The sequence below is a fragment of the Juglans microcarpa x Juglans regia genome, chromosome 2D (genome assembly GCF_004785595.1).
Source record: "Juglans microcarpa x Juglans regia isolate MS1-56 chromosome 2D, Jm3101_v1.0, whole genome shotgun sequence".
NCBI classification, from domain to species: Eukaryota; Viridiplantae; Streptophyta; class Magnoliopsida; order Fagales; family Juglandaceae; genus Juglans; species Juglans microcarpa x Juglans regia.
Window position 1 is genome coordinate 9,376,209 of NC_054596.1, and position 143,735 is coordinate 9,519,943.

Sequence of the window (143,735 nt, forward strand, 5' to 3'; positions counted from 1 at the left end):
CTTTAAAACAATATAGTGAATGAATGATGTATCACACACTGCATTGAAGTGCCAGTTTTCTGGTTGAATTCTAAAGATGTCACAAGATTCTTACAGAGAGAGGGAGTCTGAGTCTGAAAAGCAGAATATTTTGGGTCAGTTACTTTAGTCACGCAAAGTCATTTCGCTATCCTTCTCAATCTTCCATTCTTTGTCTTCCCTTTTCCCACTGCTTCAAGAATCCCATCATTGATTCGGTACAACTCCAAAGACCCATAGTGTTTGTCCCTCCATTTGGTTATATTTCATGTAAGAACTCGTTTCAAATAATTTTTTTTGCATCCAATTAATATTGAGAAATATTACAAATAAAGCGGGGGGCCCTTCCCAACCATGGCTGGGCCATGGAGTGATTTGCCAAATCAAGGCCTCAACAGTAAGTAGGTAGGGGATAGGTATGGAAATGGATGCTGTGAGGTCTACCATGTTACCATGGCGTGGTTGGGTTGGATCGGATCGTGCGCATAAGATGTTTGATTTAATGTTTACTGGTACAATATTTTTATCTGCATAATACCATCTCAAAATCTTTCGGCCCCCTCCCCCAAAAAAGCTCTTTCCACCCAACCAAAAATAAATACCGGCCCCCTCAACATCCCCTCAACCAATAAATTATTTTTTTGTTTTATTTATTTATTTATTTTTAAATTTTTCGTCGTTTTTACTTGGTCTTTTAATGCATATCAAGCTAATAATGTACTGCGTAATTGAACAATATCTGTCACTGAGTATTTGGGGACCACCTAGCAGCCCTTCTTGGTTCATTCATTTATCATTAATAACTACAGGTCAGCAATAGGTAAATATATATGGTATATTTTTCTTTTTCTTTACTTGTACACTACAGCAGACTGTAGATATTTATTCCATATTGAATCTTAAAATAAATTTTAATATTAAATATAATGTCATTGCGTGTGGAAAATGTTCAGATAAAAAATAGCTATCACTGGCATACGTCCGAGGTCCCGTAGCCGTAGGGTTATTCTTCTTACGTCCCATCCATCCTCAATGACGAAACAACCCCGCATTACTCTATGTCAAGATTATATTTGTACGTTAAATTAAGTTAAAATGATAAAATATTATTATAATATTATTTTTTAATATTATTATTTTAAGATTTAAAAAAATTATAATGAAGAGTTGAAATGAGTTTGATTTCTAAACGAAAATGAGTTAAAATGATTTATGAATGGTAATAAAATTTGTAACATGAAATTTGTAAATAATAATGAATAGTAGTAAGATGAGTTAAGTTTTTTATGAATAGTAATGAATTGAGATAGTAGAGTAAATTTTGTGGGATTCACCTAAGATGAGTTTAAATGTATTTATGAGAAGTTGAAAAAAATTATGAGTCTCACGTGTAAAGAAATGTTGAATTGAAAAAAATTATAGGTCTCACGTATAAAGAGCTTTTGAATTGAAATGAGTTTAATAATTTATAAGTTACTATTATAAATTAAGTTGAGTTGAGATGATAAAATATTATTAGAATATTTTTTTAATATTATTATTATTTTAAAATTTGAAAAAATTAAATTATTTATTATATTTTATATTAAAATTTAAAAAAATTATAATGATAAATAGAGATTAATTTAGGTTGCAAACGAAGCCATCTTAAAACAATCCATGCGTAAATTCCCAAAAACTTCTCTCGTTTCGCTTGCTGCTACTTTTCTGTCGGTTCTCGGGACTCCTGGCCCCCTATGGCTCAAAATCTGAAATTTTTGGATTCTGACCGTACATCATAGGAACTTATTGGGACCGAATAATATTTGCACGATGGAACCTAATCAGCTGAATGAATGAGGGAGGGCCGGGTCTCCCCCATTCTTACGGGTAAGGTGGATAGACATTTTGGATTTTGTTTAAGGCAATCTAGACGTGCTCTTTCTTTCTCTTTTCTTTTCTTTTTTTTTTTTTTTTTGGGTGGGACCAAACTGACAACTCAATAATAATTTCTTCAAAATGACAGTTTTTTTTTAGTTGCAAATGAGAGTTAAACATGTAACTGTATACAATAATAATAAAAAAAAAATACTTTCGTTGTCTTAAATATCACTCATGTATCACAATTAAGATGATTTTATAAATTAATAATTAAAATAAAATATCAAAATCACTTAAAATGCGGGGTAAAGGATCTAAGAGGAAGTGTTTCATTGCTCCCCAATTTTGTTTCTAGTATCTACTACGTACCCATGCGCCTAATACATTTATTCCTATTTTTCTTAATTCATTTTATCTCATTATTATAATTTTTTTAAAATTATACGTAAAATAAAATAAATAATTTAATTTTTTTAAATTTTAAAATAAAAATAATATTAAAAATATATATTTTAATAATATTTTATTTAATTTTTAAATTTAATTTTAATTCATCTAATCTATAAAAATAAAAGAGGCGCACTTGTTTTCATAAATACCACTAAAGATTATCTAGTGGAAAAACAGGATTCTTGTCTCTTGATAAAGCATCCAATTTCAGAACTAAACTAAAGAACTCATTTTTGTGGCAATCAATGGTAGTAGCTCTTTTTCTTTATCTTTTTCCTTGCAAGATAATCTCATAATTTGTCTGATCTTAAAGATTTCATTATGCCAGAATCTCTACAGTCTGGACCGTACCTTTGTACATGCTCAGCATAGAGTCCTTTATCTTCCTTATAATTTTCTCAAGGACAGTCACGCAACTCACATTGAACATCTGAAACTGAAAGCCTGGTTTTGTTTCATTCTTTCAGTTTCAACCCTCCATCCCGTTGAATTGTTTTTGTGAGCCGAATGATTTCGGGCCACATGAGAATCCTAAAAACTTTTAATATCATATAGCAGATGAGGGGAAGGAATGCAATGTATAAAATATGCAGTATGCCCTTTAAACAAATGGGAAAGACCACCAACCCAACAGTGCATTGGGATTTTGACACAAAATCTAGGTTGGCACGAAACGAAAAAGATAGAAAATTTGGTGACTTCTCCACCGTAGAGATTTTTCGTACTTTGATGGGACAAGATTCTTCTTTAATGTATTAAATCGTCCTAAAGCATTAAGAATCAACTTATAATAGAACAGCATAACAAGCTGATGGGGGCAGTAATAGAGTGCCTAGATCCTATCAACCTTGCAACTATAACCATGCAAGGTGCAGGAATCACTCATATATAAAAAGCGACCAGAGTAATCTTGAACGCACGAACAAAAAGAAAAAGATGAAAGTGAAAGAGAGACAAAAGCCAAAGATATCCAACCAAAAAAAAAAAAAAAAAGATAAACATGGACAAAAGTCGGGTTTTCTGCTTTAAGCCAAGCCAAGCCAAGTTGGAGGATTCCTTATTAGGCGAGCGATGTGAATTGTCACGTTTCCAATGGGATTTTGTTGTTAAAAGGATAGATGGCAAAGCCTGAGGGGTTTTTCTTGCAAAACCAAGTCCAAAATTGCCGTTACAATTTCTCACAGTCACGTGAGCTACGTGCCCTCTTCTGACACATGTAACTTCTTTTGGCTTTTGGCGCAGTATCTTCGCCCCCTTGTGTTTGTGTATATGGAGAGGCTATTGGCTATGGCTTTCAAGCTTTCCCACCACCTCAATCTCTCCCACTCTTTGACAGACTTTTGCCTTTAAGCTTCTACATTTCTCTCTTTCTCTTGCTGGTAAGAGTAATGGCTTTCAAGCTTCAATTGTTCAGTGTCTTTGTACTCCATTTATTTCTTTTAGCCATTTCAGGCCGCAATGCGGAAAACCCAGAAAGAAAAGCTCTCCTGGCCTTCAAAAGCTCACTTGAAGACCCACATGTTCTATCTCAATGGAACTCATCAACCCCACTCTGCAACTGGGTCGGTGTCTCCTGCCACCTTGGCCGAGTCACCAAACTCAACCTCTCAACCCGGTCCCTCAAAGGCCCATTATCTCCCTCTCTATTCTCTCTTTCCGGCCTCATTTCTCTTGACCTCTCCACCAACTCCCTCTACGGCCAAATACCATCTGAAATATCCAATCTTCAAAGCCTGAAGGAGCTCTCTCTGAGCGGCAACCAGCTGTCCGGGGGATCCCGGTTCAACTCACTGCGCTAACTCAGCTGCAAATCCTGAAACTCGGAGCCAACTCTCTCGCTGGTAAAATCCCAGAACAGCTCGGAGAACTAACTCAGCTTCGAACTCTCGAACTTTCGGCCAACGCACTCACTGGCAACTTGCCAGCCCAGATCGGGAACTTGACCTGGCTACAGTTCTTGGACCTTGGAAACAACCTCCTCTCAGGTTCTCTCCCACCAACACTTTTCCCAAAGCTCAAGTCATTAAGTTCCTTGGACATATCAAACAATTCATTTTCTGGCACAATCCCACCTGAAATTGGTTACTTGAAGAACTTAACTGACCTTTATATTGGCATTAACAAGTTTTTTGGTCAGTTTCCTAAAGAAATTGGCGAGCTACGAAAGCTCGAGAACTTTTTTTCACCGTCCTGTTTCATAACGGGTCCATTGCCTGAGGAGTTTTCAAAGTTAGAGTCACTGAGCAAACTTGACCTTTCATACAATCCATTAAGGTGTTCAATCCCAAAGGCTTTTGGGAAGTTGCAGAATTTGAGTATTTTGAATCTTGTCTATGCTGAGCTCAATGGGTCGGTCCCGGCCGAGCTTGGAAACTGTAGGAACTTGAAAACTTTGATGCTTTCGTTTAACTCGTTGTCCGGGTCATTGCCAGAGGAACTCTCTGAGATCCTCATGTTGTCATTTTCTGCTGAAAAGAATGAGCTTTCGGGGCCGCTGCCTTCTTGGCTTGGAAAGTGGCAAATGGTGGACTCTCTTTTGCTTTCAAGCAATCGGTTTTCCGGGAAAATACCGTCCGAGATTGGGAATTGCTCCATGCTTAGCCACCTTAGTTTGAGCAATAACTTTTTGACGGGTTCCATACCAGAGGAGTTGTGCAATGCCGCGTCTCTTGCGGAGATTGATCTTGATAGTAATTTCCTGTCCGGGACGATTCAGAACACGTTTCTAAAGTGCAGGAATCTTACCCAGTTGGTTTTGGTGAATAATCAGATCGTTGGTACGATACCAGCGTACCTTTCTGAGCTTCCGCTGATGGTGCTCGACCTTGACTCAAATAACTTTACGGGTACAATACCTGCGAGTCTATGGAATTCGATGAGTTTGATGGAATTCTCTGCTGGGAATAATCTGCTAATGGGTTCTCTTCCTATGGAGATTGGCAATGCAGTTGCTTTGCAAAGGCTCGTTCTTAGTAATAATCAGTTGACAGGCAATATTCCAAACGCGATTGGAAATCTCACTGCCCTTTCTGTTCTAACTTTAAATTCGAATCTTCTGGAAGGGATTATTCCAACCGAGCTTGGAGACTGCAACGCACTCACCACATTGGACCTTGGAAACAACCTTCTCTATGGCTTTATTCCGGAGAAACTAGCCGGCCTGGCTCAGTTACAATGCCTTGTCCTTTCTCATAATAATCTATCTGGGTCCATTCCTTCAAAGCCATCATTGTATTTTCATCAGGCCACAATGCCTGATTTGAGTTTTGTTCAACACCATGGTGTGTTTGATCTGTCCTTCAATCAGTTGTCTGGTCCAATACCTGAAGAATTGGGGAACTGTGTGGTGGTGGTGAATCTTTTAATGAGTAATAACATGCTTTCTGGAGGAATTCCGAGCTCCCTCTCTCGCTTAACAAATCTTACAACCTTGGATTTGTCAGGGAATTTGCTAACTGGCTCTATTCCACCAGAGTTTGGCAATTCCCTCAAGCTTCAAGGATTGTATCTTGGAAATAACGAGCTCACAGGCACAATCCCTGGAAGCTTAGGTCGTGTGAGTAGTTTGGTGAAGCTAAATTTGACTGGTAATAAGTTATCTGGTTCACTTCCAATGAGTTTGGGGAACTTAAAAGAGCTCACCCACTTAGATTTGAGCTCTAACAAGCTCGATGGCGCGCTTCCTGCATCTTTATCAAGCATGCTGAACCTTGTGGGTCTTTATGTTCAAAAGAACAGGTTTTCTGGTCAGCTTGATGAGCTCTTCTCCATTTCCATGTCCTGGAAGATTGAAACTATGAATTTGAGTGATAATTTCTTTGGTGGGTTGTTGCCACGATCTTTGGGCAATTTGTCCTACTTGACACATTTGGATCTTCATGGAAATTTGTTTGCTGGAGATATTCCGCCAGACCTTGGGAACCTGATGCAGCTCGAGTATTTTGATCTTTCAAGGAATAGGCTTTCTGGACATATACCAGAGAAAATATGCGGCCTGATCAACCTGTTTTTCCTGAATTTAGATGATAATAGATTGGAGGGGCCTATACCCAGAAGTGGGATTTGCCTGAACCTATCAAGAATTTCACTTGCCGGGAACAAAAATCTGTGTGGGAAAATTATGGGTTTAGACTGCCAGATTAGAAGCTTCGAGAAATCAGCACTGTTAAATGCTTGGGGACTTGCTGGGATTGTGGTAGCGGTTTCACTTATCATTCTTATTGTAGCTTTTGCTCTACGGAGATGGACTACTGGGAACTGCAGGCGGAATGATCCCGAGGAGATAGAGGAAAGCAAACTAAACAGTTTTGAAGATCAAAATCTTTATTTCTTAAGCAGCAGCAGATCGAAGGAACCTTTGAGCATCAATGTAGCCATGTTTGAGCAGCCTCTTTTGAAACTAACCTTGGTTGATGTTCTTGAAGCCACTAACAATTTCTGCAAGACGAACATAATTGGAGATGGAGGTTTCGGAACTGTGTACAAAGCAACCTTGCCAAATGGAAAAACAGTTGCAGTTAAGAAGCTGAGCGAAGCTAAAACACAGGGTCATCGAGAATTTATGGCTGAAATGGAAACTTTGGGGAAGGTTAAGCACCAAAATCTCGTCCCATTGCTTGGGTACTGCTCCTTCGGTGAGGAGAAGCTCCTTGTGTATGAGTATATGGTCAATGGGAGCTTGGATCTCTGGCTGAGAAATCGAACAGGGGCCCTTGAAGTCCTTGACTGGGATAAACGCATCAAGATTGCAACTGGTGCTGCACGTGGGCTCGCTTTTCTTCATCATGGGTTTGTCCCCCACATAATTCACAGAGATATTAAAGCCAGCAACATCTTACTCAATGAAGACTTTGAACCAAAGGTTGCAGACTTTGGGCTGGCAAGATTAATCAGTGCTTGTGAGACTCATGTTTCCACTGATATTGCGGGAACATTTGGCTATATTCCTCCGGAGTACGGGCAGAGTGGAAGGTCCACCTCAAGGGGAGATGTTTACAGTTTCGGTGTGATTTTACTTGAACTGGCGACCGGGAAAGAGCCTACTGGACCTGATTTTAAAGAGATTGAAGGCGGGAATCTGGTTGGTTGGGTGTTTCAGAAGATCAATAGGAGGCAGACTGTTGATGTTCTCGATCCTACAGTTCTCAATGCCGACTCAAAGCAGAAGATGCTTCAGATGCTGCAGATTGCTTGCATATGCGTGTCTGACATTCCTGCTAATAGGCCTACCATGCTTCAAGTACTGAAGTTGCTGAAAGCGATCAAAGAGGAGTAGATGTTCTTTCTCACAATAATACTATCAACTAATCTGGGGAAGTTCTGATCTTGATTTGGGAGAGTTTCAGTTTAGTAACGTAATTGCAATTTATGTTTCAAACATGATTGCGAGTTAAATGATATCTCATGTAAAAAGGTTTACATATTTATTCAAAAAGGGCATGAAAGTCGCGTTATGCTTAAGGCCCATTGATGTGCATCCGCGGTTCTTTTTTTTTTTTTTTTTTTTTTTGTTATTTCGGCAAACGATTACGACCCATCTATGCATCTTTCCTTTTAACCCCAGGCCCACCCTGCACGCGTGCGTATTACTATACCATTAGAGCACCTTATGACAGGGACTCAAGCATGGACCATGGTCTTCAAAATGAGAAAATTCAGTTTCTTGCTGCCAGCCATGGTGATTGGTGCCGATGCCTGAAAATATCCATAACCTGAAGTTATTGAAGCAATTGTCAAGGAAGCACTTATTTAAAGCTTTTTCTTTCAAAGGTGACCCGTTGAGAGTCTTGGAGGATTATTCGTATTTACAATGGAGGTCCTTGAAGACCATGGACAAAGACAGTCCTCAACTAGTTATTTAATTTCTTTGGAGAAATCTTTTGTTTATTAGAGTGTCTTAACTATTGTTATCTTCTTCGTTGCATTTTCATTGATAGATTATGCAGATTTTACAATAATTAATAAGCTTTACTGCGATTAACGTCAAAGGCAGGGGAGGTTTGGAGAGTGGCTGGGCTAGTTTGGTTACACAAAACTAAACTATCTTATTTCATCTTATATAATTATTATAAATTTTTTAAACTCACATACAAAATATAATAAACAATTCAATTTTTTTAAATCTCATAACAAAAATAATATTAAAATTTTATATAATAATAATATTTTATTTAATTTTTAACAAAATATTTCGTCTCATCTCATCTGAACTGTATAACCAAACGAGACTGTTTTTACCCGATCACAATTCCCTCAACTTTTGCCTGTGCTCATGAACAATAACAAATAACGTAAGATCTACATTTTTGTCTTTTTGCGTTCAGAAATGTAGACACAAAAACACCTGTTTTATTCTTAGAATATGAAATTCTTTGCTAAGAATTTTCGTTTTCTTGCCAAGTTTTGGCGTATGAAGCAATTTTCCCTTTCCCTAAAAGACTCGTATTTGTGATATTTTATTCCTAACCACCATCTCCTCCGTGGATTGGGATCAGCTGGGCAATAACGTGATTCATTCAAGTCTCCATATTTGCTCTCTTTCACCGATCCATTTGCGTTTGGATGTTAAGTTAAATTTAGTTGAGTTGAGATAATTAAATATTATTAGAATATTATTTTTTAATATTATTATTATTTTTAAAATTTAAAAAAGTTAAATTATTTATTATATTTTGTATTGAAATTTGAAAAAAATTATAATAATGAGTTGAGATGAGTTTATATACCAAACGAAGCCACAAGTCTCTATTGGACCTAGATGGATTGGTTTAGACCTGCAGGAATAATGTTATATACAGTCGTGGAATGGCTAAATGTCACACAATCGTTTTGAAAAATAGTAAAATTTACTATTAAAAAATTAATTTTTTTTAATGTGTATTTTGTATTCATTCATTTTTTTCAAAGAAATTAATCGGCTCTTACATACTCTGTAACTATAAATAAAATTAACAGTATTTCAAACTCCAAACCTCTATCTTTAAAATTTAAAATTTATATCAATTCAAATGTTTCCCTTTTTTTCTGAAGAAAGGAAAGAAGGCAAGAAAATAAGGGTGTTGATCAGGGTCCTAGCCCTAGGCATAAGATATCATTTTAAGGAACTGACGTAATACATGCGGAAATGAATGAGGAAGATGTTAGCATGAATGCGAAGAAAAAGACAATGAACTTGCAACAGTACTATCTATGTCAGCGAGTAATCCGAAAGTTGCTTTCATGTTGCATGACGGGACCAAGCTTCCTTTTTCCTTTTCTCTTTGTTTTTCCTTGACAAAATCAAATAGTAAATCACAGTCGACTAATTAGACTTTTATTGTATGACTACCTTCGGAGTAACAGATGCTGTCTTCTTCTTCTTTTTTCCCCCAGCGGAATCAACGAAATCCACTCCCAATGAAACTAGACATTGGGAGTGAAGGATCAACAACCTAGCTATATATTCAAATTTCAAAGCTGTCGCCAACGTTATCGTATGAAAAAAGAGAAACAGTTGTTGACATAATTTTACATAATTTTATAATTTAACATACTATATAAAATATTTCGAGTTTTACTTTTTAAAGTTTTTTTATTTTTTTATTTTGTGATTAAAGTATTTTATATATATTATTTCTTATATTTAATTATTATTTCAACGACATCAAATGATTGATTGATAAATTTTTAAAAATTCATATTTCCTTAGTTGTTTACTATCGCATGAAATAACAAGGTTTATAAGGCCTTACATAATCATCATTTATTACAATACTTAGTTATAGAAGTCATTAAATATCAATCACAAATATACAATTGATCAAAAGATTTTACCATATTGACGTTCAATACAACAAAACGAAATAAACTTGCCTCCGTTATTTACTAGAGGAACATAAAAATATTTTTAAAAATTAAAATAATTTTATCTAATTCATTAGATTTATTTTATTATAAAAATAATATAATAATCTCAAGAGTAACATCAAATCACGTCAATTTATAAAATTATTTAATATAATATCTCTATAACGAGAATATTTTCCTATTTACTATATATAATCGCATTATTATCAAAAATAAATATTGTTAATGAAATTTTTTAACAATATATTAGTAACTCATAAAGATTTTATTATTCCTTTAAAATTGCATAACATATTACTCCGATTCTAATTATTTTTTCTACAACTTGATAAATACCTCCAACTAACCCAATTGCCACAATTTTAATTAACAATAAAACCATGCACTAAAAAAAGCATTAAATAGATAGCAATTATATTAACCGCATATAAAACTAATTTTACTTAACAAAGCAAGCCTAGGATTTCTATTCTTTCTTGGATAATACAATATATATTTTCTTCAAGATTTATCGTCCCTAAAATAACAAAAAAAATATAGTATATGTTTTACAATTAATTATGTCAAATATTTAATTAAAAACCGCTTATAATGAGTACAACAACGTGTATTTGCAGAACAACACTCTGAAAATAGATCATCAGTTGGACTTTCGGGGCAATAATAACTTAAAAAACAGGGGATAAATTAAAGCATTATTTCCATTTTGAATTAAAAAAAAAAGGGCAAAAAACAAAATCTTAAAAGAGTGGAGCAGAAAAGTTCTAAGAAACTTCTTGAACTGGGTCCCATTCGGTTGACAACGCACGTGATCCATTTCGTCACATGCCTGTTCCGTAGAGACTCGGATCCAGTGCTTCACCGCTAATCCAACCTAACAACTCCCAACCTCCACCAACCACTAATCAATTACACACGCTCTGATTGTTACGATTATCCCAGTGGCAGTGGTTTCGCCACGTTGACTTTCGATCATCAACATCGTTCTGACAATCAATCGGCTCTGATTTCGCCACCCCGGCTCCAGGCTGCTGAAGCCTCAACTCCGTCTCGTGCTCAGCCGCTGCAACGTCGCTTTCCCTCGCTCTCTTCCCACCGATCGCCACGCCGAAAAGCCTTGCGCTCGTCTCAGCCTCCGTAACCCCCTCGCCGGCGAAACGTTTAGCCGGCAACAGATCGAGCCCAGCACTCTCTGATGGGTTATTATTCGCGAAGTTCGACATCAGAGCGAAGATATTGTTGCAGAGCGATTTCACTTCCGCCAACTCTTTGCTCAGCTGCACGTTCTCTTTCCTCAGCCTCTCGTTCTCGTCTATGAGATCAGCCGGTGCCGTTGTCGACGAGGAGTTCGTGGACATCCCTTGATCTTCTCCGGAATTTGACGGCGATGTTAACGGCTTCGCGGTCGGAACTGCAGCTATCGTTAACGGCGCCGGAGCTGCGACAGCAGGTGATGTAATCTTTCGGCGCTGAATTTCTCGCAGAAGCTGCTTCTCACCACGGCGAAAGCATTCGTTTGAGAATTCCCACCGATCAGGAACTACTTTTCTAAATCCCTACGAAAAAAGGAAAATAAAACTGAAAAAAAAAAAAGATTTTTAATCAATAATAGAGAGAGAGAGAGAGAGAGAGAGTACATAGGTGTTGAGCTGGCGGACGAAACTGGAGAAATTGTTGTGCTTGAAATATTTAGGGAGCAAGTCTTTGGCGAAGACGGTCGGGTTCCAGACGATGAAGGTGGATCCGTCATTGTTCCATGAGATAACATCGTTTATGGTGTGATCGTCGACCAGCTGATACGTTTTGGTCAAGAACGGCGTGGGTAGAGATCTCTGAGAGTCGCCGCTGGTAGACTCACCGTTTTGCTCCACCGGCAGAGCCATATGAAAGCCACCTAATTAGACAAGCCAAAACTAAAAACCTAAAAAAAAAAAAAAAAAAAAAAGAAAGAAAGAAAGAAAGAAAGAAACTTTGAAGCGAAATAGAGAATGTTTTTAGCCGGAGACTATGGAGAGAGAGGGTCTGGTTCTAGAAAGTTCGAAGGGGTAGGTTTTAATGGTGAGAGGAGATGAGCATAGGAGATAAGCAACGATGAAACCGAAGGAAGAAGAATGAGAGAGAGACGGCGAGGGAGAGCGAAAAGAGAGGAAAGAACGAGAAGCTACTAGGCTACGTCTTATCTCGGGAAGCTTCCTTCCGTGGGAGGCCTTCTCTTTACCCGTATTCTGTGCGTGTGGGTGTGCGACTGCGGCACTTGGTGGGTCTGACTGAATGCGCTATATTTACCTTCTCCTTAATATTAAAAGGATAGAGGAAAAATCTAATTGTAAGTAATTTTGTATATTAATACGTGTATTTATTCAATATGATTGATTAGAAAGTAAATTTGATTAAAAATAATATTAATTTAAATTTAGAATATGAAGATAACAGTATTAGTACGTAGATTGGTACGCAAACTTATTTATATATAGCAAAACTCAAAGATAAAGGATTCTCAAAAAATAAAATAAAAATAAAAAATAAAAATAAAAATACTAAAAGGATAAAGATTATATACTAAAATGATAAATGTAAAATTTTATAAAAATAAATTTATAAATGATTTAATATAGTGCGTTAGATCGTAAATTTATTTAGATCTAATGTATTATATAAAGATATATTAATTTATAAATTTATTTTTATAAAAAAAATTTATAATTGTAATACTTCTCTTAAAATATTATCTGTAGTTTAAAACTAACATTTTCTTACTCTCATTCTTTATTTTTTTTATATTTCCAATTAGACTCATTATTAAAATTTATGCCAATAAAAACGAACAGATTAGGTTGCATTATCGTCGGTAAAACATGCGCCAAATATCATATTTAGTTAGGTATTAGGTGCCAAATAATATATATGCACAACGTTTATTTTTCTTTTCCACTTTTCTTTATTTTGAATTTCTACACAAAATTAATAAAATTACTAGAAGTGTAATAGTCACAGAAATTTTATAAGATGAAATTTATAAATTAACGTGATTTTATATAATATATTAAATTTATTTTATAATAAAAATAATTTTAGAATATGATACATTATAATATGTTGAAAAAAGAATGATTAAAATTATATTTAAATGTTGAATCGAGTTGAGTTGAGATGATAAAATATAGTTAAAATATTATTTTTTAATATTATTATTATTTTAAAATTTTAAAAAATTATAATAATGAATTGAAATGAATTGATTTTAAAAAAATGATAAAAATACAATTTGAGGTAAATAAAGGTTGGCCGACACATTGTGGCATGGTTATTCTGTTTATATAGTAATAGGAAGGACATGAATAATAATGGTGGGACAACTATTGGTACGTACGTCTGTCGTTTTTGTGTTTTTTTTCAACAGCTCATGCATGCGGCCACTGCCGATAAAATACAGTGATTCGTAAGTACTTTTTAACAAATCTAGATTTGTTTTGCTAAAGTTATTCTCAATATTAAAGTTCATTCTCGGGGGCCAGATTATATATATATATATATATACAGGAAAAGCGTTTCCGTATATTTCTTTTTCTTTTCCTTATAAATACTCTGCTCTTTTTGGTTTCTATCTCAAGTTTTTTCTAAGAAAATACTTAATACCCATTCGTAATTTGTGATATTGTCAATCTAAGTTGCGCTGCATATGCTTGCTTGTTTCTCCATTTCTCCCCAACTCCTAACCCAATATTACATAATATCTACGGAGAAGACGCTTTTATGTTCCTACTTTTTCTTTCTTTTAGGTCCAAATTTTGGGCTACTTTCCCGTAAACTTTTCCCTACCTCGAGGAAAATCCTCTAGAGTCATGCTTTTAGATTAATGGCCCGTGACAGCTACTCTTAGAGCTAATTTCAGTATTATTCTCAGAAAATTCTATTATTATTATATATTTTTTATTTTTTTTATTATTATTAATCATCATTTAATATTTTTTATTACTATCACAAAATATTTGAAATCACCACACTATCAGCAATCTTAAACTTGCCTCTTGGTCCAAGCATCTAGCTTGTAGGTTTGTCATTAGTTTTGCAGCCTATATTGACAACAAGGTTAGGTGATTAGAAAGAATGTTACATCTTGCCCCACTTTGAAATTTCCTAATTCCATTTTTTAGTGCAAGCAAGTCGAAGAACTTCCTCTATTCCTGTACTGCTCTTGTAGAGATGAAACCTTTCGTATGAAGTAGAATGTTGTATTTTTTTTTTGTGAATATTATTTGAATGAGTGTCTTCATCCTCGTGTATACTTTCTGAAGGTTTAATATATGTTATTTTTTTTTTTAATCGTAATGTTGTTATCTTCAATCATATTAATGAACTATCTATCTTTATTAGTTGCCTTTCATTAAAATAATTAATTTACGAACTACTTAAAATATGCCACATCAATCAGTATGATAATTGAGAATGATAAAATTTAAGGTGAATAATAACATTACTATTAATCTACTATCTATCTTTATTAGTCAATAAAATCAATAAGCAAAGCTGGTCTCATGAGGCATCATGTTTTCTTTCTTTTTTCTCTTATTATTATTATTATTATTTTAAATTTTGGCTTCTGGCTAGATGATTCCAGTAATTTGATTTGGATTCCCATCCATGCCAAAACGGCCAAACGTGTCTTTATATGGAACTGTGCGCTTTTGGTGGTCATTTTCTGCCTTTCAATTTTGTTAGAGAAAGGCCAAATTTGCAAATAAATTACTTTCCTGGTATCCAGATGTTTGGGGGCCGCATCATTCCTCGTCGGTCCCCTCATAACGGGTCCAAATTCGATCCATGTCTTCATTTTCGAATACGAAGTTTTGCCCTCACAGTGCTTGCATTATCCTCATATTATTGGAGGAAAAATAAAAAGAAGAAAATAATAATTGTTATCCTGCAAAGGAAACCTGCTCTTTTGTTATTTTGTTACAATTATTACCCAAAAGGGAAAATCTTGCATAAAAATTAAAATCGAAGAAAATATCATCTAACTTAAGACTGTTCAACCAGGCTGAGTTTTTTTCTAACCTGGTCCGGAACCTGGATAACCGGATATGAGTTCCGGCCCGGAACATATCCGGGCCGGTACCTGCATGACTAAACCAGTTCCATCTGGTTCAGGTACCGAATTTTAAACCTGATATTCGAATTTTTTTTCGTACAGCTAACATTATCGATTTATGATAGTGGGCTATTGTTATTACTATTGGAATAATCAAATGGTGGCGAAGTATTGCCCAATTGGTTTTAGAGTTGATGATCTTGAGCCATGGGACTCACAGGATGTAGTAGTCACAGTGAATATGCCTGATCTCATAACAAGTATTGTAATAGACAGATTCAAGTTCCAACCTCTCCTCCACAATCAAACAAAATAAAAATCGCAGGAGGCCCCATTCCCTCATTTCTTCAGAAAGCTGACCAGCACGAAAAGCTGCTCAATGAAAGTAGAAGGGCGGGAAAAGTACAACCAAAAACCCTAAACAACAGATTCTATTTTGGAAAATTCTAGAGATCCTGATAATGGGTCCCGATAGATTTTATTTTTAATTTTTTTTATTTAATGATTAATGAAATATTTTTTTAACAATGTTTTGAATTTTTTTAAAAATATATATATTTAAGAGGATATAAAAAATACTTAAAAAAAAAAAGAAGAGAGAGAATGCACTTATCGGGAGGATTCCTGGTGGCTGTAGTGCTACCCTTCTATTTTGGCACCAAGAGTTTTTTACTTTTAGAGGATCGGCCGACACGAGCTAACCCTATTGTATTATCACAGGAAAAAAGTCAGATTAAGCTTGACCCGATCAACCCAGATCCAACCTGAACATGAGTAGGTTACCTTCAGGTTGAACCAAAGGGTACAAATTCTCAACCAGAAGTACCTATAAACCTTTTCCACCATGTTGATACCCAGCCAAAAGAAAATAACCAATATGACTCATCTAAAAGCAAGAACCTTCTAATCATTATGTACCACAATGAGTGCCAATCCTACTGAGATTACGTCACAATTCACTTCAAAACAGCATATGGTGATCGGTGCTATGTATAGAGGCCGAACGCACATATATTTGAATGAGCATCTGAGATACAAGCAGCATGTTAAATCTATGAATCTCAAATAAAAATATCTATGTAATAGTTTTCACAACAGTGGTGATGCCCCAACAAAATAGGCAGTGATAATACCACTACTGTAAGAGAATGCACAGCATTTTATTGATATAATCAAAATGATTTTAACAGAGAATATCTCTAAAAATAGATAATAGCAACAAACAGACAAATCTACAGTTACATATCAGCTTCTTAAAAAGGGTTATGAAAAAGAATCTATATTAACACAAAACAAGTCCTCTCTGTGTTTAAACCCTGTGGTTGATCATAAGAAAAATAGAATACATTAAATATCAAGTAACTAAAAGAGGTTATCTGAATTCTCAGCTAAGATCGGAGTTAGCTAGGAAGAGAGAGAAAATTGGACAGGCCTAGAGAATCAAGTTGGTCTTTGTTTGCACATACACGCAGTTGTTATCTTTATTGTAGCAAAAAGTATACGATAGTCACAAAACCATGAGCAAGTTATCTTATGCATAAAACATTCCATTCCCATAAAACAAATTGACTGAAGGGGGAGGAACAAATCAAGAAGATGCAGAAAACGAGAATATGTATGCAAGTATCCCATTTGCATTTGACAAATGTAGAATGCTAATAAAGCCAAAATGTGATGATTAGAATATTGTGACGATGAATTTTCATGTGCCATATAAGAAAGGGATATGGAGGGACCAACATTTGCTTAACAGCGTGGATTCAAAATGTGATTAATCATATACCTAAGAGAAGCAGTCATGTTTTAGACTCTGCATAGTCTTGCATGAAAGTGTATCAAAAGGACAATGACAACATGAGATTTACATTTAATATAGCAGTGTACGATGTCAATATGAATATGATATTTAGACAAGACCTGAATCCAATGGGGAAATAGACCATCCGCTTGCTTAATCTGATGATAAGGCTTTGTTGCTGCCATTAGATGCCATACTTCTCCAGTTGAAGAACAGAAAATGAAAGTGAAAAGACTGGCTTTTGTGCTTGATTATGCCTATAGCTTGTCATGACTAAACCATTGATACTTTAGTAAGTGATGAAATCAAAGAAGTTAAATTAACTGCAGAAACGTTTCAAGTCACTTTAGTCACTATAAATATAAAATGCATACCTATCTGGACAGATAGGGTGAAAAATACAGTATCGAAATAATAATGTAGTTTGGGGAATTGTGAACATCACCGTTATGAAAAATGGCATTGCAAGCATGACACTCTTCACTCAAAAATCCAACAGGTGTAGGAGGCCAAAACCAAAAATCACTCATCAAGACATATACAAAATGCCACGACGATACAATACAAGGCTTCCTGAACTGAAAACAGCCCAAACAAAGACGACCCACCAAGCCAAAAACAACGCCACTTCCTTAACAAAAGAAGAACATGGCTGTAGACTACATATCAATTGGGAATTCAAAAAGGAGTTACCATCAATCTGAGATAAGCCAACAAAGAGAAGCACAAGAATCGGCGGTGCAAGAAACTGCAAAACTACAAGACATAAGTAGTGGTTGTGCAAAAAGACCTTCGCCCTGCTAAAGTCCAAATCCGGAATCTTGCTGGCGTGCAACCGTTGGTACCAAGACAACAATGCTTCATTCAGATACATTTGCAAGTTCGGTCTTAAAGCCACAACTTGCAATAAACCCAAAAGCAACAAGCACCAAACCCTGAGCTTGTTAAAATGGGAAAGGGACATGCCCACATTGCCAACCAACCTCTCAGCATCCCCAATTTCACTAACTAAACGCGCTCCTTTAGCATCATCAATGTTCTTATTAACGAGAATCTCAACGAATGGATTAATCCAAAGCAATGCCGTGAGCATACTCAACGTTGTATTCGCATAAAGAATCATTCTAGAAAACCATCCACAATGAATCATCGATAAATTGCTTTGAAGCTGATCAGTTCCAAGCCAAAAAGACCTTGCATATTTTAATGCCGGCATAAGCAGAAAGCCAGCGATGAAGCCCATTAAAACAGCAAGAAAAACCCTCAAAACCGCATTAATTGATTCAAAACGGAAATCCAAAACCCGAGGAACAATCTCAAAGCAAATCAATAGCCCCAGCGTAAACCCCAAAACCCCAAGAAGCACACTCAGTTGCTTCTCCGACTTCCTCGACGCAGATTTCTCGAACGAAACCTTAGCAAGCAATAAAACTAGATTGCAAAGAAGGATAAATCCAAACAGAAGGGGAACAAAAGTCCCATTTATAAAAGATCCAGAGCTCTCTGAAACCCCCAAGTAAAATTGAAGCAGTAAAGAAGAAAGAGCCACAAATGAGAGAGTAAAAACTCTGCGATACTCGTGGAAATAGAGCCGGGATTGAATGCGACTGTGGTCGAGCGTTATCCGGAAGATCTGGGCGTTATTCTCATCGAATTCGGACTTTTCCTTGGACTTGTTCCTCTTCCGGGGTTCAATGTTGGGTTTGGAAGATAAGTGCTGGTAACCCTGGAGAGTGGAGCTTGGATTGGAGCTCTCGGGTCGTCTGATGGCGGCGCGGCTAGCGTCTTGGTGGAGGTTTTCGGGTTGGATGTAGGTGTGGAGGCCATGGAGGAAAAGGGAGGGGATCTTGAAGAAGGAGAGGAGGAAAGCGAGGGAAAGGGAGAGAAAGGTGTGGAGGATTGGGTTCTTGTAGGTTAGAAGGAACTGGAGCATTGTTTTTTAAGGTTTTTGGTTCGGGGAGGGGGACAAACACTGTATAGGGTTACTCCAAGAGATGAGATGAGATCTCAAAAGGTTTTGAAATGGAATTTTGGGGAGTCGTCAACGACAATGGATGCGTTGTTTGTTGGTTTGATGGGGGATTCGTGCGTGGGTCAGACCCACCCATTTACACCGGACCCATCTGGTATTTGCATTGTCCCATTTGGAAAAAAAGTCTTAGCAATACGTTTTATGGAATTTTATATTTCTCCTCATTTCAATTATTATCATATTTTTATTATTGATGAAATGATATTAAATGATTGAAAATTATTTATTATATTTTATTTATAAATTTATTATCTAATATTATATCATGAGATGATAAAAAAATAATTAAAAAAATGATGAATAAATTTTCTTTTTATATTTACCGATTGCACAGAAAAAAAGAGAAGAAATTATTCTTTTCATTTTCACTAATATATGAGGATTTTCGCTCGAATGGGATCCGAATTGATTGTAAAAATCTCGTGTTAATAATATTATGATGATTTGTGAATAGTAATGAAATAGTTGAGTTAAGTACTTATTGGATTTGGAAAATAGTCCGAGCTGATTGCATCCATCTTGAGATTGAATAGTGCCTCTTTGTTCCAACCCCATGTGAAATTGATTGAGTATTCACGAATAAGAAATTCTATGTGAATTCACTTTTGTGTATTCTTGTACATTCTATTATTGTGATTGATTGCATTACTTTTTTTTAATATAAAATAACCGTTTTGACCAATTATATTAAAAAATACGTAAAAAATGACTGTAAATCTGTATATAGCGGAACTCTACAAAGATCTCATCGAGTCTAATGGGAAAATATATGCAAATGCATTTCCAAAGAGAGGAATCCATCTATCTCAAAGTATTTTGGCTGAAGCAAATCAGTAGCAAATTTTACTTATTTAAGTAGCTCAATTACTCGAGTCTCCCCTGAAGATCTTGAAAGATGGGTCGGTTTGGTTATATAAAATCAAACTATCTCATAGGAGTGAAAATCGAAGGTATCGGTGCTGTTTCGGTCTAGAATCGAAACCGCACCGATCCCTTAAAATGATGTAAATCTCGACTGAAACTGGCCGATGAAGGGGAGAAAGCTGTCGATATCAGTCTTGGTGTAACTACAGTCGATTCGTCGGCGTCTTCAGTTGCAACAGAGGTGACCCTGCTACTGCGTGCGAAGCCTCAGTGTGTGTGTATGTGTGTGTGTGTGAGAGAGAGAGAGAGAGAGAGAGGGGCGACGTGAAATGAAGAAGGAGAAATGAGGAAGAAGAAGGTGTTGGGATTTTAAACCCTAGAGAGAAACGGCGCCGTTTCGCTTAAAAGTGAAACGACACCGTTTGCTTTATATTTTTTTCCAAACATTGAGTCCTAAAATGACGTTGTTTTACTTTCTTAAGTGAAACGAAGTGGTTTTATATATGCATAATTAAAAAAAAAAAACATTTTATCAGTTTAATCGGTTCAGCGGTCTGGCCCAAGATCAAACCGGGACCGAACCACTGGACATTAGTTTTTGGCAAATTCAACCGCTAGCCGACCGGTTCTATGCCGGTTTCGGCCGGTTCCATGCCGGTTTCGGCCGGTTCCAAGCTCCGGCGGCCAGTCTAGGTCGGTTCCAGTCGGTTCTCCTGTTTCTTGTACATCCCTATTATCTCATATTATCTTATATAATCATTATAATTTTTTCAAATTCTCACACAAAATATCATAAATAATTCAATTTTTTTAAATTTCAAAATAAAAATTATATTAAAAAATTATATTATAATAATATTTTATTTAATTTTTAACAAAACATCTTATTTCATCTCATTTGAACTGCGTAATCAAACGAAACCAAGTCGAGAGAGGGAAAAAAAATCTGCCTCATTTTCCGAATAGATGAGCTTCAAATTAAAGTTGTGACAAGTCAAGTGGCATTGCATTATTCGCCATATGACAGCAGATCAAGACTGAAATTTGAAAACTCTCTGCCTGCACTCAGTGCTTGTCCTCGTCTCCATCTTCTTAACCCCTTTTCTGTACAAGTTTGGCCAATATTCTTCACGGCAAAGAAAAGCGGCTGCAACTACGAACATCTAACTTTCTCAAGCACCCGCAATCAAAATATCTCGCATTAGTTATCTGTACAAGTTACAACAAGCTTTTCAAAAAGAAACAAGTCCACAGGGACCTTTTTCGATGAATGGTTTAGGGACCTTTCTCAGAATAAATGAATGTTTTAGGGATGTTTTAGGGACCTTTCTCAGAATAAATGAATGTTTTAGGATCTTTCTCAGTATATTCAACTAATATTTATTATTTTATTATTATTTTTTATCTACTTTTTATTACTCTTTATTACTATTCATTACTATTTAATATTTTTTCATTATTTTTTTACTATTAATTACAGAATATCTGAGATCATCTCACTACTCAAACGTAATCTTAATTTATTTAAAACTTGTACATTCTCCGCATAAATTATAGAGGTCGCTATTAACTTTAGTTTGCTTAAACAATTTATAAAATTTTGTGTAACCATTGACCGCTTTTTTGAGTAAAATCTCCATTTTTTGGTGGGTTCGTATGTTAGGAGAAATTATTTTTGTTTGAAATAAAATGATATAATACATGCTTCCTTGAAGGGTAAGAACCCATTAACGGAACCCAAAGAAAATAAAGAAATACTTCAATTACAAAGATATTACACAATAATAAACTTACAAATTGACGTAACTTGATGTGATACGTCAAATTATAAAATTACTTTTATGGTAAAGTAAATCCAACGAATCTCATAAAATCACGTTAGTTTGTGAGTTTGTTTTTGCGTAATTTATTTATATATATAACAATTCTCAAGAAAATAACATTTCCACACTTCTTTTAATACTCTTCATTGGTCTATATTCTGGAAGAATATACAAAAATGGTGATAAAAGGGAAACCGAAAAGACGAAAATGAAAAAATTCTAGAATATCTTGTATTGCTAAAATGAAATATAAAGTAAATGTAACTAAGGTACACATGAGATAATTGTGCACGTGAGTACATGTAAAGTAAAAATAACATTATACAATAACTGGTAATAGTCCCCCTCAAGCTGGAATGTGTAAATTAAGTATACACAGTTTGCTGAGAAGAGTATGAAATCTATTAGAAGCTAAAAGTTTTGTGAATAAATCTGTCAACTGATGTTCAGAAGAAACATGAAAAGTTACAACAACACTATGTTGAACCATATCTCTAACTAAATGACAATTTATTTCAATATGCTTAGTCATTTTATGGAAAATTGGATTAACAGCAATATGAATGACTACCTAACTATCACAATATAAAATAGATGGAGAAGTAAATGAGATGCCAAAATAGCAAAGAGAGAGATAAGCCATTTGATTTCACAACAAGTAGAAGTCATAGATTGATACTCAGCTTCAACAGATGATCTGGAAATAGTAAATTGCTTCTTGGACTTCCATGAAATTAAAGAATCTCCAAGAAAAAGATAAAAACCAGTAACGAATCTTCTAGAATCAGGGCAGGTGGCCCAATCAGAATCACAAAATCAGAGCTGCTAAGGAAGAACAATCATTGGCCTGCAGTAGCTTTGATGTATCAAACCACTTTAATAGCTGCATCATAGTGTGACTGTCGAGGTTGATCCAAAAATTGACTCAAAGTAATAACATAAAAAAAAAAAAAAGTCAGGTCGAGTAAGTGTCAAATAAAGAAGATGACCAATTAAACTTCTGTAAAAGGCTGAATCGGTAAGTAAAGGACCTCCAGATTCTGTTTTGGAGAGTCTTAAGTTTTGATCAATTGGACAGCTAGCAGGTTTAGCAGCTAATAAACAAGTCTTAGAAACAATTTCAAGGGCATATTTTCTTTGAGAAAGATATATACCCTTACCAGATTTGTCAACTTTTAGCTCCAAAAAAATACCTCAAAACGCCAAGATCTTTCAGCTTAAAATGGAAATTTAAGAAAGTCTTAAGATCAGCAACAGTTTGCAAATGATTTGAGGCAATAACAATATCATCTACATATACCAACAGTGTCTCAAAAGAATCACCAGAACATTTAATAAACAAAGAATAGTTAGACTTTGACTAAGTAAATCCATAAGCAACCAGAGTTGAGAATTTAGAAAACTATTAACGAGAGGCTTATTTTAAGCTATATAAAGACTTGAGCAGCCTAAAAACTCGAGGATCTACAGGTTTGGAAAAACCAAAAAGAAGTTTCATGTATACCTCCCCATCCAAATTCTGATGAAGGAATGCATTGTTGACATCTAATTGATGCAACTCCCAATTGTGTATAGCAGTTAAGGCAAGAAAGCAACGAACAGTAATCAGTTTTGCAATAGGAGAAAAAGTCTCAAAGTAATCAATTCCCTCTCGTTGAGTATACCCTTTTGCAACCAACCAATCCCTATAGCTTCCTAGAGTGCCATCAGATTTCAACTTGTACTTGTAAACCCATTTACAGCCAAAATGCTACTTGCCAGGAGGTAAATCAGTCAGAATCCAAGTTTTATTAGCTTCAAGAGCATTGATTTCAGTTGTTATTGCATCCTTCCAATGAGGATATGTGATGGCTTGATGAAATAATTTGGGTTCATATTACGAATCAATAGAGGAACAAAAATGCTTATAGGAAGAAAAAAAATTTGGAATACGACAAATATAAAGAATTAGAGTAAAGAGTACCTGAAGCTGAAGCTGAAGAACCATCAACCAAAAGAAAAGTAGTGACTTTATTATTTGATATCAAAGAACAATGGTAATGCTGCAAGTAATCAGGTGGTCTTCTATTTCTTGTAGACTTGCGAATGAGAATTGGTGGTAATGAATTCTGAAATGTATCAGAATGAGTGGGTAGAGAGTTGTGTGAAAAGGAAGAAATTTTAGCATCTGAAAGAGGAACTGGTAGGACAAGATTTGGATAGAAAGAAGAAGGATTCTGTTTTTCAGAGAAAAGATGTCGATAAGTTGAGTCTGGTTTGAAAGGAAAAATATGTTCATGAAATATGATATTTCTAGAAATGATGATCTAATAAGTATAAAGATTATACGATTTGTATCCTTTGATACCAACAAGATATCCTAAGAATACACAAACTTAGGCTCGAGCAGAAAACCTAGTAGAGGAAGGATTACCAAGTAAGGATGCATAACAAAGACAACCAAACATTTTAAGATGATTGTACTGAGGTTTAGTTGAAAAAGTACTTCATATAGTGATTTATGTGCTAAAACAGGAGTGGAAATTCTATTTATAAGATAGCAGTGAGGATACAACCACTTCATAATTGTAAAGGAATATTTGAATGAAAATGAAGAGATCTAGCAACATTGAGTATATATTGTTGCTTTCTTTCAACAATAGCATTTTGTTGAGGAGTGTAAACACAACTGTGTTGGTGTATAACTCCTCTACTAGACAAAAAAAAAAAAAAAGATTTCATATCAAACTCTAAACCATTATCAGTACGAATGGTTTTGATTTTATAATTAACCTGAGTTTCAACAAAAACAAAAAAAGATTGTAGATATGAACGTGTTTCAGACTTGGATTTAAGTAAATATATCCAAGTACATATACTGTAATTATCTACTATAGTTAGAAAAAAATTAAAGCCATCATATGAAATGATTGAAAAAGACCCCCATATAAATGAATGAGCTCAAAAATAGAGCTAGAAGTTGAGGAACTTAAAGGAAAATGAAGTCTTTTCTGCTTAGCAAGTGGACAGACATCACAATGACTATTATTTGGAGTTGTAGAACAAGAAATATCATAAGACAAATCATGCAATCTAGAATAAAAAATATTTCCAAGACGGCAATGCCAAATGTGAGAACTGTTTTTGACAAAATTACAACGAGAAAATGTAATTGAATTACAAGAAATAAAGGTGCTTGGAACTTGCAGTAAATGATATAAACATTGAGAATGTTTAGCTACTCCAATTGCCCTTCAATTGAAGAGGTCCTGGATATATCAAAAACCATGTAAGAACAATAAGAAACAAGATAAATGTGAAGTTAACTTGCTAACTGAAATAAGATTAAAGGTAAATGTGAGAACATATAGAACATCAATCATAACTAGAGAATCAAAAAGTCTAACCACGCCCATATGTGTAACTTGAATTCAAGAACCATTAGATAATTTCACAGAGATATTGACAGGGGTTGGTACTGAAGAAAAAAAGGAAAGAGAACCAATCATATGATCAGTTGCTCCAGAATCAAGAATCCAAGACTGTTGATGAAATACAATTGTATCAATTAGAGGTGCTACCCGCCCCTACAGGGCGGCGTAGGGGTCAATTTGGTAATCCGCCCCCCGCCCCCAGAGTGCGGGGGCGGGAGCCCCGTCCCGGATGACGGGGTGCGGGGGGAGGGGGTCCTCCATCCGCCCCCCCCTACTGGGCCAAAGGCCCAAAAACTGTTGAAATGGGCCTAAAATGGCCTAGAAACAGCTTTTGGGCCCATAAAAATAGAAGTTTTCAAAAAAAAAAAAAAAAAGAGTTTAAAAAAAAAGTTACATGAATCATGAATGAAAATAATATATACATACACAATTTTATATAATTAAGACTAATGAAGTACTACTATAGACTACAAGTCTACTATCTAATAAACTAATAAATAATAATAATAACTAAGCTATTGCAAAAATAAAAAGGAAAGTCTAAACAATTACAAAGAAAAAAGTGTCCAAGGGACATTGTATCAACATTACAAAATTACAAATCAAATACATAATACAAACATCTGATTCAAAATTCAATATTTTAAGAAATTAATAATCTAAAAAAAAAGGCGAGCTATTTGGGTCTTTGACTGTGACATTTGGGGCGGCCGGATGGGTAGTATTTGACTCTTTTGAGGCTTGAGCACATATTCATATTGCAATGGAGGTAGACATCGTCTAAGTCGTCTCATGTGTTGCTACAACAATCAATGCTAAAATTAATACTGATGAAATTGAAATGAATATAAATAAATCAAAATAATAAAATAAAAATAATAATTACCAGATGGTTCAGATCTAGACTGATCACCACCATCTTCGTCGGTCTCTTTAAAATCTAAAATATCCAGAACATAAATATCATTTCCCATCGTCCAACTCTGTGTGCATATCAATGCCTCCACAGTTGTAGGAGATAATGAACTACAGAAATGATCTAATATGCACCCTCCGGTAATAAAGACAGACTCCGAGGCAACGGTGCTAATAGGGATGGCCAACATACAACAGGCAGTCTCAGAAAAGATGGGATATTTCTTTGATGCTGTCTTCCACCATCCTAATATGTCAAAATCATCATCATCTTGAATAAGATTCGTTGACAAATAATTGTCTACCTCTGAAACCACCTCCGTAGATTAACGGACTAGTGTAGGATTATGTGCGAGGGTCTTAGTCCATATCAATCTACGCTTTTTTGTTGTGCTGGTGTCTGGAGGAGGTGTTGGGATATGTGTAGGTGTAGTAGATGCAATACTACCCTTAATTGCATTAAACCCATCATAAAATCTATAAAGGGTATCTCGGGCCATCTCACCAATAAGATCAGTCCATGCCTGATCATACGCAAGTCCCAAACCATATAACATGCATGAAATTTTTAGACGGAGATAAAAAATAGTAGCCACATATAACAAAATATTTAGTCTAGTCAAATCTCCCAAAATACTTGTCAAATTTGACCCTCATGGTCAATGCCATCCCCTTCATCCTTAGATTGGAACCTCTACACATGTCGTCTAATTCTTCTTTCACCCTACATATTTGTTGACAAAATTCATAAGATGTAGGGTGCAAAGAAACAGATAACTTCAATGTGACATCATAAAAAAGCCCGAGAAAATCAACAAATGTAGCAACTACCTCCCAATCATCATCATTAGGCAATCCTAAACCCCCATGCTCATCAAAGTATTTGACATATTGAATGTCTTCGTCACCTAATAATTGAAAGGCTTTTTTATATTCTTGGGTTGCCTCCAATATCAAGAAGGTTGAGTTCTATCTGGTAGGAACATCAGTACAAAGACTCTTCTTTGATGTTATGTCCACATTCTTCGAAGCAATCTTGAATTTCTCCAATCTAGATGGAGAATACCTCACAAATTTCACAGCCACTCTAACTCGTGCAACCGAGTTATCAACATCTTTTAACCCCTCAGTCACAATTAGATTCAAGATATGTGCAGAACATCTGACATGCAAATATTCACCACCCAAGAATGTCTTATTTGCCTCTGTAAGATAAGTCTTCAGATATCCCAAGGCGACATCATTAGATGAGGCATTGTCAACCAAAACTGTCAAAACCCGTGTCAACCCCCACTCCTTTATTGAGGCCTCTAAGGCCTTCCCAACTGTCTCACCCTTGTGATAAGTTATTTGACAAAACTTAATAATCTTTTTATGAAGAATCCAATCAGAATCAATGAAATGGACAGTCAAAGACATATAATTAAAATTTTGGATAGAAGTCCAAGTATCGGAAGTGAGACAAGCTACCAAACCTGCCAATTGGCCCCTCAAAACATATTTATCTTTCCAGTATATCTTTTTAATATCTTTTGCCATAATGTGGCGAGAATGAAGCGTAAATCTAGATTCCAATTCTTGGAACCCTCTCTCATCCACAAACTGAAAAGGTAGCTCGTCTATGATAGCCATACGAGCTAACTTCCTTCTACACTCATCAACCTTATACTTTGTAAACCCCTTCAACGTTGGACCCCCACTACTCCCATCCGCCATTTTTTTCAGTCCAACTTCTAGTCTTGATTGACTCTTCTCCAGTAAGGATCTTAATATTGGACTCTTCTTGCATTGTTCCTCTAAATGGACCTTTAACTGGGATGTACCATATTTTCTATAGTGACATCCATATATTTTTTCACAATAATTACATTTAGCTTATGGGTTATTGGGGTCACCACCCTCTAGTTTGGTAAAATGAGACCAAACTACGGAAACAGTTTTCTTACTTTGTGTGGGCTTAGGGGCGGGGCAAGGTATATTCCCATTCCCAGGGGTTGGAGTAGGGTTAGGTTCTGGGGCAGGGGTACTGGTAGGGGTGGGAGAGCTATCAGTGAAATCCCTTTGAGAAGACATTCATGATTCCATAACACAATAAAAAATAATAAAATCAATCAACACACGACATAATTCCAAACATGCACTTATCAATCACATTATTATTTCCATTAACATTGGTTTCTAAATAAATTTAATAGTTAATATACTTATCTTTCTTCAAGTAAACAAGCCATATTCATATATAACTGTTTTATAATATGCATTTTTTGGGCCATTAAAGATAAACTTACAAATAGTTTACAACTATTTTATAATTCTATTTAAAATAAAGAGTAATTATGTAAGATTGAAAATACTTTTTAATGAAGTGGTACAATCATATTTTTTTTTTTTTTATAAGTAATCAATCATATTAGTTTATGGACCTTTAAATAGTAAAATAATTATAAAAAAGCTGTAGGTGTATTATTATGTTTAAATAGTAAAATAATTATGTAAGATTGAAAATAATTTTTAATGAAATGGTACAATCATATTAGTTTCTTTTTTATAAGTAATCAATTATATTAGTTTATGGACCTTTTAATGTGAATTTCAAATTTATCTATTTTTTTTTAAACAAAATAGGGGTTTCAATTGAAACCCCTAAATTTCAAGAATGGGTTTCGGATTGGAACCCTAAATTGATTTAGGGTTCAAATCTACAAAAAAAAAAAAAAAAAAAAAAAAAAAAAAAAAAAAAACACAAACAAACAAACACACAAAGTACAAACAAAAACACGAATCAAACACATGCACAAATTTCTCCACAGCACACAAATTCACAATTTTCCCATCCTCTGTCTCCAATTCAACCCAACCTTCATCCAATCTCCAATCCAAAACTAAAAAAAAAAAAAAAAGAATGGGTTTCGGATTTCTTACTTTTGAGTAGCGGCGAATTCGAAGTGAGAGACAGAGACGGAAAAGTGGAGGCTGTGGTGCTGCTCGTGCAGTCGTGGACTCGTGCGAGACAGAGATTCGAATGAGAGAAAGAGACTAGCACTGCGAGACTGAGAAGTGAGAGAGCGCGAGAGACTCAGAGAGAGTGAGATAGGAGAGTGAGAGAAGGTCTAGAATGGGAAGGGAAACAGACGCGGGGAGGGGGGAACCTTAACTAAAAGTGAAAGTGAAACAACATCATTTCACTTTTAGTTGAGGCTTACCAAGTCCCTAAGTGAAACAGCACCGTTTTTGTCATGGACAAAACGGCGCCATTTCACTTTACTTATGGGTTTTATATATATATAAATATATATATTATATAATTTTAATTTATATATATATATATAAAGCTGGGCGGGGGAAAAGTGGAGGGGGCGAAGCTCCGTCCCCCACCTCTGCAGCTTCCCTAAGGTGCGGGCGAGGGCCCCCGCACCCCGCTTGAGCGGGCCGAAACCGGGGCGAACGGGGTGGGTCAGCGGGGTGCGGAGCCCCGCTGCCCACCCCTAGTATCAATAGCAGATAAAATTGAAGATTGATAATAATTAGGAATCAAAATACCTAAAACAAATGGTGCAAAGGAAGTTGATGTGCAGGTGGAGAAATGGATGGAACTGTACCTGCTTGATTCATAGAAGAATGATTAGTTTGATTTTGAAGAAACGTAAGGAGCTGTTGACATTGCTCTTGAGAAAAAGGAAAATTTGGAATCATAACCAAATCTAAAACAGATTGGCTAGCAGTGGCCTAATTAGCAGTAGGGTTTCTCAATTTTGCTTTATATCCAGGTGGATAACCATAGATTTATACCATTTATCAACTGTATGACCCGAGTAACCAAAATTGGGTACAATAAGTAGTGTTTTAAATTTTGTACTGTACCGGCCGATATTACCGAAATTTTTCATACCGGCCGAATATACGCATTTCGTACCGACCGCCAGCCTCAATTTTGGCCTATACCAGCCTAGATTTCGGCCGGGACCGGCTGATATTTCGGCATGTGTTTTTTTTTTCATTTTTTCAAACTACAACTATATTTTTTAACCACCAATTCAGATTAGACTATTTATAATTTATATATATGTATTTATATATAATTTATTTATATATAGACTATTATTTTAGAATATAATTTATATATATATAATTTATTTATATATTGACTATCCCGAAACGTTATCCCGAAACAGTACTTGTACCGAAATATTTCGTTCCAGTGCCTTGACCAGTACGGCATCCGGTACGGTATTCAAAACATTGACAATAAGGCCATTCCTTACGATTTACAGGTTGCTTGCCATTTCTGGAGCGAACAAAACCTTTCAGATTGCTAGAATCACGATTAGTCAACATGGCAACAATTCATTAGAAGATAAAGAATCAGAAGCAAGCTCTCTTTGTTTTTCTTCTTGAAGAATAAGAAAAAAAAAATTATTAATCGGAGGAAATGGATCATAAAGCAAGATTTGACTTCGTAAATGAGCATAAGACTGATTAAGGCCCATCAAGAATTGTAGGACATAGTCCTCTTGTTGATATTCAACAATCCGATTGATAGCTCCACAAGAACATGGAGACAAACGTCGAAAATGGACCATTTCTTCTCAATAACTTTTCAACCAAGTAAAGTAAGAACTTATAGAGGTGTGTTCTTGAGTCAAAGAAGCAACCACTTTCCGAATCTAGAATATACGAGGTCGATTGCTTTGAGCAAATCACTTATTCAAATCATTTCACATCTCTTTAGTAGAATCAATGTAAATGATATAGGAGGTGATTTCTTTTCAACAAAGCATTGAGTAACCAATAAAGAAAAATAGTATTACAACGAATCCAAGCATGATACATCGGATCGTTCTCAACAACAAGGCACCATCAACAAAACAGAGTTTGTTTTTGACAATGAGAGCCATAGACATGACCAATTCCATGTAAGATAATTATCTCCAGTCACTGGTTGGGAGACAAGCATTGCTCCAAAATGATGACCACTCTGAATATAGTAAGGATTCGAATAATTCATAGAGGAATGAGGTGGAATAACGGAAGAATTAGGCATGACAACGCTTCACTAGTTTAGGGTTAGTAGGAATAGGCATGACGGCGCTTCACTGGTTTAGAGTTAGGGGTTCATCTGATACCATGATAAGAGGAAAAACGAAGAGAGAGAAATGAGAAAACTCTAGAATATCTTGTATTACTAAAATGAGAGTACACGAGCCAAGATCCTTTGAATCAATTGACAACACTTTAATTTTTCACTAAGAGAATCAAGGATCGAATCCTTCTTCCTCTATGTATAAAAAAAATAAAAATATACAAAATATAAAATAAAAGTAACTAAAGTACACTTGAGGTAATTGTGCACGTGAGTACATGTAAACATGTAAAGTAAAAATAACATTATATAATAACTGGTAATAAATATTGTGACACCATCACGAATATTATAGGAATAAAACTACAAACGTAATATCTCATATGATAAAAATAAGAATAGATAGAATATAAAATCTCATATTGTTTGAGATAGAAGTTATTACTCTTATAAGATTCTAATAGGGTTTCAATTATATTATTGATTAGTATTTTAAAGTATAAATTATGTAATTTGAACCTTCTATTAAGATGTTAGAATAAATCAATTCTCATTACTGAAGAGGAAAAAACAAGACCCTACAATACTGAAAAAAAAAAAAAAAAAGGGAAAGTAAAATGGTCATGATCTGATTATCTCCCACGAATCACTGCAGCCATAATAAGCCATATTATTATTACATAAACTAGGCAAAAACGAAAATAAGGGGGAGAAAACACCAAATAAAAGAAAATTTAATCCAGCTAGAAAGAATCTTTCTCAGATGGCAGGTGCGATTAATATCGGGCGGTCTCTCTCATCTTTATCAGCGCTTATTTTGCTTTCCAGCTGTGGAACCACCTGTTGGGACACATAAATGTTTAGTATATCATAAAGATCAACTCAACTGCATGCCTTCTCAAATCGATTCCATGAAAATAAATGAGCCAGACGTTGTGGGAGTAACATCAACTTTTAAAGACAAAGGCTCTATGTATACGAACAAAGCTTGATGACTATTATAAGGCCGTTCATGGTTAGCAAGAGCCATATATATACCAGAGAGAGAGAGAGAGAGAGAGAGAGAGGGTTGAAATTCTTACAACCCATTATTCCATATTCATGTTGGCTGAAAATCACTTCAAATGCTAACATGTTTCAACCCAGTCAATAATAAAAAAAAAAAATTACGAACGCAGTGTATTATGTTTATTGCAAAAATGTGTAACAACCTGATCTTGAGATGGTTTGCAGGGGCCAGATGATACCCTCCTCCTTGCTCTTTTGTCAGACCTACAGACCATTCTGGCTCCACGGACTGCAAGAAAACCAAAAGAGAAAACTGGCATCGATCATTTACTAAAACAAAACTCCAATATATAGGGGAGACGTCAGATCAGAATTAATAAGAAAAATTGAAATCAGAATGCCACAAATAATATCTCGAGGCATATTCGACTGGACCCAAATTTTTTGCAGCTTGTGTTTGTTTTGGCGAGTCGAAACCCATTAATTTCACAAGTTTAAACCGATGATTCATCTGTCAAATATTGATCACCTCAACGTACATGTTTATATCTAGCAAAAGCGATATATATTACATATATATTATTAACATAGAATGTGAACTAAATAAGAGTCTAAAATCTCCACCATGAATATATGAAAAGCCCATTCACAGGATCAAGAGATTGCATGTGCTCCACTTGCACCCCAGTGCACGATTAGAATTTAGATCACAGCCAATGATCAACACAAACATGACTCAGAGATCAAAACAGTAATTGATATTAATTTTACCTGGGGTGGCGTGTTTTTCTCTTCTATGCGTCTTCGAATCTAAGGTTGACTCCAAGCTGTCCGGCAAGTGACGGTCCAGGCGGAGAGCAATCCGACCGTTGCTCTCAAACATTGCACGCACAAACGAGGCCTCCATGGTGTTTAAGAACCGCAAGTGCTTCTCGTTGGTCCACGAACCACTTTGATGGGTCAGAAAGTGCGAGTCCATGGCACAGGAAAACCACCTCCGAATTGGCAGAGAAACAGTCTTAATGGTTTTGATGGAGGAGAGATGCTTTGTAAATTTCGTAGGAAAGCGCAGGCTTTCATGGGCTTTATATAGTATAGTAGGGCAGAATGAGGTTGTTCCAGAGGGAGTACTAGAACCAACTACTCGCTGTGTTTGTGGTACACGCGCATGTGTTTTTCTTGACTTCTGCTTTCTGAATCCACGTGTTAATATATTGCCTGAATTTATTTCACATGAATAATTCATTTTGTTTTTTCTACAAAACATACAAATATTTTAACTGTTATGATTTATTTTTTATATTTAATTTCTTTTGGATAGAAAAATTATTATATCTCATCTTATAATTATAATTTTTTTAAATTTTTATATAAAATATAATAAATAATTTAATTTTTTTAAATTTTAAAATAATAATAATATTAAAAAATAATATTATAATAATATTTTATTAAACTTTCATTTAAAATTATTTCATCTCATTCTATTTTACTATTCGGCCTTAATGATTAATATAGATATTTGAATTTATTTTTTAATTTTTATGATAAATAATATAGATATTTTTCTACCTCGTTAAAAACATTTCAGATTATCGAAAAATAGAAACGGCTCGAGACTTTTTAGTTTTTATAAACAAAATAAAAAAATTGGATCATCAAGTGAAAGAGGGCGAGTAGCAAAGAGTTTATGTACACGAGCGGCTACGGGTATGAATAAAGTCGAAAAAAATATCTCGGAGCTTTTTAGAAGATTTGAATTTTCAGGAACTGAGACTGAGATATTTTTGAGTAGAGAATAAGAAAATAAATAGCTAGAAAAAAATATCTGTTAAGGGGGATTTTATTTTATGTGATGCTGACGCTGTCAGTGTCAGCCTATACTCCCTCGTGATATTTTTTTTTTTTTTTTTTTTTTGCCTTTTTGGCGTTGCGTGATGGCTTGACCTCCATATTTATCCAGATTTACGAAAATATCCTTTTGTTAGAGAACTCACAAGTCACAATGTATATATATATATATATATATATATATATATAATGTAAAATACACAATTTTTGTTTAAAAACCAGATCCAATGGATCATGTAAACTCTCTCTATTTTACATTCATGAACAGTGTTCTTCATATGAATAATTTTTTATTTTTTATATTTTTTTTTCCTTTTTACATTGCTTTTCGCCATCTAAGCAAGTTTTTTTTTTCTTTTTTCTTTTTATTGTTAATCATCTAAAAAACCTCCATTTCACCACAAAATATCTTGAAAATATTTTTATAATATGATCCCAAGTTTTGATTTTTTTAATTTTTATTTTCTATTGAATTATATCTCATTTTATATAAAAATATATTGTAAATATAAAAAAAAATATAAGGATATTGTAAATTTATTGATAGTTAGAGAAAATGTTTATAAAAAAAAATATTATTTAAATAATATAAATAAAAAATAGATAAATTGATTTATGATATATTGTGAAAGTTACTGTATAAAAAATAGTAGATTTTAATGATATATTTTAAAAGATATGATAAAAAAATGATTGTGAATGCTCTTAAGTCGAAGAGTTCTGTGCATTATATACTTGCATGAAAAATGATAGACATACAACAATTTTTATAATATTTTATACAATTATATTTTAAATGAGAGATAATTTTGTAAAATAACTTATAAAATAACATTATTTTATATAAATATCCTATTTTAAAACATAATTATAAAAAGAATTATATATATATATATATAAAAGAAAATAGAATGAGAGTTCAGTGTGTAGTATTACTCGAGTAGTGATAAACACACAATACTTTACACAATATTTTTTACAACATATGTTATAAAATAAAGATATTTTTGTAAAATAATATTAGTTTTGTAAAACAAAAATAGTTTTCTTTTTAAAATATTATCATATAAAATATTGTGTATTTATGATTTTCCCATATAAATATATCATTACTTACACTCTGCATGTTGTTTAGGCTTTGTCTGTTCGACCTGGGACGGGACACGCTATTATGAACTTGCGAAGAACAAAGTAAAATACAAAACTCTCCATCTACCATCAAATCCGTCACTGTTATATTACTAAATATCCAATTAGTAATCCAAAAATTATATAAGACTTAATTTGAAGATTATAATATTTTATTATGACATTAAATCTGACGTCTATTGCTGTCCACTCTATTAACATTAATATGATGGTAACTCTCTTTTGGTAACTTTACTCATCTATCTGTATTTATTGGGCTTGAAATCATGCCTATAAACTTTAATCCAACTTATAGGTCACTCATTCCGTAAGTTTAAGTCATAACATGGTCTCTATTATAATACTAATTATTAAATACCTAACTATTAATCTAAAAATTTTAAAATAGTTAGATACTAATTTAATTAAGTATTTAATTTTCATGGTTATTACGTGTATTCAAGCAAAGATTCACACTATAAAATGTATGCACGGTGTAAACGAAATATCTACACCAATTGGCAAGATAATTGTAAACGAAATATATATCTCTTTTGCCCCACAGATTTGACCAATTGTAATAATGCTTTTTAGCTTGAAATTTGTTGGAATCATTATAAACTACAAGAGGTTCTCATATTAAATTCAAATAATTGTGTCATTTACCGTTATTATATATTTAATTAGAAATATTGTGTTCTTTGTGCACTATGGTTTTATTGTTGTTAATGTAAAAAATCGAATAGCAGATTGGAAGGGAAGAAAGAGTCATTTTCGATCCGCTATAACGATCTAGGCCTCAATTGGTGAAGTGTGGAGCTCTCGAAGATGGTTCGGTACGGTTGTACGATGTCAGTGCGTGCATTCATGATAATAAACAACAAATAAATGTAGAGAAGATAAAGAGACAATGACACACAAATTTACGTGGTTCAACACTGAATATACGTCTATTGAGATTTGGGGAGATGAGAGTCTACTAAAATATGATTGTTTTACAATCTCTCATAACCTCTCATACTCGCTATATAATGAAGATTAGAGTTCTATTTTTTGGTGGTATCCCTATTATTGGTACTCTCCGCTTCAAGTTGAAGAAGTTGAAGTCCCTGGAGTCGTCTAGTTCTTTCCTTTTCTCTAACTCTCATTTTGTGTGTCTATAGGGAATGATGGTGATTGGCAAACTTTTCCTTGCGTAACATCTTCTCATCATTTTTTTTTTTTCTCCTTTACCATCTTGTCCTTTCTTTCCTTGTCTTCTCTTTATCCTCTCTCCCTCTCTATTCTTTTATCTTTTAGTGAGGGCCCTTCAGTAGGCTAAGACTATCTGTATGGGTTTGTGATATTTTCTCTTCCAATAATATTTATATTCTACACTTATTAACTACTAAGTAATTATTAGCTACTTATGAGATACGGATACGAGCACATACCACTTCTGCCTTGCCAGGCATATTTCCCTAGTCTTTACTGGTGCTTCGAAATTAAGAAATATTTGGTTATTAATATAAGATGAGACGATAAATCTATAAATAATAGTAAAATAATTTATAAATAATAGTAAAATAGTTTGAGTTAAGATTTTTATAGAATTTTGAGAAATGAGAGAGTACAAATTGAATAAAAAAAATTATAAAATTAAAATAGGGTTAGAATATAATTTTTTAATATTAATTTTGTTTTAAGATTTAAAAAAAGTTGAATTCTTTTTGTATTTTATTCGGAAGTTTGGAAAAATTGTAATAATTAGATAATATTATATAAAAAATTTGAAATTGAAAAATATTTTTGTTTAAATGGTATTTAGATATTGAGATGAAATGATATGTGATTGTTTGAAAAGTTTATGAAACCAAACCAGGCCTAAATATTTAATATTTTAATCTTACTAATTATTTATTATTTCTATCCACATAAACATTTACCATTACAAAATTTAAAATATTTTACTATTTGATAATTATTGAGTAAAAATTTTAATTATCTGAAATAAAAATAGTTTTTGAGATTCCTCGTTTAGATAGTTAATGAGATGAGATGAGTTGAGAAATATGTGAATAAAAGTGAGATAACTTGTGAATAGTAATAAAATAGTTTGAATTAAAATTTTTATTAAGTTTTGGAAAAGCAAAGAGAAAAATTTGATAAAATTAAAATATTGTTATAATATTATTTTTGTTTTAAGATTTGAAAATTTTTAATTATTTTTTGTGTTTTATATAAAAATTTGATAAACTTATACTGATTAGTAATAATTAGATGGAAACGTATGAGTGAGAAATTGAAAAGTATTTATTTTTAGTAATGTTTGGATGTTGAGATGAGATTGAATAAGATGAGACCAACTAGTAGGGGTGTAACCGGTTCGGTTTTGGACAAAATCTAGGACCGAACAGGTATGTACCGGTTTTGTATTTTTCAAAACCGATTACGCACCGGTTACCCTCCTAAACCGGTACTTCCAGTTTTACTGGTTTCCAGTCCGGTCCAGTCCAGTCCAGTTTTCCGGTTTTTTTTAAAATGTAAGTTTCACAATTTGTCATTAAAAATTTGTTTATTAAAAAAAAAACTGATTTAAAAAATTTGTTTAATACTTTTATTAATATATTAGACTATATAATAGTATTAATATTAGACTATTGGTATAGTTATAAGTTATATATAAGTATTAGTTATAAACTATATATTTACTATTAGTATTAGTTATAAACTTTTAGTGATTTAGTATTAACATTTTATGTAAGAATTTATAAATTATAATAAGAAATTATTTCATATATGAATATATTTAATTATATATATTATATATAAAAATTTCACATAAAAATTTAAAATTATACATAATATATAAAACTTATATATATTAATATATATATAATATTTTGTATAAAACTTGTATATACAATAATACAAATATTATTTTTTATATATATTTTTTATCAACCGGTCCGATCAGAAAAATCTTAAAACCGGAATCGGACCGGAACCGGCCGGTTTTCACATTGTAAGAACCGGTCCCAGATTGGACCCGTTCCAAACCGGTAAAATCGGTCTGGTTCGATCCGGTCTGGACCGATTTTTCAGTTTGAATTTACATCCCTACCAACTAGCTATCCAAATGGCGCCTGAAAATATCTTTGGACAAAAATACTATATAAATTCTAAGGATACGATACATTTGGATAAACATCTTATTGAGAGAGATTTTTTTAAGGTGTTTATGAATAAAAATGATAAATACATATCAATTTTTACGACAGTATACACAATAATATTTTAAAAGGAATGGTATTTTTGTAAACTATCTTTTTATAAGTAACATTATTTTATCAAAATATTCTTATTTTATTGTATGTATTGTGAAATATATTGTGTGTATATAATTAAAAGCTCATTGATTTTTGTTTTGGGAACTTAGATAAATGATTAGATGAAATGTTTTTAGATAAATAAAAGACGTTTTTGTTGTTGTCGTTGGAAAGACGTTTGGGTTGAAGTCTTTTCTTTTTCTCGAGAAAAAACATTTGGTGAAAAATCGGCTGCAGCTACAATAGGAAGTTATATGAGAAATATTATAGCCACAAAAATATTATATAAAAATAATATTATAAATTGACGTAGTTTGATGTGGTCTATTGAATTATAAAGTTATTTTTATTGTAAAGTAAATTTAATAAATTAGATAAAGTCATATTAACTTGTGAAATTATTTTTATGTAATTCTTTTATAGATGTAACAGTATTATACATTCCCGAGTCTTTTAAAATACTTGCAAACAAAACGTGCCAAGTGGAGTAATTCTGTGGACAGACCAAAACAAGGCGGCCTTTGCGAAATATCAAAACTCTCTTAACAACTTTTGGGGCAGAAGATTTCTTCTCGTCAGTCTGGATGGATCATAGCCATCAGCCTAACATTTCATTGTCATTTATTTTTCTCTAACCCTAGCATTTCTTTTCATTGTTAAAAGAGTGGATAACTTTGCTATTTGGTAACCGAAAAGTGGACTAAACAACAAGAGGCTGAGCCCAGATGATGATGACGACGACTTTTTCTGCTCCTAAATTCCACTCCCATGTTGTCAGCTACGTACCCAAACCTCCCAAACCTCTTTAATTCACGAGCTTTGATGAGCTAGCTTTTGTTTTTATTGCGTGTATTCTTTTTCACCATGAAAATCATTACAAACTTCTGGCCAATTACAACTTAATCAAGCAAAGAGTGCGAACATATACCCATTACTAAATGTAAGAACCAAATACAAGTAGATTGCAAGTAGATTTTGCCTGATGATCTCTTGATAGTTTACTAAAAAATTATACCCACAAACTTCTTCTCTTGTTAACTCTACAGCCCAAAGTGTCGTGTTTTGTGGGATCGGAGCAATGTAACAACAGAAAATAGTGCAAATATCAAAAGCATTACCTCCCTAGCTGTAACCCGTGGTGCAAAGATTAGTATGTTCATAACAGTGACAAAAGATGAAAATAGAATGAATGGTACGTACAATCTTGTAAGGCCACCTATCAATGACATGTTATATACCGGGATAAGGAAACAAAACAATGACCGTGACGGTGGCTTGTTGCAGCGCGGTCACAAAATCCAGTCCTATCAAATGCTCAAGTTTGAGTGATCCGGAATAAGTGGCGTTTAAAATTTGGTCACAAATTCAAAATATGGCTCAGGAGTCAGGATTAGGCCAAACAGCAAATAGAAAAACATATTATTATTATTATTATTATTATTCTGAATGAACATCATTATTTTTCAGAGACAAATTAAACTCTAATCGAATATATTTTTTTAATCTGCATTTATTATTAATAGAAAAGATAAAGATTTCAGCAGTACAATATATAGGTCCAATCTCATTCCAGATTAGTATGGCGGGATCGGACGGCCTCAGGACTCTCACCCAGAACCTCACCCAACTTATACACCGCCATCTCAAACAATACAAACAAAGCCCCCTCGTACACACTGCCCATCGGAAGCAATGGCCGAGACTCCACCGCGCCTCCATCATCCGCCATGGTCTGCGCTGGCACGTAGCAAATCGCACTCGCGTGCTTCACGCAAGAACCCGTCTCCGGCTGAGCAGTGACAAGCAAAACTCTGGCGCCGTGAGATCGTGCCACGCTGGATATGGCATCGACAGTGGAGAAACCGCCGGGACCGGCGGAGACGATGAGGAGGTCGTTGGTGGTGATGGGCGGAGTGGTCATGTCGAAGACGAAGTGGGAGGAGAGACCCAAGTGGGCAAGGCGCATGCAGAGGGCCTTGAGCATAAGGCCTTCTCGCCCAACTCCGTAGAGGAAGACCCGACCGTTTTGGGACGAAACGGTGGTCAGCTCGGTGATTAATAGGTCCAGGGGCGGTGGGTGGGGGTGCGTGGGTTTTGAGAAGATAGAGGATATGTGGGAGCAGATTTGGGAAGCAAGGGACTCCATCATTGAACTCTCTCTCTCTCTCTCGCGCTCTGTGTATCTATGGCTGTGTCTCTCTTATCTTTTCAGCTTGGATTTGGAAATTCATCTTACTAGGAAAATTATTTATATCAGCCCATAGTCGCGGTTAAAAAAAAAAAAAAAAAAAACAGGAAAACAGAAGAAAGAAAGAGTGAAGTGGGTACCAACTATTTGACCTCAACTAGTGTTATTTCATTTATGAATGTGGGTGTGGCTTTAAAATGTATCCGAAATAAGGGCCTCGCTTAGAGCATCTTCATTAGTTTGGTTAAAATTTAATGATAGCTAAACTTTAGCTAATATATACCAAAAAACCACTACATTGAATTGAGCATCTTTATAAAATTTTAGACTTCTGTTATAATGATTCTCTAAATTTATAGGTAAATAGTAGGTTAGTCAAATATTAAAATATTCAATTCTCACTCATCTCACAAAATATGTATGTATTTTTTGTAATTAAGAAACTTTGTTCGATTTATTATTATTGAATGTAAAATGTGATAAAAATAAATAAATTAGTTAATATTAATTAGAATATTAATTATTAAGTTAATTATAATTATAATGATAAGTTAATTATAATATAACAATTATTAATATTAATATTTAATATTTAATAAATGTGATAAATATTAATATTAATTTAATTAGAATATAATAATTATTATTGATATTAATATTTAATGTTAATTTAATATTCAATAAATGTAATAAATATTAATTTAATTTAATTAGAATATAATTATTATTAATATTAAATTGGTAGAATTATAAAATGTGATACAAATAAATTAAATAAAAAAATTATTAAATTAATAATATTTTATTATTATATAGAGAGTAAATGACTAATCTAATGTGGAGATTGAATTTAAATGAAATAGGTAAATGTAAAAAAGTATAATATTGATTAAATTTTAAAGATAAATTTGACCAAATCAATGAGGATACTCTTACAAGTTACAAGGACTATGCCTTACGGGATGGATGCACAGGCTCCCAGTTGCTTGATTGATTATAGCCACAGGCCACACACGCTCTCTCATCTGTATGTGCCTCGGACCCTTCTTCAAAGGCCGTACGCGAAAGTCTAATGCCTGTTTTTTTGTTTGTTTATTTTTTAAATAAGCTGAACTTTACCATTGATGAATTTTAAGTTATTGAATACTCAGGAGTCAGGATGTATGTATGACAAACGTATCATATAGACGAGAAAAGAAAGCAGAAGTCCAACGTTAAGAACTTCAAAATATGGCAAAGGATGGCTGTTTTGACTTTCAACTAGTGATGGAATCACAATTTCAAATTACCAAATATATTTTTGTCAGCGTTCATGTAAACAATACATGTGTATAGTTTTTTGATCGGTAAGTAAGGTATTTTATTCATAAGAGTAGGCAAAGCCCAAGAATACAGAGAGTATACATGAGAGAGTGAAATACCATACATTCTAAATGACGCTTTCCACTTTAATTCTAAAATTGTCGCACCTTCAAATTTGTGATTGTGGAAACAAAAAAAATGAGAGATTTAAAAGATTAAAAGTGTAAAATTGTAGGACGGTCATAAATTCTTCTAAGGTCAAAGTTTTAACTTTTAAGCTTTAAAAGGAATTTAGTGTTTTTTTTTTTTCAAAATTTGGGAAAAATAGAAAAAAAAGAAGCAGCAAAACTCTCTCTACACACACAAATCCACTGAAACACCCACAAATCAAAAGAGTGTGTCAAGGCCTAGAGCAGAAACAAGGTTACAAGATGCCCCGTATCTAATTGAGACCACACATTTCGGTATGGTTGCAAATAGAATATGCTAATTTCTGATCGTTGAATGACAAAGCTTAGATGGTTCGAAATACATACTCACTTAGATTGTTCGTGGAACATGAACATATAGTGACACAACAATGCCAAAATGTAAGAGAGTTATTTACATTAAGCATTGAAAAACATACCAGTCATTAAGTTTTTTCTTGCCAAAAAAACACAAAACTGAAATGATAAGCAACTAAAATTGTCAGTTTTTCAGGTCCTTGATTGGCTCAATCTAGACTCCATTAGCCGGAGCTGCAGAAGATTTTTGAGGCAAAATTGCGGTACCTTCGTGATCGATGTCTATTTCCTTCACACCAGTAGTTAATGATGAAGATGAATCGCATTTCCCATTTCTTTCCCTATTACCATAACCATCCTCATCAACTTCATCCTCAAGAAATGAACCTTTACGCCGGAGTTCTTTTACTTTCCGGAATTCATCATAGTGAACTCTTCTGTGCTCCCTAAAGCTGATACCATTCCTATCAGTCTCGGAATCTGAAAATTTCTCACAAAAGACACAGCAGAGGGCACACGTCATAATTGGAGTTATAGATGCAAAACAAATTATTCAATTCAAAACTAAAAAATGCATTCCGAGAGGGACTGCCAGGGCATAAGGGAAATATTTTGATCATATTTTTCCAAGTCCTTTAGAATCAGCCAACTGCTATCATGGAAGACGATGAGAACTAAAGTACCTTACGTAACAGGTAAAAAAATTTGACTGAACTGTTAACAGAAGAATGCAACATAAGATTATGTTTGAAACCAATGGATGACATCCTCCAAAATTCTTAAATTTCATTAAAGAAAACAATCTACACGCCCTGAAGGAGAAAATACTCACATCTTCAGCTAAATCTATCTGTTAGTTCATATTTCAATAAATCCACATAGGACATGGCAATCTGCTCTCTCTGGAAACCTTGAACATTGAAATCAATTTAGAGGTGAAAACTAAAGAGAAGCAATTGTGAAAAACCTTCATCATCCTGCTCCATAACATCCGCCTCATCCTCAGATGATGTCCAGCCACCTGATTTCCGTCCATCATTTGTACTTGAAGAAGCCACATCACTCAAAGCTGTTCGTATTGCTTCAGCATGCATTTCATCAGCATGCATTTCATCACTGACAATATCGTCAAACCTATTCCGTATCGGAGACAAAGATCCTACATTGTTCAGCATAATTCAAACAGCATTGTTTTAGAAAATCAAAGAAACTTTCTCAAAGCAGCCACAAAATCTTAGATACTAGTATAAACTCAATTCAATGTGATCCTGCCAACATTTGACACCCGTTTATGTATTTCTGTTGGAGCAAGAATGGCACTACTCAAAGTAAAAAGTTCATGAACGCTTTTAGCATACGACATCCTTATACATAACATTCACCAAAGTGGAAATTGACTCACCATCATCATCAATCATGGGGTGATATGGTGTCTTGGGTTCAGTGATTTTCTGCCTTACAGGTTTATTTGCCTCAATTTCCTCCAGATTAGTCTCATCCCATCTTACACGCCCCCTGTTGAGCAAATGGGAGAAGATGCTACAATTATTAGTATATATTGAAACAAAACAAAAATTGAATAATATAGAGAAAAAAAACAAAAAAAACTCGACAACAAAGAATTCATAAAATTTTAGAGATGGTGCACAAACCAATATTCTAATGCACGATGGGGAAAGTAAACCTCGAAAGAATAAACCCCCAAAAAGTATCTTGCATTCACAGCACTAAATAGTCCCATGCCAGCTGACTCCAGAAAATTAAGGTAGGGCATTTTGAACTATTGAGCTGATATTTGTTTTATAACTGTTGAGCCGATTTTTGAAATGGAAAATGCAATATTTTCTCCCACATTAAAAACCCGAACATCTTAAAAGTGCACTTTCTCCTTGTATCTGCTACATCATAAATACTTGTTCATGCTTTGCATCTAAACTTCCGGACACACTCCATGGTGGTGAGCAAATAACTCTCTTCCACTTTGATCTCTTTATGGCCACATCTGTTAAATCAGGTGCATTTTTCTGGGGCCTTGATTCACATGTTTAGAACTCATCTGGTTCCTCTAGCACCTGTACTACAACTAAGTTCAACCCTTATTACTGAAATCAAGCCTTCACTGTTTGAATAAAACATCTGACCTTACCTCTTCAATAATGTTAGATCTCTTAACCCGTAAGATCTGAATCTGTCATCCCTAATACCACCATAATTTAACCCTCTTTTCATGATTTTTCTAATGACTTCCTGGAACTTTCCTCCAAATTGATGGGTATCTGTAGCATCCAGGGTATTCAAGTTGTAACACCCACTTCAACCCTATCATCATATGTTACAAATTGAATAGCACAAAGATCAAAGCTTACAAGCAATTGTTATTGGAAAATAATTAAGATTAATGAACACCTCACTTCTGAAGATCTGTTGACAATAAATTTATTGATTTCTTAATATTTCCAAAAAGGTTTATATCTAAAAGGCTAAACAATCATTTCTTACCATATTTCAGGAAACATCAAATCATAACCAACTTCTGACAAAACAATCAAAAGAGAGTAAGTGAATTACTTCATTTTGCTGGACTGTTGACGTCCTCAGATGCTGAACAGTAGCTCAATCACTTTATTTCACTGAAAAAAAAAAATGCTAAACCTCTAGTTAGATTCTCAACATCAACTATCAAAATAATGATTTTTACAGGATTTCTACATGGAATATGAGAAAGGTGAAAGGAAATTTACACCTTATTGAATGGAAATGACTTGCATGAAAGTATTATTAAACCTTTTAAACAAGCAGGAAATTGCAAGCATAAATGTAGCAAAAAGCAAAAAGCATAAATGCTAGGGATCCTGCTGGGGATCCCGTTCAAGCATCCCGTTGCTTTTTTTATTTTTATTTTTTTTTAACATAGTGATTAAGAAAATGTTGTTTAATAATATTGTGAATTTTATTCTTTTTTTTAAAATATTTAGAAGTGTTAAAAAAAATTATGTGAAAAAAAAAACACTATTATTTTTTTCAAATCATTTTTTTAACACTTTTAAATATTTTAAAAAAAAGAAAAAAATTCACAATATTATTAAACAACATTTTCTTAATCACTACGTAAAAAAAACTAAAAAAAAAAAAAGGGTCAGGATAAATGAACGGGATGCCCCAACAGGATCCCTATCATTTTCCATATATATATATATAAACAATATCATGACATGCACCTTCCAAGTAGCCTCTCAACAATAGGATTTTCATATACAGAACAACATAGCAGCAAACTGAAAACCCTCACTTAAATCTTCCTTTCATGAGGAAATCCTCACTTAAATCTACCTTACCGAAAATAATTTGTATCATAAATCTTATTAGTTATTAGTGAATGTCAATCAAACTATGGGAGCCTGATTGTTCCTGTGGGTGATGTTATTTGCTGATGACACCTTGATTTTTAGTGAGCCTGATTCGGATAATATCCGTGCTTTAAGAGCACTTTTGCTGTGTTTTGAAGCTGCTTCGGAGTTAGGAGTTAATTTATCAAAGTCTGAAATTGTTCCTGTGGGTGATGTCCAGAATTTATCAGACTTGGCTAATTTACTGGGGTGCAGAATTTCTTCTATGCCTTTGAGGTGGTATCATGGGATTCCTTTGGGAGCCTCTTTTAAAGCTGTCAACATATGGGATGGGGTGATTGAAAAAATTGAAAGGAGGTTAGCGGGTTGGAAGAGGATATACTTGTCTAAGGGGGAAGACTAACTCTTATAAAGAGCACTTTGTCCAACCTGCCCACCTATTTCCTTTCTCTATTTCCTCTTCCGGCAAGAGTTGAAAAGAGGATTGGGAGTTTATTTCAAAATTTCTTATGGTGAGGCAATGGAGAGGAAAAGAAGTTTCACTTGGTTAGTTGGAAGAAGGTTTGTCAACCACTGGATCGTGGTGGTTTGGGGATTAAAGATTTTAGGGTTTTTAATAGAGCTTTACTTGGGAAATGGCTTTGGAGATATCAATTGGAGAGTAAAGCCCTTTGGAAAAATGTGATAGAAGTGAAATATGGAAGTTTGTGGGAGGTTGGTGTACTAATGCAGCTAGTGGAGCTTATGGGGTTAGTTTGTGGAAATTTATTAGAACAGGATGGGATTCCTTCTCCAATAATTTCAGATTGAAGGTGGGAAATGGAAAGAGGATTCTCTTTTGGCATGACATGTGGTGTGGGGATACTGCTCTCAAGCTGGAATTTCCTACCCTTTTTGTGGGAGATGAAAAGAGGATTCTCTTTTGGCATAATCTGTGGTGTGGGGATACTGCTCTCAAGCTGGAATTTCCTACCCTTTTCAGAATTGCTAAGGATCATAATGCGACTATTTATGATTCTTACTGCAGTAGTAACAACAAGGTTGAATGGAATATCAGTTTTAAAAGAGTAATGTTACTCATCATCCCAATTTTTATTATCCTCTCATCATCCTATGATGTGTCATTCGATGATTGGAGATTATTTATTATATTTCATTTATCTATTATGCCACATCATGGGATGATGGGAGGAAGATGGAAGTTAGGATAATGAATAGATTTTTTCTTTTTAAAATGGATGTTAATGACTAGGAAGTGGATGAAGTTACGGCTCTGCTGGTTAAATTCTACAGTTCAAACTTCAAAGTTAGTGCTTGAAAGAGAGTATAGCATGGTGTGGATTCCTGCTGGAAATGCTAAGTTTTCAGTCTCTTCTTATTACAGAATTTTGTCAAGCCATAGTAGTTGTGTTTTTCCTTGGAAAAGTATTTGGAAAGTGAAAGTTCCCTATAAGGTTGCTTTTTTCTGTTGGGTGGCATCTTTGGGTAAAGTATTAACTACTGATAATCTTAGAAGGAGAGGTCTGTTTATTGTTGATTGGTGTGTCATGTGTAAAAAGGATGGTGAATCAGTAAATCACCTTTTTCTTCATTGCGAAGTGATAAGATTCTTGTGGAATGAGGTTTTGACTTGGACAAGATTACATTGGGTAATGCCTAGAGAAGTGAATTTGTTGGTAGGGTGGAAGGGTTTGAAGGGTTGTAAGAAGGCGGCGAGAGTTTGGAAGATGATTCCTCCTTGTCTTTTGTGGTGCATTTGGCTTGAAAGAAATGAGAGATGCTTCGAAGATAAAGAACGCTCATTGGGAGATCTTAAGGATTTTTTCTTGAGTACTTTGAGTTCTTGGCTTAAAGCTTTTGTAATGGAGGATAATTTTCTGCATCTGTTTTAGTTTTCTTGTGTTAGTTTCTTTTCGTTTTTGGAAGATGTAGGTGTTTCCTTTGTATACGTCCTGTGTACTTGGGCTTATGCCTATTTCTTTGAATAAAATTATTACTTATCAAAAAAAAAAAAAAAAACACTATTTCCTGAATACTCGATCAAAAATAAAACCAAAGAGGATTATACAAAGCAAGAGCTAGACACGAACACGAACACATCTGGGATTGCATAAAATTGAAAAGCCCTATTATGTGAACAGCGGTGAGACGACCAAAACCTAAGGACAAATTTAAGAAAACTCAAATTGAAGAAGTTCAAAACCTGTGAGCCAAACATAGAACAAAAACACACCAGAATAGAAATCCGTCAATTAAAAGGGGGAGAAAACAATGGAGCCACAGATCAACAATACATTAAAACGTCAAACACGACCTAGAAAATATAAAAAATAAATCCCTATATCCAAGACGAAATAGATACGCAATACACTCCGTATGATAGCTGAATAAAACAAGCAGTCGATTCAATCTCTTTTGTTTTTTGAGGGAAACAAAATTTTCGTTTTTTTTTTTCCCTCTTTACGGTTTCTCAGGAATCAAACAGATCATTAATGTAAAATTCAATTGTGAAAAATCTTGAAGATTCAATAATTAGAGAGGGAAGATCTCTAGTACCTGTGAAAGAATGAACGGAATTTGGCGAACGAGCATTTCCCAGAGAGCGAGAAAAAGAAAAACTGTGTGCGTGTGCCCCGTTTATTTCTATCACATTTTTTAGGTTTTTTCACTTTCCAGGATTACCCCTTGACGATTTGACCCTAGAAATGGTAGTCTGTTCGATACAATTACAAATAGTTAAACAAACGAACGGTCTAACTTTTAGCATAGATCTTAAAGAGTAATTTAGATTTATAGATAAGTTGAGATAGTTTATGAATAATATAATAAAAATTAAATTATTTATTTTATTTTATATAGAAATTTGATAAAGTTATTTTAAATTTTAAAAAAGTTAAATTGTTTATTATATTTTATATAAAAATTTAAAAAAATTATAATGATAAGATAATATAAATTGAGATGAGTTGAAGTAAATTTTGAATACAAACGAAGTCTAAATCTTATCCGTTCGCTTTCTTGTCCACGAGTCAAACTCTAAACTCTCTTTGTAAGAAATATTGCTAATATATTTATTATTTGTTGTACTTTTAACGTTTCAACATACCTTATAGAGAGGGGTAGTTGCATTCGTAAATACGTAAGTTTGTGTAATTATTTTAAAAAAAATAAATAAATATTAGATTTACATAAAAATAAAATTAATTTTTTAATAGTAAATCTTACTGTTTTATAAAGTGATTACACGGTATTTATACACTTCACAACTATTTTTAACATTACTCTATAAGAAAATAGATGAAAGGGGTAGGATAGAGTGGATTGTACATTAATGTCTCGTTTGTTTTTACAAATAAGATGAATTGAGATTAAAGTTAAAGGTTAAATAAAATATTATTAGAATATATTTTTTTAATATTATTTTTTTTTTAAGATTTGTAAAAATTGAATTTTTATTTTATTTTGTGTGTGAGTTTGAGAGAGTTATAATAATTAAATGAGATGTGATGAGATGAATTGAAATAAATTATGAAAATAAACGAAGCCAAACATTAAAATTAGATTGATATTCAACACCATGGACCTAAATGAATTGGTAAAAGAGTGCTATTCTGCCAACTCCATGTGCTCACTTTATGTGCCGCCTAGTATAAATTATATATTTTTTTACTTTTTATTTTAAATATTTTTTAAACATATTTAAACATTTTTTAAAAATAAAGAAAAAATATAAATATACTAATAGACACTTCTTTAACCTTTGAAAAAAAATTAAATATATGAGGCATATTAGCATTATTTTTGGTAAAATAAAAAACCAAGTTTACATAACAAAGTTACATGTACATTTGTTCACGATCGGATTATATTTATTTAATATACCGTTGTATGAATATGAATGTTGAATAGTATATAAATAACTTATACTTGTTCACCGCTACTGTTTAGTGCAGAAATAGTCAATAAATTGGGTTGATGGGATTCTATTGAACATTATTTTTTCTTCTTCTCAAAAAAAAAAAAAAAATTTGTAGAACACAATCAAGATTAGGGGTGTAAAAAAAACCAGTGAACCGGATCGAACCGGTATCGAGTTTGGTTTGGTTCAGTATCGATTTTATTTTTCTTAAAATTGGTCAAAATAATTCAGACTAGACTGAATCGGACCAGTTCATATATATATTATAATTTTTAATAATATATATAATATATAATTATATATAAAATAGTTTTGTATTATATGATAAATTACTAATTAATATAATATTAAATTTTAAAATCTTATATTACTACAATCTATTGTCTTAATAGTTATACTAATATTATATCACTATATTATATATTATAATATATAACTATAGTCTATAATATATATTATAATATACAACAATATATTATCACTATAGTGTTATATACTATAATATACTATTATATATATAATATATAATATAACATATTAAAATCGAAAAATCGGACCAAAACAGATAAAACTGGAAGTATTGGTTTGAAATCGATTATTGAAAATGTAAGACTAATACATATTGATTTAGTCCTAAATTTTGTTCAAAACTAAACCAAACCGGATCGATTGCATCGACTGATATTTTAGGTCATCGTGGTGGTCGTTTGGATAGTGAAAATATTTGAGAAGTGTTGAGAATATTTATGAATAATAGTAAAAAAGTAATGAAAAAGTAATAATAAAATATTGAATAGTAGTAAAAAATAAGTGAAAAGTAATAAATAGTAAAAAAATAAATAAAAAATAATAATAAAATAAAGAATAATAATATCCACTTGCCAAACACACTTTAAACTTTTGTTAAAAGTTGTAACTTGATGCTTAAAGTGGAATTAGACAAAAGATGGCCCACTGCTTAGCCACATTAGCCATGGCCCATTATAAGTTGACTTGCCATTAACGGCCCGGCTCACTAACATGACGTAGAATGTCAGTAACTCCGCCAAGGGTAGAATGGGTATTTGCGAAAGAAGAAGAAGAAGAGGAGCCGGACAAATCTGAAAGAAGCTTGGGAACGAATAGCAAGAGAAAAGGCTTTGTTATTCGAGAGCTCTCATTTTACGCTTTGCAGTTTGCAGGGTCATCGAAATAAGAGAGACTCACCACAGCTCCCCAACATCCCCAAGAGTACGAAGTTCTGACCTTTGACGTTAACTCTGCAGCTAACTTTCATTTTAATTGATAAAACCCATGCATGACGATTCTTCTTGATCTGGGTCCTTTATGATTGAGGATTTCATTTTTAGCGTGGAATACTACTTGTTCTCTGTCAATTTCAATTTTTTTTATCCAAGTTTAGGATTGTGATTGAACTTAATTTCATGATGTTCTGAAATGATTTTGTTTTTCTTTTTATTTTTCAATAATAATGATTGTTATTATTCTCATCTTGACTTTATCAAATTCTTATCAGTTAGATTTTACTTGTACAATTTTATTCCGTTCTTTAGGGATAATACAGGGATAATACGGCGTTTGAAGTTTTGTTAATTCGGTTTAGATGTTTGACGGGTTGCCACTCACAGAATTGTGCTGCATCTTGTTGATTGAAAAGTTTGGAGAGCAAATAAGAATAGTTGAATATCATGCACTCAATCAATTGTAGAATTCTTAGATGTACTTTTCTTTATTGACTCTGAGTGTCCGTCGACAAAGTCTCGACTAATCTCAGGAGTGTACAGACCCTCATCAAGGAGTTTCCCAGAAAACTCTCTAAGTCCAATGAGCCCTGGAAATTGAAGAGGCAAAGTGAAAATGATTTGATCTCTCTCTCTCTCTCTCTCTCTCTGTGTGTTCATTGTGCGTGGATGAACTTCATAATGAGAAAGAAAATGTGTAAGATGACTATGGATTTGTCAACATTTCAGAAAGTACTGTAGGTAATACAGAAAGTCTACAAAATTGTCAGTTAGATGCTTATTTAAAATTTTGATAGGGAGACTCTAGTTTGTTTGTTCTCATTCTAGCAAAACACTAGATCTAAGCTTTATGCCTGTCAGTTGCAATGTTAGATATCTTGAAAGAGTTGGACTTTTCTAAGTTGTTTATATGTCAATTCCAATAAAATAAATAATGAAAACATAAACAGAGGTCGGGCCATTACACTAAATAATTATTCCTGTTCTCTATACCATGTAATATTGACCATATCTATTCCTTTTCCAGGTGAATTAAACTGAGTGCAAGCCAGGCGAAATTAGCTGTTTTGATTTCCTTTCCTTTCCGCCCTTGAAGGTTAGAAAGATCAAGTGATAAGGAAGAGCAAACAAGTCAGAGATGTTCTCATTGTTTTATGGACTTTGGAAGTACATGTTTAGTAAGACTGAGTTTCATGTACTCATTCTTGGAATTGACAAGGCTGGGAAAACAGTATGCATCATCTTCTTATTTTCTATTTAGATTAATGAACTCTGTTGCATGGTTTTTGAAAGGATCTTTTGCTATATTCAGCAATATGTGGATCTTTCAGACTTGATTCGTGTTAAGAATGTCTGCTGGACATCAGTTATAATCCTTATATAATGTACTCTTTTGTAGACTTTGTTGGAAAAGTTGAAGTCAGTGTACTCAAACTTGGAAGGCCTATCCCCTGATCGAATTGTTCCTACTGTAGGACTCAATATTGGTCGCATTGAAGTTTCAAATGCAAAACTTGTGTTCTGGGACCTTGGAGGTCAGGTATGTCAAATTCAAGGAAAATATTATAAAATTTTTGGTGTATTTTTACACACATGAATATCCACGCATAGAAACAATATATTTTATGAGCAGCAGTGTTAAAATGTCATGAACAGTGGAAAAAACTAATAATGTTCACTTAGCATGCGGTAGTATTTGTTTCTTGGAGCATCCAGTATTAGTTAGAAAGGAATTTTCTCTAATGTTTTACAACCCAGTAGTGGGTTTTCTTTATTTGATGGTGGCTAACCTGGCACTAAAACCAACGAATCAAAGCATTTGTGTTGATGATACTTGTTCTTGGAAACCCAAATTGTCATTTTTTCAACTAAAATTTTCAACTTTACAAAGTGACTTTAGCAAGCTGGCGTGGACTTTTTAAAGAGCAACCAGGTCAAACTTTTACTTAATTCCTAGTTGGGGATTTGGAATTAGTCTCCTGAGGTTCCAAGTGCAGATAAGGGGAGGCTATCAGCTCGTCCATGGCAACTGTTTTTTTATGATGTGGAACTTCACCAATACAAAGCCTTTGGACTCACCCCTAGGAGTAAACTCCGGATACACGATTCAACCCCCCCGAAACTGATAATAAAGGGAACTCATAGTGAGGAATCAAAACCTGGATATCTAAGTTTACAGCCCATTCCCAAGCTCGCACTTCGACCACTAGGCTGCAACCTACAACCTCATCCACGATCCATGGTAACTTAAGTGCATTTGTTGTTTAATGTGGAGCTTATAGGAAAAGAAATTGAATGGCAAGGCTTTATAATTAGCTCATCCATGAAAACTTAACTGCCAGTTTTGAGATATCAACTTAGTTTAAGAAAACAGTTAACCCTAGGGGTTGGCTCAAGCGGTAAAGGCAGGCCTTGGGCCTGGGGGTATGCTCCCCCTAGGTCGTATTAATAATTTTATTTTATTTTTATAAGTAAGAAATAAAATTATTGATATGAATGAAATAGACATAGGCCATGTACACGGGAAGTATACAGAAGAACACCTAAAGACATTCTAAGTACGAGAAATTAAAGACAAGAAATCATGAACATTGTCCCCGTTTAATACAATAACGGAAAACCAAAGCTTTAAGGTGTTGAGAAAGAAATTCTTCAGCTCAATTATTGAACGTTCCTTATCTTCAAAGCAGCGTGCATTCCTTTTCGACCAAATACACCACATGAAAAAAAAAAAAAAAAAAAAAAAATCTCTAGGGGCCATTGGACTGGGGAATTTTTCCCTTGAATTACCCGAGGTGCACTTGCGGGAAACTCCTTGCCGATGGTCTGTGCACCCCCTGAATTAGTCAGGACGCTGTTCTTGGACACCCTGTGCCAATAAAAGAAAAAACAGTTTAAGCAAACTTAGTTTAAGAAAAGGTTTTGTCTCGAGTACTACTTTCCCGACAAACTTTGATTAAAAAATTGTTGCTATAGCATAAAATGCTAGAAGCTAAGATGATGAAAAGAGAGAGCTAATGCCCAAGGCTTATTTTATTTGGTCCAGTTTTCCTTTTGTGCCTGATTTGATGCACAGAACCAAATCTGTCACAACCTTGTTTATCTATAATACTGGTGCCTTTAGCTTGTTTATCCATAATAGAAATTTTGAAGATTGCTTGCAGATGATGGAGGAGCTTAAAGTTTTCTTTTACTTTGTTCCTTAGGAAGTTGCCATAGATTTTAATAAGCTGTGTTTTCATGATTTTCTTGTCTCTGTTTCCATTTCTAGTTAGGTATTTTTCTTGTATACATCATCTGTACTTAGGTGGTTAGGCCACGCCTTTTGTATTTTAAATAAAATTTTTGATTGCTTATAAAAAAAAATATTATACTAGTGCCTTTTAATTTTTATGGCGTTCTTTCCTCTCTGGTCTGTTTCCTTTTCTTTATTTTTTGTTCTTGAATTGGGAGGGGAGGGGGCTGTCATTCATGAAGTTACTCACTGATGCAAGATTTTGATCCTGGCAGCCTGGTCTTCGTTCAATTTGGGAGAAATATTATGAAGAAGCACATGCCGTGATCTATGTAATTGATGCTGCTTGTCCATCACGTTTTGAAGATTCAAAATCTGCTCTAGGTCAGTGATGTTATATTACTATAACTTGTCAATGCATATTGCTGACTGAATTCACTACGATTTTAGTACTAGTGAAAACTTCTTGTAGTAGCACTTGAATTGGGCACTAATACCTTCGATGTAATACCAGAGAAGGCTCTTCGACATGAGGATTTGCAAGGAGCTCCTCTATTGATACTAGCTAACAAGCAGGTTAGATCAGCTGCTACCTCTTTCCAGCTCAAAAGAAACTTCAAACTTGATTTCTACTTCTCAACAAAATGACGGAAATTTTTATCATATCGTGCTTGCGTATTTGTGAAAAGCAATAATAATGTTGACTACATTTGAAATCAGAAAATGTTGTGAATGACTTTGAAAAATTGGAAATTGATTTTTTGAACGACTTTCGAATAAAATAATGTGCATCTGTTATTTTAAATGTTTTTTTTTCTACAAGAATCTCTCTCTCTCTCTCTCTCTCTCTCTCTCTCTCTCTCACAGTTGGGACTCTATTGTGACATAGTAAACCACTTATAGGTCTACAAATCATTTTCCTGTTCCTATTCTGTTGTATTTCAATATCTTTGATCTTTTGATTTAGTTTCCTTTTGTATTTCAATCATAGACTTTGGCCGTTGATGAAATTACTCTATCCATTCTTTTGTGTTCCATATGGAGAGAGACGAAATACTTGATATCTTGAGATGAGAAAGCTTGTTCTCTACTTTGCCTTCTCATTCTTTGCAAGACTGAATGGAGTGTCATGGGTTTCTCCTCGCATCTTTGTGTTTCAATGACAGTGGTCCGAGTCAATTACATTTCACTTTGATCGCAGGATCTTGCTGAAGCTGTATCAGCTGAAGAACTTGCTCGTTATCTCGATCTTAAAAAGTTGGATGAAAGGGTCTACATGTTTGAAGCTGTTTCAGCAAATGATGGGTGAGTGGCGTACATTTTTTCTTTTCCAACATCATGGCAGCTCTGAGATTCATTAGATGTTGAAAGAAGTGAACAATATTAAATTTCTGAATCTTGATTGCAGGATGGGGATGAAAGAAAGCATAGAATGGCTAGTCGATGCAATGGAGAGAAGCAAGAGAACTGAAAAGTTGAGAGTTCGTGCAGGTGTAAATGGCTCTGCTACCGCATAAAAGAGAGTATATCACATTGCAGTTGTTTTTTCCCCTGTTCTTTTTATCTTCTGTAGATAAATCAAGGTCTAATATTTGATTCAACATGATTACAAAGTAATATTTTTGTTTTGAAAATCTCTTCAAACAGACTAGTATTGCTCATTTTATTGACGGACAAAATTGCAGATGATACTTGTTTTCATCTTTCGATTTATATTTCAATGAAGGATTCTCCCCTCCTCGCCTCACAGATAGTTCTGATTAGTAATGCAGCTATTAATCCATAATTCCATGTATACCAGGCAGGAGAGTATATCGCTCGGGCTTTTCTACTTAGCATTCCACATTACACACCACACATATTTTAATTTTAATTTTAATTTATTCGTATTAAACTAATTGAGTTATTATATTTATCATCCATATATTACATACTTGTTATATATTACATACTTGTTAAGGGAAAAAGAAGGAAAAAAAAATTAAAACGTGTGTAGTATGTGGCGTGTGAGATGCAAAGTAAAATTATTCATATCAGAAACATGCAGCATCACAACAGGGCTAGAATTCAAATGGGTAATGGGTACGTAAGGTACCTCTTTTGCTCCAAAAAAAAAAAAAAAAAAGTACCTCTTTTTAGTTTTCATTGCACTCTGTTGCTCGAATGCCGGTTTGGCGGTTTCCATTCACCGATCAATTCACTTTGGTAAATGGTTTTCATTGATAGCACACCCATTAGTAATAGACCTAACATGCTGGGCTTTATTTAGGCCTGGATCGGAGAGTGAAACATCTCAACTCATCTTAATCATTACAAGTTTTTCAAATTTTTAAATAAAATATAATAAATAATTTAATTTTTTCAAATCTCAAAATAAAAATAATATTTTAACAATATTTTATTCAATTTTCATATCTTCTTAACACACTATCCAAACCAAACCTTAGTTTTCTTTTGTCATCAACACAGAATAAATAGATTGGATATATGACTACTTAATCATCTATCGGCCGTAGTTTTTACTCATGTTCAATCCAGCCCATTACGTGCTTTAAGATGTAGCAATCCAGGCTCCTAGCTACGGCATCATAATTCAGAATTTGTTTGCAATTATATACAAGATAAGCCGAACACTTGACGACTGTTTTTTGGAAAAACGATGCAATCTTATCGAAAGCGCAGGGAGCAATCCTAATCACAGAACACTGGACCATTTTACACCTGAAGTTTCCAAATAACCACACAAGGATTTCATGCTGTTTGGTTTGAGACAACTGAACCGGGCATGCCGACTCTTTCCTTCACTGCTGGTTGTGGTTCTGAGAAAAGCGGGAAAAAAATGAAAAGATGTTCAATGTTTACTGGACAAGTTCCAACATGCAACTATGCAAGGAATAACTAAATTCCACCATACAAGATTGTACAGAAGGGATGCATACTGCTAAATACCACCATGCTAAATTATACAGAAGGGATGAGTGCAGAAGGAATAACTAAATTCCACCGTATGATGAGTACTGCTACAGCCATAAAGAGATTGATTACACAAAATTAATCTCATAAACTGACATGATTTCACGTATTCTGTTAGATCTACTTTACAATATGACGAACCACATCATACCACATCAGTTTGTGGTATTACTTTTGAGTAATCTATTTGTGACTAGAGTATTTCCATAATCATTCAACTGGAAAAAAAGTCTTTTTTCTTTTTCAAACAAGATACATCACTACTCACTAGACCTGACCTCATCTTAGCAAAGGAAAAGAGTTACTACATTGAACCTTTATTGAACCTTTTTTTTTTTTTTTTTTTTTTTGTAGCCCTCAATTGAACACACAAACACATGATAGCAAAGGAGATTGTTAGTGATCTCCTTGCATAAGTTGAACTATATGAATGCAGAGTCATCTGGGCTAGAAATCAGGTACCAATTGCAATGCAGAGTGGATGAACTATAAACTTGCAGCTCAATTTGATTGCCTTATGGCCATCAATGCTCAAACAAAATGAATTGACGACCCACATCACAAATAACAAATTCTATTCTTGGACTTAACTTACCTTGCCCACTTCCCATGCTAGATATTCTGCTGGGTTATTATGCCATGCTATTAAGTTTAATTATAACAGCAAGTTGCAACAATATGAACTACGAAGTATAGAAGGAAAAAAAAAAAAAAAAGCAATGAATATGAGGAGATTTACATAGTAATAAGAATAAGAATAAGCTTAACTGGAAATGATGGCCTTTGGCCTCGTCTTGAACAATATCCGATGCCGAATGACACCGATAACTTCTAATTCCACTCTAGACGAAAAATCACTCTCGCCGATCTCATGGTCTGGGTCGGAGTATTTAGTTTTCTTCAGAACCAACAGTGGCTTCTTCAACGAGACTTTCGATCCCGTCAATTCATGATACCCAACCGTAAAAGTATACACCTCCTGAACCAAATTGGCAAAAAAAAAAAAAAAAAAAAACCCTTATTAGAATCTTTATTGACAGTTAACTGGTAGATTAAACGATAATATGATTAATGAAGAAAAGAAAAAAAGAACCTGAGAAGAAGGGCGGCAGAGGATGCCGATTTGGAGGTTTTGGAGGCGGCCTTGGAAGGAAGGTTGAGCTTCTACTGCGCCTTGCAACTCTAAGATTGCCCATTCGGGGCAATTCCCTTCACCGCAGTTGCACTTCACTCGAATCTCCATTCTTCCGTTTTCGTTGTTTTGTGTCGTCTTTGGGCTCAAGATTGAAGAACCAAGGAATTCCTTCTCCTGCCTGCGTGCCTGGGGTTCCTACTTCTATCAAAGATTGGGAATTGGCGGGACGAAGATTGGAAAAGTCCCGCTTTCAAGAAAAAGCCTACGTCCTCCAGGGTCTGCTCGCTCTTAAAAACGACGTCGTTTCTCACATGGACGTACGGCCACCATTTTATAAATCAAATTAATAAATAAATCCAGTAATTCATAATTTCTTTAAAAAAAAATAATAATGGTGTATAAAAAGTCATGCTAGCGTGCCGCCCAGCTTTAACCGCTAGCACAAAATTGTTTTTTTATTTGAGTGTGCCAGCTTGTCTCTCAACTTTGACAGCTAGGCGTGCCCGTTAGTACAAAGTTACTTTTTTATTTTTATTTTTATATATTTTTATAACATATTTAAATATTTTTAAAAATAAAAAATATACTGATACATTAAAAATCACTTTCTTAATCAACAAGTAAAAAAAAATTTAAATACATGAATAGTCAAAATAAAGGTGCAAACTCCTATGGTATATTTAGAACATTGTGCTCTTGGTAAGACTACAACGTCAAATATACAGTTGGGATTTAAAAAGAAATTCACCCGATGCACTCCTCCCTTTGGTTTTCAAACCAAAATTTGGTTAGGATTTAAAGAAACTCACTCTGTAGATGATTACCACGGGAAATCTAGAGAACCTTAGTTACAAGTTTTGACAGATGTAATCAATGTATAATCAATCATTTGCGATTGCAAAAGATCTGCCACCTTCGGTTGTGTGGTGGATATCAAACATAAAGCTACTTTTAAGTATGCTAATATACTTTGGTTAGTGCTTGCTAATTCAACCGTTTCATTCATAAATCCCATCACTCCATTGTGTTCATTAACAGATACCAGTTAAAGGGTAACAAATCACTGATTCACAAATCTATATTATGGGAATGGGATCATAAATGAAGCAAAATATCAAAAGAAAAGAAGAGATGAAACTAATGGCAACTTATCAGAAGTGATTTAACAAAATATCAGTGGTTTTAAGTCCAATATCACAAGATGAATACAGTGATCCAGTGCTTTGGTCATAAAATTTCCTCCTAGACTCCTAGTAATCGTATCAGTTGTCGAACTAGAGTGCTTGGAAAACACTCACAGTGGGATGGGCAACTGAAATTACAGCTTAAGCAAAGAAAAGCAACTAGAGGCAACACAAGCCCAGTAGCATTACACGGTGTAAATTGATAAAAAGACAAGTGCCCCATGCATGCTTCCTGATTAACAATACAGCTCCAGACACAAGTATGCATAACTACAACTATAGCCTAGCTGCTTCTTAAAAAGTACAAGGAATCAACTTGGATAGGAATCATGCTGCAGTGGGGAATTAGCACAAGAAACCAAAAGGTTATAAGCGTGGAAGCATCTTTCTACGAGGTCTCTAAAGCTGTACAAATGAAGTCAGTACACATGGATTGCTTATTATTGGCATCTATTGCCTCTTGATCCTCTCCCTTCACTTGGTTGGTGGAGAACAGTGGTACCTGAATTCTGTAAGCCAGCATGCCCTGTTTGCAGTAATACAGGATCTAACAGAGCTTGATGTCTATAATCAGGTTTCTCCATGGTGTCAAACTGCTGACAAAAAAAATCAGTTTGACAAGAATTATTGAAAGCAACATTCGATGAGGTCAAGCCACTACTTGTTTGGGTTTGCGATGAGCTTTGTTGTGACTGAAAGGAGTTATGAATATCAAGAACACAATCCACTGGAATTGCACCAGTCAAAGTTTTTATGGCGAAGTCTATGCATGGGTCCATCCATGAATCACAAGAGGTCATATTGAGAGGTGATCCAGGCTTCTCATAGTCGCTGAACTTATTTTCAACCTTCCAAGCATGCTGCTTTGGAGTAGCTAGGTTCTGGAAAGGCAAAACAACTGGGCATCCTTGCTTCATGTCACCCTTAACTTTTGCTTCTACCTTAGTTTGCTCTGGAAAAGCTAAAGTAGCCAAGTCCCCAGTAGCATGCCGACTATTGATTGATATCGCTGACATTTCTGTGCTTTTGGGACTGTCAACACCTACTCCAGTGAGAGTCTTTATAGCAAATTGGATGCATGGATCAGACCATAGATCCATGGAAGGCAGTTCGATAGGAATATCTGGTTTCTCATTGTTTTCTTTCCCTTTTTCAACCTTTCCAGCATGTTCTTCCAAAATAGCTGCATTCCTCACAGGCGAAGCAGTAGAGGATTGTTGCTTTTGCTCATCCTTATGCTCTCTTTGTGCCTTTCCAGTATGCTCTACTGGAGTGGTCAAGTCTGCATAACTATGTGTTCTATTGGTGGACTCCAACACTTTTGTGCTTTTAGAGCTGTCAACATTACTCTCTGCTTCCAGCTCACCCTCAAGCTGAGTAGGCTGCTGGGATTCCCAAGGAGCCAAACTACCAGGGGAACAACATGGAGGTGTACTAGCCCCTGCCTCACCTGACTGCTTAACAACAATTCGCCGGGCTTGACTAGTTTTTAGTTCTGGGGTTGGATCAATATCAAGTCCAGCCAGTCGTTTTGAAGCTCGACGAGGCAAGTTATATTCTTTTTTATTTTTAGGTTTGCGCATACCAAGTTGGGCCTTTCCAACTTCATGTATTGTCCCCTCATTTCTCAATGATTGATTATCCGGAAGAAATCCAACAGCAGGAGCAGAAACAAACAAACTTTCATTAGAATTATTCTTCCCTTTTATCTGCTCTGAAACCTTGGCTTCCGGCAGGTTTGAGCTGCTCAAATGAATGTCCAGCCTTCCTGCTGCAAGTATTAAATATAGATCAGATGCAGCATCTTAATTTTTGGCTTGTGGAGTAAGGATTATCAACAAAACCATGACTGAACTTCTATATCTGTGCATGTGTGCGTATCATACAAACACACACACACAAATACCTATATATATTTCCTGTAGATAGACAAGAATAGGATGCAAATACTTCCATCAGTTAAATGTTCTATCAAACCCCAATCTAACACACACACACACACACACACACACATGCATGTCTTCTTGAACAAGAAATAAAAGTTAATTTTAACATTGAAAAAACCGAATTCTAATGTGATTTCTTGCCATGCATCATTCCACCATTTTCCAATAGCTTAAGTTTTCACAGTAAATGTTTATTAACAAATTTCAATGATGATTTTTGTAAAAAAATTGGGAAGTATCATACTCTTCTCATGATAAAATGAAACTAAAATCTATGCCCCACCCAAAGTAACAGGGGATGAAAGAAAATTGATGAGAGGAAAACATGTGACAGCACTGAAATAATATTAAATTGAGATGAAAATATAGAACTTTACACTGATCAGAAGTGTGCTCAGGGAGAGGCAGACATTTTTCTGTACACGCAGATTTAGGTATCTGTTCATCCTTTGCCATATCATTGAGCTTTGGGCTCTGATCACAAATTATCTGTTTCCCAGGGATACTTAGTGCTAATTTCTGCTTCTTTGCAACATCATGTGACTAAGAGAGTAACAAAAAGAAAAGATCTGGTTAAATAAGTACATTTGCTCTCTCATCTAGAGCTAATAAATTGAGAACAGTTAAAAGATAATACATATTTCCAAAGACCATATAGATCTAAGTAATGAACAAACCTCCAAATCTATGGACAAAATCTCATTCAAAAACATAAAATTAAAAAAAAAAAAAAAATTGTTCCATCTTTCCAAAAGCTTCAATTGTGATATCGCCCATCTATGAACTGGCCATCCTAAAGCTGAAATGAAAGAAGAAAGATAGTGCGGATGATAAAATAACTTAACCCAGTGATAAGACAAAGATATGAACTCGGTGGATTCAATCATGAGTGGACTTACAGAGGTGTTATCACATTCCAATTCTACACCAATGCTGACTTTGTCCTTCGGCTTAAACGCAAGCCTTCCTAATTCCCCAGTTTCAAGATAGCGAGATACATCCTTCATAGAGCGGAAAACATATCCACTGATAGGATCAGTGTAGAGCTGCAGAAATCAAATACTGATCAAGGACAGACAATTTTCCACGGCCAAGCAATTCATAACATCTAGAGTACAAACAATTTTCAAATATTAGATGACGGAGCAACACATGACAAGAAACTAGCACAATGTGAGATGACCCTTGAAAAAGACATACGGAAGACTTGCAATTAAATGAAAAAAGAAATCTGATTGAAACCAAAATACCAGAAAAAGGAAGTAGAGGTTGAGTACCGGGTCTTTTCTGATCTTATGACCCTTTTTTGTTACTCTGACTTCTTTGATCCATCCTGGAGGTAATCCTTCTGCTATAGCTTTCTCAACTACAACCTAGTTTGCTTGAATAATCAAATTTTTCATCTCTAAATTAATAAAATCTGATTCATATTAGATCACAAGAACAAACAATTTCATGAAGATCAGATTGGGTTAAAATAGAGACATTTTTTGCAGATTGCCTAAGGGTGTCTTTTATCTTTTATTCTGGCAGAGGATTGCTGGCTTCTTGACTGTTTGGATAATGAGATACCTCTACCCCGGAATAGAATTTTTGTCCCATTGAGGGAGCAAAGTAATACTGCACTAAGCATAAATGGTCATGTCAACCTGAATTAGATCGCCACACTAGTTGATAAACCAGAGCTCCTGTAACCTAAAAATATTTTATCTGGGTTGGAGTCTTCATTTCAATCAATAATCAAATGTCAAGGAGAAGACACTGAAAAGGTAATAAGTGATGTAGATTTATTAACTTGACAACCCGAACAAAAAAAATTATCTAATCTTGACAAAATCTTTACATGGTCCTATATCCAACAAAAATGTATGAAGGACATAAAATATGTATATTTCCTGCGGCCGGGGGGCGGGAACACAATCATGCAGAATTGTGATAATTTTCATAAACAGACCCTGATGAAGAATACACAATCCCTGAAAATTTCTCAACATCAATTGGCTAGATAATCATAGAATTCCTCAAAACTACCAAATTAAACTATCCTATATATAAGTAGTCAAACAATATTACATCAGAACCAGAAATGGCACTCAGTCACAGGCTGCGAGGCCTCCCATTTCCAAACAGAAATAGTCAGAAGAAGATACAAAAAAACCCATTAGAAACGAATTATTAACTCTTTCAAAATCTTCCTCTTAAGACAATCCTTTTTCCAAAACCACCCAAGCACAAATTTTGTTTGCTTTTGGACTCCCTAGTCCCTATGCTTCCTGACAGCAGTCTCTCTAAGGTCCTATACAGCATAAGAATATCAGTGCTCTTTACTCTTAATGTAATCGTGCACATCGTTCTATAATCTATTTTTTATGCATTCACCATCATAATTCACAGCATAAACGGAAAAAATTTCCATAATTTGGCCTTCAGGAATTTCCAAATAACTCAGAAAGCAAGTTTTCCATGTAACACGTATGGAATCAAATACGTCTACCACGCTCTACGCAACAAAGAACTTGAACCAAACGCTAGATGAAAACGAAGAATGTTAGCAATTTAACATTCACAAAGAAACTCCAATTTCTTAAAGCGCAACAATGCTCTTTACCAAATCTGTCTATAAACCAGAAATAGAAAGTAATAAGAGAAAACAAAAGCTAAAATAAATAGTCCGACAGTAAACTTGTACAGAAGATCTTATCTTTAAGCATACTTATAAAAAAAAAAGATCTTATCTTTAAGCTTGAAATGCGACAGGCAAGAAGTAAACTTGTGACCCAAAATTACCCTTTAATTTTTCTTTTCTTTTCCTTTTACCTTATCTCTTTTACCGTTCTTTCTCACTTTCACCTCCACGGTCCAACCCGGCGGAAGGTCATCTGAACCCTGGTCATTCATATTTTGCAGTAATATGACTTTCTTCGCCGAAGATCGCCGGAAAATGGCTCTCTCTGTGAATATGTGTTTAGTCAAGCCCTCTCAAGAACTGAGCACGGGGTGAGAGCTCGGTTTGACAAATGGGAAACTCCAGGACCACGTGTTCCCAAACCCTGTGCGTTGCAATTGGGTGCTCCCTAAAACTTGTCGGGGACTTTATCCGCAGTCGTCACATTTTCCCGGTGCTCCCTGACATATGCTGATTCTCTTTGTTCATTCGTGATCGACGCTGTCCTTCGCTTTGAAGTAAAAGACTCCTGTGTCCTTTCCTTAAAGCCCAATGTCTAGCAACACAATTAGTAATGATTTGAATTAAGAGATAAAATGAGATAATTTTAAATAAAAATTAAAAAAATATTATTATAATATTATTTTTTAATATTATTATTATTATTTTAAAATTTAAAAAAATTGAATTAAAATTTAAAAAATTAAATTATTTATTATATTTTATGTGAGAATTTAAAAAAATTATAAAAAAAAAAACAGCATACAATGCAGCTCAAAAATAGTAGCTACGGTATATCAAACCTAATATTTTTTTTTTTTTTAAAGAAGACAAACACTCCCATTTTATTTGATAATCCTCACTTAATGGATGAATTCTTATATTATAAGAGAGAGCTTAAACTCAAAGGTTACATATTTATTAAAATTAAATAATTCGACCATTTTCTTTTATCATAGAAATAAATCAGAAATGGAAAATAGTGTGCGATTATATTTAACATCCAAACGTAATACGACATGCAGGTTGCATGCTATCCAGTACTCATCATGTAAAGAAAATGAAGAGAGATGAGATACCGAAACACGAGGGTATCACGAAAAAATTGCCAAAGCCTCTTCTTTGGTATGATCGATGGATTGCTTAATTAGTAGGGGCCCAATTTCACTCACCTATGCTGTAAAACTTATGGAAAAATTTAATTGTAAGTGATTCTGTGTATTAATACGCGCACCATTTCAATATGATTGGTCAGAAAGTAAACTTTATTAAAAATAATGTTAATTTAAATTTAGAATATGAAGACAACAATATTAATATACAGATTGATACACAAACATATTTGTACGTAACAAAACTCAAAACCTATAAGTTGGTTGGGCGTCACCTCAAGAAATAGAATTAACACACCTATGTGTTGGTTGTACATAAACCTGGACCAGTCTAATTAACCGAAGCTCCAAGGCTGAATATCCGAGGGAAAGCAAATTACTTCATTTTTTGTGTTATTTCAAATTGCGTTACTTCTTAATCGATATTAATGTTCATGCCTTCAACTTTGTTGAGAAAGAAAAATAAGAAAGATTAATTGCTAAAATACTAATGTGCCAATGTTTTTCAACCAAAAAAAACCCTTCCTCTCTTTTTAGAAAGAGAAATTACTGCTTCTCTCTTAAAAAAGTTGTTCATTCTTTTCAAGTTGTGTCCCATCCTCATTTTCGTTCCTTTTATAGTACCTGTCTATTCATTAAATTTTTTTAATAGTGTTTTTAACCCTTCCTTTTCACTACCTTAGTTTTGGCTAGGTCTACCGCATTTTGACAATGAATTGCTTGCACGCATCTTATCATGCAACTCCCAACTGTCGAGCTCTCAGGACTATACGGAATTGGGGCAAAAATTTCGGCACGTGATCCTCACGTATGGCTTGTTCTGCGAGTGGTTGACAGGTTGTCACGTGCCGTTGGGCCAAAATGCTTTCAACAACTATACGTAATACGCGTCGTTCTAGTAGATTCACCACCTTAAGATCTTTTAGATCTGACTCACCCCATCTTACAATCATCAGCTCTTGGTCTCCACACACCTTCACAGGCGAGTGTGAAGAAACTTGGTCAGCCACAATCTAATCCATTCAATGTCGGTCTAATTCTTATCATGTTTTTGCTTTCCCTAACCAATGCTCTTGAGGTAGAGAATACGAGTCTCTTCAGGAAATATCTCAAGACAACAACTTGTAGTATACCTTCAACATCCACTCCTCCAACAGTGGCATCATAGTTCGCACAACTCTATACAAACTGTAAAAAACTATTATTAAGATGGCGTCTTCTTTGTAGGATATAGGTGGGGACCAAATTTTTTGTCCCAAAACCCGTTTTATTTTTACTTTTGTATTGGAGTTGTTGTAATGGGGTATAGGTGGGGATCAAGTTCTTCCTCATCTTTCTCATTTTTCTTTTGTTAATGATATATATATATATATATATATATATATATATATATATATATTATATATGCTTGCTTCTAGAAAAAAATAATAATGTGCAATGTACAAGTACTATAGATTATTAACCATAATAGCTTTATTTGAATTCAAAAACATCTCAACTCATCTCATCTCCTTTAATCATTATTATTTTCCTAAACTTTCAAACAAAATATAACAAACAATTCAACTTTTTAATTTATCTCATCTCATTTAATCATTATAATTTTTCTAAATTTTCAAACAAAATATAATAAATAATTCAACTTTTTGAAATTACAAAACAAAAATAGTATTAAAAATTATATTCTGATAATATTTTATTTAACTTTCAACACTCATCTTAACTAAAGTCAACTAAACTTAATATTCAAATCTCTCCTAGATGTAATTCATAAGTTTTTGGTTGGGTTCTATGCTCAACATATGCTCTGAACGCTCGTTTGAATATCATAAAGATGACGAGAACTTCCTTTACAAACTTATTTTTGGAAATAGACGTCAACTTTTCAATAGGTAGAGAGCATGATGTAACCTTGTCGTGCACGTTGTATCATCAAGCTACTGGAGGAGTCTGGGATATTTGTTTATATCAATCATCATTGATCAGGTTAATGTAATGTTATTCATGCACCTCTAGTATGCTGCAATATTTTAGTACTTAAGCCAAGTAAGAAATGCATTTATTTAAAGAGTATAATATGCCCTTTCATATGTTACCTGTCATGAGGTCAATATGCAAAGCATCATAGAAAACAGAAAAATTAAAACGTATACATGAGATTTGACCTATTCCAATTTTAAAAAATTTGTCTTGATTCTTATGCCATTGACCTAAGCTAACTAAATCATGCCATCTTCTTGAATGGATAAAATAATAATTAAATATGTAAGAAAAAGAAACCCCTCGTTATTCTTTGAATCTGGACTTGCCGAACAGGGGAATGGGGGATCATGCACGAGCAGGATAATAACTTAGTTAGAACTTTGGTTTGTGAAGATGTTTTCGAAAAGCTTGATACTGTTTTTGTTCTCATTTGGGAAAGTCTAAATGTGTTTTTTTAGGGAAAAAATAGGAAGGAAACTAGCTGTTGATATGTCAGGAAGTTCCACAGAGGGGTGCAGACGTCGCAGAGTTTTGAGCACTCCTTTAAGACAGATTTAAGCCATAACATGACTGTAAAGTGTAATCCCTATTGAGGGAAAAGTGGTGGTAATCCAGTATGTAGGAATATTGGACATGAGTCTTGTCCACTTGGCATCTTACTAATGAACCTCAAAGAGAGATCCAGACAAGGGAGAGTCGTGAGCGCTCCTTCAAGATGGATTTAAGCCACATCATGGCTCCAATTCCACCGAAAGTAAAGTGATACTCGTCCAGAACTTCTGGAACTTGACAGCAAGTTAATCCTCACATTGTTCATCATAATTTTCTAGAAAGAGTAATGTGATAAATACTGAATTCATCAAAGCCACAGGTTGAAAACATACTTCTTCTAGTACACACATGACTGAACTCTATGCTCTGATGTTCTAAACATGTATTAATGGCTATTCTAAATCCATCATTCGAAGCTTCATATCGAGACAAGCTAAATGGCCTTCAGGTCCTGGAGAAGAACAGCAAACTTAGAAATGCTTGAATGAGGTAGCAAGCAAATTACCGTATATCCTTTGGAAACATAGCATCAGCAGCCAATCAGTTGTGAAGTGGGTTTGGTCCCCCTGGAATGCGTGGATGCGAAACAATGTGTGCACTTTTCACCTTCTTGTCTCTGAATGCCGCAAAATGAGCAATAGTACGTAGATGCCTTGGAAATGTGGAAGAAGGCTCGGCAATTCTTATTCTTGGTTCTGTTTCTTCATCGAGTGCCTTGTTGATTTGCCGGCAACAAGAAGGATGTGCTAATGCTAGAAGAATAATGAGAATCACAGCTAGAAGGGAAAACCTGTGAACTCCCATGTCTCAAAAATGATGGAAAAAGAGAATGGGAAAGGAGTTAAAAGAAGAGAGAATAAGCTCTTCAGAGCTCTTCGAATGTATAAGCCAGTTTGAAGAACGTATATATACATATAATGGAATCAGACAACTTTATGACGGAGAAGATGAGCGAAATAAATATATTGAGTCGCATTTGATGCTTGTAAACATCTAAATATGATCAGGACTAGGCAAGTAGTTCAAGTGTCCTGGCATTACAACAAGACAGAATATTATTCCTACACAAACCTAATTCATGGTTACAGAATATATATATATTGAGAATTGGTGCCAAAATGGATTTATTTTCAAGGTCAATGTAAAGCATACCTGTCAATTAGTTCCTTGAATAAAATTAAGAGACGTGCCGAACCCAAACGACCATGGACCATGTGGTTCATTTTAACATATTGAAATATATCATTCATATTTCTCTTCTATATATGGGGAAAGAAAGCACGGGAAATTTCTTAGCTGGTTTTGTATATGATTTATGAGTTCTTTTACAAGTTGCAACTGTGTAAAATGTTCGATGCGGTACACTTTCAAAGCTATTGAGTTGAATGATTGAGTGCCCAAATCAGTCACTGTCTGAAGAAAATCAAAACAAGGATTCATTCTATCTAAGTTCCTTTACAAGTTGGAAGATATTGCTAACTCCATAAACACACACAGGACTACCCTAAATGTATTGGCAGGTGGACCAAAAGGAAGGACGGCCCTAAAAGCCAGAAAGCAATATCAAGAATTATGAACTAAAAAGTATACAGGCCATTTGAGATCTTAAAGCATACTACAGACAGAATTTTCGGGTCGATTTTCTCTGGACCAAAAGGAAGGATTCAGCACATCCAAGGAAGAAGAGTGAGCCGAAAAGAATTTCGATGTTCAGAAGATCCATTGGATAGAAGAAGATTGGAAGACAGACCATTCGTGATAAAGTCGTTTTGATTCCTTTGGTAACCTCTGTTGTATATATTTTTTTGCCAGAATTTTATTAAGTCATTATTAATGACTGTAATTTCACACTATACATTTATACATGTCTTAACGGATTGACCCGTTAAGACATAATTGCTTAACGGGTTGATAACGGATCAACCTATTATAACCCGTTAAGAAAACTAAAGTTACGATTATATCTTTATACTTAAAAATAAAATTTTTGAGATTTTAATTTTGATATTTTTATTGTTTGAATTGTAATTTTGAGCTTGTAGTTAGTTTTATATTTTTTTATAGATATTGTAATTTTAATATTTATATAAAATTATGTTAAATTTAACTAGGTCAAACAGATTAATTTTAGTCTATTGAACTTATTTACATAAACGGGTCAAAACGAGTTGACACGACACGATCCATTATGTTAATCAGTCGTGTTAGGATTTGAGATTTTGACACGATAAGCTTAAAGAGTTGGGTTAAGATTGATCTATATTATATAATATAATATACATGTTTTGATATGACATAAATATAATCCGTTAATACGATTTGACACCATTAAACAAGTGGATGTTTTTTTATAAGATGTTGAGTAATAAATAGTTATTGAGAAGAATTTTTCAATTTTTCGTACGTCGTAGCCACTATTGACAAGCAGATTGAGAAAAAAGGATAGTGATAGGCTACCCTATTAGAATCTATCTATTACTTAAATGTATTTTAAATTTTTTTATTATTATTTTTTAAATATTTTTTTAACATCCTTAATCAATAAAAAATTTAAAAAATATATAACTTTACTAATATTTATTTTTTTAATCATTAAATAAAAAATTTAAATATAAAAAAATAATAAATAGATAATAGCATAATATTAATCCAATCCTTATTCGAGAAAGAAAACGACCTTTCGCTACATCCAGCCTCTTACGGGCGTGATTTTCGAGTGCTCAATCCTGGAAGTGAGGGCCTTGACCATTCATCTCTGCTTGCTAGGTTGGTAGGAATGCCAAAACCATTTGGAATGGAAAGCTGGAAACAAAATTAAATTAAATTAAATTTCATGGACGGGACAAGCCTAGTTGTGACGTTTGAGCATGGGGGGGGGGGGGGGGGGGGGGGCTTTCGTGTTCGACAAGTCATTTTCCCTTTTCTTCTTTTCACCCCCTACCAAACACACGAAAAGTTAAGGCTTTTAAATTTAAAACCAATCTCATCACTTTATTATAAATTTTTATATAAAATATAATAAATAATTTAATTTTTTTAAATTTAAAAAAAATATTAAAAAAAATATTATAATAATATTTTATTCAACTCATCTATAAACATCTCAACTCATCTCTAAATCCAAATAATTAAACAAAGCCTAACACATTTCCAACCATAAGAAGCAAACAAAGCCTCAATTAAATTTACTTCCCTATTAATATATTATAAGGAAATTTGGTTCCCCATTATAAACGCTCAGACCTTGAGAATGGAGATGTTCTTCCACTCGACCTAAGCCTAACCCAAATTACAATTTGTAGTTCACAGCCGGAACCTATGATTATTGTGACGATTTTGACGTAAATATTTTTCCTGAGTTTCTACAATATCAACATAAAGACTTGAATACTTGAAAACTTTCAGATATGCCACCACAATCCTGGTCTACTAAAGGGTGCGAAAGCTACAAATATAATTGCATATTAAGAAGCATAAGGCAACTCCATACATGTAATTTATCAATAGCACAATCCTCTATCAAAGAAAATTCACTGAAGGTGATAGAATAAGTTGCAGCTCTGAATCCCTAGGGAAGCATCATCCATACATTATTTGACAATCCGGACTTCAAACAAGTCCGTTCTTAAGAGATGTATTCTAGACTGCAATCTTAAACTTGAGTCAAACGAGGTTTCATGAAATACTAGCACCACATATTACTCTTCTTCAGCTTCTCCATCAGAAATGGTTTACTAAGTTTGCAATAGTGGCAATTGATTTACCCAACCATTACTCTTTTGCAGCATCAGCCTCAGCAGCAGGAGTTTCCTCAGTGATAACAGCTGCACTTTCTGATGGACCATCTTCAGCAGGCTTAGCAACATCGCGATCAGTAGATTCTGCATGTTCACCGGTCGGTGCCCCATCAGTCACTGGAACAGACTTGACGGTTCCAACCTTAACATACTTGCTCATAAACTTGTATTCCCAGTCCTGCAAAGCCTCGACTTCAAAAGGACCAAGACCGGTTATATCCCCCGTCAGATCTTTCTCTTCAAAAGACATTTTTGCAAGAGCTCTGCTAGCATCCTTTCCAGCAAACAATGCATAAGGTCCACCTGGTCCATAAAACATCCTGCCAGGAAGATCGATCGAGGTGATCAAATTAAAAGCCTCCCTAAATATTGAATTTGAAAAGAAACACAGAAAAGATAATTCCCAACATTGTCCTTTATAAAACAGTAGTCACAGAACAATATTTGTATCCCGATACAGAAAATTACAAGCCTGCAATGACCTCATAAACAATCAACAAAAACAAGCAGTTACTTTTGATTGTTAACAGCGTAAACCCTGGTGATGTTTGGTAGTAGGTAATAGTGTTAAGTTTCACAATAAACTCACAGATGAATTGCCGAAGTGGATCTTAAGCCTAGCATGTAGAAAAAGCAGAAAAGGTTTGTGAAAACAAATTTAGGAAACCAATAAGGCAACATGCCAACCCCTCCCTGCCTCAAGGCAGTGCCACTCCAATTTGAGCTACGAGGTTCATCATGGACTACAGATCCTTCTCTCATCTAGTTTGCTGTATCAAACTATGAACACACTTTTCTGTGAATACAACACACATATTGTTTATGTCATTGGCTAGCACGATGTTAATCCAAATCTACACGAAATTCTGTAATGGAAAAGAAATTAGAAAAATATGGAAAGTAAAGGCAAGCTAATTGCAAACATTAATAGGGAAAATCTATTTTAAAATTCTGTTATTGTTTTTAGACAACCGAATTACCACACCAAGAAGTCGAATCATACGTAAGATCCGATGGATCATAAAGCACAAAAAAACTAAATAAAATTTATTTAACAAGCCCGTCTGACTTCATAAGAACCTAGAGGTAACAATTCAACAACGAGCTAAGACTACGTTCGTGGAAATAAGTATACTTTTCTACAAGTAAATGTGCGTATTCATGGAGAATCACGACATACTAAAAAGAAAACCCAAAAATAAAATCCCCTTTTATGTGCGCGTGTACGTGTATGTGTATGAGAGATGGAGAGAAAGAGAGCTAACAACATGACCTTTTTACATGCTTACCAAAATAAAAGGCCTTTTTATGCACCCAAAAGAAAATCCAACACACCCCCACTACACCACAAAAAAAAGTTCCACAATTTTACATACCCAAGAATCCCAAAGATCCGTATCACTCTAACCGAGTTGATTACATATTCAATACTACAAACCCAGATGCTAACTTTACCTGCTCTGCGACACATCGTAGATCTGGCCCTTGATGGCCATGAGCAAAGGCTTCTGGGGGTCGGATCCATCGTACTGCTTGAGGTCATCCTCGGAGATCTCTCCGAGCTGCACCGGAGGCGGCGGAGGCTCTGACGGCTGCTCGTACTCCCTAGACCTCTGATGATGGTCGGAAGACCCAAACAGACCCGATATCACGTAGTATACAGCGAAGAAAAGAGCGGTAACCGTGAAGAAGGTCGCCGGAGAGAGCCCCGTGTAGACTGGGATCGCCTCCTTCAGTGTCTCCCACAGTTCCAGAGCCATAATGGTTTTGGGTTGATTTTCAGCGGATGAGAGAGACCCGGGGGACAGGACGAAGAGACAAACAATGCGTAGCTTATATAAAATTATAAAAAGACCGAGTTTTGGGGTCCAAAGATAAATTCTCAGTCTTTGGGGGGTTCCTCTGTATAAAACTTCTTACTTGCATCTTTTCTCTTCTTCTGTCTGTTTTTGGAGATAAGAAGATTCCACAACATACTAGAATCTAGATGGTATAAAATTAAAAAAGTCCTAGTTTTGGGGTCCAAAGATAAATTCTCAGTCTTTGGGGGGTTCTGTTCTAAAACTTCTCGCTTACTTTCTACACCATTTCCATGTTTTTTTGGAGATAAAAAGATGAGTAGAGACGGGGACTTTCCTGTGTAATTGTCCTCATGTTTTAGTTGTTATTACATTTTTGTCCGGTAATTCTCAACTATTTTGTTACATCTTTGTTTTTCTTTTATTCTACTTTTATTACATAAATTAAGGGAGAGGATTGTGAAGAGCCTAATAGCTTTGTATTAGAGGGGAATTGATTAGTTGTATTTGGATTGCATCTCTATATATTTGAATAAAAAGGAAGTATGTCCTATTTAACAAAGAAACGACGTTCGAAGCATCTCACAAAAATAAATTTAAAAATTGATATGATTTGATATAGTAAATCAAATCTATTTTTTAGTATAAAAAAATTCACATTTGACATACTACATTAAAGTATATTATTTGTGAATTTATTTTGAGGGAGATTCTCTTATAGATGAAACATTTTTTCTTTATTTAAATAAGAATTTTCTGATGGCACAATCAACAATTGATTAACCATCCGACGTAATTCTTATAATTTTTGTTTGTAATGTGTTAAGTTTCAACCTCGTGAAATGTAATATAAACTAAAAGAGAAGGTGTAATCTGTCACAAAACGAGTATATTATTTGAGGAAATTTTCCGAGTGTGTAAGGTATCAAGTTACATTTAAAATAATCATAAGAAATCTGTTGATGACAATAATCTATGTGATCTCTTTCTTGACTATAAGTCCCCTCAGACATGATTTTGACAAAAATAGTTATTTATACAAGTATAACAATGTGTGACACTCTCCACACAATCCAAATGAGGATTTATGCAGTTGCCTGTCGACAAAACCAAAGGAAGAGTAGTTGGGGCTGATGAGGATCGGAGAGGTCGGTAGAGAGATGGTAGGTAAAGATGTCAAACGTGGCAGTGGCAGGAACAAACAGGTACTGAAAATCTTCCTCCAGCTTTCTGCAAGAATAAAATTACAGTGCTAGAAAATAAATCAGTGAATCGCTGCACACCTTTCCTCTTTTGTTGTTGCACTTTGGGTAGTTCATTTTATTTGACGAGGACCAGTTTTTGGAGTGAAAATAACTCGGCTTCCCGTGAAGATCCAAACTTGTTTTGTGCACATTTTAATAAATAATTCTATTTAAATCTTTATATACTACACATTACACTTATTTTAATTTTTTTTTTTATTTTTCTTATAACAAATACGTGATGTATGGATGATAAATAGAACAATTAAAATAGTTTAACAAGAATAAAAGATAATATTAAAATATGTAAAATATGTAGGGTGAGATGATGAGTAGCCTCTCTCTCTTTTTAATATCATAACCAAGCCAATGAAGCCATTATTTAAGCCACAGCCACAGCATGCCAAAGAAGTCATTTTACATGACTTGAAACTTCTATTTTTCTAATGCAAGTATGGCACTAATTTCAGATATCATTTTAGAAAAAAAATGCTTCAACAATTTAAATCAAACCCTATTTTGACTTTCAAAACTATTGATGAGGAAAACTTGACTATATTGCTGTAAATACAATTATTTATCAAGGTTTGTGCAGTTTAAATCTAATTGACAGTTTAATAATCTTAAAAACATCGGTCAGATTAAGCAGCTATGATAGTTCATAACATCCACGACCCCAGAAACCTCTCTCTCTCTCCCCATACTTTTCTTTAAAATATATATAAATATATATATAAAGGTCTTACCTTATTCTGCAGGCAGCGATAATAGACTGAAACGTTGGACAGGATCATCAATGACATAAGCTTTGGGCGCACCTACCAAGAAGATTGACCAGCACAAGCACAACTTATTAAGATATCGTTTATATTTAAAATTCATATTAATTTATCTCAACTCATCTCATCTTATTATTATAATTTTTTTAAATTCTTATATAAAATATAATAAACAATTCAATTTTTTAAATTTTAAAATAATTTTTTTAAAATTTTTATATAAAATATAATATATAATTTAATTTTTATTTTACTATTTACAAATCATCTCAACTCATTTATGAATCAAAACCACTCCGAAAATTACCTAAAGTGCAAATCGGAGATTACAAGTTCTCCTGACCAATGCCAGGAGCAAACCCAGCAGAACCCTTTTTGGGTAGCATATTTTCCCATCCTATCCATTAAGATCCTAAAATGGATTCTTTAAGCTACGACCAAAATAGGCCACTGTTCCTGCCCTGAGAGGATGCACTTATTTATTTATTTATTTTTTTTGGGATAAAACATACTCATTTCATTAATAACAGATATTATAATTTTGACCTCAAATATACATAACAAGCTAACTCCAACATTAATAACTCCTCAATATACAATTGTCACTAATATGGTCTAGAATATACAATTGTGACTAACATGATCTAGCTCATATTACAAACCTCTACAGACTACCATCTGAAAGACAACACAACTCTGTCCAAGATAGAATTTACAAATCTCATACTCTGTTTAAGACGGAGTAGAGGACCTACTCTATAGACAAAAAGTCTAAGAGACACACTCTATGAACAAAAGTCCAAAAGACTATTTGTTTTTTTGTTTTTATTTTTCCAAAACAAAAGACATAATATAAATTAAAGATACAATGGAGAAAACGAATTACATTTTAGAAAGACAGAGAACTGCATTTTTAACCTTGGAGAAAAAAGACAAACAAAGTGACTATGATGGTGCGTGAGAGTCACGCGCCACCCTGGGAGTATGACAGTCAGTCAGGTCTAAAGTAAACGGTGGTCTTGAATCCAAAAAAACTGCACATGGTGGCAAAAGAGCACACTTCGCAATGGTGCATGGATTTCACGTGCCCACTTTGGACCGCGCAACACCGTTCAGCGAAATTCTTCGCTTGTCTGAAAGATCGGCGCCTTGGATAACTTGCAGTAAGGCGCATGGTGGTCGCCGGATGCCAGAGAGTAGCAGATCGGCCTTCCGCCATACTTAGCCCTGAAAAAACAACCAAAAAAAGAAAAGGAAAGAAGAAAACTAGATTGGAGATGGAGTAGGAAGGAGGGAGGTTTTGATTTGGTAGTGATTTCTAGAGAGAATGAGTCTCTCTCTCTAAAGCTAGGGCCCGGTTCCCCACACTCAAGCCCGTCCAGCACATTAGTCGTCTTTGTAAAAGTTTGGTCTTAGGAAGTCTTCAATTCCTGGTAGGATGCACTTGAAAAGATGTATTATCCGAGAGCGGATGTCCCCCCACAATAATCTCATAGAAGCGACAACTACACGATACTCAAAAAAAGGGCGCTCTAAGCATAGTCCAAGCATATCTATATGCAGCATGTATACGTATATATGTGTGTGAGTACATGTATAACCAACTTTGCTTTCCTCATACTACCCTTAAGGGCCTTATCGATATTATATTCGATCTCTCACAATCTGCAACAATCACGAAAGATCCGTTCTTTATGAATCTTCTTTCAAAATATGAGGTCATGATTGGCATATGTAAACAAAAATGCGGTGCTGTAAAAACAAACAAGCAAAGGCAGAACATCATTGCTACCTTGAATCCTTCCAGAGACAACAAAGTCAGTAATTCGCCACTTCTTCGTAATTGCTCGGTGTGGGTGACCAAAATTGAGAATCACATTCTAAGACGAACTCAACATATATATACACTGGTAATGCCATAACTATGTAACCCCTCTCCCAAAACAAGCAGATTGTGTATCAAAACCCCAAAACCAACCTCCCACCCTCCCTAATCCACTGAGCTGGAGCTTTAATAACACAAGACCACAATGACAGCTTTCATTTGCATTTATTCAGTGACATTTTATTCTGTTTCTAGCATAAAAGCATTACAATCACTGAAGGAGAGGGTCAAACACTACCCTTGAGAATTCGTGGAACTATGATTCTGCAAGCTCTAATCAAAGAGCAAGAGAGCTCACCTCATCTGCTTTCCAAAGCCCTTCCTCATACTTGTACCACCTCATGAGTCCTTCGTCATTTTTCGTTCGCTGGCACATAATGCATGAATCTTTCATGCATGTTAAAAATTCACGTAACTGAGAAGCCCTTCTGCGGATAGATTCATCAATTTCTCTAACAACTCTTTTAGATGCAGGAGGTGGAAGGACTTCTATCAGAAGGCAATGCGATATGTTAAGCACCTCTAGGTGTTGCAAACCATCCAAAATTATTATCAGAGCATCTTTATATACAACTGAGCATCGGAGACTTAGGACCTTCAATTTTGGAAGAAATGCAGCTAGTGTAGAAGCAAATAAAACATCAAAAGGACCCATAATCTTCAGTTTATTAAAGTACTTGCAGTTCTTGGAAATCTCCTCCATGAGGTATGGGGGATTTGCTATCTTAGGCATTGTCAGGGATTCAAGATCTTTCCATGTGCCAATGGCCTTGCATATTCCAGTTTTTTTTATTCTGTTCCAAGCCGGCAGAACAAGCCGTCTTAGCCTTGGGCACCTGCAATATAGGTAGTGGTTACTTCTCAATTCAACACTAGTCATTGATATAAACATATGAAAACATTTTATAATATGTAGCCACAAAGCAACTATCACTATACAGTTCAATATTCCATCCATCATGACAATAAGAAGCATGGTCAGCAAATCAGCCATCCCCCCCCCCCCCCCCCCCCCCCAAAAAAAAAAAAAGAAGAAAAAGAAACTACTCTTCAATATTCCAATACATCTTATTCATAAAAAAAAAAAAAAATACATATATATCCCAATACATCTTCAGTGGCATTTTGTTCAATGACACTTAAGGCATGCAGGAAGAGCTCGTGTGGGTACAGCAGGATTTGAAAAAGGAATTGATTGTGATTTTGAACCTGCTCTTTCAATGACTCCTCTTAACTAAGGCATGATGTATAATTCTTGAAGTTGGAATCAATTTCATTTCATCAAACATGCCTTTTTAAAGAAACCTTAAAATATTCCAATTCCAAAACACCAATATTAATGGAATTACCTTTCAGCAGTGTAAGTCAACTGATCATCGCTCACGTATAGGTTGAAATGGAAAATCAAGGTTGTTATGTTTCCCTTGCTGAGACTCAAAGAAATCTTCAACAGACGAGTTAGTATCTTATCAGAACGGCTATCAACATAAACATATGGATCTAATTGGATTATTATGAAATTGGATTTCAACATTGATAAATCAAGTGTTTTCCAAAGCAGAGGATCGCAGCAAGCCATACGCCATGCACTGCAGACATGAGCAATGCCTGAAGTTAGCTCAAAGATGTTGAAGGACTGGAAAATCTTCACCAAAACATCAGTGTCCAGGTCCTCCCATCTCCTCGCAATAGAGTAACCGTCTTCCATTTCAGCAGCTTCTCAAATTTCTTTTATGGATTTTTAATGTGTCCAAGTTTCTACATGAAAACAAGTATATGGAGTCAATATAAACGTAAAATTTGTAGAATTATAATAATTGTACATAAAGATAATTCATTCATGATAACATTAAAGAGAGAAGAAAAGGCCAAGTAGACAATGACAGGCATTGTGAGCATCAGTTTGTTTTCATAACTTCAATTGGCAAACAAATCCCAAAAACTTTTGTGGGTGGAAAAATGGCCACAAAGAAGATTGCAATAAACACCTAGCCTAGAAATAGACTAGAATTGTTTGTTCTGCAGTTTGCAGTGCAGAATATAAAAAATCAAATATCACTTAAGGGAATATTATACTTTACACACTAAATAAACATTTCTTTTGCAGTATGGCCATAATCTATCAAAGTGTCACATCACCCACAAATTACCACTTCTTTTGCAATTAATTACATATTACCAATCATATAGGAGATCAACAAAAATCAAATATCTGTTCACAAAAGAGAGCCAAAAAAATATGCAGCCAATGACAAAGTATATTTCACATCAACATTCATATGAAAATGCGTAGAACGACAAATGAAATTAGTAAGAATATAAATGATACTAACGCACCTCTTACATAATCAGGTTTCAACAGACAACTAATCACCCATTCTGTTTCTTAAATAAACACTTGTGCTGTATCAAATCTCTAAGTCTAAATAAACAATCTTTATTAAATTATGTGCAAGTAGGATTCATAAAGCAGATAATATTCTAATAAACAATCTTTATTGAAAAAATTATGTGCAAGTAGGATTCATAGAGCAGCTAATAGCTCTAGCACAAATGCCCCCCCCCCCCCCCAACAAAACAAATAATGGGATGGAGGCTGAGGTTGTCTCAAAGAAAATGCAAAATAAGAGGAATGGTAACTATGATCTATGCTATCTGAGAGATATAAGGCCATAAATAATATAACGATTTCAGAGAGGTTGCTATAAAAAGATGAGGGCAAAAGAAGATGAAGGGATACAGAATGAAAAGGTATAACCTATAGAATAGCTTAAGACTTTCAAGTGAGAAAATAATAATGCTAGAACCTAGTCAAGCCCATTTAACATGTATTTGCCTCAGTAGAGCCAATTAGCTGCCCCTCTCAGTAATGGGATGGAAGGTGATGTTGTGGATTAAAAAGAAAAAAAAAAAAAAAAAGGAAAAAAAGGAACAGTAACAACTAAGATCTGTGGTTAAGTGTGAGATATAAGGGTATAAAGAAAATAGAAATCTCCAACAACAAATAACAGAAGACCAGGGGATACAGAACAAAAAGGTATGGTACATAGAATAGCTCCAGACATCTAAGCGAGGAAATAACAAACATGAAGTAGATTAAAAAAAAGTTGCTAGTGATTCGAACATCCACAAAATTTTCACCGGGCAGATAGTAGTTCCTTCTAGTTTAAGAAGTAGCTTGAAAGCAAGAATTGTAGTTGGGGGAAAAATACCAACAGTATCTCAGTGCCTGAATCTGAAGTAAATAAGTTATACTCATCGAGAATTAAACATTCAACAAATCAAAACCGAAAATCCAACAAATCCTACAAAGGTGGATTACAAATCATGCAATAACATAAATACTGTAACATGTTCTGATGAACACGGTGACCAAAATTGTGCAAAAGCCATGTGAGCAGATGTGTGAATGATCGTGGGGAACAGGGAGCTAGGTGGTACATGTATTGTGAGGTGGCTAAGAAATATGCAGAATGGATAAGTGGTATTAGCTTCTATTTACTGTGAGTGCAAGTGGTAGTTTTTAGTGCCTTAAGTGTTGTTGATCTCTTTTCATACAGTGTATTAATAGGTAATGTGGTTGTGGTCATTTTAGGTTGTGATTTGAGTTTTGTAAGAAATTACTCCCACCCAAAGTAGAGATTATCCGGTGTAAATTTTTTCAATTGAGACCTATCAATATTGGAGCATGAAAACTAACAAGAAGCAAATTGAGAAAGCTTGGAGGCTGATGTGAGTGAGCTACGTGAGGAGATTCCCCGATAGGAAATAAATACGGACAGTGTTTTAATGCAGCGAGAAATCTGAGGCTATGACCATAAATGCAGATTCTCTCAGATTTTTCTAATTGAATGTAATTCATCGAGTGAACCCAATATTCAAATTGAAGAAAAAAGAAAATCAATGAATAGTGAGCACTTGGGAAGAGGTTGATTGCCTTCGACAGCAGTTTTTCAAGCTTGAACTTACACGCAGTTCCTATTCAGGAGGTGAATGATAGGTTCCAATGAATAAGATGACCAAAAAGTGCAGTGACCAAAATCGTGCAAAGACATGAGAAAACTTGTGAGGTGGAGCAGTTGTGAATGACCGGGGAATGGGGAATTACATGGTACATGTGATATGAGGTGGCTAAAAAATACGCAGTTATGGATAGGTAGTGTATTTTATACTTACTATGTGTGCAGGGACTAATTATTATATAGTCAAAGAACAAGTATTTCCATCATATCACAATATGTCATATCATTAAAAATTAGTACTTATGTAAACAATTTTAAAAGGCATAGCATTTTATGATAGGTCGAGAGTCCGACGCCATCTATACTTCAGGAGTACCTAATAATTTTCTGTTTAAAAGGTGATAGTTTCTTAAGCAAGTTACATTATGCTAATGTACTGTTGTATAACTGCATCCAGATGTAGCAATAGTCAATCGGGGTGTGTTTCCAACAAAATAATGCAAGTTGTGTTTGGAATTTTTGTATGAGGTTACTCCCACCCGAAGTGGAGATTGTACGGTAAAAAGTTTTTTCAGTTATTAGCATACTCAAATTGTTACCTATGATATTACTGCCCACACACATAAACAGAGTAGAAGAAATGAACTTTGAGAGACGCACGTCTCATAATAGTTTTTGTAACTGCCAAGAACCCAAGAATTAAATCAACTGACAAAGTAAAAGAGTAATTATCAAGCATAAGCAAGATCTAGAAGTTGTACATCTGAATTGGACAATTCAACTTCGTGACCACTGTAAACTCCAAAAATTCCCAAAAGAAGCCACAATTATAAGTTTTCAATCCCAAAACACTTCTGGGTTTCAAGTTATCCAATCAGATCTTCCTATCCTGATCCAACATCCACCCTCTACATAAGACCACTCATACACACGTACACGCAAACATATATAAACCCATATTTGAAGAAACGAAAAGTTAAGGGACAGAGACGGACCTTCATTCAAACATTGTATGTTGCACTTCTCGATCAGATGCGTGTTCTGGGCGTCGGACTGATTTGGATTTGGAAGTCAATGAGATATTTTTATTTGGAAAAAAGCTACTCTTCCCGCTGGTAGTTTTTTTTTTTTTTTTATTTATTTATTTATTTTTTTTTTTTTTACTTAACGATTAAGTATGGCTCTTAAAAAGAAAAACTTAAAAATAAAGGGAGTACCGCTGGGTTTTTTTTTTTTTTTTTTTTTTTTTTTTTTTTTCGGTTTTCTTCGTCTGCGGTCTGCTCAAGAAACGGAGAGAGAAATGCGGATTCCTAGCCGAGAGTTTTACTAAAACAGCCCTGGCAGTTTAGACGAACTCCCTCAAGAACCGGTCAGCTTGACTATTGACATGCCAGTGACGGCGAGTGACACTGACCCTATATCAATGTTTTGAATATGTATCGGAAGACGAATCGGTTAAGATATTAAAATGTAATATTTTAATATTAATATTATTTTATATACTATTTTTAGATAGTTGATATATAAATATATATATATATAAATTATAAATAATTTAATCTAAATTGGAGGTCAAAAAATAAGTTTGTAATTTAAAAAAATGAAAAAAAATAAAAACAAAATTGAAGGCCGAAATATCGGCTGGTACCGACCGAAATTGAGGCCGATACGAGCCGAAATTGAGGTCGGTACGATCAGTACGGCCGGTATTTAGACCGATACGAAACGTATATGGTACCTGTACCGGCCCAGCAGCCGGTACGAAAAATATCGATCATACCGGCCAGTACGATACGAAACTGAAAACAGTGTTCTAGAAATAGAAATGCTTTGGATTCCAAATGAGTTTTTTTTTCCTCCTTTATTTTTTTAAAAAATGTTTATGATGATTAAAAAAATACATGAAAAAAATAAAAAAGTGATGCACTATTCAGTAAACTCATTCGGACCACTTTTTTGGTGGCTGTAGCAGAGCTCCTCTAGAAATCCTAAAGAGTGGTTTGGATTTAGAGATAAGTTGATATGATTTGTGAATAGTAGAATAAAAGTTAAATTATTTATTATATTTTGTATGAAAATTTAAGAAAGTTATTTTGAAATTTGAAAAAGTTAAATTGCTTATTATATTTTGTGTGAAAATTTGAGAAAGTTATAATGATAAGATGATATGAGTTGAAATGAATTGAGGTGAGTTTTGAATCTAATCAAATTAGTGAGTAGATTCCTCTCCGACTAAGATTCATGGGATTTCCCAATTTTAAAGGGATTTTTTTTTTTAACCGGAATGTGGGACAGTTTGAAATTTTGAATTGGAAAATACTATTTCCACAGAAATTTTCGAATTTCTACCGAATTGTATTTTATTTAGTGATTAAGAAAGTATTTTTAAATGAATTTGTAATTTTTTTGTATTTTTTAAAAATGTTTAAAGTGTTTAAAAAAATGATTGAAAAAAAAGCAAAAAAAAAAAAGTTTGCCTTTCGGTGAGATCCTCTGTGGCTGTAGCAGGCTCCTTTTGAAATTAGGATGGTGCTACTAGCGAGGCCACCGAAACAGCCACAAAATACGTAAAAGAAAAATTATTATTTTTAAATTATTTTTTTAACTTTTTAAAATTTATTAAATATTTTTTAAAAAATAATAAAAATCAGAAATTCATTTTAAAATCCTTACTTAAGAATTAAGTAAAAAAAATAAAAATTTAAAATTTTCAATCGGTGGCCACCACCTTTGAGAAAAGCATTTCCCTTGAATTTAATAGTAAAAAAATGCGGTCTCTGTACATTTTGTTTTTGCACAATTTGATTATTTAGCTTGTAGAGATGGGAACAATGAATTAAAATGAGATGATATGATTTGAAATAAAATATTATTTTTTAATATTATTATTATTTTAAGATTTGAAAAAGTTAAATTATTTATTATATTTTGTAAAAAAAATTAAAATAATTAAATTATATAAATTGAGATAAATTAAGAATACTTTTACATCCAAACCGAGCCTTAAAAATTCTTATTCTTCGAACTTAAAAAAAGTGATCCGACCACTGCCATTTTATATAATTTTAAACAGTATTATCTAATTGTTATCCATTGCCATTTTATTGTTAAATGGTGTTGAAATTCGAGAGAAATAATAAAATATAAGATGTTAAATGAACAGAAATTTTCTTATATTTTGTTGAACTGAAAATTAGTAGAGACTATGAAATGTTTTAATTTTGCATCGGAGAAAGTTAAAATATTGCAATTGAGAAATGATTTGTACAAATTCTAAATAGACAAGCCTCATACAAACCTTTGTATAAAAGTAAACCCTACTTTAAAAAAGTGTAAAAAAAACTATTATTTATTAATAAGACCCATTGTTTTATAAAAGGCTTGTATGAGACTTGTCTATTTAAAATTTGTATCAAGCATTACTCATTGCGATTACATGTTTGTGACGAAAATAAAAGGGAAGTGTGGCATACAAGAACAAGATGATTGGTCACTTTTATGTGGTTTAAAAATTAATAAAACATTTTCAATTATATACAGTAAATGACAATTATCGAGCTTATCAAAATTGTTCGACTTTTAAGGATGAACTAATTTCTCTATGAGAACAGCGAGAAAAGAAACAGGCACTTCAAATGGGAAGGAAACACTTGAAGCCTGGACTTAATCAAAGATAGTCAAGGAAACACTTGGCTTTCAGTTTTAGCCAGGAAAATTGAGCTTGACATAGACCGACCAAGCTATTCGTCACTTTCCCTTTCAGGGTAGAGAATGAACTCATTTACATATGCTACAACTTTTTTTCCCCCCTCCCAAAAAGAAAATGAGAGAAATGAAGAAGGAATTCCCTTTTTTTCTGTTGCATATACTAATTTACATTTAAGTTTCACCAATTACATTTTCGGGTTACATCGGAGTCTTGTGATATTTACATCAAATGATAACTCACATGGATATGAAATAGAAATGAATGAGAGTGAGGACGGAAAGAGGCAACAGAAATGGAGTAGAATGATGCATGCCATCTCCAAAGACATTTTTAACACAAAACTATTACCTACAAAATTGAAGAATTTCACGTGAACTCTGCCCCCATTGCTGGACTGTTAGCTCTCCTTGCCGTAGAATGAGACATGCCATCTCAAAAACACTTTTCAGGAATGGCCTTGTACCCTGAAAAATAGTTAAAAATGGATATATCAGAGCAAGTCCATAATGCAATTTCATATAATCAACTGTGGCCAACTGCAAGTGCACAAGCTTGCTAGCCATACTTGGAAAACAAATTTGATAAGGTGCATCCTATATGATGCTAGTACCCAGTACCCTTCTCCCCACCGACTGCAAAATGGAATGGGTTGAATTGCCGCATGAAAATTAGTTCTACAGAAGCACCACCAACCAAGACACCGAAAAAAACATAGTCCACTTAAAAATTGTTTCTCCGAAGAAAAAAACTAAAGGGGAGACAGAGAGAGAGGCAAAACCAATCCAATTCATCCTAACCTGCTTACTAAATCCTTTGCAATGCTTCTAGCATTTAAAAGCTGGATGCTTCTTGCAACTTCATCATCAGATACTGCTGCTTTCAAGCTAGAAAAGAATCCCTTGTATGCAACATTGACGTCTTCTAAATCCCATGTCCCTCCAGGACGGAAGCACTCTGGAGTTTCCAACATTTTCTTTTGTGTTTGTGGGTCATTATCAATAAGGAGTTTCTCAAGGAGATGCTTTTTTCCCAATCTACTTCCTGCCCTGTTGTTTACAAGTGCTTCTAACCTGGAACCCATGATAATGCCTCGACTAATACATGTTGAAGGTAGCTGCAGAAGGTAGGAGTTGCAAATAACAAAAGCAATAGTCAAAACATCTACTAAATGTGAAGCTTCGGTGACAACACACCAATATAAAAGCAACTGCAAAAGAGGCTCATCCTCCTAGAGTAAAAACAGAATATCTACTTACCCAAGATATTAATTTCCCTTCCCAACTTTTTAAATTTCCCTTTTTTCCCACTTCTCCCTTCCCTCTTTCTTTAAATTTCCGCTAAAACCAAAATTTAAGGTAAGCTTGTCATTTGCCATGTATATGTGATTTACTCTTTTTCAGTAGAAATCCACTTCATAAAGATTGTCACAAACAGGCAAATTTATAACATGAATCACAGCACATAACTGCAAGGAGAGAGGGAGAGACAGGAGATTTCAAGTTACCTGTGCAAGCTGTGCAACCCTAAAACCAAAACTACTCTCTGAAACGCCAGTCACAAGCTTATATAGGTAAGTCACATCTTCATGATCAGATTTTGAGTCTTCTATATCCATGTCTTTATGCGAAGTCAAATATGAAACATGGTATGCCCCCACAGAGCCAGGAAATTCATTTCTAATATCCGCAATTTTAGGGTAGTGGGTGACAAAGAGAACCATGCACCTTTTCTGCTCTAGCAGATAATGCAATGTAGCATAAGCAATAGCTACACCATCATGTGTGCTTGTGCCTCTCCCAAGTTCATCAATGATAACCAATGAACGTGCTGTGCAATTGTGGAGTATATTTGAAGCCTCACTCAACTCTTCTAGAAAGGTGCTTCTCCCTTGTTGGATACTGTCAGAAGCACCCATTCGGGTGTAGATACCATCTAGCACATGGAGTTTTGCCGATGATGCTGGTACGAAGGAACCAACCTAAAGAACCATAGAAAAATCCAGTAAAGCAAATTCTGTAAGAGATCCATCTTGTCAAACAAAAACCGTAAGAGGGAAATTTTGGACACTACAAAAGGTATTCAACAATCAGCACCAGCTGAAGAGAAACATACTAGATCCCATCACAGATTATAATGCAAATAATTACTAAGACGAACAAAAAAAGCAAAAAGAAGAACTCTGGTTAATATTCAAAAGCCCTAATCAATTGCATTTTTCCAAGGATGAATACTGGGTCTTCTTACTAACGATGAAGTTTATATTATGTAAGGCATATAGCACGACTCCAACAATCCAAAAGCTACAATGAAACTTGTGTCTGAAGAGAAAATTTCTACATAAAAGTGTAACTCTGTAGACAGGATGGAGAAAACAAGAGGACCAGCCAATTTTTAAAGAATGAAACTGATTTGAAAATGTTGCGCATGGTTCCCTATTGATACAGTTAATGCCCTAGATCATAAACAATAGAGTAGTTGGGAGATTTGAATTTACCTGAGCCATGATGGCAATGAGAGCAACTTGGCGAATGTAGCAACTCTTTCCACCCATGTTGGGTCCAGTAACAATCTGACAATACTCACCGTCTGCATTCAAATTCGTGTCATTTGGAACAAAATTGTCTTGTAACATAGTTTCCAAAACCTGGTCAAAAGTGGTAAGCAGTAAACAGGAGGCCATAATGACTAACGGGAAAATGGCCTTTCCTAAACATATCAGTATTACAAACTCAAGCTAGTATCATGTCATCTTCTTTGTTGCAATGTAATAAACATTATTGATGAAATATGATTTATCCAAGAACTTAAACAAATTAAAGTGTCTCAGCTATACTCGATGAAAGAAAGTGAATTCCTTAAATTATTTACTAAAGGTTACAAGCTATGTCAACATAAACTACAAACTAGAACCACCAACATAATCCACCCTCAGGGGCCCCACCCCACTCCTTTCTCCCCAAATGACAGATCAGCATGCCAGTTCAGCTTGTGATCCAGAGGGTGTAGGCAAAAACTAGGAAACCACTTCTCCAACAAAGAATAGGTCACAGTTCACAGTGTCTCTACCAGCCTAGAGAGAGTGAGAGAGAGAGAGAGAGAGAGAGAGAGAGAGAGTCTGGACATGTTAAGAACTATGTAGAAATTGTAACATGGCTTTCCAGAACGTCAACTTGACCCTATCAACTTATATGGAAGAGTCACCGTGCTCTGCCCCCCATCTTCAGGAGCTGCTTTCCCTTAGGAAAAAATGATAACTATGGCTAGTACTATCAAATTTTCTTTAAGTTTAAATACACACAAGCACTTAATCTCTAAGCTAGGAAAGAAACAAGATCTATGTAATACAGCATCCCTAATACTACTTATAAACTAGTTGTGCACCCACACAATGCACGAGAAGAATTGCTATACTTTTATTCTTTCTATAACCTGTTTGTGGAGTTGCATGGCATTTTTAAATTACCAATTGTAATAAATTGAGTGGAAAAAGGATTAAGTGTTGTTGAAGAAAGAATATGAAGTGTTCCAAACCTAAGAATAAGGATTCCAAAATATAGATCATATATTTGAAACTTTCTATTAGTGTTTCAACTCTAACTCATCTATAACATATATAATTTTCACAGTAAGAATTTTGCTTCTTCCATTTATTTTTTATTTTTATTTTTTCTGAGCCATGCCATGCATTCTTTTGTTAACTAACCATAAATTTAGTCATAAATGATATAGAAATAAACTCCACACAAAAACATTACGGTTGCACCCAATAATAGCCAAAGCCCTGAGATTAGATAGGAAGAGCCTCTCAGCAAACAAATTGAAATAGGTTTCTGAATTCATAAGAGTATGTAGTTCAAGGACTAAATACCTTTTTTGAAAAGCAATATATTGACAGTTACATAATAACGTCAGTTAAAATAGACTCGATAAGATCCCTCACCGAGGTAAAAAAAATTTAGTAAATTTTGAACACATACCGGATGACGACCAGAAGAGATGTGTACTTGAACAGGTTCATCTTCATAGACAAAAACTGGACGAACATAATTCTGCAGCAGATTAATCAAGAGGAAAATATAGCATCAAGTTAACGTTGCAGATATAGCGGAAATTTTACTCTTGCCACAAATTAATTTTCACCTGGACAAAAAGCACAAATTCTAAGAAAGTAACAATAAATGCTTTTGCCAATGGCCCTTGGGCCAATTGGTACCTCCACTGCCCCCAAGTATGGGACCTTGTGAGACATCAGGGGATCGCAATCCCCAGTCTACTAGGAAAAAAGAACAGCAACTGCTTATTGTGGGAGTACATCATAGTAAATGTAATAAATGGAAAACAGTTACTGTGGAAAGTGCAAAACTTATTTTTCAACATTGTTACAGTAGAATACTTCTGGAACTTCCCAAAAGGGATATGAGTAGTATTATTTAGGGTCAGAAGGGGTAATTAACTCTCACCTTATTTCTGGAAAGAATGGCAAGGGAATGCAGACAATCCAAAGTAGCCAGTGCTTGAACAGCAGCTTGAAAGTCAGCATAATATTTACCAAATTCCCTTAGAAAGCTATCCCAAGCAGCTCGGCAGGCAACTGTCAGCTTCTCATTTGCTAGCGATAACTGGTCTAAAGCAGTCAACACTTCCAGTGGGTGATAGCGTATTGTTTTTTTGGTACTATTTACCTTAACCCAATTCAAGGGTACCTTCACGTCTAAGGGCAACTGCAACAAAGCTATTCTAAGTTAGGTATACAAATGAACGTTGCAGATATAATTGGAATAATAATAATTATTATTATTCCAATTGGGATATCCTATTCTTACTTATCATAAATATATATATATATATATTATTTGAATATCAAAATATATTTTTTGAGGAAAATAACCAAAAGTAAGGTCACGCCAATCATAGAAACTGAAAGACAAAGCGAGCATGGTCAATAACACTGAATAGCCAAACAAATAAACACACCAACACCACAAACCAAAAGAGATCTATTTTTTTTTTTTTTTAAATAACTTGTTTACTCATTATTAGGTTAAACAATAACAGAAACATAGACCATCAGTTAATTGAACCTTACCAACTGCCCCTCCCTCACCAACTTCAAAAAGAAAACGAAATAGAAAAAACAGGACTGTATGGAAAATACACTAAAAATGCCACAATATTAGAACACATAAATACCTAGTCATTTACCAGAATCTATCTTGGAGACAGCAACTCAAACACTTGATTTCAAAGACAGCACTGTAAAGTATGTGGAGAAAAAGAAAATTGCACTTGAAGTACAAAGTAACTATGAAGCAACAAGACAGGTGGAATCTTGAATTTTAAAAAAATGTTTATAACTTGCACAGGAATCTCAAATAACCAAGAAAAAAGTCCATCTGAATTTCAAACTCAACTACCTCTATTAAATGTGTTGTTCCAGACACATTCATGAATTCCAATTTGCGCATTCCAAGCTGCTTGCGATACAAATCAATCAGAGAATCCAATTTCTCCTGTGCCATATGAACCTCTTTTTGGGCTCTAGAAACCTATGGATAAAGAATCATACCAAGGGGGCTCAGAGAGCATAGTTAAAAAAGGCAAGATGAAACACACACATACACAGAGAAGGCCAGGTGGAAGGGGGACCCGCCACTTTCAGCTGATGAAACCCCTTATACATAGTACAAACCTCAGGAAATTGACCATTAGATGTGCTAATTAAATTTTTTAGATCTCTTTGATCAGCTGCTTCTTTGTTAAGGGTAGACAACAATTTCACAGCACTGCCAATTACAATGGATGATGAAGCAGTCAAAATCAACTTTTTCAACAGCTTGGAGTACACAGTATTGGCTCGCATATTTTTGACGTTATCCTCTTCTTCAAGGTGAATTTTCTGAAGTTGTTTTCCAGCACATAGAATAGCTTGGATGACTGCAATGAACTGTAAGATCCAATCGTGTAAAAACTGTCAGCATGCCACAAAATGTAATAAATACACTTCCAAGGCATAAAAATTAGTAGCATTGACTGGAAAGGCAACATATGAATGACCTATATAAACATAGCAATACACATTAGCAGGACAATTAGCAGGACAAAGAATGAGTCATTCATCACCTCGGACGGGGTGGCAGTCCGGTGGAAGACTCTTGTTATACCACGTTGAATATCGGGTGACCTCCCCAACAATGTCAAAACTGAAGAAAGTAGATAAGTAAACTCAGGTTGTACAACTGTGGTATCAGAATTTTCCCCATCTAACCCTTGAATATTTTGCAAAGCCCTAGAAGACCCCATCGATTCTGCAATCTCAGAAACAGCATCAAGACGAGCAGAAATCATGTTCCTATCACATAAAGGGTGCGCTACCTGTGTCATGCAATGGAACTAATAAAATACTGGAGAAAGAAAGAGATAAAATTGCAAGCAAAATCCATCAAAATCCACATCCATCGGACCACCACATACCCAGTGCCTAAGAAGTCTTGAACCATATATAGTAAGAGTATGATTCATGAACTGCAGCAAGGAGCCAGACTCGGACCCATCGGTGCTGTTCTTCAAAACCTAAAGAGAATAGGCATAGTATTTGTTTTTAATCAGTACAATGGACACAGTAATTTAGTCTTATTGAAATGGAATATTACTAATAAGGAAATATTTTTTTTAATAAGTAAACGATTATATTGATATAAATAGGCATAGCCCAAGTGTTACCATTTGGGTTGCCATTCACCAAGACTGAAAACTTCGCCGTTGAGATACACCATCTAATTCACGAGCACCATTTCTCCCCAAACCCACACCTCCCAAGCAAATGAACTCCCAATTAACATGACCATACGCCTTTTCCATATCTAATTTGCATAGGATCCTCGATTGTCCAGATTTTAGTCTTCTATCTAGACATTCATTGGCAATGAGAATTGAATCCAGAATTTGTATACCCTTCACAAATGCATTTTGGGGTTTTGAAATGAACCTCTCCAGGGCCTCCCCTAGGCGATTTGTGAGCACCTTCGATATGATCTTATACACCTCATTCACAAGACTAATGGGCTGGTAATCTTTCACCTCCGATGCACCAATCTTCTTGGGAATAAGTGTGATAAATATAAATGTGGCGTTACGGCTTTTCTCAAACTTCCCAACCGAAAAGAATTCATGCAAAACTCTCATTAAATCTTCCCTCACCACATCCCAACATGTTTGAAAAAATCATTAAGGAAATATCAAATTAAAAGAAGTTGTTCAAGCCTCCAAACAACCCATTGTATATATTATATAACATTCTTCAGGAGTGCTCACAAATTCCTGATGATATTTGTACAGGAAGTTCCTTATTCTTCCAACTAGGTCTAAGTAAAAAACGTTTAAGCCATCCTACATTGGAAAGATAACACCGGATTCCTGCTGCCAGCCCACCCATGTGGGCTATGAGAGTGGTAATGGATGACAATCAAGTTATAAAAACACCAATTATGTTGGTTCAGCATCAGAGTCAATGAGCCTGATTCACTCCTGAAGTTGAGATGATTCACCACCGGCCCTCATCCTAAGATTAACCGTTTTGAAAGTCCCTTGGTGGTAGAGGAGCCAGACATGATGCTAGCTCAGCACAAGATACTAGTGTTATTAGAAACCCCCAAGGGGAGAACTTTCAGCATAACAAAAATAGGCAATTACCTCCAATTGTTGAAGTGCATTGGCTGAGAAGGTCATCTCCATTTTGCTTGAGAAGGGCCTAAATGAAGCTCCCAGGCACAAGATTCTCTCAAAACCAAATTGCTTTAGATGCCGAATGGTTAAGGCCAGTGCTTGGACAGCCAAATCTGGCATGTTCATAATCCCCTTCAAAACCCAAATAGTAAAGTGTAAAAGAATGAAAAATGATTAAAAATAAAAATGCAAGAGAGAGATAAGTACAAAACTAAAAAAATTCAGCAAGTTAGCATCGATTACAAACAATAACCTTAATTAGGCAGAAATAAAGATTTAATCATAATTTTTAGTAAAAGAGGATGAAATTTAGAAAGTTTTGCAGCAATTACACCACTCATAATTTAACTAACTCAATGAGGATAAAGTAATCAGGACGTCACTCAACTATTACAGGATTTGCTGAAAGAGCAGTTATCTCTAAAAGAGTGCAAGGAGGATACCAAAGGTTCCATAAGTTTGTTTTGTCAAGAAAAAAAATAGTAAAAGATACAATACCTCAATTGTCAGGCGATGGTTTCCCTGCTCTGTGACCTTCGTGCTTTGTATTGCATGATATGGATGATCTACTAAATTATCTTCACTCGTGTTCTCGTATAAAGACATCACTTCAGCAAGCGCACCTCCATCTATGAAGCATTCTCCTGAGGCATGCTCCACACGAACATTTGAAGAGGGTCCAGCATAAGCAAGTAACAACTAATTACAATAAGTCCCATTATATTAGGCAAGTCCAACTTAGAGGCCAGGAAAATCACACATCAAAAGATAAATAAGCCTATATTAGAGCAAAATTTGAAGAATTTCAAATCTTAGGTTTTGTTATCATCTCAGGAATGGTTTGATTATATATCTTAAAAATTTATTTGTATCATCTCCATCTTTGAATTATCCCCAATTCCCCAATAAATAGAAGTAGTCTATGATGCAAATTCAATTTAAGAATAACAAAGATGCAAGACCTCAAAGTTCTTTATCTCATCCTCTCTCTATTTTTTCTCTTTTCCCTTTCAATTGTTATTGCATTTTAAATTCTATCGCCTACTAATTAACAAAATGACAAAGTCACCTTATCTATAGATAAAAAAGAATGATGTAAACTCAAAATAGAAACCGACAAGAGGAGTGAAGCCCCCAACTAGCATCAGCACAAATTTAGCACCTTATATTTCTCAGACATGAGAAGAAGAAAAAAAGACATTTTTTCCATTGCATAAAACTTTATCATCGTAACCACGAAGCTACCTTCTCCGTTTGCTGAGAGAGAGGCTTGCCAAGAAGCAACTCTGCAGGTGACAAGCTTAAAACCACAGCCTCAAGCGCACACCTCATAAAATTATCGTTGAACTCCGCATAAACAACGTCTCCCGTAGATATTTCCACCGCAACCATGCCGATTGTCACATCAAACCCACTCTCCACTCCACACTCCAAATTCTTTTCTAGCACACCCTTCTCCACAACACAAACCAAATAATTACTCTCTCCCCCCACCCCTCCTCCCCTCCCCCCATATCCTCGGCTGCCTCTAGCGTCGCCTTAGTGTACAATGCTGATAATCCCCGGCAAAAGGGGCCCAGCCGGTTCTCCCCGTGCGCCTTAATTGCCGCGGTCTCGGTCTGCTTCACCACACCAACCTTATACCCAGCACTCACAAGCCTCCTCACATGGACATTTAATCGAAAAGTAGGCACGCTCGCCGTCATAAAGCTATGATCCAAATGGGCATATATCCCCAACTCCCTTGCCGCAATTTCGGCATCCTCGCCAAAAAACCGGTACTTGTAACCAACTTCCACCATCAAAAGAACATCAGGGTATTTATTTTTAAGGTCCACGACTTGTAGTTCTAAGGGAGTGTATTTGGTCGGGTTTGGTTTCGGGTTTTGAGATGACAGTTCTGAAGATGTTGTGGAAGGTTCTAGTAGTCGGTGGAGGAATTTTTCGTGGAGGGAGGGGTTCGGGAGAGGGGGGATGGCATTGTGGGTGTGGGGGGAGAGTTTGGGGAGCTTTGAGGGTTTGGAATTTGGGGAGGAGAGTCGGGAGGTAAGGCGGCGTTTGGAGGGAGAGAAAGTGACTGTGGCTGAGATTTTTGGAGGTGGGGTTGAAGAAGAAGACGGAGGAGGAGCAGGACTCGATGGGATTTTGGATTTGGGAGCGAAGAAGCGGGATATTACTTGCTGTTTTTGCTTGCCCATTGTAAATTTGTAACAGGTGATGGCGGTGGTGGAAGTGAGGGCAAATTTAGTATGGATCTGGGAGGGTTTATTGATTTGGCGCCTTTTTATCTGGACTCCTCAAACCATATCGTCTTCTATCCCTTCGTTTCTCCTAAAAAATAAAAATAAAAGGAAAATAAATAAAATAAAGACCTTGAGAACAAATCAAGATAATTCATTCAAGAATGCGAACAATAAAAAGATAAATTTATTATCGACTGCATTATTGGAGTTAAAAATGTGTGAATCTAAATTTTTTAAAGTTTTTTTTCCAAACTCATGATTTAGAATCAATTTAGGTGAATTGTGCAAAAATACACTTGTAGTGGTCTTTTTAGAATTAATTTGAATGCAGTTGATTTGGAGGACAAAAATTGCGCACCAACCATCCACCTGGATGTTAAATAAAACGGTTCGACGGCATATTCCTTCTCTTCTCTTCTCTATGTTTGTTCTATCTCTCTTCATTCTCCTCCATTCTCTTCTCTTCTCTTCTCCCTGTTGATTCTTGTTCTCTCCTCCATTTGCAACCTCAAGACGATAGAACACAATCTGATAGCCATTATTTCCACCACTCCTCTCACTATAGAACCAATCTATAGTAGTCAATTTAGAAGATTTTAGATTTTCAATTCTGTCTCCAAACTATTCATCTCCTAAAATCTTTTGAATCTCACCAAGCAAATCAACTCTGCAAACCAACACATCAAAAAGTAAGCACATTTCCTTGTGTATTCAATCTTCGAAATACTGATACAAAATGCTTCAACGTAGTAAAGACTAGCTAAAACTTGTAGTTTTCTACTGCATAAGCACTAAAAAAAATAATAGAAATACAAATGACAAAAAAGGATGCGAGAAAAGAAGAGGTTAATGAATATAAGAAACAAGTTATGAGAAACAAAATGGATCACAAAGCAAAATGGGAAGGGGCTTTTGTTTGAGCCTCAAAAAATGAAAACCACAAAAAAGCAATGTTCTTTCCTTGAGAATATATAGAAAGCTTTTCGAATTTCAAGTTCTGTTTTTCTTTCTTTTCACAGAAACCAAACAGACAATCGTTTCAGGCCAATAATTTGCTTCCATGGGATGGAAATTTTCTTTGCTCTTTGTAAACTGGAAAAAAAAATGAAGCTTACCAAAGCACTCCCAGACTTCATGCATAGATAACACGTTGAAGGCACGAAGCTTGCAAATTTATGCAGTAAACGAAAACAGAGAATTCAAAGAACCAGAGAATGAGAGAGCTAACAATCAAAATCTGGTTCGAGTTCCTTACGAAATGTAAGATCTACAGCTCTATGTTTCTCACAACGAACGAACCTCGGGATAGCTACAAGCTTGGCTATGCTGAAACAGAGTAATCAAAGATGGAGGAGAAGAGAAGTATGATACGAGAGAGATGGAGTTGGAAAAATGTATTCTCATTAAGTGAGTCGTATTACAGAAGAATAAGTCTGTATTTATAACCTGTAATACAGACGTGCAAAAGTAACTATAATAACTAACTCTCTATGTAAGCCAATGAAAACATTACATGTGTTTATTCTAAAATCTACATATCATTATATCAATCTATAATAGTCTCCCTCAAGATGATATGTATATATCATGCACATTCATCTTGGACAACAAAGTATCAAATGGTTTGGAACCAAGAGGCTTAGTCATGCAATTTGATGAGCAGAAGCAATATGTAAAACAATCAGTAATCCTTCTTCTATTTTCTCACGCACCAAATGACAATCCAGCTCTATATGTTTGGTTCGTTCATGATGAACTGGATTAGCTGCTCTATGAGGAGCAGCTTGGTTATCACAAGACAATAAAGCTGATTGTGTACGTGATTGATGTAGATCCTTAAGTAATGACCGGATCCATATTATTTCACAAATTGTAAATGCTATTGATCTATATTCAGTTTTTGCTGATGATCTAGAAACTGTATGTTGCTTCTTCGATTTCCAAGATACCAGAGAATCCCCAATGAAAACACAATACCCACTGACTGACCTGCGAGTATCTATACAACTTGCCCAATCTGAGTATGAAAATGCCTTTATATGCACTTTGGAATGACTTGGAAATAAAAGACATTGTCCATGAGCTAATTTCAAGTATCTAAGAATCCCCATTGCAGCTTGAAGAAGAGGTATTCGAGGACTATCTAGATTGACTCAAATGGTGGACTGCAAAAGTAATGTCTGGTCTAGATGAGTAAGGTAAATTAATCTGCCAATCAATCTTTTATAACCAGAAATATCATCAACCAAGTCACCTTCACCTTTTGACAATTTAACATGAGTATCTATTGGAAACAAAATAGGTTTGATAGCTAACAAACCAAAATCTGCTAGTAGCTCTAGAGTGTATTTTCTTTGAGATAAAGAAAAGCCTCTTTGTGATCTTGCAATTTTCATCCCAAGAAAGAACTTGGCCGGTCCCAAATCTTTCAATTTAAATTGAAGAGTTAAGGCTGCTTTGACAGATTCAATTGCCTCTAAATCACTGCTAGCAAGCAGGATATCATCCACATAAAGCAATAGGGCCACAAATGAATTTACTTCCTTCTTAGTAAACAATGAGTAATCTACCTTTGACTGTGTGAATCCAATATCAAACAACATAGATTTGAACTTTGAATTCCATTGTTTGGATGCTTGCTTCAAACCATATAAGGATCTTTGCAATTTGCATACCCGAGAGTCCCCCTTAGGTAGATAACTAGGAGGTGCTTTCATGAAAACTTCTTCATCTAAATCTCCATATAAAAAAACATTATTGACATCTAGGTGAAAAATATACCAATTGTGTATTGCAGCCAGTGATAATACATATCTAACAGTGACCATCTTCGCAAAAGGTGAGAAAGCTTCAAAAAAATCTAAGCCTTCATTTTGAGTGTACCATTTGGCTACAAGTCTTGCCTTATGTCTCTCAATAAAATCATATGAATTGTATTTAATTTTATACAGCCATTTACAACCTATGGGTGTTTTATTTGGAGAAAGTGATGTAAGAACTCAAGTGTTATTTGAATCAAGTGCAAACAATTCTGCAGCCATGGCATCTCTTCGATGAGTATGCCTAACAACTTGGTGATAAAAATTTGGTTCAATTTCAGTAGATATGGCAACAGAAAAGGCTCTATGTGATTGAGACAATTCGGAGTATGATAAGACATCAGAAATGCTATATTTAGTACTTGTATTAATGGTAAGATCTGTGAAAGAAGATTGAGAAGTAAAATCAATCAGATTGTAGTGAAAATATTGCAGGTAACCAGGTGCTTTGTGTTGTCGAGTTGATCTCCTCAGAACAAGAAATCGAGTCTCATCATTCAAATTTGGCGAGTCTATATTTTCTGGACTAAGATGATTACTGGATTGTTCTTGAGGATTGGAAGGTATAGAAATATTTGTATTCTTAATAGAATCGGAAACTGGTTTTGGAAAGACTATGTTATCTAATGATGAATGATGAATAATGTTCATACTTGAAATGATGGTCGAATAATCATTCTTTAATATAAAAGGGAAAACCGATTCATGAAAAATCACATCCCTAGAAATAAAGAAAATTTTTATTTTCTAAATCATACAATTTATATACTTTTATACTGGAAGGATAACCTACAAAAATACATTTTCTAGCTCTTGATGAAAATTTGTTTTTGTTTTGAATAAGTGTTGATGCATAAACCAAACAACCAAAAACTTTCAAATGATTATAAGATGGATTTGATAAAGAACTTCATGTGAAGACTTGTTATTTAAAACTAAAGATGGAATGCGAGTTATGAGATAACATGCAGTTAGTATGCATTCTCCCCAAAAAACTAAAGAAACATTTGATTGAAATTTTAAAGCTCTTGCTACATTTAGCAAGTGTTGATATTTTCTCTCAACTATAGAATTTTGTTGAGGTGTTTCAACACATCACATTTGATGTACTAATCCTTTCAATGCATAAAAATCTGCCATTTTAAATTCTGAACCGTTATCACTTCTTAGACATTGTATTTTCTTTCCAAACTGTGTTTCAATTAAATTGTAATAATTTTTGAATATGTTTCTGACCTCAGACTTGTTTTTCATCAAATATACCCAAGTAAATCTCGAATGATCATCAGCTATAGTAAGGAAGAATCTGAACCATTATGGGTTGGAATTGAAAAAGGACCCCATATATCACAATAGACAATATGAAAAATGAAACTTTCAGTATATGGATGAATTTGAAATGATAATCTTTTCTGTTTTGCCAATGGACAAACTGTACAAAGATGATCAACAATTTATCAGAAATGTTGATATTTGGTACATTATTGGAAAGAAATAATAGTCGGGATATAGAAGAATGTCCTAGTCTGCTATGCCAGACTTTAGAACTTTTTACAGAGTTTACAAGAGCTGACTTAGGTTGAACCACAACATCACTAGCACCTGATTTCTGCAGTATGTAAAGCCCAGCCGATCTCCTAGTTATCCCAATCATCTTCCATTGGGTAATTTCCTGAATAAAGCAAAAATCAGATGAGAATATAAATGACCATTTTTTATTTGAAGTATGTTTACTCACTGAGAGCAGATTATATGAAAAAGATGGTACACAAAGTACATCTTTAAGAATTAGGTTTTCAGATATTTGAACTGTATCAATATGAGTTACGGGTACAGTATTTCCATTTGGGAGTTTAACAGAAATGTTTAAGGCTTTTGTGGTTAAGGTAAAGATGTCAATTGAATGAGCAATATGGTATGTAGCCCCTGTGTCTACAATCCAAGTATTCTCAGATATTAAAGATGAAATTGAAGCACTTAAAGAAAGGCTAGATTTTGATGATATACCTTGACCATAATGACCAATCGAATTAGAAATGATGTTTGTAGCTTGGTGATTGGTATTATCATCAGGTTGTGGGTGAATTAATGATAACAATTTTTTATAGTCTTCTTGAGAGAAAGACATTTGATTAAAATTCTCAAAAGGAGTACTCAAGGTTTTGCCCGAAATCTGATTAGCAGTTGCCGTAAATTTTCCTTTCTGTCAAAAATTGGTTGAATTATGTTTGAAGCCTGAAGGGTAGCCATGTATCTTGTAGCATTTTTTCACTATATGATTGTTCATACCACTGTGAGTGTAAAACAGCTTATCTCTTTTCGGTTGTTGTTTTCCAAGAACAAACATTTTCATTGCTGGATTTGTATCTTGAACTTTACTCATGAAGGCAACAGTGTCAATCATGCTGTTCTTGCTAATCTCTCTCTGTTTCTCTTCTAGAGGTTACAACATTAGAATTTGCTCTCTGATATGGGAAAAACAATTGTTTAACCCCATAAAAAAATTGCATCACATGCTGTCGATCTTGATAACCCAAGAAAATCTTTATTGCCACACTTACAGATTCTTAATGCTCCACATGAACATGTTGGAATCTGATTATAATCCAGCAATTCGTCCCATAAGGATTTGAATCTTGTATAATAATCTCGCACTAATGAGTCTTCTTGCGTCAAAATTGATAGATCTTTTTGTAGTTGAAAGATTCTTCATTCTTGGACTATTTCCTTGTGTAAATCTATTTTTCAGATCATCCCACATGTCTTTAGCTGTTCTTGCACATATTATGTTGCAACCTATTTCTTGTGAAATAGAACTGATGATTCAGGAAGAAACTATATTATTGCATCTCTCCCACAATTCATAGGTAGAATTTATTGAATTTGGTTGTGCAATCAATCCATTCACGAACCTTATATTGTTCTTGGCTTTCAAAGCCATCATCATGGACCTGCTCCATGTATGATATTTTTTCCTAGTGAGGACGTTTGACACCAGTATGTTTCCTGGTGAATCACCACTTTGTAAGTGATAGTAACTTGAAATATTCTTCATATTTGAATCTGAAACGGAATCAGAATTAGCCATTTACAATCTGATACCATGAAATAGAGTAATAAAAAATGGAGGAGAAGAGAAGTCTGATACGAAAGAGATGAAGTTGGAAAAATATATTCTCATTAAGTGAGTCGTATTATAGAAGAATAAGTCTGTATTTATAACTTGTAATACAGACGTGTAAAAGTAATTGTAATAATTAACTCTCTATGTAAGCCAATGAAAACATTACATGTGTTTATTCTAAAATATACATTTCATTATATCAATCTATAACATATGCCATATTTCCATTGGATAGATATAGCGAATAGGGCTTAGAAAATATTGGTAATGGTTTTATTTTGGAGGAGGGAGAGACATATGGAAGGTAAGCTCAGGAAAAAGAGAAAATGGAAGAAAATATAGGGTGAGAGAGAGAGAGAGGGGGGTTCGTGAAGACAGACAGGGAGAGATTAGGGCACAGATTCGAAGTGAAAATGTTAAGAAGAACAAAAAATCTAAGGAGGTGAAGATGAGATTCGTGTTTTCCTTTTCTTTTTGTTTTTCTTTTTGTTTTTTTTAAAATAAAAATTACTCTGACAACAACATGTCAAGTAAACTTGGTATGCGGATTCATCCGCTAACTCGTTTGTACCTAGACGAACTGGTCTTTTTATTAGAAAAAACTTTGTATGCATGCGACTTTGTGCACATCCTTGCGCACGAAGAAGACCTAGCATGGCCAACTAGAAAATGATACAGGGCATTTTGGGGAGCTCGAAAAATGGGATGCATTTAGGCAGGAGAAATGGATAGACAGGAAAGGAGAAATTTCATGCGTTGAAGTCATCGAATGGAAATAGTGGCGAAGGAGTGCAGATGCATGTATTTCTCCTCCCCAGTGATACAATGATCCCATGCCTCTATAGATATTTGCTTCTCTGTTTCTTTCCATATCATGGTTAGGAAAAGAAAGGTCTTTTGTCAAAATCCCACGTTGAGAATTGTTGCACCATCCATGTAAATATTACGGAGGATATTCATGTACAGTGCACATGGAGAAGATTGCTCTTTGATGCTTCATGTGGCCTTGAACTCAGCTTTCTATGCTCCTATACAGCCAACGTGTAACTTCAGTTTTTCTTTGTATATATGCCGTATGGGTTAAAAGAGATTGTCTGAAGCCGAATCATAATAGGAAAATTCTAAATAGAAAGCTGAGATATAAGTGTGATGTCTGCTGCTTGTACACAGCTTCTTGACAATACATTTCCTTGCATCATGTTAAAGATGCAAAGCTTCATGATGATTCGATTGATATCAGAGCCTGTTGAGTGTTGTGAAAAAATTGTCAGGATCAAGTTCCTTTGATAGTTGCAGGTCCAAAAATTACTTTTTCTATAGGATATATACTTCTTTTCTCTTATTCTTCAGGATTATATGCCATATACGTGTATATATTCCCTTTTATTGTAAGTAATTGGGAGTCCGATACCTTACTATATCATGTAACATTACAGGAAGCAAAACTTTTTATAGAGTATATATATCGGTTATCTTCTTTTTGTGGTTAAGAAATTTATTAATTTTGTGCAGAAAACATAGCAAAGTGTCTGTTCTCAACAAGACGATGAAATCGTGAAACTCCTCATGATTCCTTGGGACGATTATGTCACGGATAACTAACATTTCAAATATAAAAAATAAACCTTTAGAGAGAGAGAGAGAGAGAGAGAGAGAGAGAGAGAGAGAGAGCTTTACATCGGCCTGGGAATACCTTCAGTTCATCAGCATATTACTAGTTGTGTCTCTTTCAAAGTATAGTCAATTTTGTGAACAAGTAGAGTACTTGCAAGTTTCTAAAGAGGCAAAAGAAAATGGGTGGCAGAGGAGTGCAGCGCAGCTGATCTTCAAGATCTGAGAGAGAGAGAGACGTGCATTGCGGAGGAATGTGAGGATGGGGTGCGAAAATCAGATCTGAAAATGGAGAAATCAAACGGAATTATGTTGTCTTCTTTGTCATGTATTTCTTCTTCCATTTTTTTTAAATAAGAGCTGACGCCGCCACGTGGCGTGCACAATTTCGTGTGAGCAACATCGCCCGTATGTAGAGAGATCGTTTTATTATGCATATGAAATACGTTATTACACGCCTTCTTCTACGTAATATGTCCTTTTAACAATAATTTTTGAATGTCACGCTTATACAAATCCTTTTGTTTTACTTTGTTTCTCTCGTCTTTTCAAACTCTACATAACTAACTTTGCCTAAACATAGGAGGAGGAGGAAGATGCCCATAAATAGAAAGAATTGCGGCCCAATTTGCTAAAGTGATTCGTCCCCAACAAGTTTTTTGTTTTTTTGTTTTTTACAAAGTTTATTTATCGGCCCATAATTTGACACATCATAGTCAAGGATGTGACTGTGACGTATGTCATGTTAACTTGTAAATTATATTTTAATTTTTTTATATTATAGTAAATCTCACAACTTAGCAAATTTATAAGTAAGAAAATCTTAAGAACGTATACATCATTCTCTAATTACTTAATCAAATTAAATAGTCAAATATAATAAGAGATAAACATAACATTCTCTCGTTTATTTTCACAAATGAGATGAGTTGAGTTGAGATTAAAGTTACATATTAAATAAAATATTGTTAGAATATTTTTATTTTGAGATTTGAAAAAGTTGAATTGTTTATTTTATTTTGTGTAAAAATTTGATAAAGTTGTAATGATTAGATGAGATAAATTAAGAGAAATTGTGAAAATAAACGAGTAAATATTCTTGTATGATCTACCTTGTCTACAAATTATTCACAAACAATATTAATTATTGTAAGACCACATAATACATCTATCTTTCTTTACAATTAGATCCCTCAGTTCAATCAAATAATTGAATAGGTAATCTACTCCATAAATATTGATTCTCTCTCTATTATCTATCTTTATATATATATATATATATATATATATATATATATATATATATATATATTATCATCTCAAAATAGATATAGATGTTGTATTTTCCATTTTTTATTTGAACAAAAATGCATAGAACTTGGACCGACATTACTTGACCCAACTAAGTGCATTTTAGGAAGATTACTTTTTTTTTTTAATTAGTAAAATGCATATAAATGGGGATACATATCTATTTTAGAGTTAAAATACACTCATTAATTTATAATCTGGGTATTTCAAACTCTAAAATTTAAAGTAAACGAGAAATAATATATGAAGTTAGTCATACAATATTCATTAATCATTAAATGTTATTTGAAAAAATCTCTTGCACAATTATTAATCGTAGAATTCACATCATGTATCTATCTCTTTGCTTTGTATTAGAGTCTAGAGATCTTAATTCAATTATTTATATTGCAGTATAATGGTAATATCCTATTTTATACTATCAATCTGCATGAACAATACTATTACCAATTGGATGCCTTCTTTTTTCAAAGAAATTTCTGTATATCATTCATAAAATCAAATACTACATAGTTTATCTTTTTTCAGACTATTAATAATGAAGACCGGGACTTCTTCAATCCACACTCTTTCATCATCTAAACTTAATGCTTCCTTTGTTAACTCATGAGCTACTGTGTTGTTTTCTCTATAAACAAATTGTATCTTCCTTTCACTTCTTTTTTTATCACTTTCTTGATGTCTTCAACTATATGGCCATAATAAGTCATGACCTCATCTTCATTCCTTACTACCTTTATGATGATTTGTGCATCCCCTTCTAGTATTGCCTTTTGGAAATTCAGATCCCTACAAAACTACATGGCTTTCCATAGAGCATAGCACCTGCTAATTTACGTTGCTGGACATTACTTCTTTGAGCACATGCTGCGGCAAGGGCCTCCCCTTCCTCATCACTAATTATGATCCTCATTCCCATCCTTTTGTTATTGATATCTAGACAAGCATCCGAATTCACTTTCACAAAATTTTGTTTTGGTCTTTTCCATTTTTGCTAGTTTCTTTCATCCACTGATGATGGCTCTTCATTCTTTAGGATTTTGTATGCTTGCTTGAATTCTTCCAAACCTTCCCGAGCCAACTTGATTATTTTATATGGACTTTGTAGTTTGTTCTCAAAGACAAACTCATTTCTTCTGTGCCACACTCTCCTTATTTGTACAACAAACTCTTTCAACTCTGACTTATTCAATTTTTCTATCAACTTTTCCCAAAGTATGAGGAAGTCATCTTCTGCACAGCTTCACTTCTGCACGTAACTTTGTCCTTCTGCCCATACATCATTACATGCTGGACATCTCCACAAAGCATGAATCACTGTCTCTATTTCTCTGAGACAGATGGGGCAGTTAGGATCTTGTGCCATCTTCCTATGAAACTGGTTCTTTTTTGTTGCTAACAAATTATTTCTAGCCTTCCATAGAAAAATCTTCACCACTCCTGGCACATCTAGATCCCATATACTGCTCCATCTACTGTTTATTGCATTCTCTATTGATGATTCTCCTATGAAAGTTTTTTTCCTTTCCAGCTCCAGGAAATATGCACTCTTCACTGTGAATACCTTTTTCTTGGAAGGGCCCCATATAAGTTTATCCTCAATGTTACCTTTACTAAGTGACATACCACAAATCTGAGCTACCTCTTCTTTAGCAAAAATGGATCTTACTAGTTCTTCATTCTGCTCTCTTTTTTGCTTTATTATTAGCTCATCTACCTTTGAATCTTCACTAAAATTGAAACTAGTGACTGGACAGTATAAGAAGATGGTGTAGATAACCATTTATAGCCTCATATCTGAATTTTACTCTCATTCTTCACTCTCCATCTTAGACCCTCTTTTAACAATTCATAAGCTGCCCATATACTTCTCCAAATTAGATAAGGTTTATAACCTAATTTTGCCTCTAACAGAGTCGAGGTTCTAAAATACTTCTCTTTAAATACCTCGTTTGCTTTCGCATATGAGATGAGATGTAATACCCCATATGATAAGGATAAAGATAATGATTGGTGATGAATGAGATCCCACATTACTTGGGAAAGAAAATTTCTTGCTCTTTATAAGGCTCTAATGAAACTCCAATTATATCCTTGACTAATCATTTTAAAGTATAGACTATGTGGTTTGGGCCTTCTATTAGAACATTACAAATGGTATCAAAATCTATCCCAATAAAAAATGTGGGATTTGATCCGTGCCACCTACAACGGACAAGTCCAACGAGGACGTCAGTAATTTAAGGGGGAGATTGTGATACCTCAATATGATTAAGGATAAGGCTAGATGATGAATGATATTCTACATTACTTGGAAATGAAAAGTTCTTGCCCTTTATAAGGTTCCAATAGAGTTCCAATTATATTATCGATTAGTCATTTTGGAGTATGGGCCATGTGGTTTGAACTTTTTATTGGGGAGTTACATGAGATGAGATAAAAGTTGAAAGTTAAATAAAATAATGTTAGAATATATTTTTTTAATATTATTTTTTTTTAGATTTGAAAAAATTGAATTGTTTATTTTATTTTGTGTGGGAATTAGGGAAAGTTATAATGATTAGATGAGATGGGATGAAATGAGATGAGAATGTTTGTGGAAACAAACGAGGGAATCTCCTCTCTTGTTTTGCTAGTAGAGCTAAATTAAAACTTTCCAAATCCGTGAAGCTAATTACTCTATTCCCCTTTTGCAGACCCATCTTATTCCACCTCCTCCAGTGCACCTTACCCTTCTTCTGGTGATTTTCCCACCAGAATTTTGAGAACATAACATTAATGTTATTACACAGTTTTTTTGGGAGTCTAAAAACACTCATAGTATATGTTGGAATAGCCTGAGACACTGCTTTTATCATCACCTCTTTCCCTGCTTGAGAGAGAAAATTGTTATTCCAATTGTCTATTTTCTGCTATACCCTCTCTTTTATTCCTTTGAATGTATTGTATTTTGATCTTCCTACTATAGCAGGAGGACTTCGATACATTTCATAGCTCCCACACACTAATGCATCTCTTTCTTTCATAATTCTCATTCTATCTTTTGCATGTGTAATGCTACTAAAAAAGATAGAGGTCTTGTCTTTATTAAGAAATTGTCTTGAGGCTTTCTCATTCCTCTTCAACACCTCTTACAACCTATTCCACTCCTGCACATTTGCTCTTCCAAATAAAATGCAATCACCACAAATAGAAGATGGTTAATACTAGTACCCCCCGTACCACTTGAATTCCTCTAGTGTTACTCTTCTGCTCAGAATTGTTGAGTAAGGAGCTAAGCTTTTCAACACATAATATGAATAGATAAAGTGACAAAGGGTCTCCCTATCTTAGACCCATCGTGGGAAAAAACTTCATTCCTGGTTTACCATTAATGAGAACTAAGTAAGACATTGAAGTTACACAACTCATTATTAGATTTATCCATCTATCACAAAATCCCATCCATTTAATCACTGCTTCCAAGTATATCCACTCAATTAGATCGTATGCCTTTGACATATCAAGTTTTATGGCCTTACTCCCAGCTTTACCTCTCTTCTTGGTTTTCATAGAATTCAACACTTCATAAACCACAATGATGTTATCAGTAATCAGCCTCCAAGGGTGAGAAGACACTTTGTGTAGGAGAGATGATTGTTGAAAGCACCTTATTGAATTTGTTAGCAATTGTTTTTGACATTATCTTGTATAATTCGTTACATAGACTTATGAGTCTATACTCACTAACATGCTTAGGACATTTGAATTTGAGAATGAAAGCAAGATATGTATAGTTTACTAAGGGATGCATACTATTACCATTTAGGAAGGATAAGACAGCTTGACACACCTCATCTGCAATAATACTCCAATGGTTTTGATAGAAGCATGCCCCAAAACCATCTAGACCCGAAGACTTTAGAGGAGCCATTTGCTTTATTGCCTCTTCTACCTCCAGTCTTGTGAAATTATTTGAGATGCTTTCATTCATTTATGATGTGACCCATGGCTCCACATTCTTTAAGCATTCCTCAATGTCTTCTCGAGTTGGTTTTGTTGTAGTAAATAAATCCTCAATATCCACAATATTATTGAGAATTCTGTTTTGATCATTAGAAACTTCCATCATGGTATTTCTCCTTCTCCTTTGATTAGCACAAGTATGGAAATATTTCGTATTCCTATCTCCAAGCTTGCACCAATTTCTCTTTGCCCTTTGTCTCCACTTCATTTCTTCTGTTTCAAGCAGAGAACTTAGCTCTTCTTGCACCCTCCTTATTTCTTCTGTGTTGTACCTGCCTTCAACAGATTGCAATTATTTAAAAGTTGCTATTTTTTCCTTAGTATCTTTCCCCTTCTCCCCATTTAACTGTCTGCTCCAAGAATTTAAAGCCTATTTGCTTCTATGCAATTGGTCTTGCACACACCTTATTGGTTCCATCTTCACCACTTATTTCTTCCACACCTTATTTAACATAATGTCACATCCCTCCTCAAGGGCACAACTTGCTTCATATTTAAATCCTTTTTTTTTCCTTTCCATCATCTTTCTCTTCCATGACTTATATGAATTAGCAGTGGTTTGTGGTCAGAGCTTCTAGCAGCCAGCACCTCCACCCAAACCTCATTGTATACTTCGAAGTTCAAACCGATTTGCTACTATCCTGTCCAATCTTTCTTTAGTAAATGTCTCATCCCCATGCATATTGCTCCATGTATACTTGTCCCCCTTCTATCCTATATCATACAAATCCCCTTTCTTAAGACTATATCTGAACATAACTATTTGACTTTCGGGCCTTGGTCTTCTCATTTCTTTCTCATCATTTGTTAGAATCTCATTGAAATCCCCTACAACACACAATCCCTGATAATTCATGGGTTTTAGGAAAGATAGTAGCTTCCATGCCTCTTTTCTTCTTCTTGTTTTAGGCTGCCCATAGAATCTAGTAAATAGCCAGCATAACTTTAGTTCTTCATCAATTACCCGCGCACTGATATGTCTTTGAGAATAATTCACTATTTCCATCTTCACCATAGTGTTCCAGAGTAAAGCCAAAACTCCTCCTTTGCATGTTGATTCAACTATAAAACATCCATCACTTCAACCTTCTCTTCAAACTATCATACCTTCCAGCTTTAAGTTTGATCTCCGTAATGAAGACTAAATTGAGTTTCTTATCCTTTGCCATATTGCAAAGATCTTGAATTGTCTAAGAGTTCTCAAGCCTTTTTGCATGTAAAGATAGACAACAATGATACCACTTCAATTGGTTAACAAAGAGTTTACAATTAAGACAATAAAATTATTTTACAAAATTATCAAATAATTTTTACATCACTTTTTTTATTAATTTTTAATTGAGCAATGCTAAATATAATAGTGAAGTATACAAGCGTTCATGTGCAATCTTTTTTAAAAAGGTTGGGATCCATTATTAAAAAATTAATTTTTTATCATATGTATCATGTATTTACTCATTTTTTTTAAAAAAAAAATGCAGTGTTTATGCATTTCACAACTGAAAATATCTTTTTATTTTTTATTTATTTATTTATTTATTTTTTACCTAAATCGTTATTCAAAGATAAACTCCACAACTCTAGCACCCCCTACGTTGCCTTTGTCCTCGTTAAAAGTAAAAGATTGCAATGCCACATTATCTTTCTACGTCTAGTCGCCTAAGAAAAGAAAAAAAACAAAAAAAAAAAAAAAAGGCGACAGATCAATCAGATAAATTTCAGGAAAAAAAATATAGTGTCAGAAATGCGGAAACTTGTGGTGTAAGAGCGCTCATGAAAGATATATATATATATATATATATGTATAGCATATACGAAGAATTTTGTATATATATGATCGATCATTATAAAGTGTTTCAAAGGGAGCAGGAGAGAAAAGTTGAGGGGACAAAAGGCTTGGCTTAGACCACGTAAGACAAATAAGAGAAGAGCTTGTATCCACATCATTCCTTGCATAAAATGAGGCACAAAAGCAACCAGCAGTTCAGTTTTTTCTCCTTCACCACTTTGGATATACATCCACATGCATTTAATACAACCCCATCCTATAAAGTACAAAAAGTTATTATATAGAGTATACCACGAATTATTATTATTATTATTATTTTTTCGGGTCCACTAAAGTGATGAAATATCATAAATATTAATACCCCATTTTCCTTGGGAAAGTAGATGCACATCATGATCAGAAAATGAAATTACATCCTATATTGGAAGAAATGCACTGTTTCAAGTGAATTGATATCCATGTATGGATCGATCATGATTTTTCGTGGTGCTTTCAGAGTCAGACACATGATAGTGCTACGTCATATATATGCACCAGTAAACCAATCCGAATTACTTTCATCACCTACCTAGCGACCATGCGATAGTATTTTTCAATATTTACAAAATTAATCGACTTATTATTAATACAAGCCATTAATTATTTAATTAACTTGCATCTAGCCATTAATAATAGATCTTAATCATATTATGGACATATCATATATATATACAAGGCCAATATTTTTAGCTATTTAACTTTCCTCTTGCAGAAATAAAGCAAACAAATTAAGAAGAAAAAGGGGAAAAAAAAATGTAATGTCGTGCATTAAATATACAGACTGTCAGTTTAATTCGTAGTTTCAGATCATATTATTATTGTATTTGACTTGAGCTTAATTGCTTGTAGGAAAAAAATGACTGACCTACTATTCATATTTGGCATTAATTTATAGGGCATACATATATATATATATATGGTAGCTAGAATTTATAGGCGGGAGCGCTTTCATTGGTCCAAATGCCCCCCAAAACCACCGATAACATCTCCACCACTCCATATGAATGGGCAATGAGAAACTTCTCCACAAAATTCCATCCGCAGGACCAAGAAGAGCCAACGTCCCAAGAAAGAAAATTAGGAGAAGAAAAAGAAAGCATAGAGGACGATAGAGAAGAAGAGAAAGAAGAAGAAGAAGAAATAAGAGCTATATGTGAATGGGAATTCAATCTCTCCACTACTGTCTCTTCTAGCACAGCCGGAGCCGTGTCGGACACTCTCGGAGTGATCGAGTTTGACCCGTCTGACAGCTTTGTAGCCACCGGTGGTATCGCGAGAAAGATCAGAATTTACAGTTTACGGTCTTTGCTGCCACAAGGTGAGCGTAATAATACCGCTTCCACTTTGTTAGACCATGCCAGTGCATGTGAGTTTTACATCTGCACCCCAGCTAAGCTTAGCAGCATGAGGTGGAAACCCGGTTCCGGCGGACGAGTTTTGGGGTCAGGAGACTATGATGGGGTGGTCATGGAGTATGACCTCGAGAGAAGAATGCCCATATTTGAGCGGGACGAGCATGGCGGCCGCCGAGTCTGGAGCGTGGACTATTCGCATTGTGATCCGGTTATAGGGGCATCGGGGTCGGACGACGGCACCATGCAGATGTGGGATCCACGATGCGAAGGTGGGAGATGCGTGGGTACGGTGCAGCCCAGCGTGGGGCGTAGTCCCGTCTGCTGTGTTGAATTCAATCCCGTTGCTGGGGCATTAATCGCCGTCGGATGTGCGGACCGGAAGGCTTACGGGTACGACATCAGAAGAATGGCGGATCCGGTTGTGGTGTTTGACGGGCACAGTAAAACCGTAACTTACGTTCGATTTCTGGATGCCCAAATGATCGTCTCAGCCGGGACGGATGGGTGTTTGAAGCTGTGGAATATCAACGACTCCCGTGTGATTCGCACCTACAAGGGACACGTGAACAACCGGAACTTTGTGGGGTTATCAGTTTGGAGGAATGGCGGGTTACTCGGTTGCGGATCGGAGAACAACCAGGTTTATGTGTACGATTTGAGGTGGGGCGAGCCTATATGGGTGCATGGGTTCGAGCCAGTGAGTAGAGCCGGGCGCGAGTATGGGTTCGTCAGTAGCGTGTGTTGGAGGCAAGTGGGTGACGAAAGCTGCACACTCGTGGCAGGGGGATCAGATGGAGTTCTGCAGGTTTTTGTGGGCAAAAGGAAGCCAGGTTTAATTAGTCTGTCCCATAAATGATATGCATTCATATATCTTTATTAGCACAAAGAGAGAAGAAAAAGAAAGACAGAAGCCATGCATGCACTTTACCTAGCTGTTATCTGATCTGCTAACAAAACGTTTTGCAATTAAAACCTGCATGGTGCATTATCTTGAAGCCCCATGTAATTTTATACTTTAGGGGAGATTTGGCGAGTTTAAATTGTTTTGACTCTCTTAATATTTTTGCAAGGCAACCTGCTGTAAGCTAATTGAATGCCTTTATTATTTGCAAACGTGGCCTTGTTTGTATTTTGTTTTGCTACTTGAGATAAATGTTCATGATCCAATGTACTTTATACTTGTGACAACATGATTATCAACTTGCAGGCACGCACAAATTGTTGTCACGCCCCTTTGCACGATGAAAAAGAGTATGGCGGCAGGGTTCAGTCGACTCTGATCTCTTGAAGATACTGAACATTAACTTACTTTGACCTAGCTAATTGGAAATACAGTACTCAAATAACTATTGGAGATCAGATTGTCAAAGATTTTTAATTAATTGAATCATGATTGAAATATTTGTTCTCAGCGATCATGCATTAATTTTGTATGCAGGATTTGAAGAAAAAGAAGGATAAAATATCAATCATATCATGTGTAGTATGGATAGATAGATGATCTTTCTTCCTTTGAAAAAAATCTGTTTATGAGCTTATTTAGAGGACGAAAGATCAATCTTATGCAATGCGAATAGATGGTCTTTCTTAGGATGAAAGATTAGTGCAATGCAGATATATGGTATTTTTTCCTTTGAGAAATTATGTTTATTATGAGCTTATTTACCGACAAATCAAACTGGCCGGCCTGTTACATCGGGTTAGTATGGCAAAACATTTATGCCTTGGATTATTTCTAATGACGTGATCCCATGGTAGAACTGTGTAGGTAGGTACGTAGCAAGCTCGATAACTTATTTTCTCCCTCATATTTTTCAATTGAGATTTATTATAAATCAATCACTATTAATATCATACACTCTATATTTATAATTTTTTATAAAATGTGAAAATATTTTTTATAAAATATATAAATATTTTTTATAAAATATAAAATATGAGATAATAAATAATAACTGATAAAATATTAATATCTAGTCTTAGAACTTTTTATTGTACCTTCTGTTTAGAACTTCAAAACGTACCTTTTCCTTTCCTTGATTTCTGCAAATGTTACGGATTTTTTTGTTTCTTTTGTTTTTGCAATCTCGACTCAAAGGTACAGGTCATGGGGTAGGTCGAGATGGACGATACCTAATTATTTAGAATAATGATATATATATATATATAATACATTATATACTATATTACATAATAATATTATAAAATATTTTATAAAAATACTCTTGATTTAAAATATTATGTAAAATATTATAAAAATAATATGTGTAAATTATTTTCCAATTATTTAACCCAACTTACAAATGAAAGAAGGATTGAAATACACCCCGGGATTTCAGTAACTGTCTCAACAGCATATATAAATTTAAGGAGCATTACGTAGTATTATGAGTTTTTCCTCGCTTTAATACGAGGGGCCGAGGGCAGTGTCTGTTTCGGAAATGTTTTACAAAACAATATATTCATGTTTTTGGTTTTCGATACACGATACGAAATTATCGTATTTAAGTTTAATTTTAACAAATTTAGATTAAGATACAGTTTATAAACCGGTCAATCAGCTTAATTAGAAATCAAACCGTTTTGATCTATTTAGATTTTATTTTAAAATTACAATTCTATTATTATTGAGTTGTAATTTTGATATTTTTCTCCCTTTTTTTATTGACATCAGCTATCCAAGAACAAACGTCCTAATTAATCTTGAGAGTGCACATCCTTGGTAAGGAGTTTTTTGCAAAGGCACTTAGTGAGATTCGAACCTTAGACCTTGGAGGGAGCATATCACCAAGAAGGCATTTACCACTTGAGCCAATCTCTATAAATTTGTTGATATTTCTCAGTATGACTTTTCATTGTTGAGATTGTAATTTTGTATATATGCTCATATTTGTTATTTTAAGGTTTGTAATATCAATTTTATTATATGTTATAATTTGAAAAATATTGATATTTTTTATTAATAGGTAATCTTATTTTTTAAAAATATTGTGATACTAATAAATATGAATTTTTAACTTTTATATGAAATTATATTAATAAGATCAAATGAGTTATGCATGTTAGTTCAACCCATTTACATGAAATGAGTTTAAATAAATCGTTTTATGTTTATTTATTTTTAATTAATTATTAAACGGGTCAAAACAAATCACACGACATAATCCGTTATCTAAATAAATCGGGATAATGTTTAAAAATTTGATCCGTTATCATAGAAGGGATGCGTTTTAGTAGTTTGGAGCAATGTTTTGAATACCGTACCGGAAGCCGTACCGGTCAAGATACTGGAATGAAATATTTCAGTACCGATACAATTTTGTGTGCCGCTTCGAGATAGTCGATATATGAATAAATTATATATATAAATATATATAAAAATTAAATTCTAAAATAATAGTCTATATATGAATAAATTATATATAAATATACACATATATATATATTATAAATAGCCTAATCTGAATTGGGGGTTAAAAAATAAGTTTGTAGTTTGAAAAAATAAAAAAAAAAATTTGAAGGTCGAAATATAGGTCGGTACAGGCCGAAATTGGGTCATACTGGCCAGTACGAAACATATAGGATACCTGTACCGGCCAAGCGGCCGTACAGAAAATTTAGACCGTACCGACCGATACAATACGAAATTTAAAACACTGGTTTGGAGTCTTCGGACAGATAAAGATTTTTTTTTGTTTGTTTGCATAAGGAATTATTTTAAATTCGAGTCTTTATAGATATAAGTAAAAAGGATAAAGACTTATATCCGTTACTTTTTATTTATCTTTTTGTGGTAAAAAAACTTCTCATTGATAATGTCTCTGATCCGTCTCTCCATCATTATGACTCATCACCATTTCTTTTGCAATTTTCCTCATATTCCATACTTAGATTCAACAGTTGGCCTTTGAGTAGTCCTTTTGTTGTGTTCAAATTACATTGATTGTCCGGCACGTCTTAAATGGGTCTATAACTATAAGTCAATAAAGAAAAACTCACCTTAAATAGATTATAACATATCAACTACTATTATTAAATGGTTCAAAAAAAAAAAAACTACTATCATTAAAAATGATCAAATTTAAAATAAAAATATCATATTTCTCATTTTTATAAGTGTGTGGCTACTTTTTTCTCATATATTTAATATGATTTTGTCAGGAAATTGGATTGTTTGCTCGTGGGTGTTCAAATTTCATGATGGTGGGCGGGCGGCAACTGCTGTTTGTGGGCTCCATGTTTAGATATGTTTCGGACATTAATGAGAGTTATTTTTTTGGTTAATTAATGTTATTCATTATTTTTTACTTTTCATATTTTAATAATTTCATGATTGATAAATAATAAATAACAAATAATTAATAATTATTCAATAAGTTAACATCACATAAATCTTCATAGATAAATGATATAAAAATAATTTAAAGAATTATATATATATTATTTTTTTTCTACAAATAAAATATTTACGGATAAACTATCGGTTACAAGATACAAGTTTGGGGTGTGAATTTTTCACGTTATGTAAATCTCTTGCAATTTTTCAATATTTGTTATAAGAAAAATACTTTAACCATAAAGAGATTTTACAAAAATAAATTAACAAACTTACGTGACTTGGTGTGGTACGTTAGATTATAAGACTATTTTTATTATAAAGTAGACTTATCGTATCATATAAAGTTATTTCAATTTGTAGATTTATTTTTATGAGATATATTTAGGTCTGTAACACTTCTTTTTGTTATGATAATAAAAGAGCTAGTATTCTTAATGAGTTATGTAAAATACATGTTTCATTCTAAAAGTGTAAATATTTGTCCAAAATGAATGTCCAATGAATTACATATCCCATATCTATTTTTCATTTATCTGCAATAAACTTGCTACATGTAATGGTACTATTTATCATCTAAAACTTTTTTTATTGGGAGACACTACCAACCGGTCGGGTGAAATACCCACTTTTACACACAAATGAGGAGCTGTAACGTATGGGTTGTAGTAAAATAGACAATACACCCTTATGCAGTTGATTAAATATTTTTATTTTTGTCATTTCTTCCCCTCTCTCTTTCCCTACTCCGTCGCTCTCTCTCTAAAATACTCTCTCTCTCTCCTTTTAAATACTTTCTCCTTCGAAACCCCTCTCTCTCTCTCCCTCTCTCTCCTCCGATTGTTTCTTTCTCTCTCTCAAGCCCTTAATACTCCTGTCTTCATGTAGCCATTTGATGCTGTATTATCCAAAATTTCCATCAAAGTGGTTCTTCCATTGAAGAAAGATATAAGTAGGTGAGGCTGGACACTTTTGTTCAAGCTCATGAGTTCTCTCAGTAGTTTGAAACACAACCCAATTTTTCTTTTTTTAATTTTATTTTTTATGAGGATTAGGGAAAGCTACTTAAAGGCATGTAGACAAAGACTTTTCTGTTTTGTTCTATTCTTTTTTTTTTCTTGTTTTTTCTAATGGGTTGAGCGAAAGAGATTTTGAGTATTCTTTATAGAGAGATATTTTGTATTTAATATGATATTTATCCGTTCTTGATTCTTGAGTATTCATTTTTTCCTTTACCGGTTGAGCCACTTACATGTGTGATATTTCTCTGTTAAAAATGTAACTAGTTCCATTTGATTAATGAAAAAGCTATAGAATAATGTAAGTTGTTTAGCAATAAATATGAATATTTACCAGTTTACCAGATCCAAATCAATAAATGATTAGCTTGAAAAAAGTGGAAGGGGGCATTGCTGCTGTTTTGAAGTTCAGTAGAAGAGCTTCAGAAGATATTGTCAAAAGAGAAGAGAGATGAGTTTGTTCTAGGGGATAGAGGCGCTGTGAGATAAGAGAGAAATGATTTAATAAACTAGATCACACTATAAGATGCGTAAGTCTCGTATATGTTGAGATTTTATTGGCCGGTGTAAAGTAGGGAATATCACCCTACTGGTCTGAAGGTTTTCTCTCTTTTATTATCTCTCTTTCCATCCTCATTTCTCTTTATTCTTTTATATTTTCACTTTATATTCTAGTTTCTCATCGTATACCCAAAAATCTATTAAGAATATTCTTATAATATAATCTTATTTTTTCATCTTTTGATTTTATTTATTGATTTTGTTCGACTAATATATATTTATTTTGTGTATAGAATGAAATTATATCACATTAGTCATTAAATATGAGAAGATATTATAAATATAAAAAAAATAGAGATATTGCAAACTATCAAGAGTTAGAAGAAATATTTGAAATCAATAAAAGTATTAAAAAAATAATATCTCATTGATATAAAAAATAAATGGATAAATTGAAAAAAAGTAGATTTTAATAATGTATTTTAAAGAACAAATCATTGGAACTTGGGAGTGCCCGAGGGTAAAAGCTCGGGTTACACAGTTCGAATGAAATAAAATATGATATTTTGTTAAAAGTTAAATAAAATATTATTAGAATATAAATTTTTAATATTATTTTTATTTTAAAATTTGAAAAAGTTAAGTTGTTTATTATATTTTGTGTAAAAATTTTAAAAAATAATTATGAAATTAGATGAGATGTTTTTATGTACTCAGACTAGCTTTTTTCAATGTACAGTATTTTAAAGAATTAGTTTTTAAAAATGAAAAATTATTTACATCAATCGCTGTAGCCACAACACACCGTATTGAGGAATGAATAAAAAACAAAACATCAAACATGTAAGATGTGCAGAGAGTACGATTTATGTATAACCGTGCTCTTTAAAAATATAAAATATATGAGAAAGTCTACTTTGCCTCCCTAATTTGACACCTCTATTTGACCTCTAGTCAAAATTTATTTTTTTATTTTATTATTTTTTACTTAGTGGTTAAGGAAGTGATTTTAAGTGTATTGGTGTATTTTTTTATTTTTTAAATATATTTAAATATGTTAAAAAAATGTGAAAAGAAAAAAAAAAAAAAAAAAATTAACGCTGGGCGGTATGCCAGCGGTCAAAATGGGGCGGCATAGTAGCCGCCCCCAAAATATATATAGACTGCAGGTGGCTGCATCCTGCAGGGCAGGGTTAGAACTTTGAATCATCCCGTTCAATATCTGTTTTGGGTTTTTGCCACTCCTTGTATCCCTGTAGAAAGGGAGAGATGGTGACGTCATCGGTGGTGGACACGTATCCACTTTCAAGCTACACCTTCGGGACGAAAGAGCCGAAGATGGAGAAGGACACTTCCGTTGCCGATCGCCTTGCTCGCATGAAAGTCAAGTAATTTATTTTATCTCTCTCTCTCTCTCTCTCAATTTGTTAAACCCTAGAAAAACCTCAGCTCCTCTGTTTGGTTGGCAAGAATTTTCATAAAATGAAGGAAAAAAAAAAGAAACTAGAGAAAGATTTTTCACTCTTTCAGCGTTTGCTTTCAGTTTTGGTTTCTTGAGATAAAAAGAAAAAAAATTTATTTAAGGAGGCTGGCTGGTTTGGGGGGTGGGATGAGAATTTTTGGTTTTAGATGAAAGTTTGAATTTTTTTTTTTAATATTATTATTGTTTTGAGATTTGAGAAAATTGAAATCAGATTTGAAAAAGTTGAATTGTTTATTATATTTTGGATGATGATTTGAAAAAGATGTAATGATGAGATGAGACGAAAATTGGTTGGAGCTAGAATCGGAAACCTAACTTTTTTATTTTCTTCCTCGAATGTTCTCAGGAAATAAACGAATTGTAAAATCTAAATGAACAAACGAAGAAAACTCGATTTCAAATACGATTTTTTATTCTAGAATCTTTGAAATATTCGATAATGCTGAAATATGTCTTTGCAAACTGGTCCAAACGCTGAAATAGAAGTTTTGTATCATGAAACAACGAAATTAGTGTCGAAGTTTTGAATGCTTATGTTTATGGAAATTTGTATCGAACTTCCTGACTGAAGGCGGGTGAATGTGATCCCTGGTTATGATTATTGGTTTCAGCTATATGAAGGAGGGAATGAGGACAAGTGTCGAAGGGATTTTACTGGTATGTTCGTTGATTTAGCTGCCATGGGTTATGATGTTGTGAAAATTTAACTTTGTCATGTGATATTCTCTGTCATTTTTCGATACATGTCTTAGAGAGAGATGGGCTAATTGCATTTCCCCCATTTTACCTCTTATGCAGCTTTAATTCTAGTGTGAAAAATAGTATTAGTTGTTAGTTATGCCTAGGTGTAGTTCTTGTACATGTCCTGTGTACTTAGGCTATGCTTATCATTCTCATCAACAAAATTCTTGTTTACCTATAAAAAAAATCTAGAGTGAGATTTAATGTGTAAAAGAAGGCATAGGGTATCTAGGTTTACCCGTCCCACAAAAAAGTCAGTGGGTTTCTCTCCGATCTCCAAAAAAGAAGGCATAAAATTTTTGAAGACTAAGAAGCATATACTAAAAGTCTTTAAATACCATACTTGTCCAAGATGAAACTCATGGTGACCTCATAGGCCTAGTTATTGTTCACCTCAAAGCTAAAGCAATTTATTTATACGTTTTTCAAAATGTCTTTCATTAATTTTATATGCATCCACCACATGCACATACTCAAAAACCCAAAATTCTACATACATGTGTTGATATTAGACTTGCTCTTCACAATAAAAGCTTAATTAGTGTTACTTATAAAAAAAAATAAAAACTTAATTAATGTTGAAACTTTGCGTTCAATGCTACTTATAACTTTTTTTTTGATAAGTAATAAAAATTTTATTCATACGAATGGAATAGGCATAGCCCGTGTACACAGGAAGTATACAAGAGAAACCACCTAATTACATTCTAGCTAAGGAAAGAAAGTCATGGACATTGTTTCCATCAAGTACAATGGCTGAAAACCATAACATTAAAGTGTGCATAAAAAAATTTTGAAACTCCTCCATTGTACGTTCCCTATCCTCAAAACATCTCTCATTCCTCTCGGACCATGTGCACCACATGATACACAACGGGATCATCTTCCACACTGCCGCCACTTGAGGACAGCCTTGAAGCTCCCTCCAACATGCCAATAAATCCACCACCCGCAGAGGCATTACCCAAGCAATATCCATTCTTCGAAAGATCTCATTCCATAACCCCCTCGTGACCTCACAATGCAAAAGTAAGTGATCTACAGATTCTCCCTTTTTTTGCACAAATAGCACCAATCCATCACTATGATTCCCCTCTTCCTCAGATTGTCCGTAGTCAAGATCTTCCCAAGGGCTGCAGTCCAAACGAAGAAAGCTACCTTAGTAGGCACCCGTGATCTCGAAATCCTCTTCCATGGAAATGAAACATGGCCTTGGGTTGACAAAATCTTGTAGTAGGTCGTGACTGTACATTTTTTACTACCATTATCCCTCCATTGCAACCTATCCTCTTGAGTCGTAATATTTTCCATAGAATAGAGCAACATGAGGAAATCAGATACAGCCTGCAGTTCCCAATCATGAATATTTCTATTAAAAAGGATATTCCACTGATAAGATCCATGGGAAAATACCCTCATATCTGCAGCAGAGGCCTCTCTGTTAGCTGCAATACTATAGAGTGCTGGAAATGCCCTGTATAAAGCACACTTTCCACACCAAACATCATGCCAAAACCTGATTCTGGAACCATCTCCCACCACAAATCGTATGTGACTTTCAAAACCTTGCCAACCCTTCCTAATAAATTTCCATAAGCCCGCACCATGCGTCCCTCTTACTTCCTTAGAGCACCAGACAATGTTGTTGACTATGCCTAGGATTTGATGCCAGTATTGATTTGTTTCTTTGAAATGTTAGAATACTCAATGGCATGTTGAGGGACCAATAATTTTTTTTTTCATTTATTTTTTTGTACGTGCCAATTTTCTCTTGTAAGCCAAATAAAAGTTCTAAAGTCCTATTGCTTGTTCACTTAATGTACTACTCAATCCCATTATTCTTACTGTATTTCTTGCATTTAACCCTTTTTGTGAGGAGAAAAGGTGGATAATTGACCAGATTTGACCCTCTTATATCGTTTGCATGATGCTATAGCTCTTGGGTTTCATTTCTGTGTTAGTGTAGTCTGCACACGAGCATGTACTTAGATTTGGCCGCGCACATGCTCACACACAAGTGAAAGACTGAGGATGTGTATACAGATTTGAGTCTTGAAACAGGAGGTCTCTTCATGCAAAAAATGCTTGAGGGTAGGATTGTATCTAAACCAACCCTTCCAGGATGCACTTCAATAGGATTACATTGGCTAGTAACCTCCTATCTACACACGTGTTTGTGTGTGTGAACAAATTGGGTCTACTATAGAAGTTCCTCCTCAGCTCTCAATATAATTATATAAGCTTAACCAAAATTATCATATGCTTGCCTTCTAGTTATTTGCCCCTGTTCGAAATAGTAGCTTACTCATTGATTCTTGCAGTTATTGAACCAAAAAAAGAAAAAAAAGAAAAAAAGAAGAAAAAAAAAGAAAAAAAAAAAAACAGAAAGAAACAGTGTTTGGTATTCCAGTTATATATGATCTTTGAATTGGATGCTTTCTGCATTATTAAATGAGGAATACAGATTTTGTCAGAAAATGTGATTCCTTATTCTACCTCTAGTAAGATCACAGATTAATCAATAAAGTTTTTGTTTACCGATAAAAAAAAGACTACGGGTATAACATGGCAATGACAATGGCAATGGTTGGAATTTTACTTATCAAAAAAATGGTTGGAATTTTGTAGATCGGGAAAGGACATTGGATGAACTCAAACACCTCTTTTTCAACACTTTATCCTTTCGGGTGCTAGCTATAGATTTTTAATAGACTAAGCTTTCATGACTTCCATGTATATGTCCCGTGTAGTTGGACTATGCCTATGCTTTATTATCAATAGAACTTAGTTTACCTATCAAAAGAATCACAGATATAAAATGGCAATGAATTGTCATGTTTGAGTCTGAGACAGTTCTATCATATTTTTACTTATAAAAAAAAAAAAAAAAAAAAAAAAACCATATTTTTGTTTTGTTGCTTTTGTTTATGCCCAATATACTGCTCCCCTCAATGTTCATGGTATTGCTAGGGTGGACAAAAATTGGAAAGAAACTACTTTGTTCTACATGTCCAGATATTTTTACATTCCCTTAGCTCAATCTATGACTGGATTTATTTTGCAGGTACAGGAACATAATCATCCTCACATACTTCTTCTTCAAATTGGGAATACTTTCTGTAAACTCCCTGGTGGTCGTCTGAAGTCCGGAGAGAATGGTATGGTTTTTCCATTTTATTTTCATAATTGGCACAGTATATGTAGTTTCCTCTCTTGCTTCTTCCCCCTTCCTCAGTGTCAATTTGTTTTCATTTTCTGTTTAATTTTTGTGGCAGAAATTGAGGGCTTGAAAAGAAAGCTGACCAGCAAGCTTGGTGCTACTGTACCTGCTCTTGTGCCAGACTGGCAGGTATTATTATCTGTTCTGTTGTTTCTCTGATTATGCTCAAAGCCTCAAAGGAGATACTGGGAACTGATCTGGGCATTGTAAAAATATGAATATTATCAATAGAAAGAGGGTGGGGTGCTAAAAGAAGAAAAGTTAGTGGACAGACAGAATCACTATTTTTGCTGGATGGTAATGGCTTTGCTTCTTGGTTTTGAATAGCCTTCTTCTAATTTACTAGGAGGCCATATCTGCTTGGAAATATGGTTATTGGGTAGAAGTTGAAGGCCATATTTCCTAACCTTTATGTGACCTAACACCAGCACTGCAGTTTTTATATTTGTTAATGCTTATTGTTGCTCCTTGGCATATTTTTGCAGATAGGTGAGTGTGTGGCTACCTGGTGGAGGCCAAACTTTGAAACCATAATGTATCCATATTGCCCTCCCCACATAACAAAACCCAAGGTAAAATACAGTTGAAAGCCAAATTGATGATTGCTTTCGTGTTGTTGGCTTCATTGGCAAATACATGATCCTCCTCTCTCTCTAATGGGGCAGGTTTCTGGGCCTCTATTTAACTGTGCTTTTCTCATTCTTTCCCACATTGTTAATGCAGGAGTGTAAAAAGCTTTATGTTGTTCACTTGTCTGAGAGGGAGTACTTTGCGGTCCCAAAAAATTTGAAACTTCTTGCTGTTCCATTGTTTGAACTCTATGATAACGTTCAGGTATGGGAATCCTATGGTAGTTTTCTCATATCCTATTTATCAAGAAGAAAAAATAAAAATCTCACATCCCACTTGATTTTACATTTGACTAGTGTTTGTTATAAACTCAACTCTTTTAAGGTCAAAATGCCAGGTTTGCCACAATCTAAACCTTTTAAGGCAAAACTGTCTTTTAAGCTAAAGTGATTATATTTAATGGGGAGGGGAATTTTTTTTTTTATTAGTAAAAATGTTATATATATATATCAATAGGAATAATCAAGTACACTGAATGTATACAAGAAAATACCTTGCCCATATTAGAAAGCCCCTAATTACCAAAAAGCCCTTGAAAACAACCCAAAATACACCAAGCCCGACCCCAACCCCTTGTTTCCCGTAGAACTAAAACTCTACCCGAAAACCCAACCCCAACCCTTTGTTTCCCGTATTCACAATGCCCTCCCTTTAGACTTACCTCTAGTTGAGCTACCACCCTTAGCGTTGTAGTTGATTGCCCAAGAAAGACACTGTAACTCTCTGCTTTTCTTGAAACTTAATTTGGTTTCAAGTGCGTGGCTTGCCTCTATTGCAGTAATTAGTTCTTTAAATTGGTCTTCACATCCTCCATGTGAAATTTCCACGAATTGCTGAATTTCGTTAACTTTAGGCAGAATTCAATCCGCTATTAGAGGAAGAGAGACCAGGGGCGCAACATTATCCCTAGACACAGTATCCAACTGCACTCCTGACTCTAGACATTCCTCTACACAAGGCACCAATGCCAAACCCATATTCTAATCTTGTACCTCCTCAGCAACTCCATTGGTTCTCTCCAATGGTATCAGTGTCCCCATTGGAGATTCTGGGATGACAGCAAGTCCCTTCATCTCTGGTGACCCTTTATGTGCAACTTCAGCAGATCCTACATCTCCTTTAAACCTCGGCAGTACACTATTTTCCTTCAACTCCGACGAGGGAACCATAGTTTCTTCAGGGACCAAGGGTGTAATACCGACTATCGGTCTATCCAAGGCCGGCTCAATACGTTCCGAGGCCTAAGGCTAAAATTCTGAGTGAGGCCTTTTTTTTTTTTTTAAAGTAAAATTAAATAAATTTATTTTTATTTTTATATTATATTTTTATTTAAAAAGAATTCCTATCATTTTGTAAAGTAAAATTATTAATTATGATTTTATACCACATTTTCAATTAATAACTGACTTTAATCTTTATTAGGAAATTTTTGATTTAGAGAGAATTTTATCAAATCTAGTTTTATAAGTACTTTAGACTCTTAAGACACAATTATAATCATTATTGTCGATAAAGTTCTATAAGCAACTTACACATTTGAAAAAAAATGAGCCCTTGCCTCTTCAAAGGATTATACAAAAACATTTTATGAACACTGGAAAATTAAATTTTGCTATTTATAATTTTCACATTAATCATATATTAAACTAATAATGACAAAAGAGAAGTGTATTTTTAGAAGGAGAATAGGTAAAATAATTATTATATGTGATACTTGTAAAAACTAATAATGATATAATATCTATTTGATCTTATTTATATTCTCATTCTCATTGAGTTAATTAAAGTTTTTTATTGGATATATAATTTTTTTAAAAAAATTCTACTTTATATATATAGATATATATATTTTGGGCCTTCTTCCATTAGGGGCCTTAGGCAATTGCCTAACTTGCCTAATAAAAGAGTCGGCCTTGGGTCTATCCTGTGTTACCTGAGGCAAATGACATTCCATTACTGATCTCTCTACGCTGATACCCGACGTAGAACCAACTTCAAATAATCCAAATTTCCTTTTGACCTGCCATACTCTCTTGGATATGGTTTTAGGCAGGGGCCGAATCCGATTTTCTGTTTTCCTTTATTTGAGTTTAAAGAATTCGGGCCTATCTTAGTCTTGTTTCTTACAACACTGTTGCCTCCAGCTGAAAGCAAGTCTATTTTCGTAGACAAGAAAGCTATTGCTGCCTTCAACTCGACAAGTTGGGATAATTGCAACTATTTATACTCTAAAATGACTAGTCAGTATTACAATTAAATCCCTTTTGAAGTCATTACAAATAACAAAGATCTTTCTCTCCCAAACAATGTGTGATTCCATTCAGCACCCTCATATTAAATTCAAGTTGTTGCAATTTCTCTCTCTTAAATCTCAAATGTCCTCATCAGGTCATTCAATTATATGTTGCATAGCTCAAGTCCTAGGATTGGCTTGATATCATTTGTAATGACAAATGTTCAGGCCACATCTGAGTTTAACTCCAAATGATTAATTAATGTTATAGTTGGCCCAAAAATAAAATGAAATAAAAAATGTAATAGTTGGCCCCTTGAGATCATTTTACTGTAAAAACCTCTCCCAAGACAATCTGGGAATCCCTTTTACCATGCCCTCATATAAATCTGGAGTTTTACAATGCCCATGTGGTCTACCATCAAACTATGTTTATTTCAACAGTCCATGGAAAATTAATCTTTTTTATTCATATGTTCCCACCTACTCTGCACTCTCACTAATCAAAATGGCACACATGATCCCTTCGCTCTGTCATTTCAATTTGTTATTCGTTTTGGTTAAAACTATCACCTTCAATCTTAATTCATATTTGTCATCACTTTTGTAATGCATGTCACTTACATGGTTGCAGCGATATGGACCAGTTATATCCACCATTCCTCAGCAGCTCTCTAGATTCCAGTTCAATATGATCACTAAATGAATGCAGCTTGGATTAATAGAGCTCACATCCTGACACCTCTGCTGACAGTTCTCTGGAAGTTCATATCTTGATTTAATTGCATGGACTGCTAGGGCCCGGTTATTTGGAATATCTGTTGATGTGTTTTACTTTAGCATGAGAATTCTTGTTCAAATCAGGTTTCCGTAGTGCGTTCTTGGAGTCATATTTACTGCAATATAAGAGTCCAACGGATTTTTTTTTTTTCTTGAGTAGAATGAGTTACAACAACGCCCTTTAAGATTTCGAACAAATTTTCTTATGTAACTTATTATCCTACATTGTAAAATGGAATGTAAAATTAGGGCACAAAAGACGAGATATATGTAGCATGTATGGTGGTGTATCAGGCAGTTTCTGCTTATTCGATGTAGTCTCTTTAGCAACCTACCGCATGGTCTCATTGTGGAGATTGATCCTCCTCTTGTCCTTGCTTTGTTAATGAAGTTTTTCCTACTTTTGCTTGCTGCTTAGGTATCCGCCCCTTGGTTTAGTGTCTAGTTTTGATGGATGCATTCAATAAGGATGATGGGTGATATAATAATAAAATACCTCACTGCATCTTTTTGATGGAATTTATTCCTCCTAAGCTACTTGAAACAGATATTGTGTGGCTGAGAAATGCCATTGCTCTTTAGTTTATAGGGCCATAGGATAGTTTGATGTTATTTCGACTGACTTCCCCTTGATGTGTAGTGGTGTTGGGAGAAAATTGAGCTACCTATGAGGTGGTCTCTCGGTAGAAGCCAAGGTTTCAGAGACACTGTTGCTCATCTCAATTAACGATGATCTGTTCAAGTCATTCTATATATATATATATATATATCCTATAGCTTCCAAAAATCACTCTAAACAATCATTTCAAACAATTATAAAAACATCTCGGGCCACACAAGGATCATGTGTACGTAGATAATATTCGTGTTTATAAATGATTTTGATGGCCATTTTATATTCTTCAATCCAATTAGTATTTGCTATTCTAGTATATATATCTTGATTTTGACAAAAAAACCTTCTTTTATATATTAATAATCTTCTTTTTTCCTGTCTTTTCTTGTTATCGCTATTGTTTTTGTCGCTGTTGTCACTCTTGACTGAAAGGATCTGAACCCATATATAACGACTACTACGAAGAGATTATATATATTGTTTCTATCTTTTTAAATATCTCCTCTCTTGTCTAAGCAACTTATTTTAATTTGCACCTTACTCATGAAGAACTCAGAGTACCCTTGCAGGAAGGAAAAAGTGGTTGGATGGGGGCAGCCAACCTGATGATCTATATACTTAAATATACATGTCCTAGCTTGCATCGCATCATCCATCCTCACACATAAACAAAACATAGTCCTCCACGTAAATCCCACATATTTGAAAAAAAAAAAAAAAAAAATTAAAGATCTGAGCATGTTCTATGACATGCATGATACATATACACTTTACTATTTGTTTATCTGTTTGTTAATACTCATATATTGGTTTACCTAAGATATGCCATTAGTTATTAGTATTGTTGGGTACTGTTGTCGTGTCAAAACATTTTGTTTACATGTAATTAGTACAAAGTATCTAATTTAGTTAAAAATAACAGATGACTACTTTAATTTAGTGACAATATATCTAGAAACAAGTAACCAGGGTACAGGACTAATTGCTAACACATGATACCAACACCGGATTGGGCCTTAATTTAGGAAAGCGTCTCTCTATCTCTCTCTCTCAATCCCTTCAAATTATAAGAGAATCATGATCATGATGGTGATGAATCATATAAAGAGCATTCTAATTTTAGTAAAACGTCATATATATAAGTCAAATGCTGTATACTAATTTGTTAAAGGAGCATAAAGGGCTTCAATCTGCATCACCTAAGAAAAAAAACTTGTGCAATGACGTATGGATATTATGAAGTTGAGAATTATATAACTTCGATCGACGACCTGGTGTCACACCCTCCAATGGAGAGATCAGAGATATGTCATCTCGACTTTTCATATATAAAAAAATCCCAAAACAATTGAAAAATGATCTGACGCGCAGGAAATTATATATCTTTGCTAAAATTAATACTATCCCAGCACGATGGCAGCTTCCCTTAATTCGTTGAAACCTAAGATATGATCATGAAGCAGATGATCTTTCTTTTCAAGTACTGGTTTTCCAACAAAAATTAAGGTACAGCTCACTACTACTCGACCACCTAATTCATATTTGATTTACGCCAAAAACATGCTAGAAAGGTGTCTTGATCCCATGCATGCAAGAACCCTCTAGCTTAGAGAAAGAAGGATCGAGCTTAATTCTAATTCTAATTAATTATATAACCTATATTATATAATTAGCAACACTAGCTTCCATGTACGATGCCCATCCCTTGCATTCTTAACATGCTTAGTTATAGGATAGCTTTATGTGCAGTTTTTTGGTGCATGATATATAATTAGCCCATGGATCATTGGTTGATCTCTTCTCTCTGCCATGGCCTCACTGAAAGGAGTCTCCTGAACAAGTACGATATATGAATCACAAGTACTACTATTTATTTGTGGAGTTGATCAGAAGCATATGGAAAAGTGGAGTTCGTAATTTCCGTAAACCTCTAGCTACAAGCTGACTCATGCATGCGCAAAATGCAGGCCGATAGAAACAACTAGCTTGATCTATTTGACTTCTAATTTATATATCTATTTTTGCAAACATCATTTTTGGCTGTTTCCTTGTAAAAGTAATCAATTCTCTGCATTCGCAAGACTGATTCTTTTGATTCCAATTCCCTATATATATGTAATTTTAATTTTCAACCATAATCCAACCTTCTCAGATTAATTATTCTATATATCTTCGGAAAAAAAAAAAATTAAGAACGAAAAAAGTCCAAAGCTTGAAAAATTCAACGCGTAAACCTATATACCACTCTTAAAGCACTACTCTTTCGATCCTGCTAACTTCCATATATATATAATTTTCATTTTCCAACCTTCTCAGACTTGTCGCTAGCGCGAAGCTCCACAGAAAAAAGAAGAAGAAAAGACATTAATAAATCGTTCAAACCTTAGAAATTTCACAGCACGTAAACCTTCCCTACCTGCATGCATTATGTTAAGATTCTTAGTTTCTTTGGTTTAGATTTTGTACAGATGTGTTGCTCCCGTTAATGTGATATTCGAGCTTAAAACTGACACAGTTTTAAGAGGAAGGAAATTCTCTCTAAACTAACCTTCAGGTGTTGAGCATTATCCCTTTTTTTTAAGAACATGCATACATCTGTTATATATTGTATCCCAATCTTTTTCATCAAGCACTAACGGTTACCAGTGACTTTAATTTGTTAATTCATTAATTGGGACTATCTATTTTGAGAATTTTAAGTTATACTGCCCCTGCATTTTATAAAACGGCTATAAATACTCCTATATATAAAGCAGTATGAGACGGCACGTACAGAAAATTTAATGATCAGAACAACACTCATTGCATGGATGTTTGCTTTGTAAGAGCAGTCTGAAGTTATATTATCTTAAATGTCTCATTGCTTTATGGCACTTCCTTGACATGTATTAAGCCTTTTGATTTATATTTTGGGAAAATGATCAACTTCTTCTTCATGATGTACGTAAGGAGTGATATAAAAAAAAAAAAAAAAATCGAACTCTTTTTAAAAACTACTAATTCTTTATGATGTGGCATTTAAACTACTTTGAAGTTGTCATTTAAACGTACCTCTTAGATGAGCAGGACATAAATGGCTATTTTTATGCTCATTAATTAAGATAATATCTAATATGAGTTAAGTTATGGAAAAACAGATGGAAAATGTTAAATTTTACTTAAAAAACTTTTACTAACTCCATGTGATTGGTGACAGATCACCAATATATGAAAAATGATTTGTACAGTCTTAAGGTGTATGTATAAACTTCACACACTTCTTTTAAAAAATAAAATAAATTTGATATCTGATCTACATGAAAAAATCTATTTTTAATAATGAATCCTACTTTTTTCTAAATATATATATATATATATATGTATATATATATATGGTGATCAGGGAAATTTGAACACCCAAAATTATATTTAGCATGTCTCTATATAATATATTCACGTTTACAAGAAGCAAGTCATGAGATGACGTGTGAGCTTGTTTGCTAATTAATTTGTTTTTTGTTTTTTATTTAAATCGCTTATTGGTTGCACATTAGAATAATTTCTATATTAAACTATATAGTGTATAATGCAGCATGCTGCGACACAAAAATTAATGTCTTATAATCCCCAATTTGCATATTAATAATTTCAACGTGTATTTGCAAGATGATCTTGCAGAAGATATTAATGTATGCATGCTATGATCACTAAGCAAGGGTATAATACTTATCAGTTTTTTGTTTTTGAGGCCCACTTAATTAAGATATCTTCACTGAAAATCATTTTCTAATGAGACAATATATAACATCAAATATCGTCTTTATTTTGTTTGTAAAGTATATATGAAGCGAATCTGTTTTGCCGAACAAGTTTCAATAAATGAACGATATTAATTAATAGAAAGATAATGGGAAATCATCGACAAGTATGGAACGGCCCACTCGAAAGCCTGGCATTAAGAAATAATTAACTCAACTTAAACATTACCTACCTCGATCCTATCTAATTAGTACACATGCTGACAAATTAATTTTCAGCACGTCTCAGATCAAGTAATAAAGCCTTTTACAAATTTTTTTTTTAATTTTCATTATACTAATTTATAATATAATATAATATATTAGGCTTGGAATAATCTTACCTCATACTCTTTTTTTTTTTCTTTTTTTTTTTAACTATCTAATTACCTCATACCTCATAATTATATATATCTAGCTAGCTATCTCATGGGTAGCGCAGTAATCATTAACAAAAAGATCAGATAATTAAAGACACCATAAAAAAATCAATTAAACAAACAGCACAATATTATAGTTGAAGACTTGTATTAAAGTACGTGTCGGTAAACCATATAGTAGGTGGTTCCTCTGTGCAACACCGCATAACACGCGTCAGAAATAATTAAGTCATTATCTCTTACGTTTGGCTGTTATGAGATTTCATTTTGTTCCCAGCTTTGACTCGACTACTTTGAAAAGGTTCATGATTAAGAGGAATTTTATATATTAGTCATTATTTATATTTTTATATTTTATATTTATAATTTTTTTTATAGAATGTTGGGGTATTGTTTTTTTATAGGATATTAAAGTATTTTTTATAGAATATAAGGTATAAAATAATGAATAATAACTGATAAGAAGAATTTTTTTTATAATTAATTTATTTGGTTACTCCATTCAGAGGGCAAAGAAGAAGACCCTAGCTTCATTATTCTTCATAGACAAATGAGAGATAGGGTTGACAAATGAGGTTTGAGATGAGATAAAATGAGATGAAAGTTGAATAAAATATTATTAGAATATAATTTTATAATATCAATTTTGCTTTAGAATTTGAAAAAGTTGAATTATTATATTTTGTATGGGAGTTTGAAAAATTTGTAATGATAAGATGATATGGGTTGAAGTTTCTCCCAATCTAAACAAGGTCGAAAATGTATTTTCTTTAGAGTGAAAACTGATTGTTTCAATTTGGTTTCGGTTTCCGACAACTACTATACATAGATAAAACCAGTCGAAACCGGTCGATAAAGGGGAAGAAAATTGGCGAGGTCGGTTTCGACGTGATCCCAGTTGGTTGTCGGTGTCCCTTCAGCATCACGAATGATTCGAAACTCAAAAATGGAAGGTGCGAGTCGTGATCGTGCGATGGGAGAGAGAGATGGTTCGGCATCACAATGAGAGAGAGAGATGCACGATAGACGACGAAGATAGAGATGCGCTGTTGCGTGAGAGAGGAGAGAGATAATCAAAAGAAGAAGAAGAAGAGAAGAATGTATTAAACCCTAAATTGAAACGACGCCGTTGGATGTATTAAACCAAACAATGCCGTTTCATTCTAATTTTTTTTTTCTAGTCACATACAAGGGTGAAACTATGTTGTAGATTGAGGGCGGTAGTTTTAAAAATTAATCTTATATATTGTATAATTATAATTTTAAGTGTAAATATTCTTAAAATATTTAAGATTGCCCCCAACACTCAAACACACAGTATACTACTCAAATATCCTTAAATTCATTAACATAATAGCCTTGATTTGACATCTCTATCTCTCTTTATTTGCCTTAGGTGTGCATTTTGGGGTTTGTTTACTTTCATATTAATAATATTATATAAATTTTTCTTGTCTTTCTGAGCTTACATAGTTACATGATTTTTTTTATTTTTTATTTCTCATATGGGTCATTTTCGACTTCATTGAGTTTCTTGCCTATCACATGTACCTAATCTTTTTTTTACGACCTTTGATATGTTTTTAACCATATATTAATCAGTTAACTAGCTAGAAGTTTCAAGAGACTAGTTTATCTAATAGTTAAAACAAATCTGGAAATTTTTTGCATATGGGAGGCAGTAGATTTATCTAGTTACATGATTGATGAGACGTTTCTAGAGAGAGAGTATGTGAAAAATTTATTTTCTTTTGTGAATAACTAATAAGCTATTCACATACTTTTTTTTTTGTTTACTTATTAACAGTAATACATTTATACAATAAAAATCTAACGACTTTTATATTATTAGATACTTTTCAGTTTTATTTTTGATCAATAAATTTTTCTTAAAATTTAGAAAAATATGACTAAGTTAAGAACAATTGCATAATTTTATGACGTATGATTATTTTTTTATATAGTCATGTGTAAAAAGTATATATTACTTATACTGACACATATTGCACACTTTGTTGATTACCTCTTAGACACCAAATTCTAAGTCTGCCTCTGCACACACGTATATATAATCGGTCGGTTTAGTGGTTTGAATCAGGTTGAAATTAAAACCAATCCGGCTAACGTTAGTTTCAACTTATTTCTACCGTTGGCAGACCATCTCTCTGCTGGTTTAGGACGGTTCCGTATTCCATGAGTGAGTCCGCGTCGGGCCCGACTGATTTAAACGGTTTTTTTACGCTCCTAATTTGCTTGACGGTGAAGTTTCCTTCTTATGATCCCTACTCTTTTGAATGATCCATGCCCAGAATATTTTTATTTTTTTCAAGGAATAATAATCTACCAATCATTATTTATATAGTGGAGACAGTCTGTCAAACAACTTTAAAATGCACATGATATCTTGTTTGCCGATTGTCATAACCCTTTAATCCTATACTTAATGAATTAGAGAACCAAAACGCTGATTCCCTATAATGATTGAAGATGATTATTGCAGCCTGCAGGTATACATATCGTATAAGATCATTGTTCACAATCAGAATAAGGGGATTTTTTTTTTTCCTTTTTTAAAGTCGGTTAACACGACTTTGCAGCTGTTCCACATTGAATTTCCCACGTTTCAGCATCGCAAGCCATTTCGACATAAAAGAAAAAAATGTAATCAAATGTTGGGTGGTTGGAATAATTGCGAATACAATAGGAATCGAGCTGATGCGCGCATTGGCTTGAGACATCAACTTGTCGGTGGAGCAGGAATGAGATGACGCCAACAACTAGTTCGAGCTAGCTAGCAAGGTTTTTCTTGGATTTCTAGGTTTTCAAGAAAAGTTAGACCAACAATCAGAGATCGTACGTCCATCCGAATTCTACGTACATTTTGAAGAGATTAAATACGGAATATACCTTTCCAGGAAATCAACCTAGATTTTTCTTACCGGCATCAAGGTCGATCGATTTATGTCCAAGTTTTAAGGTCTGTAGAACAATATATAGATACAAAATGAGTATTTATTGAATTTTTATTGTTGCTCGAGAATCTACAAATTAAGGTAGCAATTATAATTTTCTGGATTGAGCATAAAAAGATCGGGTTGAGTACTGGGATCACAAATTATTACTAATTTGAGAGAAGTTTTGTGATTTTAATACACTATAAATTAATATTGTAATATTGATCAATACTTTTAAAGTCAGCACATAATGGGCTATTACAGTTAGATTTGGAGTTCGCAATTTGGCATGACACACATATATATATATATATATATATATTTATGTATTGAATTTAATGATGTAGATTGCAATACCCTAGCGGGTAAATGTTGTAGGATATGACGATATGTCACTTTTTTTTTTTGTTTGTTTCTTTTTCAAAATCTTGGTTATAGATTAACCCCAATAGGTGGAATAGTGGTTCTAGGTAGGGGTGCTATCCGCATGGTGTAGGGCGAGGTGGACCCACCCCAGCACCCCGCACCATGCGGGGGAGGATTTCCAACCCCACCCTCGCCCCCATCTGATTAGGGAAATTCTTTTTTATTTTTATTATTATTTTTTTCTTGAAGGTGCAGTACTTGAGAAATTTGGTTGAATACAACCCCAGCCAATACACATGAAAGTTGTGGCTTCTCAAAAAAGAGCAACGGCAGTAGTAGTACTCTTAACAAGTTTTCCATCTTTCACCCTCTTTTTGATGGGTAAGACAGGAATATTGGAGGTTCTTAATTCGGGTTGGTGATCTGCATTGCTGAAGCATATGATGCCAGGCATATCCGATCAAAATCTAACATTCAAAACGAAAATTTACAGATATTGAGTGTATCCTAAAAAAGTTGACAGAACTAAAATTAAAATTCTAATTGTATTTATATATGTCGTATGCGAGCAATTGTATTGTCAAAGTTGCACTTGTGTTTATATATAGTACCATTTATTCCTATTTAAACAATAAATTAAGAGAAGATACTTTCAAACTTTTTTAAAATTTAGAGTCATACCAAAGAGAATTACAATTTTTTTAAAGAAAATAATTTCCATTGGAGCCTAAATAAACAGCCCATAAATTCCCAAAACTTCAAGGACAGCTGGTCTCAAAAAATTAGTCCTGAAGTAGTACAGAAAAGCCTTGCTACCTAACCTAATACATGAGAGATCCCATGTGTACATATACCATGCATGCACCTGTTTCTATATATATATATATATATATATATATATATATATATTTCGACAGAGTTGAACCTCCCGAAATTAGGATTATTGTTTGATATAAACCTTATGGTAGCATAGGCCTTTTTAAAAAAAAAAAAAAAAAATTAGAACTATTTATATATATGTAGGTTAAAGTTAAACAGAGAAGAACAAAACAAAAACAACTCAAGCTTCTTTAACGCTCTGTTAATTCCTCTGGTTTTTGGATAGAAGTAGACTTCAACTAATCATTGCTTTAAATACCAAAGTCTTTCTGGTCGGCTGGCCAATACTGTTCTGCTGCCAATCAGCCCATCACATATAGAATCCCTCTCTCTCTCTCTCTCTCTCTCTCTCCGAGACACATGATACAAACAGAACAGATACAGATACAGATCATAGAGGCACATATCATACAGCTAGCTAGCTAGCCGTTGTTAAAACTCAATTTGGAAAATGGGGTGCAAGTCATCAGAGAAGCCAATAAAGCCGAAACACAGAAAGGGCCTGTGGTCACCCGAAGAAGATCAAAGGCTTCGAAACTACGTCCTCAAACATGGGCATGGCTGCTGGAGCTCCGTCCCCATAAACGCTGGTGAGTTCGCTGTAGTACTCCTGATAAAGTCGTGATCTATTAATGCATTGCGATCCATGGTACGTACCGTACGTCTTTCGTATGGGTGCTAAACTTCTTAATATAGAAAAAATACCATGACAAATTTAAATGTGTACTGTAATTTCCTTCTTTTTTTAAATATTCTCCCCAGCTTTATCATCCTTTTACAGAAATATATCGATGAATGATTGTTTCAAACTTGTCAATAGCTAGGCCTATATATACTGTTACATTGTTTGGTAGGAATATATCATGGGCTTTTGCTTGCTAAAATTAATGCCGCCCGGAATTCGCGCGTTGACTTCATTAGGATCTAGCTGCCTCGCTGATCCACCCCAACTAATAAGCACTCATTTAGATCTTTAAACTCGAGTTAGTGCCTACTTTTAACAATAGAAACATACAAAGGGAATGTTTCCGAAATTATATAGGTAATATAAGATTAAACTACTTTACGTAGCTTGTTTGTTTAAATTGCTTGTTTTTGTATATATTTTGTGGAAGTGATTCTAGTTCATGATGTATATGATAAGAGACACAGTACCCTTGCTATTTTTGGGTGTTTTACTAGAACTTGTACGTTTACTTTACGTTTTACACTGTCATAATTAGTTGATAATTAATTTATTTATTTTTAGAGAAATAGGATAGATCTCAAGCCAACAGCCAGAAAATTCGTAGATAAAATGTGAAACTAATATTGTTGGTTCTAGAAAGATTGATGATGACTGCTAGTTTTTTTTTTTTTACCATCCTGAAAAGACGAAAAAAAAAAAAAAACTCAACTTTTTGCTTGAGCCGACCTAAATTATGTTGGATATATACATCCTCATCATCAATTGATCACTTTTTTTTTTTTTTTTCTCATCCTACAAATTAATTTACACGTAGGCTTGCAGAGGAACGGAAAGAGCTGCAGATTAAGGTGGATTAACTACTTAAGGCCAGGATTAAAGCGAGGGATGTTTTGCAAGGAAGAGGAGGACACAATCTTAACCTTTCATCGCATGTTAGGCAACAAGTAAGCAATTAAGAAGGGTGCATGCATGCATGCATGCAATACTTCCCTTATATATGTTTTAAAATTAGGTTTTTAGTGCCTCAAATTCTAGTACATTGTTACTATCTCATAAATTCCATGGTCAAATTAGGTGAAAACAAAGAGAAGTAATTAATTTTGGTCCATTGAAAGTTCAAACTCATCCCCCTTTTTGGCAAATCTCCCCCCGTCATTGCATATGTTCAATAAATCTTACGCTATCACCAAAGATGGAAACTAGCAAAGATTTATCGATCCCAAAATCGATGGGCGCACTCAGTGGCACAGTGGGCAGCAACCAATCATGTTTTTGGATGCTTACTTCTAGATAATCTTCTTAGATGCTTTTTGTTTATTGATAGTGGAAAAAAAAAAATCCATCTAAACTTTTTGTAATTTTGCTTTTTTATTCTATAATATGCTTGATTAGAAAAAAAAAAAAATTTGGTCCAAATACATACTTAAAATTAGCTCTCCAAAAACCAATCACGTACGTACGTACTGTTGTTTAATGAGCAGGTGGTCTCAGATAGCGCAGCATTTACCTGGAAGAACAGATAATGAGATAAAGAACTATTGGCATTCTTATCTGAAGAAGAAAGTGGCCAAAGCTGAAGAAATGAAAGCTCACATCAAAACTCAATATATAAGTTCAAGCTCAAACATTAATATGGATTCTTCACCCTCTCCCAAAAGGTCGGCAATCGGAGTTCCAATTTATGATTCAGTACTTGGACATGTGGGAAAATCACTGAATTGTACTAATCAGGAATTCGTTCCACAGACTTGTGACTTCCCTGGGGAACAGGCTAACTATAGCAGCTTTTTACCAAAGGTTTTATTTGCTGATTGGCTTTCCCTAGATCATGTTCATGGTTGGAACAATATTGCAGATTCAGGTGAGAGACTAATTTCCAGATTAGATGCTCCTAATTCTCATAATCCAAACTTCCAGTTCACTCCCATGCATGGCTTTTCATCAAATGATGGAACATATGGTGGCCAGTTTCACAACGTGCAAAGCCATGCTTCGGCCACAGAGATGTTTAATTCGCAGTTTAAGTTTGAGGATCAATTTATCTCCGGGGATGATGTATGTCGTGATTTCAACATGAACAATGATGTGACGTATATATAACTAAGGAAGGTTTCAAAGGCGACATCATGGAAGAATAACCACTAATTATTCTTTATTAATAATAATATCGACACTGATAAAAATACCTCTAAAAATTATTGAAAAGTTACTCCTTTGACTATGAAATTAACCGTTGGAGATAAGATAAGTTTAATTAGTGGCTATTTTTCTATTGAAGTGCTTTTGGAGAAACCCTTGTCATTTATTTCATAAGACAGTGCCCAATACTTTGTCCTCTATCTTCTCTTGTGCTGCTCTTTCCTATGTATAAATCTTCTAGAATGCGATTGAGAACTTCATCATGTAGTCCTTGATGTGATGGTCTTTCTGTAATATTATGGTTTGTTCAAGCTTGAGCATGGATCTAGAACTGAAATTCAAGGAAGAGTGAATGTATATATGACTCCACAGATTTTCACTGCCATTAGCTTAAATATTATATATGCTCGCCAATATTAGTGCAAAGTTTTTTAAAGTTACGGCAATTGTTAAAGCGTTTTGTACATTGCATGCACGCCATGCAGACCACAAGGCATGGCCACCACCCAAATGTAATACTACCAAGTTTTCTAACATACTGCATGTAGACCATGCCACTCACGCACTGCATGTAGACCATGTAGCACAAAACGCATCACCTCTACCTCATACAGTCGCTACCACTACTACGCAGCAGAACACTGCCACTGCTACATAGCAGCACTCCACCACAGCCTCCATAATTATTCTAGTCTGCAACGCATCATTGTCCAACAATACCTTGTAGTTTTCTGTAAATTTGTTATAGAGCATATTCTTATTTTATACATTTTCTTGTACAAGTATATATTGAGAGGCAATGCCTCATTTTAAGTTTTGAGATGATTAATACAAAGGAAGTATTTCCTTATACTTCTAGCATGGTATTAGAGCATACCTAGGACTAATCGTCCAAGCATGTTTGATTCTTTTGGCACACTCACTTCTTCTTCTCCCTCATCTCTTCCTTCCCTTCCCTCACCCAATCTCTCCCACATCCTCTCTGTCAAACTAAACCCATAAAACTATTTTCTATGGAAGGTCCAACTTGTCCTTTACCTTCGTGGCCAGAGACTCTACAAGTTTGTTGATGGGTCTTGCATAGCCCCACCTCCTCGACTCCCTAATTCCTCATAAAACCCAGAATATGAAACTTGGATTCAACAAGATCAACTGGTTATGTCAGCTCTCATCTCCTCCCTATCTGAGTCAACTTTTATAGCCCAAGTAGTTGGTTGTGCCATCGTTAGAGAAGTTTGGTCATCACTAGAGTCAGTCTATACTTCCTCATCTCAAGCTCATATTGTACAAACCTAGCTCCAACTAGCTTCTCTTAAGAAAGGCACGGACTCTATATTAGTATACTACCGCCGTGCTAAGTCCCTAGATGATACAATGGCTGTTGTAGGCAAACCACTCCCATCAAGTGAGTTTGTGCCTTATCTCTTAGCAGGAGTTGGGCCAGACTACGATCCCTTAGTCACATATGTTACCACACGCCTTGACCAACTGATTCATTGCCGAGACATCTTTTAGCTCATGAGGCCCGACTGCAACATCATGCAGCAAACACTACCATTTTCTCAGAACCCTCAGCCAACTTCCCAGCTTGCAATCCATCATTTGCTCGAGACCGTAGAGGTCGTGGACGTCAAAACTTTGGTCAAGGAGGTCGTTTCAACAATCATGGCCGTGGACCATCATCCTTTCCAGGTACATCTCCAACTGGTTCATTTATCCTTCAAACGGATTCTCGCCCCATGCGTCAAGTGTGTAACAAGGCTGGTCACACTGCACTCACATGCATATACCATTTCAACCAATCGTACACCATAGTTGCACTTGCCTCAGCTCATTATACTTCTTCTCCCTATGCCACGGACGATGCCTGGTACCCCGACACGGCGGCAACCAACCGTGTAACCAGTGTGATAGCCAATCTTAACCTCTACTCAGCTAACTACCAAGGTTCTAATTACCTCGTGACGGGTCCATTGTTCCTATCACACAAACTGGTTCAACTCTTTTTCTTTCAACTTCATCCTCATTCCTTTTAATAAAAATGTTATGTGCCCCTTCTTTTAACAAAAATCTTATTTCGGTTAAACAATTTTTCACAGACAACAATGTTTACTTTGAGTTTTTCTTTGATCATTTTTATGTTAAGGATTGCAACACACGGAAACTTCTACTCCAAGGTACAACAAGTAATGGCCTTTACACCTCATACTAGTCTCCTCAAGCTCATTCAACCACAGTGCACTCCATTTCTCTATGGCATTCAAGTTTGGGCATCTCTCACTCAAGATTGTTCGTCAAGTTCTTCTTCGACATGACTTACCTTTTGATGGCATGTCTTCTATGCACTTTTGTAATGTATGTGCAATAGCTAAATACCATCGCATACCAGTACCCAATAGGAAAACAAAATATGTTGAACCTTTTCAGCTTGTTTTTAATGATCTATGGGGGCCATCACCACATATATTTGAGGATGGTTTCAAATTTTATATCTCTTTTGTAGATGACTACTTAAGATACACTTGGTTTTTTCCTCTTCAAAACAAATCTCAAGTTTTATTCACTTTTGTCAAATTTAAAGCCTATGTTGAGCTGCAATTCTAAACTAAAATAAAAAAAAATTCAAACCGATTGGGGAGGGGAGTTTAGATCATTCATTGAACTACTCTCCACCTCTGGGATCATACATCGAATAACTTTCCCACACACACACACCCAAAACGACATCGTTGAGAAAAAACATATACATATTGTTGATTCGGTACTAGCCTTACTTGGATATGCCTCTGTTCCAATACACTTTTGGCCATATGCTTTTCAGCATGTTGTATGACTAATCAACATGATTCCCTCATCTTCACTAAATTTTTCATCACATTTTCTCACTCTTCACAAAAAGGAACTAGACTTTAAGCAAATACATGTGTTTGGATTGGCTTGCTGGCCACTCACACGAGCTTACAATAAACACAAATTTGACTTTCGCGCTTTGCAATGTGTCTACTTTGGCATCAGCCTAGCCCACCATGGCTCCATTTGCTATCACATTGCTTCCAAATGGGTATATATTTCCAAAGACATTAAACATGATGAAGCCTCCTTTCCATCTGAACAAATTCACAAAATTCAATTGAGCCCACAATTGAGTGCACAAACACCTTCCTCTCTTTACTTCCACTCTCAATCACAACCAATTAGCCCAATCAATGTTAGGCCCAGTACCCACATCTCCATCTTCTTCGTGTCTCCCTCATAATTTGCAAACATCTAATACTCTTGAACTGCCTCTGCCACGATCAAGGACTATACTCACACGCTCAAAAACAACATCTTCCCGCCCACGTCAATATACTAATGGCACCTACGATGGCCACCACCACCACCACCACCACATGTTCATCTTTCAATGACCTCTTCCATTCCTATACCTGAAACCCCTTCATGTTACACTATTGTAGAAAAATTTCAAGATTGGCGAGAGGCCATGTCAAATGAATTCAATGCCCTACTAGCCAACAAAACTTGGACACTGGTTCCCTCCTCCGAAGCTCAAAACATAGTGTCCTGCAAGTGGGTTTTCAGAACAAAGAAACGAGCAAACAACACCATTGAAAGAAGAAAAGCTTGTCTCGCGGTGAAGGGTTTTCTGTAGCAACCCGACATCGACTATGATCAAACTTTCAGCCCTGTGGTGAAAGCTACAACTATACAGTTTGTGCTAGCTCTTGCTGTAACAAATGGTTGGTCGGTTCAACAATATGACGTTCAAACCGCATTTCTCCACTGGCCTCTTTTGAAAACAATTTTTATGCACAACCTCAAGGCTTCACTCATCCACAATATCCCACACCTGTTTGTAAACTCAGAAAGACAAGTTACGGTTTGAAACACCAAGGGCATAGTATTCTCGACTAAGCCAAAAGCTGGATGAACTCGGCTTCACCATTTCACTTGCAAATTCCTTATTGTTTATTAGAATTAATGGTGCCTTTGTTCTTTATGTCTTAGTTTACGTTGATGACTTACTTGTTACTGGTTCTAATATGAATCATATAATAGCTTTACTTCATGACTTAAGCTTAGATTTTCCAATTACCAATCTCGACAAGCTCAACTTCTTTCTTGGTATTGAAGTAACCTATAACAATGATGGAATCCTTCTCACTCAGAGCAAATACATTGTTGAATTGCTGGAAAAGGCAAAAATTCAACTTGCCAAACCAATTAAAACACCAATGGCAGCCTCCGAAAAATTGAGCATGCACTTGGGTGCCATCTCTGTACCGAAGCATTGTAGGATCTCTTCAATACCTGTCATTCACAAGGCCAGATCACTTAGCCTTTGTAGTAAGCAAAGTTTGCCAATACATGCATGCTCCATGGGCCCCTCATTGGAAAATAGTAAAACGCATATTACAGTATCTGAAAGACATTGCTACTCTTGGTTTACAGCTTTCCAAATCATCATCAATGAACATTACAACCTTTTTGGACGCCGACTGGGTGGGTTGTTCAGACGACAGAAAATCCACAAGTGCTTACTGCTTGTTCTCAGGATCAAACTTGAATTTTTGGTCATCCAAAGAGCAAGCCACTATTGCAAGGTCATCTACTAAAGTAGAATTTAAATCAATGGCAAATGCCATAGCCGAAGTGATATGGGTACAAAACCTGTGCAAAGACCTTGTTATTAACCTCACTGCTGCACCAATTCTCTACAGCGATAATCTAGAGCAACTTACCTATCCTTCAACCCGGTTTTTCATGCAATGACAAAGCAAGTGGAACTAGATTTCTACTTTGTACGTAATCGGGTGCTTAATAAGTCACTCACAGTGGCTTTTATCTCAGGAAGAGACCAACTAGTAGACGTTTTAACGAAGCCACTGTTGGTAGCAAGGTTCCAGTTACTATATTCAAGTCTATGTTTACATTCGCTACAGCTTGACTTAAAGGGGTCTGTTAAAGCATTTTGTACATTGCATGCACGCCATGTAGACCACAAGGCATGGCCACCACCCAAATGTAATACTGCCAAGGTTTCTCACGTACTGCATGTAGACCATGCCACTCACGCATTGCATGCAGACTGTAGACCATGCAGCATAAAACGCATCACCTCTACCTCATACGGTCGCTGCCACTACTACACAGCAGAACATTACCACTACTACACAACATAACACTGCCACTGCTACACAGTAGCACTCCCCCACAACCTCCATAATTATTTCAGTCTGCAACGCATCATTGTCCAACAATACCTTGTAGTTTTTTTTAAGTATGTTATAGAGCATATTCTTATTTTATACCTTTTTTTGTACAAGTATATACTGAGAGGCAGTGCCTCATTGTAAGTTTTGAGATGATTAATATAGAGGAAATATTTCCTTATACTTCTAGCAGCGATGATTCTTGCAAAGAGATTAGGGGTCCACCTATAAGCTGGTTTGAAGAGAGATAGCATTACAACTTGGGTTTCCTTTCACCATGATCTTAACCAGTCCTCGAAAGCACTCATATTATACAAACCAATTAAGAATAGGTTTTAAGGCTAATTTAGTTGACCCTATAGCTAGGTCACGTACCATATATGGCTAGCTGATTATGCAACAATTGGCTTGCATTCATTTTGGGAGACATTAGAAGCCATTCTCTTGCAACCCAAAAAATAGAAAGCAAAAACTATAGGCAAATCATTATATATATGGGAATCTCGCGTTTACCCCTCTTCTCTCTGTTCAACATCGATCCTAAGTCTGTGACTATTGCAACATGGCACAGTACTGGACAAAAGAATATCTCGAGAGATATATTCTAGTTTGATTGAGTTTCTAAAACTAGCATAGTTATCGTTTTGACCAGATGACATGCAAAGCTTGTCAATCTTCTCCAAGTCCTGTTGCAAGTCTTGTAGATGATGAAAAGCTAGTTTTCTTAGATTTGAAGAATCGTACGTACAATGTGATGGAGAAGATACCATTCTCCACCAAGTAGCTTAACCTCAAAAGATAAATTAAGAAAAATAGAG

General features: G+C 34.6%; 14 protein-coding genes across 24 annotated transcripts; 4 read left to right on the forward strand and 10 right to left on the reverse strand.

The window, feature by feature from the left end:
* The first annotated feature begins 3,257 nt into the window (after window positions 1-3,257).
* Window positions 3,258-7,750, forward strand: LOC121248423 (leucine-rich repeat receptor protein kinase EMS1-like). The gene is given in 2 exon segments (XM_041146885.1): window positions 3,258-4,098; window positions 4,101-7,750. Coding segments are annotated over 2 exon segments (3,885 nt in total). The 5' UTR covers window positions 3,258-3,716; the 3' UTR covers window positions 7,604-7,750.
* A 3,106-nt stretch (window positions 7,751-10,856) lies between these two features.
* Window positions 10,857-12,415, reverse strand: LOC121248424 (heat stress transcription factor B-2b-like). The gene is made up of 2 exons (XM_041146886.1): window positions 11,811-12,415; window positions 10,857-11,729 (listed from the first exon to the last, which is right to left on the reverse strand). The coding sequence occupies exons 1-2, from the start codon at window positions 12,054-12,056 to the stop codon at window positions 11,079-11,081; spliced, it is 897 nt and encodes a 298-aa protein (XP_041002820.1). The 5' UTR covers window positions 12,057-12,415; the 3' UTR covers window positions 10,857-11,078.
* Window positions 12,416-17,042: 4,627 nt separating this feature from the next.
* On the reverse strand, window positions 17,043-19,125 carry LOC121248425. Its single transcript, XM_041146887.1, has 2 exons — window positions 17,435-19,125; window positions 17,043-17,333 (listed from the first exon to the last, which is right to left on the reverse strand). Exon 1 carries the CDS (start codon window positions 18,991-18,993, stop codon window positions 17,590-17,592), a length of 1,404 nt encoding a protein of 467 aa, XP_041002821.1. The 5' UTR covers window positions 18,994-19,125; the 3' UTR covers window positions 17,043-17,333; window positions 17,435-17,589.
* Window positions 19,126-31,718: 12,593 nt separating this feature from the next.
* On the reverse strand, window positions 31,719-33,260 carry LOC121248426. The gene is made up of 3 exons (XM_041146888.1): window positions 32,967-33,260; window positions 32,399-32,484; window positions 31,719-32,027 (listed from the first exon to the last, which is right to left on the reverse strand). The coding sequence occupies exons 1-3, from the start codon at window positions 33,172-33,174 to the stop codon at window positions 31,947-31,949; spliced, it is 375 nt and encodes a 124-aa protein (XP_041002822.1). The 5' UTR covers window positions 33,175-33,260; the 3' UTR covers window positions 31,719-31,946.
* Window positions 33,261-39,985: 6,725 nt separating this feature from the next.
* LOC121249227 (3-hexulose-6-phosphate isomerase) lies at window positions 39,986-42,607 on the reverse strand. Its single transcript, XM_041147945.1, has 2 exons — window positions 42,601-42,607; window positions 39,986-40,681 (listed from the first exon to the last, which is right to left on the reverse strand). Exons 1-2 carry the CDS (start codon window positions 42,605-42,607, stop codon window positions 40,047-40,049), a joined length of 642 nt encoding a protein of 213 aa, XP_041003879.1. The 3' UTR covers window positions 39,986-40,046.
* On the reverse strand, window positions 42,492-48,474 carry LOC121248427 (protein phosphatase inhibitor 2). 6 transcript variants are annotated; one of them, XM_041146890.1, is made up of 6 exons: window positions 48,382-48,398; window positions 45,047-45,108; window positions 44,625-44,797; window positions 43,881-43,993; window positions 43,446-43,637; window positions 42,492-42,958 (listed from the first exon to the last, which is right to left on the reverse strand). In XM_041146890.1, the coding sequence occupies exons 3-6, from the start codon at window positions 44,705-44,707 to the stop codon at window positions 42,693-42,695; spliced, it is 654 nt and encodes a 217-aa protein (XP_041002824.1). In that variant the 5' UTR covers window positions 44,708-44,797; window positions 45,047-45,108; window positions 48,382-48,398; the 3' UTR covers window positions 42,492-42,692. The 6 variants fall into 6 exon arrangements, with proteins under 6 accessions (XP_041002824.1, XP_041002828.1, XP_041002825.1 ...); XM_041146894.1 differs by lacking the exon at window positions 44,625-44,797 and having other exon boundaries at window positions 48,382-48,474; XM_041146891.1 differs by lacking the exon at window positions 44,625-44,797 and having other exon boundaries at window positions 45,047-45,121; window positions 48,372-48,439.
* Window positions 48,475-50,827: 2,353 nt separating this feature from the next.
* Window positions 50,828-55,890, forward strand: LOC121248429 (ADP-ribosylation factor-related protein 1). The gene is made up of 7 exons (XM_041146895.1): window positions 50,828-50,974; window positions 52,013-52,216; window positions 52,385-52,525; window positions 54,496-54,604; window positions 54,735-54,796; window positions 55,422-55,525; window positions 55,629-55,890. The coding sequence occupies exons 2-7, from the start codon at window positions 52,124-52,126 to the stop codon at window positions 55,735-55,737; spliced, it is 618 nt and encodes a 205-aa protein (XP_041002829.1). The 5' UTR covers window positions 50,828-50,974; window positions 52,013-52,123; the 3' UTR covers window positions 55,738-55,890.
* A 705-nt stretch (window positions 55,891-56,595) lies between these two features.
* Window positions 56,596-58,596, reverse strand: LOC121248430 (chromosome transmission fidelity protein 8 homolog). Its single transcript, XM_041146896.1, has 3 exons — window positions 58,287-58,596; window positions 57,962-58,172; window positions 56,596-57,039 (listed from the first exon to the last, which is right to left on the reverse strand). Exons 1-3 carry the CDS (start codon window positions 58,434-58,436, stop codon window positions 56,972-56,974), a joined length of 429 nt encoding a protein of 142 aa, XP_041002830.1. The 5' UTR covers window positions 58,437-58,596; the 3' UTR covers window positions 56,596-56,971.
* Window positions 58,597-59,466: 870 nt separating this feature from the next.
* Window positions 59,467-64,555, reverse strand: LOC121248431. Of its 6 annotated transcripts, none has more exons than XM_041146898.1 (5): window positions 64,276-64,555; window positions 62,736-62,831; window positions 62,358-62,504; window positions 61,836-61,983; window positions 59,467-61,283 (listed from the first exon to the last, which is right to left on the reverse strand). In XM_041146898.1, exons 1-5 carry the CDS (start codon window positions 64,354-64,356, stop codon window positions 59,953-59,955), a joined length of 1,803 nt encoding a protein of 600 aa, XP_041002832.1. In that variant the 5' UTR covers window positions 64,357-64,555; the 3' UTR covers window positions 59,467-59,952. The 6 variants fall into 6 exon arrangements, with proteins under 6 accessions (XP_041002832.1, XP_041002831.1, XP_041002833.1 ...); XM_041146897.1 differs by having other exon boundaries at window positions 61,836-62,001; window positions 64,276-64,554; XM_041146899.1 differs by having other exon boundaries at window positions 61,836-61,977; window positions 64,276-64,553.
* A 6,732-nt stretch (window positions 64,556-71,287) lies between these two features.
* On the reverse strand, window positions 71,288-73,443 carry LOC121248432 (membrane steroid-binding protein 1). Its single transcript, XM_041146904.1, has 2 exons — window positions 73,023-73,443; window positions 71,288-71,887 (listed from the first exon to the last, which is right to left on the reverse strand). Exons 1-2 carry the CDS (start codon window positions 73,325-73,327, stop codon window positions 71,542-71,544), a joined length of 651 nt encoding a protein of 216 aa, XP_041002838.1. The 5' UTR covers window positions 73,328-73,443; the 3' UTR covers window positions 71,288-71,541.
* A 3,719-nt stretch (window positions 73,444-77,162) lies between these two features.
* Window positions 77,163-82,547, reverse strand: LOC121248435 (F-box/LRR-repeat protein At3g48880). The gene is made up of 3 exons (XM_041146906.1): window positions 82,232-82,547; window positions 78,624-79,032; window positions 77,163-78,110 (listed from the first exon to the last, which is right to left on the reverse strand). Exons 2-3 carry the CDS (start codon window positions 78,980-78,982, stop codon window positions 77,552-77,554), a joined length of 918 nt encoding a protein of 305 aa, XP_041002840.1. The 5' UTR covers window positions 78,983-79,032; window positions 82,232-82,547; the 3' UTR covers window positions 77,163-77,551.
* A 2,496-nt stretch (window positions 82,548-85,043) lies between these two features.
* LOC121248433 (DNA mismatch repair protein MSH3) lies at window positions 85,044-94,994 on the reverse strand. Its single transcript, XM_041146905.1, is given in 15 exon segments — window positions 85,044-85,409; window positions 85,511-85,577; window positions 85,743-86,059; window positions 86,450-86,923; window positions 87,440-87,589; window positions 88,923-88,994; window positions 89,406-89,666; window positions 90,360-90,491; window positions 90,635-90,889; window positions 91,066-91,317; window positions 91,417-91,515; window positions 92,635-92,799; window positions 93,166-93,366; window positions 93,913-94,154; window positions 94,157-94,994. Coding segments are annotated over 15 exon segments (3,516 nt in total). The 5' UTR covers window positions 94,866-94,994; the 3' UTR covers window positions 85,044-85,289.
* Window positions 94,995-110,540: 15,546 nt separating this feature from the next.
* Window positions 110,541-112,374, forward strand: LOC121248436 (WD repeat-containing protein RUP2). Its single transcript, XM_041146907.1, has 2 exons — window positions 110,541-111,793; window positions 112,171-112,374. Exons 1-2 carry the CDS (start codon window positions 110,569-110,571, stop codon window positions 112,206-112,208), a joined length of 1,263 nt encoding a protein of 420 aa, XP_041002841.1. The 5' UTR covers window positions 110,541-110,568; the 3' UTR covers window positions 112,209-112,374.
* A 5,627-nt stretch (window positions 112,375-118,001) lies between these two features.
* On the forward strand, window positions 118,002-126,238 carry LOC121248437 (pre-mRNA cleavage factor Im 25 kDa subunit 2). Its single transcript, XM_041146908.1, has 7 exons — window positions 118,002-118,207; window positions 118,914-118,959; window positions 122,108-122,201; window positions 122,319-122,392; window positions 122,749-122,835; window positions 122,987-123,097; window positions 125,761-126,238. Exons 1-7 carry the CDS (start codon window positions 118,089-118,091, stop codon window positions 125,830-125,832), a joined length of 603 nt encoding a protein of 200 aa, XP_041002842.1. The 5' UTR covers window positions 118,002-118,088; the 3' UTR covers window positions 125,833-126,238.
* Window positions 126,239-143,735: the final 17,497 nt, after the last annotated feature.

Coding starts and splice junctions, on each gene's coding strand:
- LOC121248424 (XM_041146886.1), bottom strand. CDS start 12,056: ATGGCTCTGCCGGTGGAGCAAAACGGTGAGTCTACCAGCGGCGACTCT. Junction 11,730..11,810: donor TCCGCCAGCTCAACACCTAT/GTACTCTCTCTC, acceptor CTTTTTTCGTAG/GGATTTAGAAAAGTAGTTCC.
- LOC121248431 (XM_041146897.1), bottom strand. CDS start 64,356: ATGAATGACCAGGGTTCAGATGACCTTCCGCCGGGTTGGACCGTGGAG. Junction 62,832..64,275: donor AGAACGGTAAAAGAGATAAG/GTAAAAGGAAAA, acceptor CAAGCAAACTAG/GTTGTAGTTGAGAAAGCTAT. Junction 62,002..62,357: donor TGGAATGTGATAACACCTCT/GTAAGTCCACTC, acceptor TTACTCTCTTAG/TCACATGATGTTGCAAAGAA.
- LOC121248429 (XM_041146895.1), top strand. CDS start 52,124: ATGTTCTCATTGTTTTATGGACTTTGGAAGTACATGTTTAGTAAGACT. Junction 52,526..54,495: donor TCTGGGACCTTGGAGGTCAG/GTATGTCAAATT, acceptor TGATCCTGGCAG/CCTGGTCTTCGTTCAATTTG. Junction 54,797..55,421: donor TGATACTAGCTAACAAGCAG/GTTAGATCAGCT, acceptor CTTTGATCGCAG/GATCTTGCTGAAGCTGTATC.
- LOC121248436 (XM_041146907.1), top strand. CDS start 110,569: ATGCCCCCCAAAACCACCGATAACATCTCCACCACTCCATATGAATGG. Junction 111,794..112,170: donor TGTGGGCAAAAGGAAGCCAG/GTTTAATTAGTC, acceptor ATCAACTTGCAG/GCACGCACAAATTGTTGTCA.
- LOC121248426 (XM_041146888.1), bottom strand. CDS start 33,174: ATGGACTCGCACTTTCTGACCCATCAAAGTGGTTCGTGGACCAACGAG. Junction 32,485..32,966: donor AGAAAAACACGCCACCCCAG/GTAAAATTAATA, acceptor GTTTTCTTGCAG/TCCGTGGAGCCAGAATGGTC. Junction 32,028..32,398: donor GCAAACCATCTCAAGATCAG/GTTGTTACACAT, acceptor GTGTCCCAACAG/GTGGTTCCACAGCTGGAAAG.
- LOC121248425 (XM_041146887.1), bottom strand. CDS start 18,993: ATGCTCCAGTTCCTTCTAACCTACAAGAACCCAATCCTCCACACCTTT.
- LOC121248430 (XM_041146896.1), bottom strand. CDS start 58,436: ATGGAGATTCGAGTGAAGTGCAACTGCGGTGAAGGGAATTGCCCCGAA. Junction 58,173..58,286: donor TCTGCCGCCCTTCTTCTCAG/GTTCTTTTTTTC, acceptor AATTTGGTTCAG/GAGGTGTATACTTTTACGGT. Junction 57,040..57,961: donor GCCAAAGGCCATCATTTCCA/GTTAAGCTTATT, acceptor CGCTTTTCTCAG/AACCACAACCAGCAGTGAAG.
- LOC121248432 (XM_041146904.1), bottom strand. CDS start 73,327: ATGGCTCTGGAACTGTGGGAGACACTGAAGGAGGCGATCCCAGTCTAC. Junction 71,888..73,022: donor TACGATGTGTCGCAGAGCAG/GTAAAGTTAGCA, acceptor TCTTCCTGGCAG/GATGTTTTATGGACCAGGTG.
- LOC121248435 (XM_041146906.1), bottom strand. CDS start 78,982: ATGGAAGACGGTTACTCTATTGCGAGGAGATGGGAGGACCTGGACACT. Junction 78,111..78,623: donor TTGACTTACACTGCTGAAAG/GTAATTCCATTA, acceptor CCTATATTGCAG/GTGCCCAAGGCTAAGACGGC.
- LOC121248427 (XM_041146890.1), bottom strand. CDS start 44,707: ATGAAAAGAGGGTTAAATTATGGTGGTATTAGGGATGACAGATTCAGA. Junction 43,638..43,880: donor CCCCATGATTGATGATGATG/GTGAGTCAATTT, acceptor TGAACAATGTAG/GATCTTTGTCTCCGATACGG. Junction 42,959..43,445: donor TATGGAGCAGGATGATGAAG/GTTTTTCACAAT, acceptor AGAAATTTTCAG/ATTCCGAGACTGATAGGAAT.
- LOC121248437 (XM_041146908.1), top strand. CDS start 118,089: ATGGTGACGTCATCGGTGGTGGACACGTATCCACTTTCAAGCTACACC. Junction 118,208..118,913: donor CTTGCTCGCATGAAAGTCAA/GTAATTTATTTT, acceptor TATTGGTTTCAG/CTATATGAAGGAGGGAATGA. Junction 118,960..122,107: donor GTGTCGAAGGGATTTTACTG/GTATGTTCGTTG, acceptor TTTATTTTGCAG/GTACAGGAACATAATCATCC.